The 137,475-nt window shown below is 38.2% G+C and overlaps 12 protein-coding genes and 1 long non-coding RNA gene across 14 annotated transcripts in view; 7 read left to right on the top strand and 6 right to left on the bottom strand.

The window, feature by feature from the left end:
* The window catches only part of LOC146329905 (uncharacterized protein C4orf54-like), an 11,826-nt gene extending 5,730 nt beyond the window's left edge, over positions 1-6,096 (bottom strand). The window contains exon 1 of the mRNA XM_084715289.1: positions 1,738-6,096. Within this exon, the coding sequence (XP_084571415.1) occupies positions 1,762-6,021 (4,260 nt within the window). The 5' untranslated portion in view covers positions 6,022-6,096 and the 3' untranslated portion in view covers positions 1,738-1,761. The remainder of the gene's footprint in view (positions 1-1,737) is intronic.
* A 13,895-nt stretch (positions 6,097-19,991) lies between these two features.
* LOC146329904 (leucine-rich repeat LGI family member 2-like) lies at positions 19,992-26,452 on the top strand. Its single transcript, XM_084715287.1, has 8 exons — positions 19,992-20,422; positions 20,623-20,694; positions 20,895-20,966; positions 21,718-21,789; positions 21,982-22,053; positions 23,198-23,367; positions 25,031-25,195; positions 25,568-26,452. Exons 1-8 carry the CDS (start codon positions 20,247-20,249, stop codon positions 26,401-26,403), a joined length of 1,635 nt encoding a protein of 544 aa, XP_084571413.1. The 5' UTR covers positions 19,992-20,246; the 3' UTR covers positions 26,404-26,452.
* A 4,160-nt stretch (positions 26,453-30,612) lies between these two features.
* On the top strand, positions 30,613-32,666 carry LOC146329903 (uncharacterized). Its single transcript, XR_014769835.1, has 2 exons — positions 30,613-30,782; positions 32,424-32,666. It is a non-coding gene; the product is annotated as an uncharacterized LOC146329903 (long non-coding RNA).
* Positions 32,667-32,729: 63 nt separating this feature from the next.
* Positions 32,730-38,806, top strand: LOC146329902 (coiled-coil domain-containing protein 149-like; the record flags this gene model as incomplete). Its single annotated transcript, XM_084714456.1, has 11 exons — positions 32,730-32,774; positions 33,809-33,916; positions 34,097-34,213; positions 34,896-35,068; positions 35,406-35,478; positions 35,690-35,774; positions 35,930-36,077; positions 36,173-36,249; positions 36,376-36,411; positions 36,586-36,651; positions 38,061-38,806. Coding segments are annotated over 11 exons (1,482 nt in total), but the record flags the coding sequence as incomplete, so codon positions are not given.
* Positions 38,807-42,308: 3,502 nt separating this feature from the next.
* On the bottom strand, positions 42,309-44,563 carry LOC146329901 (extracellular superoxide dismutase [Cu-Zn]-like). The gene is made up of 2 exons (XM_084715288.1): positions 44,358-44,563; positions 42,309-43,059 (listed from the first exon to the last, which is right to left on the bottom strand). The coding sequence occupies exons 1-2, from the start codon at positions 44,369-44,371 to the stop codon at positions 42,426-42,428; spliced, it is 648 nt and encodes a 215-aa protein (XP_084571414.1). The 5' UTR covers positions 44,372-44,563; the 3' UTR covers positions 42,309-42,425.
* A 1,027-nt stretch (positions 44,564-45,590) lies between these two features.
* Positions 45,591-55,564, top strand: LOC146329900 (ATP-dependent RNA helicase DHX15). Its single transcript, XM_084715286.1, has 14 exons — positions 45,591-45,756; positions 47,677-48,019; positions 48,150-48,343; positions 48,435-48,594; positions 49,795-50,013; positions 50,116-50,283; positions 50,479-50,565; positions 50,862-51,011; positions 51,127-51,235; positions 51,649-51,840; positions 53,118-53,240; positions 54,509-54,699; positions 54,831-55,000; positions 55,115-55,564. Exons 1-14 carry the CDS (start codon positions 45,692-45,694, stop codon positions 55,230-55,232), a joined length of 2,289 nt encoding a protein of 762 aa, XP_084571412.1. The 5' UTR covers positions 45,591-45,691; the 3' UTR covers positions 55,233-55,564.
* Positions 55,565-56,398: 834 nt separating this feature from the next.
* On the bottom strand, positions 56,399-61,787 carry LOC146329899 (solute carrier family 22 member 7-like). The gene is made up of 9 exons (XM_084715284.1): positions 61,321-61,787; positions 61,070-61,173; positions 60,811-60,965; positions 60,490-60,658; positions 58,414-58,537; positions 58,231-58,340; positions 57,876-58,090; positions 57,619-57,727; positions 56,399-56,789 (listed from the first exon to the last, which is right to left on the bottom strand). Exons 1-9 carry the CDS (start codon positions 61,699-61,701, stop codon positions 56,579-56,581), a joined length of 1,578 nt encoding a protein of 525 aa, XP_084571410.1. The 5' UTR covers positions 61,702-61,787; the 3' UTR covers positions 56,399-56,578.
* A 4,983-nt stretch (positions 61,788-66,770) lies between these two features.
* On the bottom strand, positions 66,771-71,972 carry LOC146329898 (solute carrier family 22 member 7-like). Its single transcript, XM_084715285.1, has 10 exons — positions 71,490-71,972; positions 71,280-71,383; positions 70,994-71,148; positions 70,468-70,636; positions 70,200-70,323; positions 70,001-70,110; positions 69,353-69,567; positions 67,520-67,628; positions 67,122-67,328; positions 66,771-67,044 (listed from the first exon to the last, which is right to left on the bottom strand). The coding sequence occupies exons 1-10, from the start codon at positions 71,868-71,870 to the stop codon at positions 67,002-67,004; spliced, it is 1,617 nt and encodes a 538-aa protein (XP_084571411.1). The 5' UTR covers positions 71,871-71,972; the 3' UTR covers positions 66,771-67,001.
* Positions 71,973-73,955: 1,983 nt separating this feature from the next.
* Positions 73,956-79,474, bottom strand: LOC146329897 (solute carrier family 22 member 7-like). The gene is made up of 9 exons (XM_084712858.1): positions 78,425-79,474; positions 78,015-78,118; positions 77,532-77,686; positions 77,252-77,420; positions 77,033-77,156; positions 76,111-76,220; positions 74,501-74,715; positions 74,281-74,389; positions 73,956-74,166 (listed from the first exon to the last, which is right to left on the bottom strand). The coding sequence occupies exons 1-9, from the start codon at positions 78,803-78,805 to the stop codon at positions 73,956-73,958; spliced, it is 1,578 nt and encodes a 525-aa protein (XP_084568984.1). The 5' UTR covers positions 78,806-79,474.
* Positions 79,475-85,865: 6,391 nt separating this feature from the next.
* On the top strand, positions 85,866-94,896 carry synpo2b (synaptopodin 2b). The gene is made up of 3 exons (XM_084715282.1): positions 85,866-86,556; positions 87,481-89,540; positions 93,263-94,896. The coding sequence occupies exons 1-3, from the start codon at positions 85,866-85,868 to the stop codon at positions 93,797-93,799; spliced, it is 3,288 nt and encodes a 1,095-aa protein (XP_084571408.1). The 3' UTR covers positions 93,800-94,896.
* Positions 94,897-96,300: 1,404 nt separating this feature from the next.
* Positions 96,301-103,017, top strand: myoz2b (myozenin 2b). Of its 2 annotated transcripts, XM_084715280.1 has the most exons (6): positions 96,303-96,459; positions 97,583-97,699; positions 99,575-99,741; positions 100,266-100,356; positions 102,206-102,368; positions 102,445-103,017. In XM_084715280.1, exons 2-6 carry the CDS (start codon positions 97,618-97,620, stop codon positions 102,668-102,670), a joined length of 729 nt encoding a protein of 242 aa, XP_084571406.1. In that variant the 5' UTR covers positions 96,303-96,459; positions 97,583-97,617; the 3' UTR covers positions 102,671-103,017. The 2 variants fall into 2 exon arrangements, with proteins under 2 accessions (XP_084571407.1, XP_084571406.1); XM_084715281.1 differs by lacking the exon at positions 97,583-97,699 and having other exon boundaries at positions 96,301-96,459.
* A 2,049-nt stretch (positions 103,018-105,066) lies between these two features.
* usp53b (ubiquitin specific peptidase 53b) lies at positions 105,067-133,209 on the top strand. Its single transcript, XM_084715278.1, has 17 exons — positions 105,067-107,236; positions 109,684-109,880; positions 110,288-110,448; positions 111,835-111,927; positions 112,126-112,260; positions 112,882-112,995; positions 113,196-113,278; positions 115,514-115,619; positions 117,017-117,163; positions 117,482-117,631; positions 117,731-117,899; positions 122,150-122,272; positions 122,419-123,145; positions 124,790-124,851; positions 127,092-127,170; positions 127,291-128,126; positions 129,231-133,209. Exons 2-17 carry the CDS (start codon positions 109,787-109,789, stop codon positions 129,305-129,307), a joined length of 3,156 nt encoding a protein of 1,051 aa, XP_084571404.1. The 5' UTR covers positions 105,067-107,236; positions 109,684-109,786; the 3' UTR covers positions 129,308-133,209.
* A 498-nt stretch (positions 133,210-133,707) lies between these two features.
* fabp2 (fatty acid binding protein 2, intestinal) lies at positions 133,708-135,552 on the bottom strand. Its single transcript, XM_084715279.1, has 4 exons — positions 135,394-135,552; positions 134,657-134,829; positions 134,210-134,317; positions 133,708-133,947 (listed from the first exon to the last, which is right to left on the bottom strand). The coding sequence occupies exons 1-4, from the start codon at positions 135,458-135,460 to the stop codon at positions 133,897-133,899; spliced, it is 399 nt and encodes a 132-aa protein (XP_084571405.1). The 5' UTR covers positions 135,461-135,552; the 3' UTR covers positions 133,708-133,896.
* Between the last annotated feature and the right edge of the window lie 1,923 nt (positions 135,553-137,475).

The raw sequence follows: 137,475 nt of genomic DNA, 5'->3' as shown, positions 1-137,475 counted from the left end.
TATAGTTGTACTCTTTTTCATCAAAAGATTACTTTCAATTTTGATTTTTCCTTTTGATCTCAAAACCTCATAATGATCTAATTTTGAGCCTTTTTTTTTTCGTTGTTTCAAATCATATAATTGGCAAATGCAAGAATTACAGAGTAGATTCTAGATACCAACATGCTGCCCTGGCACAAAGGATGCATCTTTAAAGTTTGTGTAAAAGCCGTATTACTCTTTGTAGAGTGTATGAGGTAAGGTGCTGCATCTGTTCCTTTATGGTTACATTTTTATGGTTATGTGCAACAAAACTCAGAAGTCAGAGATGGCTTCAAATCAGGCTTTTTTTAAGTTCTGAAAAGTTTTGTAAATGAGCAAACATAATTCTACTTGAGAGATATGAGACGTATTAAGAAATATTATCTGTGTTGTTCTCCAGTTCTTTCAAATCGAAGGGTGTACTCACTAGTTAACATAAGCAGTGATGTAGGTCACACGCTATTTGTTAAGTGTAATTGCTCATTTTGTGCACTTCTGTGCTATTATGGTTACAGACTAACTTTTTTTTTTCTTTTAAAATACTTTATACTGTATGTTGCAATCATAGGATTGCTGTGAATTATTTGGGTCACATTAATCATGAAGTGAAAATCTGATGTTGTGACAGTCCTAATTCAAATGTGTTCAAGTTTAAAACAAATAAAACCACATTAACATCCACAGAAAGAAGAAGAGTAGTAATGGCAGTAGGTCTGGGCAATATATCAATATTATTTTGTATCATGATATGAAACTAGACATTTTGATAGATTTTGCATATCGTTATATTGTGATATGGCATGAAGTGCTGTCTTTTCCTTAAAAAAGATGATTATTTATCACAACATCTCATTAATTAATATTTTGTGAAAACACTAATAGTCATCCCTATGATAGTGTTGCAATATTAAAGGGATAGTTCACCCAAAAATGAAAATTCAGTCATTATCTACTCACCCTCATGCTGACTGAATGTCAGGTTTGGTTTTTTTACAGCGGAAGTGAATGGAGACCAGTTTTCAAACATAAAAAACAACAGAATAAAAACACAAAATCCTCCATACTGCTTGTCTGCTGTAATCCAAGTCTCCTAAAGCCCAAACATGCCAGGTTGACTAAAAAACTGTTAATTACACCATTTTTTTTAGACTGAATCTTCAGTGTAGACACTGTAGCTTGGAGCCATGTTTACATGCACATGCACACTGTCTGAACTGGGTGTGTGTGGTGTGACAGTGTGCAAACAGCATATCAGGACTTTAAAATATTTGAATTATGCCAGACAAGCAGTATGAGGGCATTTTGTTTTTGTTTCCAGTTGTTTTTTATGTTTGAAAACTGGTTACCATTCACTTACATTGTTTAAATCCAACCCTCGGTCAGCATGATGGTGAATAGATGGTGACTGAATTTTCATTTTTGGGTGAACTATCCCTTTAGAGTATTTGGTCAAAATCACCTCAGCTGCTTCCATCCCTTAAAGTACACAACATGTCACCAGTCACAACCTATATGATCAATAATCATTGATATCGACCAGTATGAAACTTCACTATCACGATAGGTTTTTCAGCTAAATGTCCCGGGCCTAGAATGAAGGGGACAATGTTTTTTTATTTACTCAGGTAAGGGAGGATTTGTGGAAGGACAAATCTATGTCCATCATCCACACAAACTGACACTCTGAATGAACATGTGGAACATGTGCTCACTTACATGTATGATGAGATGTTTTCTTGGTCACCGATGCTCCACCACAAAGCTCATTGTTGTTCCATCGAAGGAGGGCGGGGCGATGATTCTTGGACCTTGTTGTGTTGTGATGCTGATAACTGGCTTCCTGTCAGAGCTCGCTGCTCCTCCTCTGGCGGTAACATGTCCCAGACTCACAGGTAACTGCAGCGGGCCCTGTGGGGCCTCACCTGTTGAGGCGCTGTAATACGTATTCTCCCCTCCTGCTGCATTAGTTTCCAGTCTGGGGCTTCTGGCTGTTTTTACTTTTTCTTCAACTGTGTCCTCAGAGTGACACTGTGACTGTGGCAGCACCGCCTGCGCCTGCAAAGTGGGTGAGGGGATGAAGCCCGGGTAGATCATGTAGGTGGGAGTGTAGGCTCCTGGGCTCAGAGCCAGGGGAGACACAGAGAGAGGCACAGGGGTGACAGGGGCGACAGGTGCCACAGGAGACTGGGACATGGGTACGTCCACATACTGGCCTGTCTCGGGGTCAAACAGTCTCTTTGTGGTGGCCTGTATGGGGGTGTCCACCAGGTAATAATGTCCTGTAGTGGGGTCCAGAAGCATCTTACGCTGTGTCTGAGGGACTGTCTCTCCAGTAGAAGGTGTGGGTGACACCCCGGGGATAGAAGGGGAGAAACACAACACCTGCTGCGGTGCTGGAGGCCCTGATGTGGCCCCTGGGTGGTGGTAGATGGTTGACGCTGGGTACTCCATGATTAACGGAGACCTTTTCTGCTCCGGCGTTTTGATCTGGCTCACGTTTGAACTCGAAATAGGCTCTCGATTATTCAGTTTGATCTCCTTTGTGTACCCCAGCCCTGGTATGGTTAGGTAGTTCTCAGAGTCTGAGCAGGCCTGTGCGACAGTCGTGGGATTACTGGGAATGATTTTGACCTTTCCCTGCTCCACCTGGCTGTTTTTCGGGGGCTCTATTTTCACTGACAGAGGAGCCACCGGTGTGCTGGTGCTTTTCATAGTCGATGATGTTTGCAAGGCAGAGCTTTGTGGGACATGGTTACTGACTGAACTGATGCTGACACGTGCCTTATTGCCAAAATGGAGTACGCTTTTGTTGCTGAACGTTGTACTTTGCTGTGATTGTGTTTTAAACGTGTCATTATTGTATGGTACATGAATGATATTCAGAGGTCCTTTATCCTCCTGTGGTTTGCCTACATCTGTTTCCTGCTCCTCTGCTCCCTGCTCCTCTCTGGCTATAAGTGACAGCACATGGCTGTCTGTGATTGGCTGTGGAGCTTGAGTTTTACGCTTCCATTCATTCCTATCAAACACATAAAGCTGTTCCATCGTTTTGACGGCAGCTTTAAGCTTCTCTAACGCAGCCTGTTTTGGGACTGTGGGCTCGTTCCTCCTCTCAGCTGTCTCACCTGCAAACTTCTGTTTTGCTACTTTGGTTTCAATATTCGTCTGAATTTCTGATTGTTCAGGAAGTATCTGCTTCGATATAACATTTGGGACCCTGCTAATTGTGCACTGTGATGGCGTATTTTCACTTTGAGATGTTTCTGATGGGATTCCTGCCTGTGATTGTTTCTGTGACTCCTCAGCTATCTGCTGTTTAGCATTTGTTTTCACAGAGTGACATTTAATCACAATAGGAGATGGTAATAAATGCTTAACAGGCTCCTTTGTGGACTTTTCTTCCAGTTTATCAGCTGCTGAGGAACATTTGTTCTCATTATTATCCAAAGAAACAAACCGATATGAGCTTTTGACTAATTTACGCACATCTCTGACATGATATATTGGTGTTTGAAACTTGCATTTGGTGTCTCTGATGTCTCTAACTGTGAAGTTTGGGATTTTATCTGCAGCAGAAAAAACGTGACACTTGGCTTCGCCTGCAGTCCTGATTGTGTTGACAGAGTTGAAACTTATTTTAGGGGTTAATAGGTTGGCAATATTCAGTGTGCAGCCTTTATTTTCCTTAACACTTCTCAGGCGTATTTTTATCTCAGGGGGTTTTCCACTCTTCTCATTTTCTTCTTTGCTTACTAAGTTTCCATTACTGCCTGTTTTGAACTCTTTTTCACATTTCTGTGCAGCAGGTGCTCCTGTCACAGGTGCATGGCCAGGTGACTCCTCTTTAATATCCTTCTCTTTAGAAAGGAGCTGGCAGCTTGGGACAAACAGCAGTTTTGTCAGCATGCTGCTGGTGTCTAACCCTTCCTTTGCTGTGGACGGAGTGTCACTTACAGATGTGGGTTCAGCCTCCTTCACAGGTTTGGGCTCATCTTCTTCTTTCAGTGAATTGAAAGCACTGCTCTGACTCTGGCTGACCGGTGCTTTAGGAGGCTCAGGTTGTGACTTTTCTGATTCATCTGGAGCTTTGTTGCTCTTTTGCTCCTCTGCAGACTCACAGGATGCAGGTCTGCTGCCCTCTGGTCGCTGATCATCAACAGAGTTAAATCCTGAGCCTGATTCTGATGTTTGTCTCTGGAAGCCCCTTCCCTGACTCCTCTCTTTCACCCCCTCCTGATCTTTACACTGAAAACACGGGGAGATCGCCGGATACGTGTCACAGATCTCACCTCTCTCCATTTTGCGCTCTTGCTCAAACTGCATCTTTTTAGAAATCACATTTTTCAACAGACTCGATGCAAAAACTGCTCTTTTGTGTGTGTCTCCCGAGCTGTCTGTGTGATGATACTGCATCTCACAGCCTGACCTGGCCAGCACGGTCCCTGTGACCTCACTGGGTCGCGCTTTCTTAGAGCATTTTGGACGTCTGGCGCCTTCAGGCGCTTCAACGTTACAACGGAAATTCAGCGTGACTCCGCGGTGCTTTGGCTGAACAGCATCTGAGGAGGAGGACTGCTGTGAAGTTGTTCTTCTGTTCAAAGCATACAGTTTGGTTTGTGGAGCTCTCGTTCCTGTTACAGACTTACCATGCCTCTTACTGTCCACGGTTTTATTCATCTCCAAAGTGGCGCTGGAAGTCTTGTGCGCAATTACGCTCCGCTCCCTTCCCCGTGATATGTTTCCATAATTCCAGTCCACGTACGCTGACCACTTATTGAGCCCATATTCCGACATGGAGGACTCACTGGAAGTGCTGAGATTAATGGCATCGAAGTATGGACACGCCAAGCTGCGGAAAGACTTGGCGGTTAAATTACGCACCTCTTTATCAGCGTCGTCCAGCTCGCTGATGGAGCTGGACGCTCCGCTGGAATACTCATTAATATCTTTCCGTCTTAGTTTGGTTGCAAGGTGCTGACGGCCCGGAGCAGGGATGAAATACTGGGCTCTGTCGCACAGGGGCCCCGCTCTGGCGCCAGAGCTCACGAAAGAGAAGTGGCTCCTGTCTCCTGTAAAGTGTTTGGTGTAGCCACAGGTGCTGCTGTCAAAGATGTTGACGGGCTCGTTCACCGCCCTGGAGGAGGTTTTAATGGACAAATGAATTTTAGAGTCTCCGCTGTGGTGTTTGCACACACTTTCATCCGAGCTGGCGCATTTATCTGAGTCACAAAGATCACTATCGTCCTGCTCGGTGCTCACAACCGCTCCTCCACCCAGATTATTCTGCACCTTCGCCTGCTGGCTTCTGCCCTCCACAATCAGAGTCCCCTCCTGCGTCTCATCGCTCTCAAACGACGCGTAATCCACAAACGAGTAGACCAGGTTGTTGTCTTCGAAGTCCCAGCATGTGCCGCGGCCCAGGTCGTAGTCCACGTCGTGGTCGAGCTCGGTCAGCTGGATCTCGTGCGTGGTGATGTAGTGGGACTCGTCCTCCGGGGTGTCGGAGCCGCAGCGGTCGGACAGCACCGCGCTGGCACCGTCATCAGACTCCGTCCTGCTGTTCAGATACATGTCGGTGTACTGCAGCTCCTCGCTGCACTCGCTGGGCTCCACCTTCTCATTCTCCGAGTCGTGCGCGCTGCTGGGGAGTTTGGTCAGAGTTTCCACAGGAGGATCACCCGAAACAGGCCCGCTGTCCCCCAACTGCTCTTCAACAAAGTCCTCTGACATGATTTTACCTTCTCTGTCAGGCTTTGAGCTGTCACATTTCACCACAGACAGCTGGTTTCCCTCCCCGGTGAAAGTTACTTTCACCGTTTTTGCGCCGTCCGGTTTCATGTCCAGATCCACATAGTTGGACTCGTCGCTGTTCGTCTCGGCGCCGTGGTGTCCCTTTCTGTCCGTGTTGTCCTTCTTCTCCTTGTCCTTGTCCTCTGGGAGCAGCTTCCTGTGAAGTCCGGTGACATCTCGGTAAGTGAGAGTTTCCTCCGCTGCTTCCATTTAGTCCGATCTTACCGTCAGGTGGTCCTCGTTTACGATGTTGTCCCGACACAGGACGGAAAACTCTGCAGGCTGCATGGACCTGGAGAGGACAGGAGGACGGAGAGAGAGGGAGGAGGGGGGAGAGAGAGAGGAGGGAGTGAGGGTAAGAGAAGGAGAGAGAGAGAGAGAGAGAGAGAGAGACATGGGGGGAGTCCCGAGGAAAATCCCACGATAGTTTCTCTCAGATGTGAATGTTACTGTGGAGAGGAAGTTTACAATATAACTTTGTACAAGAAACAGGTGGTTTCTAAACTACAAAAAGTGCCAAGATTCAGCACCTTTTCCTGAAGAACAGCTCCCCTACGTGAGCTTTCAGAGCTGCTCAAACACATTTTCTGAAACACTGTTGTATTTCTCAAAACATTAGTCAGTGCAATCACCACATCAGTTTATACTGTGTATGTAATGTGATTAAGCCTTTTTTTGTAACAGTAATGGAATACAGTTACCCCTTAAAAAAGTAAAAGTAATAATTCCACATTGTAAAAAATACTTCAATAGAGTATTGACAATACAATATAGAAAAAAGTAACATATTCATAATACATATAACAAAATAAGTACAATTATTTAAATTAGAGAGCTGTAAAATTTTGTGCATATATTATATTTATGGGTTTAGTGATCACTTTTAATGTTCCAGCTGATGAAGGTGGGGGTAATTTTATTTGCTTTATATACTTCTGGGTAGCTTAACCTATAAAAAATACATAATAATTTATAAGTTTATTTACATTTTAAATGTTTTAAATGTGAGTTTCATACCCAGGATGCTGAATACCAACGTTGTGGGTTGGAAAAAGTGTTCAGACCAAAACAATTAGAAAATAATAAAGTACTGGCAGAGTGCGGGGTCTCTGCAGATGCAAGCGCCAGGCCATGGGTGATTATGAGGGGAATTATTTTTGTTTGAGTCTATGAATTTTTGTTTGAGTCTATGTATTGTTTGCTTTTAATAAAAATGCCATTGTTGCAACAGAAAGCCCAACAAAAGGCAAAATCTGCGCTGACCGCAGCTTGACAACAAAATACTATTAATTAATTATACATGAACAAAGATTTAACAACAAGTGGACAAACACAGTACACAGGACAAATTGCTGTATACAGGTTGTGATTTAGTGATTTGAGTGCTTTGAAAAGAACTTGAATATTCTCTGAATAATGTAATAGGATACATAATATTGCTACTAATGATATTTGTGGAGCTGAGGATGCCATCAGTGCTCTGCCCCCTCACTGAAACAGCTGTCTTTCCTTGATGGAGAAAAATATTCGGCACCAGCTGGTGCCAGTCAGCTAAAAGAATTTACTATAAATTCATCCATTCATCTGTAAATGCACATTGAGATTTGACTGTTATTCCCAATCCCACCACCAGGCCATGAGGTGCCCTTGAAAAAAAAAAAAATACTGTAAATGATGGATTGAGTCTTCAGTAGTAATGTTTTCTATCAGGGACAATGCTGAATAATTCTTTCATGCATGGTAATGATCTAGTTATTAGAGGTCTACGTGTTGAAGACACAACTGTTGTTTCTGGACGGGGCCCCAGATTGGTGGTATGCAGCAGGGAGGGGTTGGGCCAACAGTTGCTCCATGTGGAGGGCACACTGACAGCAATATCAAGGACAGAGGCCACAGTATATACAGCCTTTGTCACCCTCAAATCCCACTTTTACCCTCAGTGTCATTAATGTGGTGGAGCCTCTTAGATATCATCTGTTTTTTTGAGCAGTGGTGGAAACAATCTGAGCACATCTACTCAGTGTACCTCAGTACAATTCTGTGGTACTTGTGGTTTACTTGAGTGCTTTCTTTTCAGAGTAAAGAGAGGCCTTTAAATTTTTTCACTGCTGCATTTATTGAACCGGTGCTGGTCACTTTAGAGATGAAGATCTCCCTTGTCGTGTTTCGGATGTATACAAGGTGTTAGCAGTTACACCAGAGACCTTTCCCTTCCAAAATCTATAAATGGTTTCATTTAAATAACTGTTCCAGGCCCTAATATGTTAAATTGTTAATTCTTTAACAAAAAACAAGCATGAGAGAGAAGTACAAAAAATGAAAAGAAATTTGTCCTGTAGCACTTTGTTTTTTCTTCTTTCCTTTCCTTTGTCTCATGACCTCTCAGATTTATCTGTGACCTTTTTGAGGAGCCCAAACCTTAGGTTGGGTAATCTATGGAATAGAATACTCAGCTGTACGTGAAATAGTTAAAACTAGCTCCACTTCAACCAATTACAACAGTAATAACTAACTGTATAATACATGTCATAGTAATTATATATGACATATATTCATATTTATTAATAATATATGTCAAACCATCATTAAAACACTTTCCAAAAGACGGTTTCTGTCATTTTAGGTAGTTCCTATCACACTGATGTTTGTTTAAGTGTTCATTTCTCTGATAAGTTTGGTTTTAATTAGTTATTTAATGCTGTAAAAGGTGGTTTCATGTCAAGACTGATAGCTGAGCTCCGTCTAATCATTTCTGCGAAGACTCTGGCTTCAAATAACGTCACCAGCCCAAGATGGCAGCGCTTCTATGCAGGATATTTTGACTTCATTTTTACACGGTGGAAGGGAATGGAGATGCGTCGTCCATCTTTATTTACAGTGGTGCCAATGGTGTGCAACACTATCTAAGGTTAGCTTGGAAATGGAGTCTGCTAACATCAACAAATGGCTGACACCCACCACAAGCCTGACTTTGCTCACCTCTTCCATCACCATGATTCTAGTCAGTCACGTCCAGTCTCGAATATTTCAGGTCACTTGACAGCCACCAGTGTCATTAAAGGACCAGTGTGTAGGATGAATTGTGAGGTTTTAGATGGAAACCAATGGAATATCCCTTGCCTCTCCCTCCCCTTCCAAGTGTGTAGGAGAAACTGTGGGTGACAAGTGAAAGGCTGTATCTAGAGGCAATGTTTGATGTGTCCATTCTGGAGCTCCTGTAGAATTATGGTGGGTCAATATGGCAGACGTCGTGAAAGAGAACCGCCCTTTGTAGATCTTATTTTTAGGTGATTATACACCAATGAAAACTTATGGATATTATGCTTCATTCCTGCTATATTCTCTCAATAAATCCCTTTAAATCTTGATCTATTAATGGTTCTATGTGAAGCAAAGCACATGTATTAATCACCTTGTATTGCTAATGTGAGAACAGATTGTAACATAACTAGAAAATTTTGAGAACTTTCCCGAATTTCTGAGTTGCCTGTTACAGCCTGTATACTGATTTCTGTTTCACAGACTTGGGTGAGTTTTTCCAGGAAAATATAAGATGCCCTGCTGACGTTAGTTTAGAAATGGATTCCATTAATGTCAACAAACGACAGCCACCAAAACACAAGCAAAATGTTACTTACCTCATCTATCAACATGATATCAGTCAATCATGTTCAATCTTTCGTATTTCACGACACTGTTTTGGCTGATGCCCAGGATGTTTGCTCACAGCTTCAGCATCAGAGTAACAGGATGCTGACTTACTGGGCACTCAGTAATCATTAACAATACAGATTGTCTGTAAATTCCACATAGTACCTTTAACTAAAGGATATAAATTCTTCTTCCATGAGTGTTTTTAAAGCATTTACCTGATGAGTGGAGCCAGTTGTTCTGCCACGACCAGTGGTGGACAGTAACGAACGAACGTTTTTTGTTTTGTTTTTTTGAAACTTATGACTTTCACTCCACTACGTTTCTAGGAAGGTTATTGTTACTCCTTACTTTTAGGCTAAGCATAGCTGTTGTCAGCTGTTGCTGATTTTTCTTTTCTAAAATGCAGTTGGTCACACAACTGGGGTTGATGTAAAAGCAGAAATACATCATCCAGGCGCCCTGTAACAAGAGCAAGCAAGCTCTTCCTCTTTCATTCAAACAAAACTCGGTAATGGCGACGGCAGGAGAAAGACAAAATTAAATCTCAAGATGTTATTATAACTAGAAAAAGAGAAATAATTCCAGGTAAGCCTTAAATGTTGGATTGTTTTTATCGGGGTGAAAAATACCACATAATTCATGTATATATACTGCCCCTGAAGCCAGACAGAAATCTCACTTATTTAACAGACTTCCAGAACTCCTCACAGTCAGCCTCAATCTAATTTTATGATTTTAATACAGTTACATCAGAAAATGACAGCAGCTGTCCTTTTTGTTTTTGATTGTATTTCTATGTTGAAGTTTTTACAGGTGTTTCTATAGGCTTTGTGTAGCAGAGTGGTTCTACAAGCAAGTCAGTGCATCATTAGATGGTTTCAGAGAGTTACAAGCTTCAGTAAATGCATCGTGAAAACAATACAGCATGTATTGATATTAGAAAATGTACTTTGTAATTTGTACTTTTGAATACTTAAGTATTTTTAAAATCAAGTACTCTAGTACTTTAACTCAAGTAAAATTTTGACTGAAAAACTTTCACTTGTAGTTGAGTAATATTTGACCAGGAGTATCTATACTTTGACTCAAGTACTGGAGTTGAGTACTTTGTCCACCACTGGCCATGACTTTGTATGAGTGCCTCTGCAGCCTTGCAAAGACAAACAGCAGAAAAGGTCATGACTCAAGCTTAGATTTCACATAAACTGATAATACCTTTTGCATTGCTGTTTAATCTTTATTCACTTTACATCTAGCCTTCTCAGTTGAATGTTTGCATTAATATAAGTGATACAACAAATAAAATTAAACCATAAATCCACAAGTATTCATCAAATTTCTGTATAACCACCTCCTTTACACCACATAAACATAGGAAAAAACACTTCATAGGAAAAAAAGATGCATGTGTGCTTTCTATTTCTTCAAAGTCAGAGCTATTAAAGGTTTGATTTTCTCTTTCTGTGCCAAAACATGGACACATACAGGTTGAACTGACCTCCACAAAGCTGATAAATTTAGGCAGCTATTTAAAATGGGGACACCGCTCACGCAAGCACGTTGAGATCAGTTTCTTACAGAGGCTACATTAAAACAGCAGGTGTTAAATCATGAGCACCATTAATCAACGCCACCAACAGTCCATGTAAAGACCGTTTCAGCCCTCGCTCTCACCCTCACGCTTCAGATGTTGATAGAGAATACACAATATATACCTGCTCTAAAAATAACCGCCTGAGTGTGAAGGGTACGTTGAACAGTAACACAGCAAATCTTCCAGCGTTAACAAGTGTTGATTTTACAGTGACAGATTTTCAGAGTTGACAAGTGTTGCTCGGACAGTTGTTCATCCACTCGCAGAGCTGACACGGGTCAACACAGGCTACTTCAAGGGGTTTGACAACTCTGATAGGTGTGTGCTTACAGAGCACGGAGTTTGACACTGGGATAGTTTTAGATTTTAGCTCTTTGGCCAGACTCGTACCAACAAATAACAGCTGAGCAGATAAGATAAGATAAGATAAGATAAGATAAGATAAGATAAGATAAGATAAGATAAGACAGAACTTTATTTATCACAAAGGAAAATTGTCATAGTACTCCAAGGAACATAAGGATGATAACAATAGAGCAAATCAAATACATGAAATATGAATAAAAATGATAGAATGACATGAGAAGTAAGATAAATTAAGTACAAATTAATGTAAACAGACAAAGTAATAATGACAGTTATGTTGTAAGTAATTTTGGCAACAATATTGAGAGGTAATAAAAAAAAAGTTATATTGCATCACATAATGAATTTGAAGATAGCACATGATATTGAACATAATTATATGTGATAATGAAAAGTGATAGTGAAAATGATATTGCACAGGGTATTAAAACATGACATTTAATGCAATAAAAAATATTGCACATAATAATAGTTAACATGATAGTAGGGCTGCAATTAATGATTATGTTCATACGCGACTAATTGGTAGAATATTTTCTCAGTTAATTGATGAATAGTTTGTTTGAAAATGGCCAAAAATGTCAATCATTGTTTTCCAAAGCCTAAGATGATGTCCTAAAAACCCTAACCAAAAAATACTCACATGTGAATATTTTTAATATTAATATGAATACTGAAGCTGAAGCAGAAATTTTTTGACTTTTTTTTCTTTAAAAATTACTCAACACACATATAGTCCCTGAAATTGAGAAGTAATATTGTATACGGTTTAAAAATTGTATATTAAACATAATAGAAATAACTATTTGACACGATATTAATTCATGACATTTAATGTAATAGAAACCTAATATTGCACATGACAATAAATATTATAATGGCCATAATACTGAACAATAATATTGATGTTGAAAGTAATACTGAACATAGTACTGGTAATTTTGCTCTCAATCCAATATGTCAGTTTTCCTTCCTGCAAAAGTGGGAGGAGTTATACAGTATAATGGTGTTATGAATTATGACACACATATTTAAATAAAAAAAAAATAAAGAAATGGAAACTGTACATGGAAAACAGATAAACGTTTACAAGTTTACAGAAATACCACTAGAGTCTACAATCACAAACGCAGTTGAAGTAATAAAGACAAAAAATAAATATTTAAATAAATATCTTGTAAGGCTTAAAAAAGTTTAATGTTTTAACTGCTTTTTGTTTGTACATTAACATGCAGAGGAAATGTTTTATTTGATGGGCAGTCAGCTCTGAAAAGTTTGGCTTTTTGCTTTTTGCTCAGCATTTATTAGAGTATAAAATTTGCTCTAAATGAAAAATTCATCAAATAGAACTTTGAACAGAAATTCCATTAATAATCAGTGAAAAACAAACAATACCGTTGTTTGTTTTTTTTTAGTAATATAAAGTGAGGGAAGATATGATGAGCAAATAAATTATACAGTTCTGTTTCCTAGAACATGTTTATATTTATGACTATAGACAGGTGCATCAGTGAATGAGATAACACAAAGTAAAAATTTAAACATCTTTTTTCAAATTAATTAGGTAATTCTGTATTATAATTTTGACAAAATGAGAAAAATGATTACTAACTGGCAAATTCCGTGATGTTTTGATCACAGTCTTTAATTTTTGTGGGACCAATAATTGTTTTAAGTGCAAATTCACAGTCCAGGCTCCATATATACTTACACAGAATAAATTTCAAATTCTTAGAGTTGAATTCATTCATTGACATCCATTAAAGATATGTCATCCAATCAATTTAACATTTCTATTTTCATTAATTATTAATAGAATGGCCCATTAGGAGTTAATGCAAAACTATTTGACTGTCTGAAACAAGATCCATTAAATGACGGTGTTCTTACAGTTGTGATCATTAGGAGGTTTAAGTGGCAGCAGCAGTAATAGTATTATTGTTGTCTCGTGAACATCAGGTTTTTATAAACCCCTTTAAAACCATGATGGCCTTCTAACAAGAAAGTTATCACATGTGGTGGAAGATGATTCTTAACTGAAGTACATATATCCCAGTACTAAGTTTTGCATTCAGAGGATTACTTAGGTAAGTATTTTCAGAAAATTGAGCTACTTAAAATTTGAAATAGTGCTTATATGCTGCAGCTGGCAGTAATCTATTATTATATCTTTTAATACAGTATTATTAGTATTAATACATACTTTTAGTTGGGTGAAGTGGAGCTAATTTGAACAATCTTACAGATTGTTGTAAAGTTTATAAATAAATATTTTGTTAAAATATAATTATTTTGTCGCATGTAAAATATAGATGTAAAAGTACAATATTTGCTTCTGACATGTAGCAGAGTAAAAATTGGCATAACTTTAAAAGTTTGTGTCTGGGCTGCCTTAAAATTTTAAGGAAAAATTTTGAAAAGACAAGTTGAGATAATTTTGTAAAGAAAATAAAAGTATGTTCAAAATATATTAATGTTTCTATTCAAATAAACTTGATATTAATTCAGTTGTACAACAAACATGCTCAATAAGCTTAAGATATTAAGTTGAGCCAACAACTCCGCTACTGTTGGAGTGACTTTATTCCAGCATCTGCACGACAATATGTGAAACTGCTCCCAGTGTTGTTTTTTTGTTTTTTTTTTTTCATTTTTAGTGTAAGATGGTAGAGATTAATTCATCGTGGTTCACAATGTTTTCATTAGAGTGAAAAGAAGCAACCACGACTTATCTTAAATGTTTTCTTTAAACTATAAAAAAGAAGGGTCTCAGGAAGGTTGTAACTCGCAGACAATGCATGCTGGGAGGTTTTTCTAATATGCTGACTGTGTTTGTTTAGAAACTTAATTTAGTGAGTTAATTGAACTCTGTACAATACATTCATTCATCTCATAATTTCATGTCAAAAGGCTTCAAGTTAGAAGAACTCATGTTAAAAACTTGTATTTGTCAAGGGTTTAATGACTTAGCATTTTACTTTATCAGAATATTGAGTTTGAAATTTGATATATTGATGTGGATTTTTCAGTAGATTGTGAGCATTAATTTTTGCTGTGAATATCTTTGTGTTTCCTGCAGGATCACCGCGTCTTCTAACAGCACTCGAGAGTTTCTGATTCAGACTACGGAGCCTCCTGCAGCTCCTGAGTGGGAACTGGAGAAGTTTGAGCGCTTGAACACCTGCTGTGAAGCAGTCACCAGCAGCCAGACACCGCACTGCTCCAGGTTACCCCCTCCTCAACCCCAAGGGTTTCATAGTTCAAAGGGTAAAAGGTCATCTTTGGATTTGAAAGTGTCATATGTGAGCTAGTTCAGTGGATGTAAGGGATTAGAGCGATACCCAAAACCACCGATAATGACAATTCACTTAAGGAGGATAAATGATCTCAGTGGTGAGTATTTAGTTCACTTGTACTGAGCTGCAGGTGCTGATGGGTTCAGCAGGTTTGCCAATTTATAAATATCACACTTTTAAAGAAGCAACACATTCATATTAAACTGTAGCATAAAGAATATATTGTCGGGAAAAAAAAACTGCCATATTGTTTCATGTAAAGTCGGGGTTGTTAATATAGACCAAAATTGTCTTCATATTTTGTCCCTGAAATTTTTTGCACAATTTTTGATCATCCATTGCTTTTAAGTTTCATTCCTCTTTTATTCCTTATACCTTTATTCATTCACTATTGGGTATTTTGTCATTGTGATTTATATGTAAAGCACTTTACATTATTATTATTATTATTATTACTTTAATATCATGTTTTACAATCTGTGCAATGTACACCACCTTCTATCCTTAGACCCTTGATTGATTACAGCTTTTATAAGTGCAAAAGGTTATCTTTGAAGTCATAAAGGTCAGATAATTCATATTACTAGTGTCCTTTTTTTAGCCAGGCACCCTTTATAGAGGGTTTATAAGTGGGATGGGATAGGTAATTAATAGTTAATAAATCATAATAAGCTATCATCGGCTATTTGCCGTGGTTGTGAAATAGTGTCCATCCTCCTCCAGCACACTGCCCAACACTTGATATGTTTTGGTTAAACTAAAACCCTTCAATTGACCTTTTGACCTCTTATGGTTTGAAAAGAGCTGTTGTGTGTTCTATTACATTAAAAATCTGTGAATATTATTTAACACTAGAATGGTCGGGGTTATTAACTATACAAAAGGCAAAGAAAATGTGATCATTTTTATCTGTGTCAGCCAAGGGTGGTCTTTAAAAAATACTTTAAAAAGACAAAGGTAACAAGCAACAGCAGACGCCACCACCGCATCTCCAGTTCAAAATGGCCACTTATGGCAGTTCTAGTAATTTCAGAATTGTGGCACTGTTAATACATCACAACATTATTACCAAATATAAAGGATAAACACCACCAAAAGTATCTTTTTTTTATAAAGTTATTGTAATTAAGAGCTTATACCTCATCTATAAATAATTAGTAAATTATTTAGGAATGAAGGAAGATAAACATTTGACCCAAAGCTAGATGGTTGCTTTCATATAAACACTTATAAACACTTTGACAACACACTGTCATAAAGGACTCAAAATGCAAAGAAGTGCTAAGTGCCAAAGTACTTGTGTATTTCTTGCACGTTAAGTTAAAGCTTGATGGAGACGGGAACACTTTGGCACATGGAGTCTTCTTCCTGATGGCAGAGGGTCATATTCAGAGAAGAGGGGATGTTGATGGTCTGCAATGATTTATGTTACTTGTTTCGTGACTACCTGCTCATGTAGACTCTGTATGGGCTCATATTCTTTCTTCTCTGTTATCTTCATAGTCATTTTGCACATGCTAAAAACAGATAATTACGCAATTGTTGCAACCTATAGACCCTATACATATATGTGAGAAGGAATGTAAGCAGCTTTTGGGCCAACAGCAAGATCACTGGACAGGAACAGGAGCCACTCAGCATCATCCATAAGAAACAGACATAAAGACAGCTGAAGACACCACACACAAACACACACACACACACACACACACACCCTCAACACCTATGACAATCTCACCAGAAGAGCCACATCTAGTTTTGTACCTACCTCCATCTGTGGTTTTTATTTATTTATCAGTGATTCATTTGGATTGGCAGTTTTCAGATGCCAGTCCACTGCTGTTAGAGGCTGCTGTTTGATTTGTGAGTAAGGAAAAGAAAATATGTTTAGTTTATTGTGTTCATAAAAGTTCTACAAACATCCAAAACATGTAATAATATGACAGTCACTGTGTCAGAGGTCAGGAGTAACAGGCATCATGTTTGAGAGAGTAAACGGCTGAGCCTTACATGAGTTGTTTGTATATTACAGAGACAAAACTTTTCTATGCAGGTGTTTTCAGTTCCTTAATCACGTCTCCTTGGTTGTCTAGAAAGAAACAGCAAAGAGCTGTTTGCTGTGGCGTCATCTGGTTTCAGCTTGCACGTGTCCCGAGTGTTTCAGGGATACTCTAGCCTAAAAACAGCAATGCTAGATGCAGAGCTGTCATGAATTATGCCAGCAATGGCAGACATGTACGGTTGCTCCCTTCTGGCAATGGGTATTTGGTTTCACTCATGCTCATAAACTACTGGTCCTCCAGCAAAGGTCAGCACCTTGTTAGGGCCTGCTGCGACAACTAACAGCCCTATTGTTTATTGAATATTTCTTTCTATGAATTATGGCACCATCTGGCATTCAGAGCAAAGATAATCTAGTAGAAAATGAAGTTTTTTTTAACTTTGGGCCAGGATTGTTGATTGAAAGTAAAAGGGGTATCTCTGGGGGTTTTGAGGAAAACTGACTTCCAGTTTTATACCAATTAAATTATTTAACAGATGAGGCATTAAGGTTAACATACAGATTATTTTAGACCAAAACAAAAATTGCTCCTGTGTACATATGGAAAACAAAAAAAGTAGCTTTGGACAAAAGCATCTGCTAAATGAAAGTAATGTCTATTATCAGCTTTGTTAAAAACAAAGAAAAATAATCATATTCATAATATCATAATATAAATAACTCAACAAAATTGCAAAATAAACAACAAAATAAAAGTAAACAATATGAATGCACCTACCAACACACATAATAACATAAAACACGCAAATATCACATCACCTCATCCCACTGTGTTTTCACATGTTTTTACAGCATTCAGTAATAAACATTTTTATACTTTATTGACATCAGTCTACTTCATTAACCGTTTAAATGTTTGGTTCATAACCTCAGTTTTTGTGGATTTAGATGTAACAGTGCAAATACTAACTATTACTACTATACTGTAAGAAAATAACACCAAAGTGGAACAAAAGACGGAAAACCAGGTGTCATTTTAATATGCTTTTACCTGTTTTTAACTTTTACTTTTACTTTTATTAACTTGTGAAGGAATATCTTTTCATGTTTCAGTGTTGTTTTCAGTTATGTCCACCTTTTATTTTACATTATAACATATGTAGAGCACATATGTTTTATTACTGAAGAGATTATGTGTACATAAATGGTTGCCTTTTTTGTGCATTTGTTTATCACTCACTGCTTAAAGTAAATCAAAACAAACAAAAACAAAAAGTAACAAGAGAAATATTTTTATGATAATTAAATTTCTTCTTAATCATATAATAAACATCTAATTGTCCCAAATCACATACTTTAAAGTGTAAGATTTGAAATGGTACACCTTTGCCTCCAACCTGGGAGGAATACAGGAATTAATGAGCGAGAACCAATTTTTATTTATTTATTATTTATTTATTTATATTTATTTATAATTTAAATAAATGCTGTAATCACAGAAAAACTCTTCATACAACACTGTAACTTGTTCAGAGACAGACTTTGAATTTCTACCCTCTTTGATTATCAGCAGCTGCCCTCTACTGGGAAATTCATGTTACAGCACAGACAGACCATGAAAACACTGAAAACACAAATACAAACACAGAAAACCTCTCTGTTGTTTTCCCCAAACATTAATGCATCAGTCGTATCTATCCAAAGTAATGTGATAACTGTAGCATGGAGGAAAATATCTGACAAGGAGGATGTTTTTGGTCCTTGCACCAGAGAGAACAATCACGAGCTAATGTGCTACTCAGTCTAAGATGCTGGAAAGAGCCTCAGCACAACATAAGAGAGCAAATGATAGAAATAACTGCGTGTGAACAGATGCTGAGAAGACTGAAGTGGACAAATGATATGGTTAAGCAACAATGGAAGAGTATCAGTGGATATAAGCTTGACAAGAGTGGTGATTTAGTACAGTAGGGGAGAATGGGGATAGTAGTAACACTTTTTGTTTGAGCATCAGTAACTCAGTGGTTGTTCATGCTAATCTCTTAAACTTTGATACATGATACCAGTATTTGTTATCAAATAAACATGAATGTTTAACATCTGTAAAAAGTGTTCAATCACTGTCTCTGTTGTCGTAAATGTAAACCGCTGTTTCCTGGTTTGAGGGCTTTATGGGCCCAGAACTGACGATGTACATACCTGACCTACGCTTCTTTAGGCCTTGAGTGTGCAAAGTGTTTCATGCACACATGCAGAAATCCTCATCATATTAATGAACTGTTACAACTATCCCTACCTTGAGCAGCCACAGCATAGCTAACTGTTTTAGCATCACTTACAGTGATCACATCTGAGCGGATCACTTCAGGTGGATGATCAATAAAACCTCTTTGCTCTTTCTCTTTATTTCTTACGCAGCTTACTGTCCACTGATATTTGTATATTACACAGATATAAAGTAATGAAACAGAAAGCTAAGCTCAGCTATTTAGCTATTTTGATTAAAACAAACAAAACAAAACAAAACAAAAAACAGTGCAGCTGTTTCAAAAGGTAGCCAAAGTATCATGGGAAGTTTTTTTTTTTTTAAATAGCGGTGTCCACTGTACCATGAAGGCAAAGCATCAAATTAAACTACAGAAACTGCTATTTTACGTTACGTAAGTCAAATCATTGTATCTACAATACAATAAACACTAAGAATAAAATACTCTTGCAAAAAAAATGTTACATCTTTACCCCCAAAAATATGTTTTTTGGTCATAAAATCCACAGTGTTGCTCACAGAGACATGCTACTTATCCAGTAAGATCTTTTGTGATTGCTCAAACTAACTGAGTTGCAACTGTCCTAATGTCACAACAGTCCCCAGTCTCCCCTGTTTTTTAAGTATTGCTGTGTACTAAGGCTAACCTCACATTGCTGTAACCAAATAACACCTTTCTTATCTGTTTGTTTTTCTTTTTTTTCTCTCTGTTGCTGGATATTCTTGTTGTAAAATTCAAATTATATTAAAAACAAATATATGGCCTACAGTCTGAACAGTTATGGAGTTACTGTGTCACTTGTCAGTGCATTTTCCTCTTGATGGGACATTAAGTTAATTGCAGTAGTATGCAGAATGTGTCACGTGACAGTCTGCAGGTGCATGTAAACAACGTGAACGCTCTCCACGGTAACAACCTTATTTTTCTCTTTTAGATTTGAGATTATATCACCACCTTGATTATCACTTAAAAAACATGTTTGTGTTTTTTTATGTTACATCCACAATCATTTTTAGTTTTTTTTTTCTTCTCAACAAATTTCCACTGTGATTATTGACTAGAAGATGTTTTTGTTTTTTTTTCTCCACCCTGTCCGACATCGAAGCAGCCTCCCTGGGCGCAGCTGCAGCCGTATCAGCCTGTGTCAGGGCTTTCACCACACTGCTGCATTTTGATGTCGCCCAGGCGGGTAAAAGCTGCCGCCACCACCGACCAGCATCTCATTTTTTAACTATTATTAATGTCCACGAGGCAACATGACATCTGCTAGGCAGTGGCTACTGGCCGGTTTGGCGCTCCTGTGCATTTACGGAGCAGCTGAATGTAAAAGGAATTTCAAATGCCCTTCAGGATGCTCCTGCTCCAAGGAGACCATCATCTGCGTCGGTACTCTGCAGATCCCGCGGACTATACCGAACGAGATCAACTCACTGTGAGTAACTAACCGTGTTTCATCCAAAGTGGATTATCTCATCAATAAAGCAGGACGGAAATCAATGTTGCATTCAAGGGGACGGTTTACCGGCTGTTCTGTGCTGCCCTGCAGAGTTGGCACTGGATGTGTCTGGTACACAGTGTTAACATGTCCCAGCCTGAGTTACACTTTGATTTTGTATGTGTTTCTTCCTGCAGGAGCATGGTCAATGGATCTATTTCTGAGATTACAGAGGGGATGTTTGCACTCATGCCCTCTCTTCAGCTGCTGTAAGTGCAGTTGTGTGATTGATTAACTGGTTGATCATTAATTGACATTTCAGAGCTTAGTTGCGCACACTAACAAAAAAAAAAAGTTGATTGATTATCGATAAAGCAACCCTTTTCTGTCTATTGAGGTTTATTTGGAGTTAGAAAAGTTCCAAAGAAGGACCATTACTCAGTTGTCAGGGTTTGTTTTTCCTTCACAGACTTCTAAATGCAAATTCTTTGACCACAATCAAAGATGACGCTTTCTCTGGCCTTCCACATCTGGAATATTTGTAAGTATTAGTTGACAAACTTACTGCTTTTTCAGCGTAACAGAATGCAACAAAATGATATTTTGTTGTTTGTTGTTTTTGTGATTTTGCTTAAGTATATTCACAGTTAGATTAGAGCTGCATGACTAATCAAAATATTATCAAAATTGCAATAAGTGCAATATCCAAAATGCAGAAGCTGCAGTTTTTTAAATAAAGGAAAATGTGGGCCAGAAAAGCATTTTAATGAAGAACTATAGTGCTGCAGAGGTGCCCTGGTCTACCAATCTTTTTCTTCAGATGTGAATAAACATGCTTGTTTGGTACAGACACCAACAAATGTCATATCATCATGATTTCAATCGTGAAGATAAAAATTATGATGCAAAAATGTTAATGAATAATGAATCATATTGCAATCACAACACCTCTCAAAATAAACACAAGATGGTTTTCTTTACCATATCATGCAGCCCTAGATTAGGTGCATGACATATTACTTGGATATACCACGTAATAAATAACTCTGTTGAAGGACTGTATTGCATCATGCTGTAAATAAGTGCCGGTCATTTTTTTTACTCCATCCCCACCCTCAGATCTTCGCATCTCAGTCTCCAAACCTACAACTTATCCCTCTATCCCCACCCATGGACAAGAAATAATGTTGACATAATATTCTGACATCTATGGATTTATCATCTGACATGACAGAATATATTACATGTATTTCATTTACTCATTGTCTGCTATTTTATTACGCACTTAACAGATTCATTGAAGGGAACAAGATTGAAACGATCACCAAAAATGCCTTTCGTGGTCTGCGAGATCTGACTCATCTGTAAGTCTGCTGTCATTCTCTTTACCATCATCCACACAGCATCCGCAGCACATTATTATTATTATTATTATTATTATTATTATTATTATTATTATTATTATGACAGAGATGGACTGTTTTTACAAGACTCAAAAAAGACGTAGAAATGACAGCAATGTGCATGTCTCTGGTCTATCTGTGTCTCTGGTTCAGATCACTGGCCAATAACAAGATGAGGTTTCTGCCAAGAGATCTGTTTTTTGACTTGGACTCGTTGCTGGAACTGTGAGTAAGCAGTTGTGGTGTCAGCAGTGTGTGTGTGTGTGTGTGTGTGTGTGTGTGTGTGTGTGTGTGTGTGTGTGCGTGTGTGTGTGTGTGATGCCTTTTTCCATACTGCGTTCCTAAGTGAAGCTGACTCAGGCTGTATTTTGTGTTTGGCTGCATTAAACCCTGTAAGAATAATGTAGATATCAGAAATATCAGGTTTGTGTCTCTGTTCTTCTCTATTGTGTATCACAATGATTTTGATTTGCTGATAAAAGTGTTGTCTTTTATTATCCTTTTAAATACATTTTCTTAACAAATAGTTGACAAATGCTTGTCGGTGAAGATTAATTGGGGAAGAATTGTAAGAATAATCTTTTTGTAACATAAACTTGTTAATATTATTCACGTAGGTGAACACTGAAATACTTAATCATCAGCTTAATCAGCTAATGTTTATTGTTGTTCACAATTTGAAGATGTAAGGTTTTTATCCTGCAACACGCACCATTATTATTTGGATCATCATGATGCTTTTTGACTACAATGGAGCAGGTATACGTTTGAATTTTACTTTGTTTTGTCCTTTACAGGAACACCTCAAAGTGACAGTTTCATGTGAGAACTATTTTATTTCTAACATCCACCAACTGTATCACAGCACAGAAGGAAGCATGCAGTCACTCATGGACGGGAGGCTTGTTCTTATGACAGCACAGGATGTAAACATTCATGGCATCCTCCTCAGCTGAGCTGTAACCTCTCATCCACGAGTAGATGCACGCTTTCTTCTGCACAGAGATGCAGATGATGGGTGTAGTTTGGTAGAAAAAAGTGCCTATTAAACTGCTTTCGACATGGTGTGTGGATTATCTTGAGGTTATGTTTTCTGGAAAGTGACACTGATGTTGAATTTTATGGATTTTTCGATATCTGATGAGTTCAAACCTTAAGTCATACTAAAACAATCTGCATAGATCAACAGCACTATAAGAGGAAAATATGAATGTTGACTTGCTGTACTGTCTCAAGCTTTAGTGGCGTCTCAACTTTCTCAATCTTTTCCTCTAATCAATAAAAAACATTACATATCTTATTGTTTAATAAATACGCCCAAGCTGATTTTGCAGATATTGATGATATGATTCATTCTGTCATGCCGTAGGGATCTGCGAGGCAACTCTTTCCAGTGCAATTGTGAGAACAAGTGGCTGATGACATGGCTGAAAAACACAAACGCCACAGTATCAGATGTCTTCTGCGCAGGCCCCAGTGACATGAAGGGCAAGCGGCTCAATGACCTTCCTATTCCACCGGGCGAGTGCATCTCCACAGGTAAGATGACAAGTACACCATCAAAGGCGGGTATGAATAGTCACAGCCTCAGATAAACATGTCATCTTTTTAAAAAAGAAAAAAGAGGGACAGGAAGAAAGAAATCAATGAAACTGTTAAATAATTCAGGAGGACATTACCTTGCACCATTCTGCTCTCAAAAACAATCATGCGCCAGGCTGCTAACGTGTGTCTCTGAAAAAATCCTTTCATGTGTATGTAAACACACACACACACACACACACACACACACACACACACACACACACACACACACACACACACACAGAACAAGACTGAGAGCCAGTAAGAGTCTACAGTGGCTCTGTGTAGCTGTACTTAGACACAGCAGTGCTTTTAACTAAATGCTAATGTCAGCACCCTGAGAGGCTCAGAATAATGCTGGTATTTAGCAGGTATAATGTTAACCATGTTCACCATCTTAGTCTAGCATGCTAACATGCTAACATTTGATGCTAATTAGCACTAAACAGAAAGTACAGCTGAGGCTAATGAGAATGTCATTAGTTATGTATATTATATGCTACAATCCATTGCAGATTTGAAGTCGATAGTTCCTAGTTGGTATTCCTGACATAAATGTGTTCCGGTGCTTCTACTCAGGAAAACATGGACGCCTGCAGTATTTGTATGGCAAGTCTCTGAACAAGCATCACTACAGCAGATAGACAGAGCCTTACCACATTCTAGCACAGACTTCTAACAAGTACAAATTAACTAACTGGAAATGGCACCTAAGAAGATGTTACAAGATGTTTCACATCACAAACACTCCTGCACAAAACTGATGAGAAGGTAATGTCGCGTACTTTTCACTGTGCGTGCCGCTATATTGACGTGATGTCTGGTGTGGATGTGGTGATGAATCTTACCTGCAAGTTTTGGTCTGATGATGATGATCTATCCAATGGTTGTTCAGATATTTCACTCAAAACTACAAACGTCAACCTCATGGTGCTGCTGAGGAAAAGTCAGTAGGATTTGTCGTCTAAGCACCACAGATATCTGTACAAAATATCATGACAATCCACTTTATAGATGTTTCATTCTGGACCAAAGTGACTGATAATAAAATACAGCTAAGCTGCTAGCATGGCATGGTTAACAAATGGAAACTACAGACAAGAAAACAGGAGAAAAACAAGCCTTGATGCCCTTTTTTTAGTTTTACAGTCAGCTGTATGTAAATATTAATTCTTAAGCATAATATTGTTGTGCAACTATGATATGATTTTTTCTTTTTTCACAGTTACACTTTCCATTCTTGTCCTAATATTTCTATATTGCCAAATGATGAGGAAAAGGTTTTTTCTGTACTTTCTACTTGTTTTGTTTTAACTTAAAATACAAAAAGTAAATCCAAGTAATATGTTATGAATGTAAATGTGGACAGACAAGACACATGTAAACTGACATGAATACAGTTAAAATCATTGCATTACATTGAGCATACTATAACCAAATAAACTATAAAACTACAAGAATATTAGAAAATATGCCTTATTGAACCATATTAAACAGACAATTTGATAGCCATGACTGTACAGAGTGTCATCCAGAACAGCATGAATGTAATTTAAGTGGTGAGTCTTTCACTTTGTCAGCAGGTCTAGCAGTTTCTGTTTTTGTCTGCATTTCACAGACTTTGTGCGTCATCAGTCCATTCCCATTCAGTCCATGTCAGCGGACGTCTTCTCCTTTAAAGAGGACATCTACGTGGCGATGGCTGCGCCCAACTCTAACAGCTGTGTGGTCATGGAGTGGGATCACATTGAAATGAATTTCAGGAAATTTGACAATATAACAGGTTTGATAACACTTTTCCAGTCTTTTATGAAAGAATGGTGTTAGCGTGTATTTTTCTTACAGCAACAAAATCTCATGAAAAGACCAAAACCAATAATGAGTTGATTCAACGAACAAGTGTTACATACATAGGCTGATGTCTGTCCTTTGTTATAGACCAAAAACACCTTCCAAAAACAAACAAACAAACAAACAAAACATTCATTAACATGAAAATGGACACTTTCAAGAGCACCAAATGTGTAATCCATAGGTGACAGTCCCCTCAAGAAATTCACTATTTACCCCATTTGAAGATGATTCCTAACAACTACAGTTTTTCTGTATTTTGTGTTGTGAAATACCACTGGTAACTTCTTTTTTATCTTCACAGGGAAGTCTGTTGTTGGGTGCAGGTCGGTTCTGATCGACAACCATGTCCTGATAATTGTTACCCAGCTCTTCGGTGGCTCCCATATTTACAAGTTTGACGATAAGCAAAACAAGTTCACAAAGTTTCAAACGATCGAGGTTTTCAACATCTCAAAGCCAAATGACATTGAGGTCTTCCAAATGGACGGTGATTGGTACTTTGTGATTGTGGACAGCTCCAAGGCAGGTTTGTCTACTCTGTACAAGTGGACCGATCAACCAGACCGCAACGAAACTGGTTTCTACTCCTACCAGTTTCTCCATGAGTGGTTTCGTGACACAGATGCTGAGTTTGTCGAGGTGGACGGGAAGTCCTACCTCATCATAGCCAGTCGCTCTCAGCCACCTGTCATGTACCTATGGAACAAGAGCACCCTGAAGTTCACACTTCACGGTGAAGTCCCACTTGTCGATGACGTGGTGGCAGTCAAAGCTTTCCAGGTGGAGAATGAGTTGTATCTCGCCATGACCTGCTACATCGGTGACTCCAAAGTCCTCAAGTGGGCCAATAAGCTGTTTACTGAGGTGCAGGCCCTGCCCTCTCGAGGAGCGATGATCCTCCAACCTTTCACCTTCACAGACAGGCACTACTTGGCTTTGGGCAGCGATTATTCTTTCACACAGATCTACCTCTGGGACACGGAGACCAAATTGTTTCACAAGTTCAAGGACATTTATGTACAGTCTCCACGGTCATTTACAGCAATGACCACTGACCGCAGGAATTTCATCTTCTCCTCCAGCTTCAAGGGCAAATCCATGGTTTTTGAGCATATTATTGTAGATTTAAGCTTATAATGACTAATCAAACTATGTGTTGGTCACTCAGATCACTATTGCATTCAGTCTCCAATGCTGTATATCTTCCTTGTGCAACTAGATATATCTTTGTTGATTTGAGACAAACTTCTTTGGCAAGTTTCTGCAGCTCATATGCATTTCTAGAAATTATGGAGGTATGATTAATGATAGATGCCAAGTAGTAAAAATGATGGCTGACAGAAATATAAATCAGTGGCAAGCTTTGAAATGTAAACAGCATGAAGATAATTTAATTTAATCCTAGATATTATCTTAAAAGGTTTTAGCTTGTATCATAATTCAGTCAAGCAAACAATGGCAGAGCCAAGGCATGTCCGTTCTGGCCTTGAACCATAGACGAGCCACCCCACACAGGTAATAAGAAACCTATCCAAGGGTCATATAAAATGTAAAGACAATTATAATTACTTAATGGCGCACCTGTAAACTTGTTGCTTATTTAGTAGTTGTTTGTTCAAGTGAAAGACAAAGAGAGAAACTTGAAATAGTGACTATTATGTGACATCACAGTGGATGGAGTTGCTGTGGTTACACTCACTGAGTGGCAGCATTCAGGTGAATGCTGCTAAAACACAAAAAACTCATCTAAAATGAGAAAGAGCTGTTTTGTGATTGACTAAACAAAAAAATATAGGATATGGATATAGGCACTGAATGTTATGGCTTGGGAGAATAAGGAGTGGCCCACCACAACCCCAATAGACATTTACACTTAATTTGATTTACATTTAATGACTGTTGCTATGCCTGTCAAGCTTTCTATTCAAGCACTGCATATATACCGTTTATGGTGATAACAGTGGCAGATTTACCATTGAAATTTGGAGTAATTGTTGAGACACCAGGACTTTAATTGCACAGAGAAGAAAACAAACGCAGATTCTAATTTCTAGCTGATGACCATGGATTTTGTTGACTAAAATGATGACTCTCAAAAGCAGATTTCATAAGTGTATCTGGGTAATGCAAGCCTGTGCCGAATCCTTGAATCAGCTGATAAGTCAGTCTCCAGCTGACGTTTTAATCTTTGCGTCTGACATGTTTTAAAATATGAACCCCATGTAAGTGCATTTGCAAAGTTACTTAGCAGCTGCATGGATGATATAATGTTGATGCTGAAAGACTGAGGCTAAAGCTAGCTTACTTGTCAGCAAACATTAGTCAGACGGTGAAATATGACAGGTATATCGAGATGACAGAAATATACTCATTAACATAGGGGAAAAGGAAGTGCCAGGGACTAGATTAGTACAGGAGACCATGAGTCGGGTCATCCAGTCAGACCAGCTGGACTGTGATTGTCCAAGGTAGAAAGCCAGAGTGAGGTGATTCGTCGATTGATGATTTGACTTTGATTCTGCATCAGCTCACGTCCTCCCCCGCCCCCCATAACATATGTAAATGCAGTGATGACTAACAAGTGTGGCTGGAGGTAAAGTTATTGCAGCTGGTAAGCTAGCGTTAGTTAGCTTGACATGCTAACATTCACAGCATACATACGTGGATTAAGACAAACTTAAATTTTTTCCTGCTACATTTTCTCTTGTGTTTCACGTTTTTGAGAGACTATAAAAAAGACGCCACCATCCAGACTCATGAAACACTCTATTGCTCTTCTCAGCACCCCATGCACTTCACTTCAACATGTAGAGAAAAGCAAAGTTTGACAAGCCTGTGTTGTACACGTGAAAAACAGTGACTGCGTGAACATTTCAGTGCAAACGAGAGCTCAAACCCTTCTTATTTTCACACTTTCTCACACCTGGCCAAATCTCTTATGTAGTGTATGTACTCGCTTGCTTGTTGGTTTTGGAAATTATAGAAGTTGTTGGATGCAGCCCAAAAAATGTAGATGTGAGAGGGAGTGGATATCAGATGCTCAGCCTGGCCCACCGAGTGAAAAATGGTTCTGCCACTGCAAGCAAAATGTCAAAAGTTACCTTAAAGGGCTCTGAGCTGGTTGAAGTGATTTGTCTTTGTATTTCTGCGCAGCCATTAGGAATGTTAAAGCCATTTTATCCCAGTAACTGTCATTGCTGATGATTTAACTGTGCATGAAACAAATTTTCTTCAAAATCTTTTCACTCAAAAAAACAGCAAAATGTGTTAGCTAAATATTATGAGCTTAAAGCCTAACTGTCCAACATTTAGTGCCTGATTAGTGGCAAAACAAAATATAATTTACTCTTGATTCCTATGCAAAATGTATAATACTGAATGTTGCTCTGAATTACAATCACGAGGTTAATTGTGTGCTGCTATATGACCTGAAATGACATTTACATGGTCTTAGGACACAAATGTGTGCTCTTTTCTTTACTGACCTTTTGATATTTTTCATGTATTGTACAGATATAATCACAGTCTGTTTGGCTCAGAATATAAATCTTGGCATGATGTGCAAATTAGTACATGGTCTCTATAGACTGTTAGACAGCTGAAAGTCACAAATGCTAACAAGATCTAGCATAAGCAATATGTGTTTTTTTACATTTCAGATTTTCTTAAAATCAAATAATTTATTGCCCTTCTATCTATTCTAATGTCCTACCCAGCAATGACATATGTACATAAACATTTCCACTCTACTACCCTAAACTAATGATTGACAATTGATCTTTTACATATCGCTACATCGACAACCTTTATGTAAGAATGAGTTTCTGTAAATGCATTAAACAACATTTAACCACATGTGTTGTTTGTAACTGTTTTTCACTCTGTCCTCCATCATTTTTGCAGGTTCGCAGACTGTGAAACGTGGCCATAAAGCAAAGTTAAAGTGCCTCAGACAGCAGGTTTGAAACTGATATTGCTTTCAGCATCTGGCATCTGAGACAGCGTTTTCATTCAACTGCAGCAGCAAACATAATTACATGGTTCATTAGGAGAGCAAGAATATGGTAATTTAAAGTGTTTTAATGGCCTGATACAGTTTTCCAATGCAGTTGTTATTCAATCTGTCAAAGAAGAATTTTTTTAGCTTGTTATTGTCATTGTGTGCACAAAGAGATAAGATATTTTATACAGTATGTCTCAGTTTGAAATTCATGGTCACACTGTCCCAACATGCATGTACTTCTGCACAGTCCATTACTGAATTTAGTTTATATGGCTGTAAAGGATGCACACTGAATTACATGAGGCAGAAAAATGCTGCAGATTGGATCTTAATGATAGTTCATGACACCTCTGGCCTCACTCCAATCACTCATGCCACAAAATAAGGCATCAGTGTTCAATGACTGCTATGAAATCATTGATTAAACCAGTAATATTTATTGTCACATGTTCAGTTTCATTTAATGGTTGGCTTTTATTATAGGAGTCAGTTAAGACCACAAACCCTGAAATACAATAGTAGATCAACTAGAAGACTTACCAACCCTTTGACCCAACCAGATTTGTTTTTCAGTCTGTAGATTTAGAAAAAACAAAAAAGGTTTACACTGCATTTGATGAGCCATTAAGCTTTGAAAGGTTGAGTGTCAAAAATCATAAATTGCATTCAGAGCAAAAATATTACATAGTAATATTTTGTTCGTCATACTTCAGGACTCAAACTCAACTAAAACTTTATTTAATATAAAACATTTCATAATGTGCTTTACATTAAACAACAATACACATACATGTGCATATTTATCTTGAGAATCTTCCACCACTGTAAAATATTTAATCCTGCTCATTTCTAGTCTATATTATACATTTTAGCCCAAAACGTGTGTTATTGACTTTGGAAACAACATGCATGTGTCTGTGTTTATTCATATGATTATTAATTTAATATTATCCTATTTCATTTCATGAAGACTCAGTTAGTTTTGAAGAATTTAGGTCTCCAAACATACAGTTCCCATTCTAACGAGGGTTTCCAAATGCGTCGTGATGCGTCTCTGACGTGATCGTGTCTAGAAGGTAACTCTTGATTTACAAAACTCTCGTGAGATTCGTATGTGTTGGTTCTTTCTTGTGCAGGCTGTACCAACTAATCACGTGACAACGCTATCGTTAAAATCTGTTTAGCTTTAGGGACAAGGAAAGCTTGGTTAGTGTTAGGGAAAGATCATGGTTTGGGTTAAAATTATAGCTCTCGCGAGATATTTCGCTCATCTGGGGTTCCCCTCGAGACAGACTCCTCTGACGTCGTGACGGACGGAAGTGATGCAGGTCGTGCGTCTCGGTCAGATAATCGGTTTTGATGAGGTAAAATGTCTGTAAATCTGACCACAACATGGTGATGCTTGTTTGAAAATCACATCGCGTCATTTTTATAACATTTTTTTTTTAATTTCCGGAGCGATATGGATCCGTCCAGAAGGAGCGAGAGTGACTGGCAGGGACTGCTGAACGAGGTGAGACTGACGACACGTCAAAGAGGAGAAAATATATTCAGTAACCTCAGTAACCACTGAGGCTGTGCACCAAACTGTCACATCAGCGGTTAAATTGTGTTTCTTTAAATTCTGTGCGTCTGTTTGGAGACGCAGATCAGTGAAATGTGTGGTTTAAATAAACAGTAAACAGGATTAAATCTTAAACCTGCTGTGGTTTCCCTCAGTCTGCAGCCACTGTAGATAAGGAAGTAGGTTTTTCTCTCTTTTTTTCCTTGTACCTGCAGAGACATGTGAAACAACATGTACCACATTGCAGGTGTATCTGGCTTTTCACCAGTTATTATTGATTATCTGTCACAGTACATTTAGATTAGAGCTGCAACAAATCTTAACCCGATTGTGAATCTATTATTAAATTAATCCCCAACTATTTTGATAGTGGGTTAATCGGTTTGAGTCACTTTATAAGAAGAAAAAGTCAAAATTCTCACCTTCTCAGATGTGAATGTCTTCTGATTTCTCTCTTTCTCCCCTGTGAACAGTAATACATTGGATATATTTGGGTTGTGAACAAAATCAGACATTTGAGGACATAATCTTGGGATTTGGGGAACGGTGATCAACATTTTTAATCATTTTCTGACATGTTGTGGACCAAAAAACGAATTGATTAATCGAGAAAATAACAGTCAGATCAATCGTCTATGAAAACAATCGTCAGTTGCAGCCCTAATCTGTTCGAGTCCGTATTTTACACAGATTCAGTATAATGTAGTAAATGCAAATACCACTGTGTAGCCTAAAGTAATTCTCATTTAATATCGACTTTATTAGTCCCAAAGGAAATTTGTTTGCAAGAGATTGCTCAAAAATGACAATATCATAAGGATCAAAAAGTACAGTGGTAATGAATATAAAGTGTAACAAGTGTAATATTATATAAACAGCCATCATTTTCACTGCTTGGCATTATCAGTATCATTACAATAAAAACAAGACAAGTGAAGTACAAAAGTAAACTAAATAAACCAAAATAGAAAAGTAGTATCAACAATGATATTGAAAGCAATATTAGAAATAAAATACTGGTGGAAGTAAAATAATATTTAACATTTATTTATGAGTAATATTGTCTCTGAATTATAAGCCATTTTTCTGTTAGAATGACCTTTAACAGGTGTGGCTCTCAAACAATCAATCAATTAGAGGATCAACTGAAAATGAACATTGACACTCAGCCCTGATAATTGATGAATGATTTAATTAATTTATCAAGCAGAAATGCCAAACATGCACTCACTTCAGCTGCCCACATGAGGATCTGCATTTATTAGGCTACTAAATGTATCAAAAACACGAATTAGAGATTAAACAATAATGAAAATAATCATTAGTTGAAGCCCTAAACAGGATCATGATAGAAGTCAACATCAGAGGAAGCTCTCATGTTTATTGTAATATAAATTGTTTTCCATAATGGCTGTGCTGCTTCATTATCTTCTTTAATAAACTTTTAAATAATCGGCCTGTTAAGTTTATAACTGTGGAGATGACACTGCCTGTCTGTCCAGTATCATTAAATATTCTCACAACAAATCTTTCATCTTCTTTCTCTCTCTCTCTCTTTCTTTTATAAAACCTTCTTGTTCTTACACGCAGTTCCTGATTTGTAAGCGGAAGTTGGAGAGTAAGAAAGAAGCTCTTCTGATTCTGTCTAAAGAGCTGGACACCTGCCAGCAGGAGAGAGATCAGTACAAGCTGATGGCCAACCAGCTCCGCGAGCGGCACCAAGGACTCAAGAAGAAGTACAGAGAACTCATTGTAAGACGTCTGTGTGTCCTCGAGATGCATTGTGAGCGTTGTTTCAGGCAGCAGAATGGAGGATAAACATCATGTGATTGTCTTTTGTCCATTGCATTTTAGAAACATTGCACTTATAAAGACAAATTCCTGTGTTTTTATCACAAACAGGATGGTGATCCCTCTCTCCCTCCTGAGAAAAGGAATCAAGTAAGTTGATTTTAATCTGCACATGTCCTTTGTGCTTCACTGTCGAACAAAATACAGACTGTGTACATACTACTTAAAAAAAAAAAAAGGAAAAGGCTCCTTTAAATTGCATTATGCAGTTTACAAGTAGGCCCTGTTCACAAGTTACGTAATATAATCACTGTGATAGTGTCTTATACAAATGAAACAGTCATTACCACATTATTGTGCAGTAAAAGTTTCCATGCAGGGGGACTGACTGACAGCCTGACAGATGTCCTCATGTCCATACAGTCACAATGTTATCAAGAAGAACGATGTATAGATTTTACTCTGAGCTGAGGTTGAATCCACAACGTCACAGATCGCTGTCTCTGTCCTTACGCTGATGACTGATCAATTACATGGAAATGTGCTCATGTTCAAGTCCTCAGGTAACAAACTAACATCTAATTGGGATTTCATGTTTTTAAAAACCGAAAGTTATGCAAATGAATGAATTCCGATACGTGCTTTGAATATGTGAAAGTGCACATCAGAACGTATTAACGTGACTGTATGAATGAGGAAATGAAATGTAGGTGTGTCAGACAGCTGCTTCAGGCTCAGCAGGAGGTGAACAGTCAGGAGAAAAACTCAGAGTTTATTGACGAAAACCTGCCAGCGAGCAGGTTAGATTCACGTAGTCAGTTACCCTGATAAATGACCCAGAGTTTAAGTTATTGCTCTTTCTGAAACAAAAAACCCAGAGCTTCCCTAATCTGAGGCTCAACACAGAGTTTTTACTGATCTTGCTTTCTGAAAAAGAACCCAGCTGTCCCTGGTGGAGCTACTATGCTTTGTTTAGTAATACAGACAAAGAGTTTTTATTGATCACTGCCTGTGGGTGGAGAACATTTGCTCCCAGTGGTAATTAGAACCCTGTGATTTAATTTGGGCAAAAAAGACAAATTTACCATTTTGAATGGGATACTCGTACCCTTGTTCTGTTCAGCCTTTAAGGTTTCTGAATTCAACCTGTGTGATGAAGCTCATGTAGTTCATGTCTTATTCAGGTGAATTTAGCACAGCTGCTGAGAGACTCCAGAGAGAAAAGCAGTCAACTTTCTGAGGAGGTGAAGGAGCTGAAACAACGACTGGTCGAAGCTCAAGGTGATAACAAGGTACAGCTGTGCGTTATACTGGTAGCTGCAATAAAATCTAATTAGATTATAAATGTCTTTATTTCTCTTAAGAGGTCATTAAATAAAATAAAGCAGAATGACATGTTGTAAAACTGTGCGTAAAATGGAAATGGAGAATGGGGAAAAAAAAAACTGAACTGGTTCTCTATGTCCCAACAGCTCCTACGAATGACCATCACCAAACAGAGGCTGGGAGACGAGGAGGTCGGCGCTCGACACTTTCCTGCTCATGAACGAGAGGACCTGGTCAAACAGTTAGAGAGAGCTCGAGAACAGGTGAGAACAGGAGCCCACTGCCTGCTGCCTCCACTCAGTCTTTTGTTTGTTTTTAAAGGTGCTAACATTGATGACATTCAGCCACTAGAGGGCGCCCTCCCTGTGACCACCTCCATTCTATTCTATTCTATTCTATTCTATTCCACTGGTTGCCAGGTTGCTGTTGTGGTTGCCCAGGAACCAAACTTCACACATCTTACACAGAGATAAACAGAACGTTCTTTTTAGAAAATTTTAAAATTATTAATTCACAAATTAGAAATAGGAAAAGAGAAACTCTCTGAAATCACTGTGGATGTATCAGTTTTTAAAACCACAAGAGCCCATAAGTAAATACAAAAATGCTATAATAAAACTTTAAAATGTAATAATTCTGGTTATTCAGTTGACGTTGAGAGCACTGTGACATTTAACAGCATCCTGTCTACAAAACTCAAAACTTATTCTTTGAGGAAATCTGCAGAGAGTCACTGTCACCTGAGCATGTTAGTATGCAAGTACAAGAGACTGTCTCAGAGGCACAAGGGCACAACTGGGTATATTTATGATGTATTTATGGGAGTAATGGAAAAGTCTGCAAAATGTTGTGTAAGAGGAAGTTGCAATTCATGTGATACTTTTCTTCAAGTATCCATGAAATCACCGTTCCTGTACTCGCGCTGTGTGTTCTGTGTTGCTGTAGAACGAGGTTCTGGAGAACAGCGTGAAGTCGCTCACAGACGAGCTTCAGGACGTGCGAGCAGAGCGCGACGTCTTTCAGCAGAAGGCTCATCGTCTCAACATGGAAATGAACCACATCCTGGGCAACGATGAGATACGCATTTTAGACATAGATGCGCTCTGCATGGAGAACAGGTTTGTTCCTCTTTTTTTTTTTAATGTTATATTAAAATATTTTAATAGTGCCCCAATGTTAGAAGTATTACAAGCATCTGCATCACTGCCCACGTTCTGCATTAATCTAGCATGTTGTTGAAACACTGTTGTCCCACTGCAACTTGAGTAGTTAGGATTGAATGAAATAATGTGCTCATATTTACATTGGATAAATGTATGTATGTATTTAGCTGTAATAAAAAAATAAAACAGACCTCAACAAATGATATTTGGATGTAGCTGAGTCATAAATGTGCAGCCTTCTTTCTCATGTAAACAAACTGATGATACAAGGGAAGATTTAATCATCTTTCAGGTATTTGCATCAACGGTTCAGTCAACTGCAAGAAGAAATCAACTTACTCAAAACAAACCTGGTGAAGTACAAGGTAGCTACATTTTAAAAATATTTTTATTTATTTGATATTTTACTCCTACTTTAAATTTATTTCTTATAGTTTCTCAACTCCATGAAAACTGAGCCACTTAACATTTTACAAATGTTAGTGAATGTGGGATTATTAAAAAGAGATTTTTTAGATTATTTCTTTACAGATGCAGAATCCTGTCATGCTCACTCGTGTTTTTCACTGGTTTCAGAGTGCTCTGGAGTGCAGGAAAAACTCTAAAATCTGTGGGAAAGCCAACAGCAGTGCGCTGACCGGGGTGCTCTCTGCTAAACAAGGTCAGAAGATCCCTATTTTCAAAAACAGGCACACGTCCGTATGTACAATGTCACAAAAACTGGTGAAGAAAAAGAATGTGTCTTTTTGTAAACCCTTAATCTGAAGACAGCGTACTGCGTCTGTGTTTAACCTGTGACTAATGATGTGTGTGCAGTGAAGGAATTGTTACTGTCTGAGGAAAACGGCTGCAGTTTGCCGGTGACCCCTCAGTCCATCTCAGACCTCAAGTCTCTCGCCACAGCTCTGCTGGAAACCATCCACGAGAAGAACATGGTGATTCAGCACCAGCGACAAATCAACAAGTACTCCATCTCATACTTCACACTCTCTCTCTCTGTGTGGCTCGTTCTGTTTGACAGAACAGTGAATTTCATTGTTTTTATGTCTTTTTTTTTAGGATTCTTGGGAATCGAGTAGCGGAGCTGGAGAAGAAACTAAAAACCTTAGAAATGTCTGGATTATGGAGCCTGCCAGGTGAATATAACCGTATTAATATATTACAACTGTGTTTGATTGAAGCCTGAATTCTACACACTGTTTGCAATAATTTCCGATCCTTATCCTTTCTTCTTCTGTCCTTTTGCTTCTTGCAACCTGGAGGCCTGACTTATAATGTGTCTCTGGGAATATATGGAAGTATGTTCCTCTTATAACTACGTCATCCACTTTTTAACTTTTGAGCTTCATCTTCGTCCGTCACTTCGCATCTCATCTGCCTAAACACACTTACTCATTTCTATCCAATCCAATCCAACACTTTAAAGCAGTGACATATAAAGGCTTACATTAATTAATGTTTTGTCATGATAGGAGGGAAAGACGCCATCATCCTGAAACCTCAGCAGGAGGAGTCGACACAGTCTCCTGGACCGGAAGGTGAATATTCCACAGGTTGGTTTCCATCCACCTGTTTTTAATGCACATTTTCGGTTTGCTTATTAACATGCACAGATTTGCAATAGCTGCAACTTCGTTCATGCACACACAACCTCACAAACACTGAGAAGTGCCACACCCACTTTTAGCCAATGGTGACAAAGGTGGCAAAATTACTGTATTGATGAAAAAAATACAACAAGGTCAAAGGGAACAGCAAATAAATCATGACATGAATGAAGCATGTGACTGAAAAGACAAGGCAAAATAAGCAGTGTGAAGTGATGAGGAGACTACACTGGTATAACGGCACCTGACTGGAGCATTAATGACACCTGCTACTTATCTTGATGAAGCAGTTCCTAATATCTGCATAACAGTAACAAATGGAAACATAAAAATTAGCATTTTATGATGATTTTCTAAAAATTCAGTTAAAATGTGAGGTACATTTGAATAGAAAGCCAGCTAATGTGACTGTCCTCTGTCAATGTACAACAACTACGTGTTGGTGAGATCATGTTTCTTAAAGCTCAGGTAGGTGATGTTTTTTAGAAGCATTTTTGTTATATTTGTTGAAATTCTTCCTCAGCAATCAATAAATTAAGTGCTTTGACAAAAAAAAGAAAAAAATCCATTATCTCTGGCTGTTGCAGGCATGTAATAAACCCATCCAAACTTTTCATTCTGTCTGAATAAAATCATCGGCTGGCCTGTCTACCTGTGTCCCTGCCTCACCGTGAGCACTGTGCTGGTGTACTCATGGCTTAAGACTAGGCAAATATATTTCTAAAGCTGTATGAAGTTCATCACACAGGAAGGGCAGAGACAGTGCAGCCAAAACGTCCCAATACTAACATGCTAGCTTGACAGCTCTGAGTCTGATTCTGCAGAATCAGAGCTGTCAAGCTGACAACATGCATAACAGTGGCACACGCAGCGTAAAAGAACAATAATGCTGAAAATGGGGGTCTAACCCTAACCCTATAAATAATTAAATTAATGTAGTAATGATGGCAGTGTAAACAGAGTATTAAGCAGTTAATTGTTAGATCAGTATTGCACAGATGAAGATCTAAATGCAGTATAAATGCTCATTAGATTCTGTCAAGTTGAAAATATAAATGGCAAATAAATAAGTAGTAACAATAGTCATGCTAGATGTTTCTGATTGTAATGATAATGTCTTATAAGGTGTTTTCTTTCATGTGAATGAGACATGAGGTAGTTGGATTCGTTTAGTGACTCATCCTCAAGCAGCAGTCAGGCTGTTTGCATTTATGTGTTTTGGAGGGAAGACTGAAGGAAGGGGTGAATTTCTTTTGGTTACATACCTGCAAAATCTAGCTTACTCTTGCCGATTTCTTCAAGGTTACCAACCCTGGCTTTCAATCTTTTCATCCTTGCAGGCGATGAAGGGTCAGAAAAACCAGCTGTCGATCAGCAGAGCTCCACAGAAGTCCCAAACCAAGAGGGCGAACCACCAGCTGCACCAGCTGATCAAGAGGAACTTCATGAGGAGGCGCCGTCACCATCCAGCGAGGAGGTGAGCGAGCAGAACCAATCATACCAGCCAGCTGAGGAAGATCCGGAGACGCCAGACAGTGAGGAGTGTCATGACAGTGATCGATCGCAGATCACGACTGATTTAACGGCTTTAACGAGTCACCGGTCAAAAGAAGAGGAGTGTCTGAGTGATTCCCCTCCTACAGTGCCAGATGTGAGCACACAACAGCTGTCAGACCACTGTGACTTACAGGGAACTGTAGAGAACTCAGGAGGAGGAGAGGATGAGTCAGATGAATGCACTGAAAGGGAGGAAACTGTTGAAACAGAATGTGTTGTTACAGAGGAAAACGCTAAAATTACTGTATCCACTGCTGCTGCTGCAAGTCCTGCTGAAGAGCTGGAGGACGTCCAGTCAAACCAGGAGACAGATGTTTGTGTTAGTCAGAAAATCTAAGGATGGATGATGCATTTTTAATATGATGTTACTTTATTAATTTTTATTTATAATGAAAAAATAGAAGAAAGTGACACTAATGGCCATTAACAATACAAAATAATTTATATAAGGTGTCTCTAGCCTCAAAATGATTGTTTTTGATAATGGATACCCACATCTGTAAATCCAAGAAATACAGAGTTGCAAATTGTAAGTGTGTTGCTTAATTGATTATTGGTCACATTAAAGTCGATTCATTGTAATTTAAAATTTTGCTTATACCAAACAATAGCAATACTCAATCAAAGCTTTATTTTCACAGCAACATATTTCCTATACTCTGACGGCACAGCAGAGCCTATGAAAACATATAAAGAAGTAGATCTCGGCTGTATTTCACATCTTGTTTTGATAGCTGTTCAAAATTCTGATCAAATTCTTAATGATCAGTGATTAAGCTTTATCATCCCTAATCAAAACCAAATATTGGGCCTCTTCCTGAAGGATTTTGCGTCATTAATATTCCCCTGTCAAAATAGTAAAAATGACTTATTACACGTCTAACAATCAGCTGTCAGTAACTGATTGTCTAACTTTTGCTTTCACTTGATCCATTTTGGGGTTTTTTAAACTGATAAATGATAATACACAGCCCACAGCATGTAGACACCAGACCATAACACCCATATGTGATTGTTGAACATTAATATGCTGCTAAAAGAGTCTGATGTCTTACTAAAATGTTGTGGAAAAACGGTCCCAGAAGTCAGTGCAGGTCGGTCAAGTTCTTCCAAACCAAACTTGGAAAAAAAAACATTTCTGTATGGACCTTGTTTTTTTTTTTTTTTTTTTTTTTTTTGCTTGGGTCATTGTCATGTTGAGACTGGAGAGGGTTATTTCCATACTGTTAGAAGCTATACATTGTGTACATATCAGAGGTGGAGAAACTGTGATTTATGATGATAAAAAGTAGCAAAAAGGGTTATGAATGAGGCTAATGTAGCGATCACGCTACACAGGTGTGATGATTTTGATCTTTCTGCCCTTGAGCATATAATATCAGTCTTGCATTATATTTCTGCTGTTAACTCTGGAACAAGACACTGGTTCTTCTTTTGTTTCTCATAGTAATGAATTCATTGTGCAGTAGCTCCTATCAGCTGACCACGAACAGAAAGACTTTGCTTAGAAAAAGGACATTCACCTTTATCTGTCTACCTCTGTCCACCACTACCACCCCCCCGACTTCGAAGAAACCTACCATATCTTACTGTATTGTTCACTACATCAACAAATAGACATTAAACTGTTTATTCAGTGTTTAAGCTAAGTACCAGCTTTATTTTGTTTCTTCAAAAAGAAACCTTTCCTTAATGATGGACACTTACTCATTCTGCTTTTTTGCCTGCATATCCCGGAGACAAGCTGCAGTCATTCAGTTTAAAACTGAATTTACTTACTCAAGTTTTTATTTTTAATCAAGAATAGACAATATTATCAAAGATGTATAAAATGCTGCATGAAAATAGATTAAAACAGATTGCATTTTCTTGTTTTTTTGATCCATGCTTTTATTGAATTCCTTGACAGACATCTTCAAAAGAAGTATTTGGTAATTAACAAGATTTTGTCTGTTGAACAATAAGATCTTAGTTAAGAATACATTTCCAGAACTTATAAGTCTGTATCACAATGAAGCCACAACATCTAGATTACCAGCACTGATGTCCTGATTGTGTTTTTGTGGTGAAAAATATAATTTACTCACCAGGTAGAAATTACATAGAGCCATGTGTGTGTATATGTGTTGAATGTGAGCAAAAATGTGTAGCCACCAAAATTGATTTATTTATGCAAAATAAATAATTTTCAACTACTGGTTTGTTGTGACTGAAAAAAACTGTTTTAAGTATCGAAAATGAGATTGACCATGTCTGACAGGATTTGATATATTATGACATATTGCCCATAAGCCTGTAACTGGATATAACGCTGATGTAATGCAGCTACATGCTAACGTCGGCAGCTAACATGTTGCTGCATGCACGTGCAATGTTTACCATGTTCGATGTCTTACTTTAGCATGCTAACATTTGCTAGTTAGCACTAAAGATGATGTTGGGAGAAGTTTGCCTTCAATGCTTTCTGCCAGAGAGCCCTTTGTAATTTGATTTAGGGGGAAAAGCATATTTTAGGTGATATATTTTCATACATATTTTCTACCAGAAAGCCCTGAAGACTAATGTCTCCCATACATACTAAAGAGAGAGTGCAGTTAAGACTGATAGAAATGTTTGCAGATATAAGGTACTGCAAGGATGATGTCTATGATGATGTATTTTTGTAAGCCAGTCCAAAAGTTAGCATTGCTCTGGTTCCCTCCACATGAAGCCAGTGGAATTTTCTACTGGATTTTGGATTAGTGCAGAAAATAAGCTCTGTGGTGAATGAAAGTTTATAGTTACTTATTTGATTTGTTCAGCAAGACAATCTTCACAAACTAACACCACTTTTATTGCTTTTGAAGCATTGCTGGGTTATCAACTAATGTGTTTTATGTTGTAGAACAAAACATGAAAATCTTTTTGAGTATGGCTGCAGGATATGGTAAAAAAGTGATTGAGTTTATTTTGACTGGCGATTGTGATGTGCGATACCATTTGTGGGAAAGATTATTTTTGCATTATAATTTTCATCTCTGATGAAACAATGTCAGCTGGGATAGGCTCCAGCGTTCCTGCGACCCTTCACGGATAAAAAGGTTAAAGACAATAGATGGAAGATTGAACAAAAAATGTTTAGGGTGTGAAGATGTGACATTTGTAGGTGTCTGGACCAAACAAACATGTTTTCTTTCATTTGGAGAACATGATTTTTAGACCAGGGCATTTCTGCAGCACCACAGTGCTTCATTACAATGTTGTTTTCTCACATTTTCACAAACTTGTGATTGGGTGGTGGTTCTGTGATTTGGATATTGCACTTATTGTGATTTGAATAATATTGTAATTAATTGTGCAGAATTATTTTAAGCTTGTGTTAACCACAGACCTTATTTCAACTGAAAATCCATTAAAAAAAATTTGACTTCAAGACAAGGGAACCAATAGTGCTATTATGCTAACTCATTTCTGAGTTTTAGGATTCATTCCTGCAGCACTCGATCTGGTCAGAAAGACGCTAGAGGAAAAGTAATGGACTCAATAAAGTCAACAGGATTCATCTTCTCGGTACCACATTTTGTTGCAATCCATTCAGGAGATGTTTAGATATTTACTCTGGACCAAAGTGGCGACCAGCCCACCAATCAGCTAAAAATGTGTGATATTTTAAAGATTATATCCTTAGTATTCTGAGAAAACTCTTGAAATTGGCCCAGAGCAATTCGTACAGCAAGTTTCCGCTACTTTTGATAAGCTACTGTTGAATGTTTGGAGAATGAGGATTTGACTGACTCATTAATTTTCCTTGGTACCCAAATGATGAATAAATGTAATTGATACAATGTCCGAATGAGCATGAAGGTAACTTTGCAAGAGGTATACCACTACTGTAAGATTAAAGGTACAATATACAGCATTCAACCTCACTAGATGTCAGCATTTTAGGCAAGAAATAGACCATGTAGTAACAGAATCTTGATCCATATTTGATCAACACTGCCTAGTTTGACAGTTTGATCTGGGTTTTGTGACCACTGTTCAGATATTGCTTTTCTTTTTTTCCCCTCCAAACTTTATTGAGTAAACAAATCACACATTTGTTTTGGTCTGACATGTTGATGGTTTGCTGCGACCTCTAGTGGTATTGAATGTTGCTCACAGCACCTTTAATTACTCCGCAGCCTCCTATTATACAGCTTCTGGTGCATATTCCAGAGATTGTGGGTTGAAATGCCAATAATGCAGCAGCCGAGCCTCCGGCCTGCGTTTCCATGCAGCAGGCTCCCGGGGTCTCCACCTTGCCCTAAGTCATCTCTCTTCTCATGGATCACCACCGCTCTTCCAATCACAGACAGCCCTCCGAACAGTGTCGCATCAGATTCTATCATGGCATTGATTTTTCCTTGCTGGGGCTCAAAGTTACCAAAGTCTCCCGGGTGGTGGGGGTGATTTACACCATGTGGATTGTAGTGGCCTCCAGTGGAGTCACAGCCCCGGCTCAGGTCTCCATACTGATGGATGTGCACCGCTCTGGGCTGTGGACCGCCATCCGTGGGGAAGCCACTGAACCGGAGTAGGACTTTGAGTTTTCCCTTAGGATAATCCTGCTTAAACAGCGCCTGGCCGTACACTTTGGGCAGACCCACAGCCAGAGAGGTGCTGGGTCTCATTTTGCAGGTTGCATACAGAGTGTCATTGTGCTGTGAGACCTCTGGTGGAGCCAACATGTCACTGTCAGCTGAGACACATTGTTGACAGGCTGCCAGCACAACAAACAGAGCTCCCAATACACTCATTGACCTGAAAGATATTAAAATGGTTAGAAATATATCTTGTATATATTTTTTTTACTTAAATAAAAGTAGCAACACCTCACTACAAAATACATGACTTAATACAGAAATGTTGCCAGAAAAAATGTACTCAAGTATCCAAAAGATGTTATTACATTATGGGGCTATAATAACTACAGCTAATTTTAGCTTCTTTCTTTACAGCTGAGTGGTTTAATCTTTAAAAATACATTCTGTATACAAATCTTAAGCTGCAAAGTAGCCGGAACAATTTATTAATTAGGTGTCAGCTATTAAAATAATCACCAACTACTTTGACAAACTATAGAAATAAAGTTTCACCAACCCAAAATGTTGATATTTGATATCCTAGCTCAGACAAACTCTGGTAAATGAAACACTTAAGTAGCATAATAGTCCTGCATACAAAGCTTTGCTTAAGTAGTTAAGTATTATCAGCATAATTTACTTAAAGGATACTTAATTTTGCAGTAAACTGGTCCCTGTCAGTGTTTTCCTATTAAATCTCATGTTTCTGGATTAATACTATTGCTGAATTAACATGCATACTGCATTTTACTGTTGTAGATGTTTAAGGTTGAGCTATGAGCAGTTTCAGCTACAGAAGTACACAGCCATGTGTGTAGCATCTGCGTCCTGCGAGAACCATGGAAGCAGCTTTGTGACAATGCATTTTCCAGCCAAACCAAAGTTGTTGTGTTTTTTAAATACTTTATTAAGCTTGTGGGAGTTAGGGGAATTTTTGGGCCCAAGAATGAACATGTAGTCTTTCAGTTTATCAGAAAAGTATCAGTGGTATTCAAAAGCATTAAATATGGAGATAAGTGGGTTTCCCCTGCACAGGAAAAGAATGTAATAAAAAAGTAACAAGTAACTAAGGCTGTTAGGCAAATGTGGTGGAGTGAAAACTCAAATATTTGCCTCTGAGATGCAGTGGAGTTGGAGTGCAGCGTTATATGCTCAGGGTAAGTAGAAGTATCTATAACTTGTACTTAAGTACAGTACTGCAGTGAATGTAATCAGTTCCATTGGTTTTTTCAGCCCTAATTGTCATCCTGTTGTCACGTAGAGCAGCTAATAAACTGTTGCATATGAAATGTTTTGCCTGCCTACATGACATATTCAAAACGACTGCACACAGCAGAATACTAAAAAGGAATAAGGGCACATGACGTTCCTATTACACTTAACATAACGTCGCAGTAGTTTATTATTAGGTTAATTAAACAGCACAGACACACTGACTGCAGAGATTCCGCTAAAAAATGAATAAAGTCCACTTACCCGTGGTTTTGCATGGTCAGCAGAGACAAACTTTAGCTCTTGGTGACAAGTGGTTCAGTGTTGATCTTCTGACGAGTCAGGATGAAATGTTTCATAAAGTCTTGTATAAGCGTGTCAGGAGGCGTAGATCTTAGAGGGTGGAGCACAAAAGTCTTCAAAGACCGGATAGACGGATGGAAACTGGAAGTGTTTATTTTCCCTCTGCGTGCCTGCAGCTAATCCTGTTTCCTTCAACTTTTGCACTATAAGCCTTTTGTTTTTTTAATTAAGCCTAAAGCATATCGAGTTGTTAATTGTTCCACTGGGAACAGAAACTCCGCCTCCTTAAACACAGATCCCTCAAACACGACAGACATCTGTGGAGAATTGTCTCATTTTGCCTAAACCCTAATTATCCAGAGAATTGACTGAAAATGTATATAATTAAAAATTAAAATAAAATAAAAATAAAAATAGGCAGGTGGTGGAACAGAGTTGTCATGTAGAAATACAACACTGCAAACAACAGTACTCCGAAATAGTTGTATTAACATTTTCACTTTTCATCAAAATGCAGTTGAAGTAAAAGCAGAGTATTGAGTTTGAGTGATGAACATGACTTAAATACTCGATTCTAATTGGTCAGCATTCTAAGTTGTATTTTTTCTTTACAGCACTGTTGCTATGGATGCTGTTCTGATCATAGACTGGAGGACCCATAAAATCATTCTTAAATCAACAAAAATCATGTTTAAATCAATATTTGGTGTCAACGTACTTATTTATTTTGGTAGGTAGCCGTGTAATAAGCAGGATGTCTGTAATGACCTTTTCACTGTACATTATCCCTCATATATTAAGGTCTGTTATTTATTTGTAACAGACCGTTGCTATGAAGAATAGACCGTTGCTATGGAAACAGATCTGATCGTAGACTGCAGAGGAGCAATAATACACTATAATGAGTTGAAGTGCAACATTCCCCTTGAAATGTAGTGAGGTGCATAATAGCAGAACATTTAAAGGGACAGTTAACCCAAAAAATCAAAATATTTTTCCTTTTAATAATCCTATACAGATCTTGAGTTAAATCGTCAAAAACCCTGTTACAAACGTAAATCCTGTAGTCCTGAGGCTGTAGGACAGTTGCTGGCCTCGGTCAGTTAGCCTAGTAGCTAGACTCCAGGCCAGCAGGTGGCGGTAATGTAATCTGCACCACCGCTGTTAAACAAATTTGAAAGGAGGAAAACACAAGCACACAGGACGGAACTTGGAAACCAAGTTAGTCCCATACTGCCCGGTAGAATTGTGTCCGCGTTAATAGATTAAAAATATAGCTAAATTTTCTCCTAAAGATGTCCAAAAGACATCGTCTGGATTTGGGTGATGACTACACCACCAGTAAGAAGAGGTCTGATGGGTAGGTGAAGCTTTTAAGTTAACGTATCTGCTTTACCTAGTCAGGCATTAGCTAACTGTTAGCTAATGCTAGTCAGTTGGCTAATAGCCACCATGGATGTTTAACGAGAACCGAGATAATAAACCAACTTGGCCTGTTATTAATAGTGTAGTTCTGGCCTTGGCCACTGTTCTTCAGCTGTACCTGATTGTAGCTCTGACAGAGATTTATAATTGTACGGCATTTAGCCACATTGTGTTAATAACCTCATGTAGCTATTGTGGACGAGTCTTGCTAACAAACGAAGCATCAAGCTACGTTACCTTTACCATTGAGGCACGTGTGTGAGGCTAACGTTAACTTAACGACATGCTAACACCCCTTGCTAGCTAGCTTAAGTTGACGTAGCTGGCTAACCCTTGCTACTAATTAAAATGCTGTGATTTGGTTCTTTAAAGTGTCGATCTTCTATTAGAAACATTAAGGACGAAGAGTTCACAATTAGCCCTGTTTTTATCATTGCGCTAGCATATTTGCTAACCGAATCTCTGTAACTGAGTCAGTCACATTTAAGTTTTTCTATGTGATCTCCTGTTCATTACAAATGTAATATTATTTTAATTTCTATTCTTTGAGCCTCCTTTGTACTATTTGATTCCCATCTCCTACTTTGAAAATCTGTTAAAAAAATCAATTAACGCTATCTTAAAGATATGATATATTTCAGGGTTATGTTGTAGTTGTATTAAGATGCATTAATTGCACCTGCGCCTAATAAGCAGACAAATGAGGTTGGATTTTGGCCAATATTAGCGTCACAGATGTCAGAGTCTGTGTATTTTGATCTGTTGGTACTGAAGTAGCCTACTATTACATTATGTAATGATTGATAGGGCTATAACTAACTATTACTCTCACTGTTTATTAACTTGTTGGTTATTTCTTTGATTAATCATTTAGTTGCTTGGTCTATAAAATGTCAGAAAATGGTGAAAAATGTTGATCACTGTTTCCCAAAGTCAAAGATGACATTGTCAAATGCCTTGTTTCTTTCTGTTTACTGTCACAGAGAAGTCAAGAAACCAGAAACTGATCACATTTAAGATGCTTCGATTCATTTATTTATCCCTTTAAAAAAGGCAAACTGATTAATTGAAATGTTAATGATTAATTTAACAATCGGTTAATGAATTAATTGATATTCTTTGAAGTTCTAATGGTAGACTACCTCAATATCTACTGTGTCAACTATCTATATGTTATATATAAACATTGACAAGTTGATTTGCCAAATATAAAATGTGAAGCTAATTTTTCATTTATATAGCACCAAATCACTACAGAAGTGACTTCAGGACACTTACCATGTAGAGCAGGTTGAGACTGTACTTTTTAGAACATAAAACGTGTCAGAATATCCCTGTCAAAGTACATGGCTGCATGAATCACAGTCCTAACAAACTAAGGTTCCTTTCAAAAAATTTTAGGTTATCTGTTTTTAAAAAATAAAATAAAATATAGACCTATTTATTGTAATTGTTTGATGATGATGATGATGATGATGATGATGATGCATTGGTGTCAATATCAATATGAGTATGCATTAGGCTGTAGTGTGCTGTACATAAAAGCAGGTTAATGCTAGGTTTATGTGATATAGGACTCACCATAATGTTCTACCACTTTTGACTCGTAAATAGTGTCCATATCAACATGCAAGACATAACTGAGCAAGTCTGAGTTCTGATATTTCCCACCTGCTGCTTGTTGTAAACATGGAAAACTTAACTGTCTCTTTTATTCATTCCATGATGTGAACAGGGGTTAACAGTTACTCTTTCCAATTTTGACAGTAATAAGGCAAAAATCATAATATAGCTTCATTATGATATCTTTTGAATTAGAAATATTTATAATGATGCCCTGCTCTGATGTTTATAGGCGAGACAGGGACCGTGACAGGGACCGTGAGGACCGCTCCAGGGACAGGGACCGGGACAGAGATCGGGACAGGGACAGAGACCGGGACAGAGACCCTAAGCCTTCTAGCGTCCCGTCTAACAGCACGACGGCTGTGCCATGCTTGCCCGCCATCAAGCAGATGGCCATGCACCAGCAGATCAACCCATTCACCAACCTGCCGCACACACCGCGCTACTACGAGATCCTGAAGAAGAGGTTACAGCTCCCAGTGTGGGAGTACAAGGAGAGCTTCAGCGATATCATCACACGGCATCAGAGCTTTGTCCTTGTTGGAGAGACTGGTTCTGGGAAGACAACACAGGTATGAAATGCAATAAATCAGCCTGTCTCTTATGTGGTTGATGCTAATTCTTGGTGCGAGTGTTTGAAGTACAGTCATCCTCTTAAGCTATTTCATGTGAATTAATTTAATCTTTTGCTTCAATCTTCAGATCCCACAGTGGTGTGTGGACATGGTGAGGGGCCTGCCTGGTCCTAAGCGAGCGGTGGCCTGTACTCAACCCAGGAGAGTGGCAGCTATGAGCGTGGCTCAAAGAGTGGCGGACGAAATGGATGTCATGCTTGGACAGGAAGTCGGCTACTCCATCCGATTTGAGGACTGTAGCTCTGCGAAGACTATTCTCAAGTAAGTGACTGAGGTCTGCCAATGCATAGTAGCTGCTTTGTATAGGCTCACAACATCTCAGTCTAACAAAACACGTTTGCATTTTCTTTAGGTACATGACAGATGGTATGTTACTAAGAGAGGCGATGAATGATCCGCTGCTGGAGCGATATGGTGTGATCATTCTGGACGAGGCCCACGAGCGAACTCTGGCCACAGATATCCTGATGGGAGTGCTCAAGGAGGTGGTGCGTCAAAGGCCGGATCTGAAGGTATTGGTTCATTTTCTAATAAATGTAATCATCATATAAAAAAAAATAATCATTGTATATGTAATGGTTTGTTACAGCCAGGTTCTTTACTAAATATGTAGGCTGTTAAGAACACACAAGTGGTGTCCAAAAAGCTGTGACAGTGATTTGTGCCTCCCAAGGACTCGCATCACTCTTAGGTACTCCTTATGCAATTTCTAAAGAATCAGTTATTTTAGAGTCAAAACATTTCATGAATGAATGAATGAATGAACGAATGAATACACAGTTCTTGGGAGGTACAATAAATGAATCAAATCTCTACTCAGGTACAGAACATTTAGAAAGTAATCAACCATCTGCAAGTGTGCAGATAACCATGGCACTTGTTGAAATAAGAAATTGAATCAGTGTAAAGGAGCTTGTGTATCATTAATAGAAAATGAAATGCGTATTTTACAGCACGGGCTTAGGACCTAGCTGGTCCTTTTTGACACTAGTCATTTTTCTTCTGGCTTCTTAGATCTTATTTAACAATGAACACTCCTATCAGATGAAGAGAAGCGTGGAAGTTTAAACTTAGTAAAACAGAGCTACATGTAGTCAAGACTACATCACAGCTACATCTTATATTACTGAACTTTTAAAACAGCATATTTTGATCAGATTTTGATTAAATATCTGCCAAAGCTTTTGTATTTACTGTTCTGACTAAAAGCACTCTGGAGCTGGCACAACATGTTACATATTACAACATACATCTTTAACTCAGCTGGGACATAAATGTCTTTCAGAAGCTGTAGCAGGCTCAGTTTTAAAGCTAAAGTGAAGATATTGGTATCAAATGAATGAAGGCATCCATTGGTACTATTGTCATGCTTTTTGATAAGATAAGTAATTCCTCAAAGTTGTGCAAAATCTTTGCAATGGAAAACCTGCCATGGCCATTTTCATCAGGGTCTCTTGACATCTCCCTTCCAGTTATCTGAAAAAATGTCTTCTACGGATACCCAATACTCTCCCCTTTACAGACCTGCTCACTTTATATTAATCCCATGCAGCTTTTGCATGAAGTATAAATGTGTTCTTTTTGTATATCAGTAGTTCTGCATACCCAGAACAGAGTTGGAATTGCATGAATTGGGTCTGACTGAAAAGAGTTAAATAGAATGAATACGAGATGGAAAAACATGTACAACAAAGTTTTTCCTTTGTGCACAGGTGATCGTCATGAGTGCCACACTAGATGCTGGCAAGTTTCAGGTGTACTTTGACAACTGTCCTCTGCTGACTATTCCTGGGCGTACGCACCCTGTCGAGATTTTCTACACTCCCGAACCAGAGCGAGACTACCTTGAGGCAGCGATCCGCACAGTCATCCAGATTCACATGTGTGAGGAAGATGAGGGTGATTGCCTTCTCTTTCTCACTGGTCAGGAGGTAAGACTTCTGGTGCTTGCATTATTGCTCCAGTAGATTTCTCATGGCTGCATTGTTCTGTTTTCTCAACGCAGAAACTGAAATCTTAATTTTCTCTTTCAGGAAATTGATGAGGCCTGCAAACGGATCAAGCGTGAGGTCGATGACCTTGGACCTGAAGTTGGAGACATCAAAATCATTCCACTGTATTCCACATTGCCACCACAGCAGCAGCAAAGGATTTTTGAGCCCCCTCCTCCAAGAAAGCCCAACGGTGCAATAGGAAGAAAGGTACCTTTTAAATCATAGATCAAATAGATGCAGAACTCCAAATGATTTATTAAATGTTAATGTGTTGTATGTATACATTTATGTAAGTATTAAGTAATGCATTGCACTGCATGGATGGCTATACATTATGTCTGTTTGCAGCTACTTATCAGATTTTTTTGGTAGATATATAACAGGCTGTCGCTTCCTCTTCAGGTTGTGGTTTCGACAAACATTGCTGAGACCTCTCTGACAATTGACGGTGTGGTGTTTGTCATTGATCCTGGATTTGCCAAGCAAAAGGTGGGCAAAACGCGACTTAACTCACTATTTTTTTATTAATCCTGTGTATAACATGCAGTCACAGTGATAAAACAGACTCACCAGCCAAAAAACACAATGGTAATCTGTTGAGTGTCTGGTAAAATTTGATCATTCACTAGCCATTTGGCTGGTGGATAAAAAAAAAAGTTAATTTTGGATATGGCTTACAAAAATAATTCATGCTCTAAGGCAGTAGGAAGAAGTGGATACTTATTAAGTCCTAACCCCCTTTTTTTAAAAATTAAATTCAACAAAGTTTGATTGTGTGTGTCCAGGTTTACAACCCCCGTATCAGAGTTGAGTCTTTGCTCGTCACAGCCATCAGTAAAGCGTCTGCCCAGCAGAGGGCAGGACGAGCCGGCAGAACACGTCCAGGGAAGTGTTTCCGCCTTTACACAGAGAAGGCCTACAAAACAGAGATGCAGGCAAGTGACAACATTAAAACTTTCTTGTGTGAACTTTGAATCAATAAAGACATTGTTTGCACATTCATGGTTATTTTTTGGTGTTTATTAACATTGTTAACCCTCCTCCCCCCAGGATAACACATACCCTGAGATTCTTCGATCCAACTTGGGATCTGTTGTGCTGCAGCTGAAAAAGCTGGGTATCGATGACCTTGTGCACTTTGACTTCATGGATCCACCAGGTGAGTCAGTCTGCATTAATCTGAGTGATAAAACACCTTTAAATCTTTGCTTAGTAGGTAGTGGTACAAAGAAAAACGATGACTTGTAAAATATCCTTTATTAAATAATAAATCTGATCATCAGCATTTTCTCTTGGAATAAAATTAATTTTTCCTTTTAACTTAAAGTGCTGCTGCTTTCCCTCTTACTAAAATAAATTAAAAGTAGGCTGCCATGACCTGAACATGTGCAAAGAATTGGCACGTATTGTCTTGGATAAAAATGTATGTATGTGATTCATGTACAATTGTGAAACAAAAACAATGCCGCAGTCCTTGTATAAAATAAAAATAAAAGGATTAACCATATAATATCACAGTAGATATAGTCACAGTCAGGTACAGTATTGAGATTTCTGTGTCTCCTTCTGCAGCTCCTGAGACACTGATGAGGGCCCTGGAGCTGCTGAATTACCTGGCAGCTCTGAACGATGACGGTGACCTGACGGAGCTGGGCTCCATGATGGCAGAATTCCCTCTGGACCCCCAGCTGGCTAAGATGGTCATTGCCAGCTGCGAGTTTAACTGCTCTAACGAGATCCTTTCCATCACTGCCATGCTGTCAGGTAATGCCCAGGACTGGGCTGACATCTTCCTACCCTTCTCTGAGCCAAGTCTCTTGGGATTAAACACACTACTATTCACTGGTGGTACCGGGGGAAAAAAGTGTCTCAACTAGAATTTAGTTTGAGGAACAGCATTTTGGATCACACAAACAAATGAAGGATTATTAATAATACATAACTGTCTGTTTAATTTAATATTATTTTACTTTTTTCCTATTTATTTTTAACTCCCATGAAAGTATCTCAAGCATTTCAGTCACCACCTTTTGAATGTGCAACATGCAGTTTTGAAAGTGTTAAAGTAGCAGATGCATCCAGCAAGAAGTCATATTAAGTAAACATATATAAGACTGTATATGTTGTTAAAACCAGTTGGCAACGAACAGAATTTATAGTATGTCAAGTTACGAATTGTAGTTACATCTTACATCTAGATATGAGATAGTGGCAAATGTGTGATTTTTTTTTCTTACAATACACATAGTGCTTCAATTGAAGTTTTAGGTTAAGCTGCAAAAATCATCCAAAAACATTTCTGAAAATCTCAGCTTCATCACCTGGTATCTGAGATTGTTTGGTAATAAAACATTTAGCCTCTTAAAGAAGAGTTGTCCAACGCAGTTAATTTTGATGAATACCTATTAGAGTTCTGTAACAGTAACAAAAAGGCCAAACTTTAAACAAACATTTTAAATCTCGTTAAGGAAATTTAACATACAGAGATATATATTATATGTTACTTATGTTTATTGAACTGTGAGTGAGCTCTTTCACAACTGTTTTCATCACCAAAGCAAGTGGATAGGGCAGGCACCACTTAAATTTGTACACATCTATCACATGTATCTTTTTCACTGAAATAACGCACTGTGAATTTTAATTATTATTGTTCTGTATAGTTCTCATATGCAACCTGGAAGTATTTAAGTTATCTGCTCTCTTAAAGGCCTAATCTTCATGTCTCAATACCAAAGAAGTTGAATTTAAGTCTTGACAAGTTAAGACATTGCTGGTTTCCCTAACACTTTGTAGTTGTGTGAAAACTCTTGTTTTACAGATGTGGTTAAATGACCCCCCCTCTCTACGAGCTAGTAGCCATTACAGTTGGGAATGACCATGAGAAAAGACTGCAGCCCTCTTTGATAGAGCTTGTGGTCCTGCCCTGTCCCAACGCAGTGTCCAGTGCCCTAGCATCATAGGCTTTGCTCCATTTTTCTGTGAATGTTTGACTCATCCCTATGGGCGGCTTTGTTGGGGCCCATACCAACCTTGTTTAGTCCCACAGTGTTTTGTCCGCCCCACGGAGGCTAAGAAGGCAGCAGACGAGTCCAAGATGAGGTTTGCTCACATCGACGGAGACCACTTGACGCTGCTCAACGTCTACCATGCCTTCAAACAAAGTGAGCACCTGTCTTAAAGATCCCCTTGAAACATCTTTTGAGACCAAAAATACACTTGGAATTGGGCTTGGGTGGTATTTTCCATACCTTCCTTTTGCATTACAATTGTATTTTTCACAAAAAAAAAACATTTGTTGTGGTCTGCAGCAAACAAACATGATTTATTACATCTGAAGAACAAGATTTGTAGTCCATGGCATCTCAACAGCAATTTTTCTTTATCCAAAATTTGCGGGGTTCTGGGATTTGGATATTGGACATATTCCAATTATATTGTGATTAATTGTGCAGTCTTACTTAGGGTTTTCTAAATGTTATGATATACCATAATACCTTGATACTGCCCAAGCCTATTTGGAATCAGAGTTTCTCATTTACACATGAGACAATAATGAGATATAAACATCACTGTAATGTCTCCTCTCTGTCTCTGTTACTATATTTAGTAAAACTATCAGGATTTTTTGGCAACTAACAGCACTCTACAAATGTAATATTAATTGAATCAAAATGTAAAGACTGACACATTGCATTGTCTTGTATTGCATCGTATCATATTGCATCGTATCGTGGCAGAGCTAAATCATATCGAACCAAATCGTTGGACACTTATTTATAGAATATATCGTATCGTTGAACATGTATTGAGATACGTATCGAATCGTCTCAGTCAGTGAGATACACACCCCTACTGAACAATGTCTCCTAGTTCACTGAAAAGTCCATTATCATAAATGCATTGAAGGCATCAAGTTTCAACATCACAATTTTGCAAGTTCTGTATTTGACCATGATTGTGTGACCTGTGCGTCCCTGTCTTAAAGTCAGATTTAAGGTGAGCACAGAGAAAATCATGTTGCAGCACTAAAATGCTATGATTTCTTCTCCATCAAGTTATACCTTCATAGATGTCCCACTGTGTTTACCAGCTAGATGCTGACTTTGTCTGTTTATTGGTGGGCAGGTAGCATAAAGTCAGTTTATCAGAGATTTTCCACTAAAAATTAACTGCGCCTGAAATGTGATTAGAGCAAAGTGGGTCGTAAAACCAAACCTTGATGTCAAAACACACAACGTCTTCCCAGAGCAAGTCACTGTAAAATTAATTGATGATTCTTTGTGGGTTTGTCATTATAAGTGGCTCTTTTTTTTTTTTTTTACATTAAATCCAGTCATTTGATCCATTGTTAATATGAAAAACATTGATCAGTGAAGCTTCACCTGACACTTAACCAAATGAATCTGAATCCTTGTTATTCTTTCTTCAGACCACGAGTCTAACCAGTGGTGCTATGACAACTTTGTCAACTACCGTTCACTGATGTCTGCTGACAACGTGCGGCAGCAGCTGTCCAGGATCATGGACCGCTTCAATCTGCCCCGCCGGAGCACAGAGTTCACCAGCAGAGATTACTACATCAACATCCGCCGTGCACTCTGCACTGGCTTCTTCATGCAGGTGAGTAAATGTTTAAATAGTCCTTCAGTCAGACATTCATCAAGTGACAAATGTCATCATGTTTTTACAGGATTAAACTAAGCCTTGAGGGGGTCTACATTTACCTTTTTTTCTTTTCTTGTGTCCTTCAGGTGGCTCATTTGGAGCGCACAGGTCATTACCTCACAGTCAAAGACAACCAAGTGGTCCAGCTGCACCCATCCACAGTCCTGGACCATAAACCCGAATGGGTGCTCTACAACGAATTTGTCCTCACCACCAAAAACTACATCCGCACTTGCACAGACATCAAACCAGAGTGGTATGTGTGCAGAGATTTAAACTTTAACTACTACACGCTCATAAAAATAAATTGATATAATTGCAGTTTGATTGTAGAGACTTATTCTCAGTCTTCTTTCATCTTCTGTTACAGGCTGGTGAAGATTGCACCCCAGTACTATGAAATGAGTAACTTCCCACAATGTGAAGCTAAGAGACAGCTGGAGCGAATCATTGCCAAACTAGAGAGCAAGGAGTATTCCCAGTACTGAACAATAGCCAAGAAGTGTCCTGGAAAACAACTACGTACTATAGTTTTAGATCTTTCTGTATCATTGTATCTTAATGTTTAAAATTTGGCATTTTGATTTTTATATTTTGTTTGCTTTTTGTTTTTCTTTTTTCCCCATCAATGTTAATTCTGTAACTAAGTGTTATGTCAGATGAAATATCAGCAGTAAATATTAGACCTGGCTATAAAGATTTTCAAAGGAATATCATAAACATGTCATTTAGATGTGGTTGACTTTCCTTTAGGGGATTGCTGAGTCATAAAAAATATTTGTGCTTGCTTTGTTTCTTTAATAAAGGAGCTTTGACTTAATTTCTGTGTACATATTAATTAGTAAAGCCTGTTATTGCAAAAATAGAGTGGTCCCTAGTGGAGTTTTTTGTGTGTTGTGATACTATTTGGAAGTTTAAAATTTGGCAGAATAAACAAAACTGTTAGATTAAATATGCTGATAAATTTTAGAGAAGTGGCTCGTTTATGATAAATCAATACATACACAGCCTCAGTTAGAAGTACACACAGCCTAAATCCCCCAAAAAGTTTGTACACTGTTAAACGTGAATAAAAACAGACTGCAGAAACCTGTTGCTGGCATCAAATTCAGATTGAGTGTATATTTACAAACACCAATGATGTTGATGAGGGGAAAAAAGTATTCTCTGCACAGTTTTCAATTGAATATGTGTCAAAAAGCAATGTTTTACAAGGTCCCAAGTTTTGGAATCAGGGTTGTAATACACATTACATGTCTGTTCTTTGTGTGTCTCAACAGCCACTTTGTTACAGTTCAACTCAACTCTCATGTATTATCTAACATGCAGCCCAGTTTATGAGACACTACAGTTGACATTGTGCTCTGGTTTGAACATTGAGGAAACAAAAACAGGTCCAAAGGACTTTAATTAAAACATTTTATGACAATAATTAATATGGTCTATAATAAGAATAACAAGATATGAATAACATGATCACTTTTTCTTGCATTTTAGAATCACTGGAGAGTTTTACTTTTTCAGAGAAAAACCTTAAAAAATAATCAAAGAAGGGATAATCACTCTTTGGGTAAACTGCTGCTGACCTGCTCAACTTTGACAAAGTGAGTTGGCATGACGTGGTTATAAAGGGTAATGAGCCAAAAAAAAAAAAAAGGTTAGTGAACTACAATGTTATACCAGCTTAGGTTATTTTTTATTTACTGTTCAATATCCATACAAAGTTTCTGGATCAAACCTGAAGGTTATTCTACAAAATAAAAATATTTTAACAGAACTACTAAACATAACCAGCTGAGTGAACATGTACTGATACCAGTGGCTGCGTTCACCACTACCAGTGCCGTTCAATGTCTTCTATGGTCTCTGGCAGGCACCGCTTGCGTGTCTCTGACAGCGTTCTTGCCACTACTCCACCCAGTAAAGCGGCAGAGCACAGGACAACCTGGGGCAGGTCTTTCCACACCTCATCCAGTAAGAGGACCAGAGGAGACACAGCTACGCCAATACGAGCCATGAAGGAGTTGTAGCCCATACCATTCTGCCTAAATAAAAACATTCACAGACACTGCTCTTAACTACAGAGAGTATTTTATAAGTGTAGCTCTAAATAATGATTTCGTCATGTTTAGGTAGAAGAAATACAGATCAATCGGCCACAACAGTAAAATGTTTTTGTTGAGTGTTTTTTACAGTGGCTCTTTTGTGGGATTGGACCAGACAGGCTGGCCTACCCTTCACATGTACATCACTGAGCCTTGGGCACCCATGACCTTGTTGCCAGTTAACCAGTTGTCTTTCCTTGGACCATTTTTGGAAGGCACTAACACCTCATACCAGGACCACCCCACAATACTGCCCCTGCTGGTGCCCTCATGTTTGACAAAACACAGTGAAATGCCCATAATTTGCTGTTCCAAGTAGAGAAAACATGGTTAAGTGCCCTCAAAGGTCCCCTTTCAGCAGACAATATGATGGGGATCGCAATTTTAAGTCTGTTGGTGCCCTACACCATACAGCTGGTGGGCCTTTTTTATTTCTTCAGTCTGCCACTGCCCCAACTGACCTGCTGTTTTGGAGATGCTCTGACCCAGTCATCTAGCCATCACAATTTGTCCCTTGTCAAAGTCACTCCGATCCTTACGTTTGTCTATTTTTCCTGCTTCCAACATATCAGATTGTAGAACTGACTGTTCACTTGTTGCCTAATATATCCAACCCCTTGACGGTGCCATTGCAACGAGGTGATTAATGTTATTCACTGCACCTATTGGTGTTTTTAATGTTGTGGCTGATCGGCATAACTCTGTATATGCTCTAAAAATGTGATGTTCAGATAAGACAAAGATGAAAATGGAAGGACTGCATGGTTACCTTATTACAGTGGGATAGAGCTCAGAACTGTAGAGCACAATAGTTGCAAAGGATGCTGAAGAAAACCCTTTTCCAATGATGGCCACCACTGTTCTGACAACAGACATATCTAAAAACAGAACATCAAGGATGACTTGTTGTTGCACTTTTTGATTTTAATAATTAAAGTACTAAAATTATTTATATATTCCTGTTTTTATAACTAAAATAAATGTAAGTGTGTAAATGTAAGTCTGTGGATGTGAATGAATGCTCACCTTTAGGTACTACAATGTTGATTCCAAGACAGACAGCAGCCATCAGCAGAGCTCCCACCTCTGTGGATCGTCTGCCTATCTTGTCCAGTAAGTAGTAAACTGCAACTTTGGCGGGGATCTCAATTAAAGCATAGGTGCACTGAGTGAGATGGATATTGAGCCCAAAGCCTGTGACGTTGAAGCTGATGCCATAAAATGTAACTGCCACACAAAACCTGTGAAGAGAACGTGGAATCAAATTGATAATCTGTTTAGATCTAGGCAGAACCATTCATCTGGATCTGGATCTCTGACCAAATCATAAGATATTTGACAACCTAATTAATTGAGCATAAATGAAATTGGAAATACAGACCACACTGCACCAGTACGTAGGGCCAGTTTTCTCATTTTGGGTGTTCGTATCAGATCGAGGTAAGAATAGGCTCGATCTTTTTTCTCAGTCACAACAATAGTCGATAGTTTCTGTAAGAACCCAAAGCATTATTATACAGAACAGTAAATGACAAGTCCAAACAATCATCTGTAACATGCTTACCTCTGTTTTGAGAGTGTCATTTGACTCGTTCATCTGGTTCATCTTAGCACATTTATTCAAATACATCTGAGCTTTCTCCAGCTTCCCATTGGCAATCAGCCACCTTGCTGACTCTGGCATCCACCTAATGTTGAAGGCAAAGACATTTTTTACTACTTATTTATTACATGGTCATGAATTCCACTGCAGGTTTACATTTAAAACAAATGCAGTAAAGAGTATGTTCCTAACACAGGGGGGGTTCACAGACCTTTTCATGTCAAGGACCCCACGATAGATGCCCGCTACAACCCGGAACCCTAGTTTTAGAAGATTTTGTCTTACACACTCAGTAATTTCTTTATTTTTAATTTAGAAGAGGAGAAAGTCTTCATAGTTTAATCAGTGATTAAATTAGGACCACTATAAATTTCAGTCACTCAGAACGGCCAACTTTATTCTTTCGCACCTTGCACCAATTTCCAAAAAATGTGGTAAAAGTTCAAATATTCTATTCCTGCTTTTGCTGGGGACGCCCTACAACTCACTCAAGGACCCTAGAGCCCAGTTTAAAAACCACTGACCTAACCTATGTATCCAACCCCAGTTTGGCGCAGAAGTAGCTGATCCAATCAGGACTTCAATAAAAGAATCTTGAGCATTGCAGAAAATATGAAATACTGATGTGATTATTAACACCCCTAGGAAGTGTGTAGCAGTCTAGTTAGCTGCTTCATGGGATTGAGTGCTGCTCTTGATTTTGCACTCTACCTCATCCTAACTTTTTGCTCTTCGGGCAATCAACCCTTCAAACATCTAACTTTTTTGGGAGTTTACAAACAATGAGCCCTCCTCCACACAGCAACTGTCCAATCATAGATCAGCAACCGTAGCTAAGGCACCACTGGCCTGTCAAGCTTTGTATTTCTCTACATATTGAAGCAGTGTGGGGCATTAAGAAGAGCAATAGTCATTGATTCCACTGGGCTTGGCCACACGGCTTCATGTCCCACCAGCAGCATTTGAGAAGCCTTACAGCAGCAGAGCATTTTGCCCGCCTGAGTATGTTTGACTGGCTCAGATTTTGTTGATATGGTATTCCTTCCTTGCTTTTTGTGCTATCACCATGGATAACTAAGTTATGTAGTTTAAAAGTTTCTTTTTTTGTCTGTTTTTATGATCACTGAGTCTGCACCGGGTTTTTCAATTTGAAAATTGACTGGATTCTCTACGCCATTTCTGTATCTTCCCTCTGGCATCTGTCAAAAATAGACTCAGCTCGTATTTGAAGCAGAACAGAGCAGAGATCTCCTTCTGGGACATGCTGTAGCGCTGTTGGTGGAATCACAAGCATTGTCTAGACTGGCAGCAATCAGCTTCGGTCGATGAAGCAATGATGTAGCGCAACTGGAATGCAACACAGCCATGCCTGGTGGAATAAAGCCAACGCTCAGTGTCTCATCAGCTTCAACGATCTTTCAAAAACATCAAACTCAAGAGCGCATGTGTGAGGAATGGACTAAACTCTGTCTTTATCTGCACTAACATAAGCTGCAAACATTATCAAGTCAGGTAACTAACTCTGGCTTACTACCTGCAGTAACATTACCTTCACCTCTCTAACTTGAATGATTGCGGTCCAGTTGGTCTGACTGGTTGACTGACTCAGGGTCTGTTGCGCTTAGTCTAATCCCTGAATATAGATTAAGCATTAGCATGAGCTTACATTAGCTAGCTACATTTATGAAATATAAGTCACCATTTTAGCAGACAAAATCCATTGTCATCAGCCTGCCTTTTTTTTTTTTTTTTTTTACTGCGGTGAGAAAATCAAAGACCCAGTGTTTCAAAAATGTCTGCCAACTTCAATGTTAATTTTGCCACCGTTATCATTGTAAATTACTTATGGACAGTGCAAGAATGGGAAGACAAGTGCGGCAACAGCAGCTATGGAGGACAGGGCTTAGCAAAGGCTCATTATATAGGTACATGTTATTCAAATGCTCAAAAGTCACCCAAAACACAACACCTTCAGACAAAGACATAGTGTAGGAGGCTTTTGTTGAACTAAAAAAAAAAGCTGCATTTGAGTCATACCTCCACGTGATGATGGCCAAGATTAGCGGTGATGTGATGCTAACAATAAGCATCCGCCACTCAGTCACAAAGTAAGCAACAAATGAAAGTCCTGCACTCCCAAATGTCCAGGACAAGCTGTCGATCATTCCCACCAGTTTCCGGTGCTCAATGTCAACCCACTCCACACCTGCACAAAACAAACGCATCAAGATTTAGAGAAAACTTTGAGTGCAACACTTGATTTGTGTTGTATGCTCTCAAGACCAGGGTTAAGTCCAAGGCGAATACAGCATGACATAGGCTATGCTTAACAGTTTAAAAATTAAAATATATAATTACTGAGGACTGAGGAGATGATGACGATGCCAGTGATACAAAACCCAGTGAAGAACCTCAGCACTGCGAACATCACATAGGAGGTAGAAAAAGCACTCGCAACTCCAAAAAGCATTCCAGACACATATGACACCAGCAGCATGATCCTTCGGCCAAACCTACGGAGAGTCAGAAAGTCTCCAGAATTTCTTCACTTATTGCTTAAAACAATGGACAATCAATTATAAGTGATATAGGTTACAAATTAAATGTCAAGTGATACCTGTCACTCAGACTTCCAAAGGACACAGCTCCAAACATCACTCCAATAAAGAAGATGGTGGCAGTTGCTTTGTTTTTCCCTCTTCTGTCACACACCAGGTCCCACTTGTACAAACCAATAAAAAAAAAAAAGTAAGAGGACAACTTTTGAGATGTCACATGACTTCTCTACACTTTAATTTTTGTTGTTATTTTTGGTTTTCTTTTCTTTTCTTTTTTTTTTTTTTAAAAAATGAAGAGAACTGCGTTTACCTGTGAGGATATAGTTGACTTGAAGGTGGTGTTATCATACACCCATCCAGTCTGGCATGGCACTGTTGGTAGGTCAGTAGTGTTGGAACTGTTGAGCAGCAGGTGATACTGAGGCTCTGCAAACATGAGGCAGGAGTATGGAGTCCCATCCTCCTGGAGTGGAATACTAACAATGAGTCTCTCTGCCTTGGATAAATTCCCAAATCGACCTTCTTGATCCAGAGAGCTGATGTCGCAGTGATGAGAAGGAACAGCTGCTATGAAGTTGTTTAGCGTGAAGTGGCAAGGCAGTGTGAAGCGGCCAAGGAAGCTGATTGCAAGGATCATCATCTGAAATCTTCCAAATCCATTAATATCATCTAGAATGTTCTCAAACCTCATTGTGGCGTCCCAATATGTGCAAAATTACTTATTTTGAAATAGAAAATTAAAATATATTCCTCTCTCCTCACTCACCTTTACCTGTACACTAAAAAGACACTCTGAGAGCTTAACAAAGGAACTTGTGGCCTTCTATGGACTGCTGGGGTATAGTTGAGATTGGTCACTAATTTACCTCACTTAACCACTAGAATAACTTTTGTCTGTGTGAGTGTGGTGCTCTCTTTGAATTTGTGTTAAATTTTAAAGCATAGTCCTCCCCCTGACATGTCATGTCATAGTCCTGTCTCATCACGTATCACGGCCTGTCTTGTTTTATCTCACTACTTATGTCTTACATCACAAAATAAAGAGAAGGAAAAACACATAATCATCAGAATGTGAGATCAGTCATCATTTTATTGTATTTCATTTAAGAAATATAATCTCACAACAACACAAAAAAATAGCCATGAAGCAGTGGTCCTTTTTAAAAAGTATGTTGTAACAAATTTAGACAGATTTTTGTCACGGGGTGGTGGTGATGGTGTGTGTGAGAGAATGTATGTGTGGTTGGTCCTGGTGGCGGCGGTATCTATAGCTGAAAGTTCTCTAAGCTTTCGCGGTTTTGTTTTTAATGACCTGGAAAGATACTGTGGGTGAGCCGGCTGCAATTGGTGGACTGGGCTTGTGAGTGTCCTCTACCCGTCTCCACACAGCAAATGAGGTGATGCAGGGCAGACACGGAGCAGAGCGGCGTGGATGACGCTGGTGTGCACGGCAGAGACTTGAAATGAGAGGAAGCACGAGCCTATGGAGGCAAAAAAAAAAAAAGGCAATATTGGGGATGAATGTGATTTGGGACTTCTGGGAGGAACTTTTTAACAGACGCAGGCCAAATTCTCACCATTCAAGAGACTCCACTCTTATTGACTTCCATCAGAGAGAGGTACAGGCCTGTACCCTTCTCAAAAAGCCACTGAACTCGCAGCCCATCCAGTGGACTGAAGAGTGTGAGATGGCCTTCAAACAGCTGAAGCAAAATTTGGTTCAAGCTCCCATTTTAGCCTACACACACTTAGGCAACAATGTTAGCCAGATATTGTCAGCTTTTTGATATAACTTACTACTTATTATAAATGCTGCTGAAAAGGAAAAATAATCTATATATATATTTTATAATCAGGCATGAATCCATCTATACTTTGCACACACTACTGGTTTATTGAGGGATTGTTCGACTGTTATCCTGTACTGTGTACAATTTCCACATCAACACACCAACTGTAGCTGACAACATTACCTCCAGCCTGTCTGCAGCAGGTCTCTCCTCTTTTCTCCTCTCTTCGTTTCTGTCCTCCAAAATGACTCACTCTGCTCCTGATCAACACTGCAACACACAAGATCTCGCAAAAGACCTTCACGTTAAACAAGATTTGGTTACAAGGAGCCTGGAACGAGTGAAGAGTAAGAGAGATGCTTTCCATGCTGTTGTCAAAGATTTATATTATTGATCTGAGAACGTTAGTTGCGAAAACATGCACTTTAAGTGGATGAACCCCCAAGAATCATATTAAAACTCATCTTTCAGCTCCTGGCTGTATCATTGGTCTCACTTAATATTGGACCAATTTCAAAACTAGCTGTCCCCATCAATCAAACAACATACACACGAGGAAATAGAGCCTAGATTGAAAAATACCAACATTCTCCTTTAAGCTGCAGATAGCATAACAGCAGTACGTGTGCTAACTTGTCAGTCAATTCTTACGTTTGGCCTATTGTTTTAAGAAAGTAATAAAATACCTAACAGGATGTCAGAAATGAACAATCTGCTTATTTACACATCACAGCATCTGCTATATATGTTTTCAAAGCCCCCGGGAAACAACAACAACAACGACCTCTGAGACAGCGACCTACCCACTGAACATGGCAAATTAGCACCTGTGTCAGTAACAGTACAAACATTAATAAGCTAGCAGCTATCACCATTTCTTTTGTGTGAATTTATAAATTTCAATGCCAGGGCTCGAGGCTCACCTCCCCATGTGCAAATGTTCCATCAAAACAAATTACCCTCAGCGCCACTTCACAGAGACCCCTGGGCTTGGCTTCTCCCAAGAAGACTGTGATTGGTTTAGAGAAATATTCATAAAGCAGGGCGTCCACCGCCTCTCTGAGCACTGTGGAGAGAGGTCTGGCTATGCGATGAATGTGGTTTTAATGTGGCTTACTGTATTTCCTTCCCATTTTGACAACGTTGTCTTGGCAACATTCATTATTCGGATCCCGATTAGTTTCCAGAAAGTGGTCGCTAGTCTTCCTGGAGTCTACATATTAATATTAGCATGGCGACATTCAGTGTTGTGTATTGTTGCTGTTGAGTTCAGACATTATCGTTACACCATAGAATTTGCTCTCAGCTCCTAAATTGGCTATGCTTTTGTTAGTACACTATTTCTAAACTATTGTAAATGAAATTGTAAGAATATGTCTGAGCCACAAATAAATGGACTAACTGTCTGTGTTGTGCCTGCATCACTTTTGTGCTGGCCTGTAACACATTGCTACACAAATAAATTCAGTATACAAATCTGAATGAAGGTAGGCTGAAATGTGTGTATTGTTTTTCTGTGTACTACAAATTGAAATTTGAATCTGAAAAACTCAGTGTAAAACACAACATTTCCAGGGTCGACTGTCACACAGTGACATTTTGGTGGCATTGGGCATTTTACTGACACAAAAACTATTTTTGAAAGATGAATGAAATGTTTTGGGTGAATTACTATCTTTTGCAAACATGCAGTAGAACTGTGATGTCCTATGAAACAGATGTCCCAACTGTTATGTGGAATTTAGAGAATGTTAAGACTGTTTCGAAAAATGACAATAATTGCAGGATAGAATCAACAAACACTTGTTTATTTCTCCTACACAGATCATATTCATTCAACTTTGTTTCACTCTTTATTTCTCCCCTGGTCGCCATTTCTCCCCAAACTCAACTGAACCAAACCAGTAAAACAATTGTATAATAACATATAAATAACAACACCTCCAATTGTTTCCATTTTAAGGGTAAGGGAGCATAAATACTTTATGAAAACAATTAGTATGTATGCACCAATACCACTTTTTTTCAGACTGAGTACAAGTACTTACATTTGGGTACTTGCCGATACTGAGTACTAATATGAGTACTTAATAATGCCATAAAAGTTCTTACAATAACTTTACAAACATGTTTTATTTTCATTAGATGGTCACTTTCTAAATGTAACACATCATTGTTGCCGTTTCCTGCTACAAGTGTAACCATAGTTACTGTACACATTACATTTTTGGGTTATTTGTAGTAAGATACTTTACTGATTTTGTGTTCCTTAATAAGCTGTGCAGTTTACTGTCTATAATAATTGCGCAACATTATCATGAACTTAAAGAATTAAGTTAGTTAATAGTGTTACATATGATGAGTATTTCATTATCATTTACATCAAATTAACTAGTATTTTATTTACACATTTACATGTGTAGTATTTGTTTCTTCTTCATGTCCCTCTTGTCTAAGAGCTAATTAGTTCCTTCCTGTCATTGTTTAGGGGGGGACAGGTATGAGTGTGGTACCATGTGCAACAGTTTTGTTTATCCTGCTGTGAACCCCAAAGAGTGAAGTTGCATGTACTGTGCTGTCAGGCCGTTTTGGTGAGGATTAAGTGCACAAAGAGAAGTTGTAGCAGCTTATTACGAAGAAAAGATTGACTGGTGGCAGCAGTGTTTTTTTTCTTCGTCTTTGGATTAATTTGCAGAGGCATTCAACTAGTTTACACCCGCCAGGACCTTTTGGACAGCGGCTGGCTGCATTCTACAGGTGCACTCTATGCATTTATTTCAGTTTTCCATGGACTTACAAGGAATTTTATGGACAGTTTCCAAAGTTGCTGCGGTCATTAGTGGATGATGTTGAGGACAGTGAGTCCCTGTGATGTCATTTCATGTGAATTACTGGAACTGAACAACAATATAGTGTTTTACTTCTTTAAGATTCAGACAACTTGGTGAGCTCCAGGAAGTTTTTTTCTCTTAATTTTTCATACATTTCCACTTTGTGTACACACACAGAGCACAAACTAAAGTGTAAACTAATGAAGAAAAAGATGAAGTTATCCCCTGCCATACAAACCATATAAATCAAAAGCTCTGCCTTAGCAACGTGGTTTCACCAGTACTGTTTTCAGATATAAGTCTGACACAGATTATTTTGTTCTGTAGCTGCTGATTGACAATATTTTTCACAATGTTCATTCTGTGGTCTGGATTTGAGCCTTTGGTGGGTCAGTTGCAACATGTTAATAGGCCACAGGATGGCAATATTGATCCCTGTAAATCAGCAGGTGACGAGAAAATGGACCCATTTGCTCTGAAATACTCTGCACAGCTTAGTTTGGACTATATAACTCACATTTTCAACCTTAACATTACCTCTGCCATCATTTCTTCATTTTGGAAATGCCCGTGATCTTCCTGTCCACAAAGGTGATAGCACTTCTGAATTAAATATTTGTCATCCTTTATCAAACCCCCTTTAATTTTGCCATCTATACCTTGACTCCTTCAAATTATTTGGTTGTTGTGTTACTGTCTATCATAACAAGGGTATAAATATAAATTCTACTGAAAGCTGATGTCACAGTGACGAGAGGGAACAGCCGTGATTAAACTGTTCAGCAGAAAATGAAGAGGCAAACTCAGGAAAAATAATAATGAGTAACCTTTGGTTGCTCAATTCTCTTGATGAACTCTTTCAGGTGTTTAGTGTTTCAGACAAAAGTGAAGCCTCTACAATTTGGTTGCTTGCTATGTTTTTCCCCACTATTTATCCCACATCCAGTCCCATTTGTAAAACAATTAAAGATTTTTTTTTTTCCACATTACAGTAAATTTACACTAAATCACCAGCTGGACTTGAGTCGGTTGATACTTCTGGGTTGTCAACTGGGCACCGTTCCTCATTATTTCATTGATGAGCACACTTCATCTCCAGAGGGTTAAACAGCACAATCTGCAGCCTCATACTCAACAATTTATTCAGTCTGACTGAAGGTGACTTCACCATCATCCTCAGCTCCCACAGTTTCTTCTGTCTTTTAAGAAATATCCTGTCTTTACTGAAATGCAACACAAAAATCAGTGATGAATCAGTGGTATGGTAAAATATTAGATCACATTTGTTGTTCTTTCATTAGTAAAACATATAACCAACAGCGATATTTCTGGCAACTCAATTTATTACCCTTTTGGCTGCAATGAAGTCTTTAGAGTGAAGGTTTCTCATCAGAAGTGGAGATAGATCTTCTCCTAAAACACAGAGGCCATCTGTTATAACGTAACTCTCATTTGAATGTTTGGATGCAATCCAAAATAAAGTCCAGTACCTTGTCTGTTCCACATCCTCAATAGTCTCTGGTAGGCGAACGTTGCGTGTCTCAGGAAGAAGAAAAGCTGACAGCCCTCCAGCAAAAGCCACCAGAGAGAAAATTGCACTCGGTAAGTGATCCCACACTTCTTCGAGAAGTATGATCAAGGGGGATAGAGATACGCCCACACGGGTCATGAATGAAGAGTAACCCAACCCATTTTGCCTGTGTAACCAAAAGTACAACAAATTTGTAACCGGGACAGTTAGTTTCAGGATAGTACTGTAACTCAGTCATGTATAAAGACATGACCAGAACGTTCAGTTGTTCAGATGTCCTGTCAGTAAAAGCCTCTGAATATAGATACTGTTTGTGAATGTGCACAAGAAAAGGTCTATATTAGATATTTTACTGACCTCATAACTGTTGGGTAAAGCTCTGTTGTATACAGAAATACAGTTGTAAAAGCGCCCTCTGCAAACATTTTGCCTAAAGCTCCCAAAGCTGTCCGAAACAGACCTTTATCTGGAAAGAAAAAGTTGTGAAAGGACATTTTAACCCAACTTGTATTATCTTTTAACCAACTATGTGCAGAATTAGATTATTAACAACTCTGGCACCCCCAGTGGTAGTTTTCACTTAGTTACTCTTCACTTAGATAAACAAAAATGCAAGTGTGTCCTGTAACCCCAGTTCTGAGAGTTGGGACATTGTGTAAAAGGTAAATAAAAACAGAATGTAATTTTTTGTAAGAACTTTTCAACCTATATTTAACTGAATACTGTACAAAGACAAGGTATTTAATGTTCAAACTGATGAACTTTATTGTTTTTTGTAAATATATTCTTATTTTGAGTTTGATGCCTGCAACATGTTTCAAAAAAGTTGGGACAGTCCACCACTATGTTACATCACCTTTTCTTTTAACAACACCTACTAGACGTTTGGGAACTGAGGACACTAATTGTTTTGAAAGTGAAAATCTCTCTCATTCTTCTCTTCTATATGACTTCAGTTGCTCAGCAGTCCGTGGTCTCTGTTGCTGTATTTTGCACTTCATAATTCACCACACATTTTCAGTGGGAGACAGGTCTGAGCTGCAAATGCAGGCCAGTCAAGTACCTGAGTCACTGGTGCCAGAATACAGGGAAGATTTTTTGTCCCCCCAACTTAAGGTCATACATAGTGCCTGTCCAACAGCACCAACACATCCCAACAGCAAGATGTAATGTAATGTAGTGATCTGAGTTCAGCAGCAGATCTACAATTAAATATACCCATTGGTATTTACCTGCCCATTTTTCTCATGCAGTAAACAAAAAAATCATAACTGTTTACAGTGCGGTGCAAAGAATACATTAACAGTGCACAGACAGACAGATAGAGAGCAGCACAGCACAGAAGTGAGTCCATACTGAGAGTCAGAGTCAGCAGCACAGTGTCTCTCCCTCCCCAGCCACACTGTGTGCATGGAGTGACAGTGAATTACTATCATTAAGATGATGCTCTGTGTCTTTGTCACCCTAAAACTTTACTGTGATTTCAGACTGGTATGCCCATGCAGAATCATGAATATAATTGTACCTAAATGCTGAAATCCAGTAATATAAAATAATTTTGCATTTTGGTTAACACACAGGGTACCAACACATTCTCATTTCTTTCAGATCAATCTGGTGCCAAATAAGAGGGAGACTCAAAGCCACTCCTTCATGAAGAAAAATATTAGTCAGACAAAGTCTGAAAAACAAAGCCAACTGTTTGTGGGACTTAAGTTGACAAAGGCGCACAGGCATATCTCGCCAACCTCAAAAAACACTGTTCATGCATGAAAAGTTTTGCTTCACAAAATTAAATGTTCATAAAAAAAAAACAAAAAAAACTAGAATTGTCCCTGGAGGTCAGTACTACAAATTTAGATTCAGTTCATCACGCATTGGTATTTATCCTACCGCTTATTTATCAGGCAGCATCATTCATTAATAGCTTAAGCCAATGTGTTAGAAGGTGACTGTCTTTGTAGTCTGATCAGTAAATATGCGTGAAAGCTTCTGTGACATACATAATAATGTATTAACATGTATTAAGCTGGATGTCCCTCCCTCTTTTAAACTCAATTTGGCACCACTGACCTGAACCCTGACAGTTAAGCTTGTTCTATTATTGTCATTTACTTATTACTGCCATAGCTAGAGCGGTCTCACTATATGCTTAATGATTCAACCAGACACTGGAAATTGATCATTTACCTTGAGGAATAAACATGTTGCTGAATATACACAGTCCAGTCAGAACAAGTGTTCCAACCTGATTCAACCTTCTGCCAATTTTGTCCAAGGTGAAAAAGATAAAAGCTTTTACTGGAACTTCGATTATGCCATAGATGAACTGTGTGAGATAAATGTTGACACCGAATCCTGAGACATTCAAGCTGATTCCATAATATGTGCTTGCCACTGCAAACCTATAAACAAAAAGCGAGCAGAGTTATTTATTTATTTATTTATTCTCAGTTGTACATTTGCCACAGAAAATTTTAGTTTCTGCCTGGCTGGTAGGTATTTGTTACAGATTACTTCAACTGTCAAAAGTTAAACCCCTTCTTTGAATCAGTGTGCAAAGTAGGTAACCATAGCAACAGTACATCTGCTTTGTGTTACATTACAACTATGAGTCAGTTTATACTGCATGGTTATGTTGACCTAACTATGAGTTAAGTGACACCACATGATAGTGCAGAGCTTTTTCTATTTCAGGAAACCTTGAAGTGTGTCGTCATACTGATTCTGTGGCAACTTACCACCGACACACAGAGGAGCTGTATTCGAGCAGTCATCCCTGTGTTTAAATTTATTGTCCTTCAGTTGAGCAAGCAATAAATGAAAGAACGTACATACCACACAATGCCAGTAAGTACAGCCAGCCTCCTCATTCTGGGGGTCCTCACAAGGTCCAAATAGGAATATTTTCTGTTTTTATTTTCTACAAGTATTACTTTGGACAGAACCTGGACAGTAAAAAGGAAACGTTGATCAGAGAGGAAGTGGGTATAATTTCTGACTTTCTGACATGATCAGATTATGTCATGTTTTATACCTCAGGGCTTATGTCAGCCATGAACTGCTCTCTGCCATTGACTCTTGCACACTTGCTCAGGTAATAATGAGCAGTGTTCACCTTTCCATTACTCATCAGCCACCTGGCAGACTCAGGGAGCCACCTGTGATTTTTCATACAAAGTCATGAGTCAAATCAGTGAGAACAGTCTTTACGAAACACAGCTGCACACAGCTGGCAGGTGTTAGGACAGCTTCATACTGTAAAAACTGAAAAAAAGGAAACTGCTTGCAGAATTTTTCCTTACCACCAACAGATCATGGCCAGAAACAGTGGGGTGGTTACTGTGGCGGTCAGGTACCTCCAGTCATTTACAAAATAGGCAACAACAGGTAGTACAGCAGTCGAAATACTCCAGTCCAAGCTCATTAAGACGCCCACTGCAGTGCGATGCTTAATGTCCACCCATTCAACACCTATCAAGAGCAACGATGATAAATCAAATCCATTAAAACAGACTTCACTATAATTACAGTTGACACTAAATCAATAAGCCACAACTTTTTTTATTCTAAAAATGTGTTGAAGTTAAAACACAAAAATAAAAAGCCTAGCCAAGATTAAAAAAAAGGAGTATATCACCTGACATCACTTCAAGTGACTGTTACATTATAAAAATCTCACACATGTAACTGAACCAATAAGGATTTAATATAATTTGAGTATATATTTGTTAGCATTTTCCTTTTTTCTTTTTCATTTTTTAAAATTATTTCTCTGTCTCTTTAAAAAACAAACAAAGAAACAAACAAATACTATGACATAAAACTCACAAAGGACAATGGAGGCTATACTTATTCCAGAAAGTCCAAGTCCAGTAAAGAATCTCATGACAGCAAACATGGCAAAATTATACGAGAAAACACTTGCAAATGCAAAGATGGTGGCTGTCACATAGGATATCAGAAGTGCTCTTTTCCTGCCAAACCTGTGAGACAAAATAACCATAGATTAATCTCAAATCAGTCATGTGCACATAGTTTGATCAAATATTCTAGATACTATTCGCTCAGAAGAGGGTGCAATCATACTTTATTTTATTTAAAACTATGATAACACCTGTCACTAAGATAACCAAATACCACTGCTCCAACCATGACCCCTGTGAAGAAGATAGTGGCCGTGGCTTTGTTGACTCTTCTCTTGTCACAAACTAAATCCCACTGTGAGGGAAACACAGACAACACATAGACAAGTAAAGAAATAATGTGGCTAGCTTGTGATTGATTTTTGTTTAAATATTTGTAAATGGAAAGTGATAAAACTCACCTCTGTGGCCAAAGTAGACTTGAAGGTGGTATTATCATACATCCATCCATCCTGACACGCTACTGTGGGCAGATCAGTAATATTGGAGGAGTTGACTAGCAGATGATACTGAGGCTCTGCAAACATCTGACAAGAGCTGGGAGTCCCGTCCTCCTGGACTGGAATACTAACAGTAAGCTTCTCCACCTGGGATAAATTCCTAAAAACACGTCCATCATCCAGGGAGCTGATGTTGCAGTGGTGAGAGGGAACAGCCGCAATGAAGTTATTCAGCAGAAAGTGAAAAGGCAAAGTAACTCGAGGAATTACCATCAAAAGGATTGTCTTTATCTGGAATTTCCCAAAGCCATTCACTTCCGCCAGGACGTTCTCAAACTTCATATTGAAAATAAATGATGCAGCACTTCCAATTTGGAGTAAAATCTCAGAGAATAATAGAAATATCACAAAGCATGCAAGACGTTAGTCTGAATAGGAACGACACTGTTGAATGCTTTTGGTCAATGGCCAGCCAAGGCGATGCCTGCATGTACAGCCGGAGAAGTGGAATATTTCTAAAAAAATAAATCATTAGCTAAGGAATCTATGCTGTAATACCAAACTACAAAAAGCACATGAAACATGAAAACAAATCCAGCCAGGATTTACCTGAAGCTGCAGGAGGCTATTTGAACACACACACTGCAAAAACTTCAGACTCATATCACCCTACAAAGTCCTGCCCATCAATAGATGGATTCCCATTAAATGGTTGGTTAGTTAAAGTTATTGCCATTACAATAAACATTGTTAAGTACTTGTTGTATAATATTAATACATTCTATTACTCTATTGCTACATATTACATATGCATATTATTATGCTACATGTTATATCTTTTGTTAGATTTTGCAATTATCCTGTGCAATATAAATCATCTTCTGTATATAACAATAATAATAACAGTTTCATAATGTAATGCATCCTGTGAATCTTTGCTGCTTGCAATCCAGATCTCTGTCTCAGTGCAATTATCTATTCAAGAAATATTTATATTTTTTCTCTTAATACAATGTAACACACCATTTTTGTATTTACAATGCATGTGTAATTATCCTGCATTTTCTCTCTCTCTCTCTCTCTCTCTCTATATATATATATATATATATATATATATATATATATATATATATATATATATATATATTCCCGTATATCTATACAAGTGAAAGGTGTTTACAGTGTATGTAGTATGTATAGCATGTGCATAGTTTTTCTAATCAAATTTTTATGTTTATTCTATTTTTACTCAATCTTATCTACCTGTACTTTTTGAACTGCACGTGTGAATTTCCCCATTGTGGGATCAATAAATCTTATCTGATCATTTCTTGTCTCGGTGAGCTCATAGTGTAGATCAGACGACATTAAACACAACATAGTAATAAAACACATTTAAACACACAAAGAATAATTTTAATACAACAATATACGATAAGGTGTCAAAGGTATTACAATTTAGGAGTTGAGTAATCTAAACAATTAAAGTAACTAAAATACTGTGAACAATAAACCTTTTTTCACGGCAGCCTTGTTGGCATGAAATACTTAAATTAAAACAAGTTTTAATAATGATACTTATTTAAGTCGCATTCCATTTAGTGTTGCAGAGCATTTCCAGTGAGCATGGACATGCACAATAGCAGTAACATGAAGCTGTCTGACCTGGATGGAACTGAAACTTTATTAGGATCATTGGTAACACCTGTGTTTACCCTCCTATTTCATGTCAAAATGGCTGCTGTGAAAAAGGTCAATTAAATCCATATAGCGCCCATAGGATGAACTGATGATTTTTCCTGTAGTGCCACCAGAATGTCAAAGTTTTCATTTTGTCCATTTTATTACCAAATATCTACATATCATATATATGTAACACCTAAAAATACAGTAGAGATTTCAGTAATACTTAGATTTCTTTAGCTTGCAATATTCAGTGTGGAGACTCTCCCTCTCATTATTATTATGCACATTAATACATCAGTGTTCATTGATCTGATCAGATTATTCTGATCTGATTTATTGGGGTTTTAACAATGTTTAAATGTTCAAATCACCTCATCTTCAATGCTTAAAACTTAATAAATTGTGTACTGTGGACAGGCTAGTAATCAATAAGTGTGCTTTTTATTGAATCTGCTTTCTCCTTTTTGACTGTTCCCTGCAACACAGACAAAACATACGTTAGTCATTTTATCATGCATGGATTACTGAGTTCAGGAAGGAACATGAACAACACCAACTTTTGTTTTTGACAGAAGCAAATGATTGAAATATTGATGTTTCATAAACTGTACATCGTGCTGAAATTATGGTTATAACGATCAACTTGCCTTTGCAGGGTTGAGTGGATTATTCATTAGCAGTTACAGTCACTGAGTCGGATAATTGTTCACTGCAGCTTAAATATTTTAACAAATTTACACTTCACCTCGGTTTCTCAATGTCCTCGATGAACTCTGGCAGTCTAGTGTTTAACGTTTCAGGCAGGAGAGAAGTCACTAAACCGGACACGACTGCCACTGCACAATAGATGACTGCAGGGAGGAGATGCCACACGTCCTCTAATAGCATGACGAGCGGAGATATAGATACGCCCAGGCGTGCCACAAACGAGGTGTAGCCTACACCATTCTGCCTGAAAAATCAACACGCTGAGGTTAATGTAAACCTGTCCAGCAGCACATATGGTCACAAAAGAACAGAAAATCATTATCTGTGGTCAAACTACATAAGTTTGTCGTTAACTGACCGTACGACTGTAGGATAGAGTTCAGTTGTGTAAAGGTATATGATTGTGAATGAGGCTTCTGACATGGCTTTTCCAAGGACTCCCACGACGGTGCGAACGACCCACTTATCTGTGGGGGGGGGAAATGATATTTGATTAAGAGAATTATCAGAAGTGTTTGGAAAAAAACTTAAAATTGCATTGAAAGTAATGATTACATTTGATGAAAATGAAAAATAACCTTGTGAAACAAATATGTTGATGAAGAGACAGAGACCAGTTGACAGCAGGGCTCCCATCTCACCAGGCCTTCTACCGACTTTCTCCAGGAAGATATACACACCAATCTTCATTGGCATTTCAATGGATGCAAATACTAATTGTGTGAGGTATGGGTTTAGTCCAAACCCAGTGATATTCAGACTTATCCCATAATAGGTAAATGCAACTCCATACCTACAAAATGGAACAAAGCATTAAAACTAGCTTCAAAATGAAAATGCATTATAGATAATTACAGCAGCATAGTGGAATATTTCTTTTGGTATTATCAATCATTCTGCAAATTATATACTACAGTGTATATTATATTCAACATATTACATTGCAATGTACTGCTGGTAATGCTTTATTTGAAGGGGTGTCCATGAGACATTTTCATGTAATGACATGAAGTCATTACACTATCATTGCCATGTCAGGACACCTGTCATGAATCAGATGGAGCCTTTATGAATGTTTATGACTGTTAAGTGTCATTCAGTCAATTATGTCATTTTTAATGCAAAGTTGACATTGTTTGAGATGTCTTTGTAATGACAACTTGACATTAATCAAGCCAATAATGTTTTTGTTAAAACAACTTGACATTAACAAAGTCTTTGTTAGGACATCAACCAAGACAACATAACCTGTCACTGTCTTTGTCATAATGTCAATACATGTTAGGAGGCCAGTTTCACAACAGAAGTACAGCACCAAAGTGATTTACCTTACAGAGTTACCTGATGTACAGATAGCAGTTAATCAATTTACTTATTTCTAAAGAAGTCTAAGTTAGCTTGCTTAGCTGTGGAGCCAGTTAGCCAGGGCCAGGAGCCAAACCCAGCAAGAAAACCGCCATGACATAACTGACTATATGATATGTAATGACAACAAACAAACATTCATAAAGACACTGTCGTGTTCATGAAAGGTGTCATATTGTTAGGTTGGCTTTGCATAAACACTAGAAACAAGAGGAAACAGCTACCCTGGCTCAGCTTCAAGTCTAAAGTCCACCTACCAGCACATCTCATGTTCAGTAATTAACATGTTGTAAATGGTTATATAAGCCACATGCAAACATGAACATAACATCAACAGGTTGTGGTTTTAGAGAGGGGTAAGAGGGAGACTTTTGAACTTTCAACAGAGCCAGGTAAGCTGGTAACCCCTTGTCCTGTCTTCATATTGTATTACGCTAAGCTAATCACCTCCTGGCTCGAGCACCGCACTAACATGAAATTGACACAGACATTTAACTCTCAGAAAGACAGCAAATAGCACATTTACCAAAATGCTGAACTATTCTCTATTAATTCAGCCCTGGAGTGGCATGGATGACCAGGGGAGAAATATAGAGTCAGTTAAATGAACATGCTTAATTCAGGGGTAACAAACAAACATGATTTTGCTGATGCTATTATGTAAACCTTTATTCAACTAAAAAAACAATTTGAATCATTTTTCATCAGCTGTTTCCAAAGTTATTGAATTAATGTGAAAAAATGTGGGGTGGGGGATTCTGATTTTTTGTCAGCTTCTGTCAGGGGATTACTGCTTTAACTCATCTCATGAAATGACACTTACCACACAATCCCTGAGCATATAGAAAGTTTCCTAATATCTGGGGTCTTGAAAAGATCTATAATAGTATATCTTTTCTCTGTGTTTTCATCCTCAGCAGATTCCAGTAATGCCTGTGAGAAAGCAGGACAAAAATAAACAAGCACAGCCAAACTGTTCATTCATGAAACTTCTGCACTTGATGGTAGTTTTTTCCTTCTATTACTGTGACATTGTGTAAAAAAATATTGAAATGTACCAGAAGTGTGTATCTCACTGACTGAGACGATTCGATATGTATCTCGATAAATGTTCAACAATACAATATATCTCAGAAATTTTTAAATAGCCAACGATTCGGTACAACACGATTCAGCCCTGTCACAATACAATATGATATCATGCAATATGAGACAATGCAGTGTGTGAATCTTTACATTTTTATTCTATTAATGTTATGTGTGTAGGGCACTATTAACAAAAAAAAGAAATCCTGACAGTTTTATTAAATCCAGTAACAGGAGAGACAGAGAGAAGGAGACATTACAGTGGTTTTATTTGGTCCATCTCATTTGGAATCTCATGTGTAAATGAGATACTGTAGCCTAAATGAGAATCTGTGAACAAAAATTAAAACTGCTGTAAAATTATATGCTACTCGGTTTCAAATGAAGAGTGCTGTGGTTCTGACTGAATTTGACCCTGTAGAGGAAGTGGGGCGTGGAAGAACAAAGTGATGCGAGCGGTGCAGGCAGAGGCAGGGGAAGAGTTCATTGATGCCAAAAATGAAACATATGCACATTGTAATGACACGTATCGATATGCTAGTGCTGCACTGTCTTTTTTCAATTCACATTCAGCTTTTTACCGATACAGGCAGTCTGAACTGATGCACTTGTATCTTACACATTAAAGCCTGATGCATGAATGAACCACTAAAATGTACCCTTGGTGTGACAGTGGCGATAAACCTGGTTTTGTTGTTCATCTCAGCACATTTCACGATGTAATGATGAGCAGCATCTGCCTTCCCGTTTGCCAAGAGCCACCTTGCAGATTCTGGAAGCCACCTGAAGCAACAAACACAGTGAGTTCAGTGTCCAATTGACTTCTCACAGAGTTCAATGTTTTATCCTGCAAAGTGTAAAATGTGAAACTTCATTACCTCCAAGCAATGACTGACAGTATCAGGGGTGAGGTCACTGCCAGAACGAGCATCCTCCACTCAGTAACACAGTATGCAATTCCAACCAGAAGCCAGTTTCCAAGTGTCCAATCCAGGCTTACAATTATACCAGCAAAGGTCCTGCGTTCAATGCTACACCATTCAACATCTGTAGAAATGTTATCACAAATTTTTGTGAAGCCAAATGCAAACAACAAAACTAAACACATTCTGTTTTCTTCATCTCACATGATAGTTATTTTACCATCAGCGCACTTACTTAGAACAATAGAGATGATACTTATTCCTGCGAGTGACATCCCTGTAAAAAATCTCATGATGACAAACATTATGTACGACGTGGAGAATGCACTTAGGACCGCAAATGTAATGGATGACAAGTAAGACACCAAGAGCAGCTTTCGTCGTCCAAACCTGGTCATAAGCAGAAAAGTTAAAAACAATTAAATACTGAGATACATCTTGCACAAATTTTCAGTTATCAAAAACAACATATTCACAGACTGGTGTTCTTTCTTAGAAATTTCATTAGTCTTGATTTATTTTGCTTATTTGTATTTTCTTTAGTTTTAGCACACTTTTTGTTTTGTTATCAGGAACCTGCATAGTTTATTGCATTATTATGATCAGTATTATATTATTGTCTTTTACACTCTGTTGTTGTTGTGATATTTGTTACAGAGAATGAGTGGCATTTTGGACATCTGGAGGACATACTGCATTTTTTCATTAACAATCTTACCTGTCACTGAGAAACCCAAATAAAGGGGCACCAAACATAACACCAATAAAGAAAATGGTGGCTGTTGCTTTGTTCATCCATTTTCTGCTGCACACGAGATCCCACTGTAAAGAAACCATTGAAAGCATTGCTATGAATAATTTTTCAGTTACTCCCGAAAGTTGAAAGTTGGCAGTTTGGCAGTCACAACCACATTTTTCTTTATATTCCATACCATTTAAAAATTTCAGCCACAAAGGATGCTAACAGAAGTTTGGTTTCAAGAAATTTGACTTGATCTTATTCTTGTACAAAATGCAGATGTCTTCAATGTCTCTGAGGAACATTAACATTTCATTAAAACATACATAACAAAATGAAGCATAAAGCCAAAAATAATAATATAATAATATTATATTGAAGACACTTACCTCTGTTGCCAAAGTAGACTTAAACGTACTGTTGTCATACACCCATCCCTTTTGACATGGAACAGTAAATGCATCCTCGCTCTTGTTTGAGCCCAACAAATTTTGATACTGGGGCTTTGAAAACATCTCACAGGAACTCAGAATCCCATCCTGCTCTGCTGGAATGCCAACAGCCAGTTTCTCTCGCAGAGTTAAGTTCCCGAAGGGTCCTCCATCGTCCAGAGCAGTTATGTTACAGTGATGAGAGGGAACAGCTGCCATGAAGTTATTCAGCAGAAAGTGACATGGCATGGTAATTCGAGAGATCATCTGAATCAAGACTAATTTGATTTGGAACTTTCCAAATCCATTAATTTCGGAGAGTATGTTGTCAAATTTCATTTTGCTGTGCTCCCAGAGTCGACAGAAAGCTATATTTGACAGTTACACAGTAACAGTGAAATGGATTGGATTGGATCGGAAATGGATTACTCTTACCATGTTAAATATTATCCACAAAAAACAAAAGCATTCCACTTATTGGAATTACTCGGTCTGTGTGCCAGCCTAGGTTGAAATATGGCTGGACTGAGGTCAATGTGCTATACTGCGGTTAATTCGTTAAAGTTTCAGTTGGGTAACGAGGATTAGCTGTCAACATCCTGCATTGAGCTGAGGCTTTTGAGATGTCTTTTTTCCATGCTGTCTTCAGCATAATCATTTGCCAGTGGAATGCAAGGTGGAGAATTAAGTTTCCCAGATACCTCCTGCAAGCACTGGGTCAGACAAGGGGCCTGCAGAATGACAACATTTGTTGCTCTAAGAACTTTAGTAACTAGAAACATGCACTCAGTAGAGAGCAGATCTCCACCAGGCAACAGACGGTGATGCACTTAGTGCAATGGCACTACAACTGTAAGATGCAACCAGCTCGAACATTAACATGACCTCCACATTCATTGTCCCCTTGCTGAAACAAGATTTTAAACTGGAGAAATTGTTGATCATTCACTTTTCTTAAGCAGCCTCTAGTGACTACTTAAGAATAGTTAGAAATCAGGTGCAAATGGTCATATGACACAGAGCAGTCAAAAAATAGAATTACTGCCTCACAGTTGTATGCCTCCACCAACCAGTCAAGTTACAATTTATATCCATAAATGTCCAGACTCATATTATCCATGTAGTGAAGACTTTGTAGGAATTCCTCACTTGAAGACTATTTTTACAGAGGACTGACAGAGAACTGAATATTATGTCACAGTGAAGTTGACCTTTGACCTTTTGGATATAAAATGTCATCATCTCATTGGTTTATCCTATTATATATTTGTGTGAAAGTTTGCCATAATTAGCATATGAATTCTTGACTTATGGCCAAAGATGTGTTTAGTAACGTCACAGTGACCTTGACCTTTAACCACCATAAACTTATCAGTTTATCCATGAGTCCAAGTGGTCATTTCTGACAAGTTTTAAGAAATTACTTTGAGGCGTTCTTGAGATATTACATTCACAAGAACGGGATGGACATGAGGATGTCTTTAATAGCATTCGAAATTGCGGACAAGCCGCAGGTCCATTGATCATGCGCACATACACGCTTATGCCTGGCAGGGATAATAGGAGGGTTTGCAGAAAACCTCCCCACCACTGCAGATTCCTCATTCATCTCTCCAGTACCTGAATGTAAATCTGCCCCAATGATTAACCCCCCCCCCCCTCTGACAAAGAGGCCCATGATGAGAAACAACAAGCATCATCAACAGTGTTGCACAAGTGTGAGTGAATGATGAATCTACTAGCGATAAACGTGTGGGTTAACCTATTATCCATGTGAGATGTCACAAACATGCAGAAAAATGGGGTTAGTAGACTTAAGATGGCAAGCATGAAGGTCAGTGATAATATGTTACAGTGGTTACTTTTTGTTATATTATTCTTCAGTCTTTCTCTCTCTCAGTAACTCAATAACGACCAATGTGGATCAATGTTTGAATGCTGCTTGAATGGAGACAGATGAAATTTATGGCTGAGATGACAAAGAGTCGAATGAGTTATCTTTGAAGGCAACAAGCTTTCACAGCATTGTACCTGAAAAGTGACAAAAAATTAGCTTGTCTACCCTGATGTCATGTTTCCATCACTACCAAACCGGGCTAGAGCCAATAAAAACCTGTGACATTTGTCCCAGGAATGAATGCTGACTGTACCCTTTCCCAGTGAAGAAAAAAAACAGATGTTAGTGGATGTTTTTTTTTTGTCCAGTGGGAGAGGGGATTTAGAAAGCTGTGCCTATACTCATAGAATCTGAGTTACAGTACATATCTTATGTACATTCCAACACCCATTCATTTTGAAAGAGCAATGGCCCATGGGGAATACTCTTCATTTACTCAGTCAGGGACAGGGACATGTCTGCAGGACTGTCCCCTGCTTTGCTGAAGTTTAGACAAAAATGGACTATATAGATCCTATCCTATTCTGGATTGCAGTATTTTGTCTTGTCATAATTAAATGAATGATTGTTGTTCTTTTTTTAATCTGCAGTAACTCACAGGAAAATGCGGTGGTCTCATTTGCATGAAATACAGTGACTTTGGCTTTTTTTTAATTCATAGACATACTCTCTATGAATTAGCGAGGGAGGATAATATATTAATTCAGATTGTAGAGAGTTTAGTTTAAATTATCTGCAGTAAGATTGCCCCAAAGACTGAACATGAATGAGAGGTTTTTAGTCAAACACTTTTATATTATAGGACTCTTCAACGGGACCATTGGGTCTTTAGAAACAAATGTGTTCATCTTCCTAAGAGCATTAGTCACTATGGAACTAAAACACTAAAAGAAACATTTAGAGCAATTGCTTTTCATATACTTGCTTTTCAGGTATTAAAGTGGCTTAATCTCATAAGCATTGTACTTTGCTGCAAGAAAAACAAAGTAGCTCTTATATGAAAATATAAATAGACATGTAATCGTATCTAATTATGATTGACTGGATGTCAGTGTCTGTACTGCAGCTGTGCTAGAGTAATTTCTCCTTTCCTGTAATACTCCTGCAAACCACGGTTTTAAAGTCAGATTTAGTTCCATGTACGGGCATCCTGTCAAAGAGAACATCAGTCTTATCCCATCTATTTACTGTACAGCAGCTTTATAATGTGTAATTTTACCATGAAGTTTATTAACCTTATTTCATTGTCCAATTTGACAGCAATGAGGAAATCATTATTAATGCAATGCGTAAATGTAATGGGTGACAAACACACAATTTATCTGTTTTGAGTTTTTATAAGGCAGTTTGTTAATTGATCTGTATTTAATTATGGAGTTAAGAAGTGAAATCACCATCAAAAGCAGAAAGCATGCATTGTTACTAAGCTAAAGGCACATTTCACATCGCTCTAAAAATATCTTCAGAGACAAGTTCATTGTGTCAACATGCTGCAGCTGCATGATGCTAACTGAGCTGTGTCTGAAGGGGGCTGGAGCCAGGAAAACCGTTTCTTCTCCCTATTTAAATACAGTAGCATACATGAATGAGCAGGGCTACCACATGAGCAACCTAAACTTCTGCAATCCATAGCACGTCCTCAGATTCAGGCCAGCAGGATGTGAAGTCTACAGTGCTGAATATCAACTGACGGGGAAGTTTTAGGACAAACGTTTTGACTTTTGCACTTCAAGGATGAATTACTGTAAGTAGCACAAGTAGTTATTTCTTATTTGATTCTCCCTCAACAACTTAACAGCAGCTTTTTAGTTTATATCAGTAAAGATAAGTTCCCTCTTTTTTCTCGTTGTTTCATTCACCCTAATGTTTAGAATTTCATTTAGTGAGATTCTTTAAGTCTGTTTGCTATTGGCTTTGATGGACAAGACGTCAGTGAAATCTTTGAGTTTTTTATTCTGTTTACTGAGGGCTGGTTCTCTCCAGTAGGATAAACTATCAAATAGTATGTTGCATCTCTAATTGCTCTTGCATCATTTTAATTATAGTGCAAATTGAAAAAAAAATCTTTGGTGTAATTATGGATTGCAACATCATCTAGGTTAATAGTAATCTGTATATTCAGCTGATTTTTGTTTTGTTATAAGACTCTACGCCTGTTTAAAATGTGTGCATGTTTCTCATTAGTGGTTGAGGTAAGACAACCCAACTATGTAATAACATGGAAACATACAGTATAATCCGCTAGAGCTCAATCCTGGAAGGGGTCATCCCCCAGACCAAGAGTTCACTCATTCGTCAAGGATGCTGACTCCCTGTTTCCATGGCAACGAGTCAACATACTGAAGTTACTGCCATACTAGGAAACAGAAATTTCTGTAGCACCAAAGTAAGGCCTGATGTTGGTTGAGTGTTGAACTGAAGTGGAACCAAGTGTGAAGAGAATCGTGGGCCTGGGACAAAAGTGTCCAAGAAGCTGTACCTTTTATAATCCTGGAGCTGCATGGATGTATAATAAGGTCTTTACATAGTTGTTTAGTAAAAATCCAACAAAGGTCATGTGGACTAGTGGTTTATCTGAGCCTTCTACAACCTTACAAAACCCAGTCCAGTAATGCTGCACCACATAAAGCATGCCAGACGCTACAAATAAAAAAAAGTGTGGGAACTGTATGTGTGCAATGATGTACTGATGTACTGTCACTGCAGTTCAACTTATTTTTGCTTTGTGTTAACACTGTTTTTTCACTTCTTATACAGTTGAGAAAGAATTGAAATAGCCAACTGTCCTGTTCAAATAGATATAAATTAATAAAACAAATGACTATGGTGGTCTTAAGTATCAGTACTTATGATTTTTTTCAATACCATGTGTTTAAAACAATACAATATCCATTAATTATAGTGTCAAAAGTATCAGAGCTCTAAGAAAATCTCTCATTCAAGACATCAGTTCAGTTCAGTCTTTATTGTCCTGCTGAAATTTGGTTTACAACAAAACCAGACAGTGGTCAGTGACTTCCTCTGTACCAGCAGATAAACCAATTTGCACATTTTTAAATTAAAAAAGAGAAAAACATATATCTTATTTGTGTGCCTAGGGCATTCATTTTTGCTTTTTGTAGTGGTACTGAAGGAGGTATCGAGTATCATTTTTTAAGATACTTATATTTAAGCTAAAAATTCTGGTATCATGACAGCTCTGTATGACATACCGAAATGTGACCCTGCCAGCTCAGTTTGTAGTGCAAATGCTCAAGGACATGGAGGGCCAGTTCAGTGTGTGACACTGAAAATCTTTTTTTCTTTTTTGTAATGATTGGTATTGCCTTCTTGCAAATCTACATTTGCTATTCCTACAAAATACATAGCTTGTGTGTTCAAAAAACAAAAATTAAGCTCTCATGTAATTGAAAATCTTATCAATCAAACTTTTGCACAAATTATGGGGGACATGCAAACTATTAAAAAGGTTTTCAGTCTGAACATAAAAAAATAGAAAACATAGACTCATCTGAACTGGTCTAAATTTGTAATGTACAGATGTATTCAGGTTTGAAATAATTAAAAGAAAAGAATATTTAGTGGTTTTGGACTAAGGATAGCAATGTCAGTCTGTTTTTCCACTTGTTCAGTGTTTTCATCCAGAAAACTACTGCTCAGATTGCTGTGACATTTAGCTGGAAATGCACTGATCGACAACGGATGAATGAATCCTAATGTTTTTCACGATCCTCTGACTTTTAACTTATAGACTAATATTAAATTTCCTGTCCACATTCATGAAAAAAAAATCTTGATTTTATAATGACTAAATTGCATTTCCTCTACTGCCACCCTCAGGACAAACTCCTACCCTTTTCACCCAACTATAGTCTAAGGATCTAATAACAGCAAAATGATCAGTTTCTATCCAAAATTGTGACTTTACAACAAGTTCAGGCTGCTTGTATGGCTTTAGACTTTTCAGTGTTTTTGCTTTTATCATCTTCTGGTTTGAATTTAGTTATATATAGTGTATTTTCCCTGAGTGCCTTCTCTGACTTAACAAATATTTGTAGTAAAGATAATGATGCATGTTTCTGAGCCCCTTTATGAGAGGATTTGGTCATTTATTTCCTCAACAAATCAGCCCATTGAGTCATTGTGTGTGTTTGTTTACAAGGGTGCTAAGGTTGAATATTTGGAACTGCAGAGAAAATCTATAGAAGAAAGGAATTTGGAGTCTTCAAAGTGACACTGCAAACACCTTTAATCTTCTAAAAGCCTCTGGTATTTGTGTCTTATACACATAATGAAGGATTCTGCTATAAATCATATGACAAGATAAATCATGGAATGTAAAACTACACAATGTGAAGATTTTATAGCTCACAGCATTTTTTTAAATAGCGTTCATAATCAGGAGGTGAAAGTGTATTCATGTGCTCTACAGTGTTATGGCACCACCTTCTGGTGGATGTGAGGTAATAATGTGTTTGAGAGTTAAACTGTTGTGTAAGCAGTAAACTTTCCATGTGTCCTGGTATCTAAACAGACTGCTGCTTTATTCTGTCAGGATAGTGTCAGCACAACATGAACAATGTGAATAGGATGTCAGTTATGAATTTTACCGTTTCATATTAGGGTACGACAGCATCATTTTCTGTTCATATCTATATAGGAACCTAAAAAAGAGTTTAAGCACCCAAAGCTGCTGAATTTAGTTTTGGACAAAATAATTGATTGTTGATTTGACTTGATGGACAGCTGTTTTGTATTTGATAATTTAATGTAATCATTTTCTATTGTTGATTTGGATTACCAGAATAATTCGAGTTGGTAGCCTATTTGATAGATTAATTGTTAATGTAATTTACCTCGAGAAATAAAACAAACACACTTTGAGTGAGGGTGTAGGAGGTCGAGCATTTCTACTATGTATAAAACAAATAGTCTCACAGATTTAGTTCTTAAATGGAAGTGCTGACAGCCTTTGCGGTGTTGATATTTGTTGCAGTGATAGATGAGAACAGAAGAGGGAAAGAAACCTCGCTGTATAAACAGGAGTTCGGAAAACAGCCACCCAATTGTTTTGCTTATGCTCTTGGATGTGAATGCTGTTTCCCCCTTGATATTACATACCATTCCATTTAGAGCAATGGCAGCCCTGATGCTACTGCCAAAGCAAAGCTGCACTTCCTATTGGGGATAGGAATAACTTAGACAATTACATGGTAGTTAGAAATATTGCAAAGTGCACTAATGCTGAAATCTCTTGATCTTAACAGTAGACACTTGAATGAAAAGAAGTCATGGTCATAATTGCTGGAATTGCTGAATATTGCTGCAAGACCATTAAAATTATTTTTCAAGGGTATTTTATTTAGACCACACTTAGTGTGCTAAAATGCGAAATGATTTTATAATCCACTCTCAAAGGGAAAGGGCTTCTGAAGCTGTTTGTCTTTATCTCAATAAAGGTATTACTGATGACACCCAGGACATGGTAAAACAGCATTAAAGATGGAACCAGAAGCTAAAGACCCAGACAACAATGATAACTCAGTCCCTTGGTCAGGTTCAGAGGGTTCCCAAGAACTTTGTGTCTCTGAGTCCTTGGCAGAGTCCTACTATGAAGATGATGTCAGTGACGGAGAGTACCCTTTAGACCATCAACCTGCTCATATCTCGAAGTCTGACCTCGAGTCCCCAGACCACCTTCAATCACAAGACTGGGAATCTGCAGGTGAGCAACAGTCCCCGCCTGAGCTCAGTGGAAGTGAAGAGGATGTTTCATATCAAGAAGAGGATGACATCTACCTTAGTGAATCAAGAGAGTCCATTACAGAATCTCCTCACATCCAGACTCCAACATCAGTCTCCCCACACCAACAGCGCCCTGACTCTGAGCCTCAAACCGGCCAGATATCACGGTCGCATTCCCAGTCATCTTCCTCCTCTCTTGGCCGCGCTGCTGATATGACCCTGGCCTTGACCCTGACCACAGAACAACCCCTGGGAGCCAGTAATAGAAAAGGCCAAGGGACTGGGAACAGGAGGGTTGAATCCTCAGAGGAAGGAGGGAGTAGTGAAGCACCTCCTGCTTCTGTCTTCTTTGGAATTTCAGACGAGGGTGCTGAGCAGGCAGAGAAGTGGAACTCTGAGTCTGACACAGATCTGTGCAGACCGGACAGGCACAGGGCAAGGTCCACACGTAAGTATTTATCTTCTACCCTCACTTGTTATATTCCGGTGGACAGATGAAGCTGGTAGTGCAAGCTGTACAGCATATAGCATTTCTTCTCATTTTAAAGTATATATGATATATTCATAGATGAGGCAGAATGTTGTGTTTGCTTTAAATGTTGACTGAGGCATGAATTAACTTTTTACAATAACCTGCCATTACAATTTCTGTCTGTCAATTATTATAGGTGTTATTTGAAGCAAGAGACTTCATTTAATCGATAAATAACACGTGCCAAGCACCATGGGCGCTGGTTATTTTCATGCTGTAACGTGGGGTCTATTTGAGGCAGACTTAGAGGGAGAGTTCTCATGGCTTTAATAGTCAGAGCAGGATAAGAATAAAATATGACCATATGATGAGGCTGGCAGAAACAAATTTGACAGACACCAGCATGTGTCACCCTGGCCTGTTACCCGATCCCTTTTCCAATCGTTAGACTTGACTGCAATGGAAAGTGAGCTGATCACTTTTCTTGCCTCATGGACCCCCCCTAAGTTAGCTGTAAGTAAATATGATGCTTTTATTAGTGTGCTTGCTTCAGCAGGGGCAACTCCAACATTTCTCTTACTTGTTGTTAGTGTGCTTGCCACACATAATATTGGTTGGTTTCATCTTAAAATTGAGATCAAATAATACCAAAGTATTGTATCGAATGAAATCAAAAACAAAACTGTTAATCAATGTAATTGTATTCTCTGTCTCATAGTTAGTTGACTTTATTGAGGCATTAATAAGTTAAATATTGTAGCTTCTTAAAATTCCACTGTGACAATATATCAAAATAAACTAATGTTTGCTGTTTAGTGTTTGACTACAGATTTCTGAATATTTTTAACTTCCCCACTCTCTCCTTCTATCCCTCTCTCTCTCACTCTTCCTTTATCTCAGGGCTCGGTCACAACGAGAGCCAATCAGAAAAACAGGTCAAGGAGACCAAATCTAAATGTAAGCGAATTGCTCGGCTTCTAACAGATGCACCCAACCCTCAAAATAAGGGAGCCTTGCTGTTTAAGAAACGACGCCAGAGGGTCAAGAAGTATACACTTGTGAGTTACGGGACTGGTGATAACCAACTTGACAGTGAAGACCAAATAGAGGAGGAAATTGAAGAAGTTGGATCAGCTGGGTATAACTTTGCTGCAACAAGTGAATCTGAGTTAGAAGAGGAGTATTCTGTTTATCACCAGCAGCATAATTTGAGTCTGAATTGGGGAAGTGTTCGAGAAATGGAAGCACTACAAGATACAAAAGGGAAAGGAGTTTTGATGTTTGCCCAACGCCGCAAACGGATTGATGAAATTGTGTCAGAGCATGACGAACTGAGGAGTAAAGGAATACCTGTGGAGTCATTACCAGAGCCTGAATATACAGAAGCACAGAATATTTATGAAACTAAGGAAATGTATGTCCATACTGATCAGGCCAACTACATGGATGCAAATGTCAAACAGCATGTAGAATACCATGACAGTATTGAACAGATGAACCACCTATCCAATGTGTCAAGACCCTTGGTGCCGAACAGAACTGCGAAGCCTTTCCTTGGATTTCAAGTCACCACAACTGCGCCTGTCATGCCTGGTGGCGCCGTTCCAGTGACAAAGAAGCATGACCTGAGATTCAGAGTACCTGTGCCTATTAATACTAACCCACAGGTTTGGTCCCCAACTGGAGACATCATAGCCTCAAGAGATGAACGAATATCTGTGCCTGCAATCAAGACAGGCATCCTACCAGAGCCAAAACGGAAAGTCACCAATAAACAGCCATCCACACAGGTGCAAGATGTTCACCTTCAAAACAAAGGGGACCGGAGATCTTATATTGAGGCAGAGGAAGACTTTTTTAGTCTAGGTGCTGAAGCTTGTAACTTCATGCAACCCAGAACAGTAAAACTCAAGAATCCCCCGCCAGTTGCCCCAAAACCTACCATCAACCCAGCCTGTCCACCATGGATGAGGAGGAGTCCCTCTGGTGAACCCTGTGTTCCACCAAGAAGTCCGGTTTCACAGCCTTCTCACAGTCCTGTCGGGCCTCATAGTCAGCATTACTCACAGCAGCAAGATTGGGCTCAGGCTCAACAGATGGCCAACCATTGGGCACCAGATCAAACTCAGGCAACACTTCAAACACCTGCCAGTGCCTGGGCTCCAGTCAACACCGCTTCTCAGCTTTATCCTCAGCCAACCACAAATAGCTGGATTCAACAGCCGCCACGATCCCCTGTGAGTATGCAAGCCCGCAGTCCTACTTACAGCCCACATCACCCACCTTCACCCTCAAGGAATAAGCCAGACAGTACTCCAAACTCAGTTGTGTCTTGCCCACCACAAACAGGGACGTCGTATGTCCACACCTCAAAAGCACCACAGGCTTCTCCAAAGGGTCGGGTCTCAGACAGGGGCCTCAATCGAGCTGGTGATGGTTCAACTATGGCAGGAAAAGGTGCAGAGTTGTTTGCCAGAAGACAGTCCCGTATGGAGAAGTTTGTTGTTGATGCTGAAACAGTGCAAGCTAACAAAACAAGATCCCCCTCCCCAACCTCTTCCCTCCCTAGCCATTGGAGGTATTCTTCCAATGTTCGTGCCCCACCTCCTTTATCGTACAATCCCCTTCTTGCTCCTTTCTACCCTCCATCAGCAACTAAGCAACCCCCTTCCACAAGCCCCAAAATCAAGCCAAAGACCAAAGCTAAACCAAAAGCACCCCCAAAGCACCTCAACACCTTAGATATTATGAAACATCAGCCTTATCAATTGGACTCAGCACTGTTCAAGTATGGTGCAGTCCCTGAGACCAAATGCCCAAGCCCCAAACCAACTCCAGCATCAAAGTTTGAGGTTACCAAAATCCGTAAACAGAGAGCTGCCTCTTCTCATTCTACTTCTAATGCCCCTGAGCTTGCTGTTGAAAGCAAGGTAGCAGTCCCTGCTAAGTCTCCTGTATCGGTAAGTTCCCCAAATTCTTCTGCCCGCCGCAAAGCAAGATCACCTGAGCCTCTTGCAGCTGAAAAGCACTTGGATGAAAAGCACACTGTCACACCTGCAGCTCATCACAACAAGCAAGCAACAAGTGCCCGGCCCGCGAGCGCATCTTCCCAGCATTCATCTATTGGTGATAGCATAGCTTCTGCTTATTCTCCTGCATCTCTTATTGCTAGAGGCGCACGTCAAATGGCACCTCGGCCAAAATTTTCTGCTAAGAAGCCAGTGGTGACAGGCACACAGTGGAAACCTGTTGCTGTTTTTCATTAGTCCTAATACTGTATATGGTCATGTTTCAGTGTTGTCAACACTGAGCTGATAGAGCACAATTACATCTGCAACTTGGTAGCCTCTAAAATGTCTTACTTCACAGGTTAACACATATAGACCTTTGCACTGTCTAAATGTAGGCCACATCCAAAATAATTTACAGTATGCAGCTGTAAGGATATATTTACCTAGCAATGTAAGGACTGCATGAGAAGGCAGTTAAATCTACAGCAAAGCTAGCTTTTGCAATTGTAAGTCAATGGAATATAAACTAAAATAATAATTTAGCACATTATATCATCTTCCTAACACTTGGTAGGTGCATTTGTGCTTAAAAAAGGAAATGTGAGACTAAATCATGTTGAGTTATTCTCAGGAAGTGCTATTTCATGTGCAATAATGTGTAAAGAGCACCTTCAACTAAGGTCTCTAGTTTGTTGTTTTTCTTTCTTTAGTTTTTTTTTCTTTTGTAAGGAATAAGATTACATGCATGACGTGAATTTTGTATCTAGTAGTAGTCATCACTGACCCCAAAAACTGCACAACAATTTATTAATACATTTATTTATTTAAACTGATTAAATTTAAGTTCAAACTATACGTGGATAACAGTAACTCATTTATTTCCAGAATACTTTTAATCATTTAGTGTGTCTGGGGAGAAACTGTCTATGCACTTATTTTTTGGATGCACACAATTTGCAATTCCTTCAGTCTCATTCCAAACTTTTATGGCATCACAACAGCTAAAAGCATTAATGTTGGTTGTGATCATGAACCCTGATGACTTTAAATGTTTTTTTTATGTGGACTTATGAAATTTTCAGTCATGGCCAGTTATTTAACAGTCAGTAAAGTCATCAGACATTCTGTATCCTCATCCTTGATGTAAAACACAAGCAAGTTATCACAGAGATTTGACTCTATTGATTCACATTACCAGCACCATCTCAAAATGAAAATAGGAAACAATTGTCTATTGTGTCTCTATGTTTCTGTCTTTCAAACATATCACTGTTTATTGCACTTCTTGTACTCAGCACAATCATGCCATTAAATTTCTCTTTCCTTCTACTTGTGCACTTCTTATATGTGTCTTCCATTCTCTTTTCCTGAGCTACTTTATCACTACATTTCTCAAGTCACCCAAATTTCCTCCTTTATCTTTATCACTGCCTCACAATTTGACATGTAATTTATTCATATTTAGTTCACCTTCAGCAAGATCAGTTTTCCTACACTCAAACTCACTTCATTATCGGCCATCTCCAACAACTAATTGTACATATAAAGTGATAAATTGCTGAAGGTCAACACTGTCACTGACCAGGAAAATTTTGTGTTTCAACTTGATGGGACTGTGTTTTTTTTTCATAGAATTTCCATCAGCACACCTTTAACTATTAAAACTTAAAGTTTGGAACTGTGACCTTGGCCCTCAAAATGCACACTTTTGAAGGAATGTGCAAATTGTCTATTGAAGGGAAATCCACTCTAAAGCAGAATTCACATTTTACTATCCTAATTATTTCTTAATAGCAAGACAGTATCTACTATCACAGAAACAGGTATGTCACACATACCTTTATCTATACTGGCTAATGTTATATTACTCATGTTTAGACTACATGGTCAGAAAGAGGCAAGGATTGCAGCAAAACTTTCTTAGGTATGAACTGTCCTTTAGTTCCTGCTCCTATCTTTGTTTTAGCTTTGAAACAATCGTCAAGCCTCCAGCTGTCAAACACAGTCACATCCTGGAAATGTGTTCTTTTAGATTTTAGTTTATCTGATTTAAACCAAAAGAAGGAGTTATCACTAGCAGGCCTGCAGCAATTTCCTGTGGTGAAATGGCTGCTAAAATGTTTACCCTTGCTGTTAACTGCTATTGGGTAGATGAGCTAATAATGAGGCTGTCATCCTTAATCTTGCAGAAAAGAAAACATTTGTTTAGTTGTCAAGTAACCTTGACTATTGCTGATTTAATGTGCATTTGAGAAAGTATGGGTTGCAGTTCAGGTCTAATAGGACTTGAAGGACAACAGCAATTATTCAGGTTGAGAACATAAGACACAGGATGCAGAGAGCTTTTTTTGTTAGATTTTCATATATTAAAAGCCCCGTATAGCCATGGTTAACCCACACAGGTACATTCACTTCTTTAAGACTAACTGGAGGTTTTGTCAGAGCTCCGTGGGTGTGTGAAGCCTGTAATTGATTGACGACACCCTCCCTGGTACAGGGAGCTCTGTGATGTCACATAATTTCCAGCTTTGTCTTTTTTTGGGGGGGCTGGTAAAATAAAGGTAGAACAAAAACAACTAACTAATTAAATAAATAAATTTTCTCTTTTCTTCCCACCTTCAACTTTAACAGAGGTCTAATCAGCCAAAATAAGTGAAAACATCTCTTTAGGTATCCAGGTGTCCAGAACCTTTAACAATATTCTATTTTAGAGTGGATTTCCCCTTTAATCGGGAAGAACAAAGACAAGCTGGCAAAGACATAGTTCCAAGCAAAGTTTCATAATCTTTTGCATGTCTTTAATTCAGTAACATTGCCACTGTACTTATTTTAAGCTTCTTGAACAAACAGTAGGTAAGTTCTTAAATCTTTCATTCATTTTAAATATTTTTTGCGTCTCAAATGTGGCTTCATGACATTTATACAAGATTTTACCTATATATTTATATCACTCAAGCCTTTTTATAAGATTTACAGGAAAACTCAATCCTCTAGCTGGTTTACAATTTGGAAATGTTGAAATTCATTTTAGACAAAGAACTGTGAAAGGATTTATACTGTTGGTGTGTGTAGCCCAGATCAAAAGTCCCTTTTTTCCTAAACTGCCCTCATACTATCAAAAAAGTAGATGAGGTTCATAAGATGCAATTATTCAGTTTATTCTATGGGCAAAAGTGACACACTGTGAAAAAATTAAAGAGATTAAAAAAATAATAATCAAAGGACTATCAGAAGTACAGTTTACAGGCCATATAAATCCAGACACATAAATCAGCTAACAGCAAAGACCAATCAGGAGAAGAAAAGTGAGAGGCCTTATTTACCTGAGCTGTGCTAATGATGGTCCTTTTACTGATTCATTCAATTTTGTCACATTTCTTTCACATTGTGTCACTTTTTGCACATGAAATAAATGTATACTTTTTCATCTCTAGAGCCTTTTCTAAGGTTTTAGTCAATATGCTGCCAATTTCCTTTTTAAAATGTAGTCATTTTAACAAAGCTATCATTAATCTGTTTGGATTGAAACTATATCATTTAATTCCAAATAAAACATGAATAAATAAACTACAACATTATTAGTTGTCCAGGCCTCCATGAAGCCAGCGGGTGGCAGCAAAGTCTGCAACACAGCTGTCACACTACCCAACTAATATGTTCTTTTATTTCAGGGATTTGGTAGAAGCCGCTCCCTGAGCCTGCCCAGGCGACTGAATTCGATGTCCTCTCCTGGACTTCTGTCACCTGTGAGCACACCTGGAATCCAGCCCTCATTTTTACCTACACAGAGGCAAATATCCTGTCAAGAAAAAGTCCACAAGCCACCATCACCATGGGAGGCAGCATCCAGAAGCCCCATTGGCTCTGTGGATGAGGCCTTTGTGTTTCAGAGCGTCCCGTCATCTATAGCCTCAAACGTCAAAGCTGCAGGACACCGCAGATCTCTGCCAGAGCCTCCAGATGAATGGAAGCGAAGGGTGTCCCTTGAGCCTGCATCTGTCAGCACGGGTCATTACCATGCGCCCCCAGCTTTTCAGGGACCGTCCGTGAGCAGGACATTGTCACCTGAGAAACCAGTCTTCTATGGGCCTCCCTTCAGACCCGCCCAGCCTCTAAGGAATGCCAGCAGGGCCAGTATTGGATACATGGGACAAGGCTCCAGTGCAACAAAGTATCCCCACTATTATAGTGCAGTGCAGAGAAGTTAGTCAACTAAAATGAGGTCCAACAAATGGTCGATAAAGAAAAATATACTTTCATATTAACATAAATGATATATGGTGTAGAAGATCATGCAAAGTATATTGAACACAAGAGATAAATTGGTAATGGGAGTGATTCGTCTTGCATGAAAAAAAGTCATTATCTTAATGGTACGAGTGGTCACATGGTTTGAAGGACACAACAACTTACTGTAGCTTTTGTGCTGTGTTGCTGATGAGATTTTATCCTGCTAAGCATTGATGGGAGATTTTGCAATTGTGTCTAAGAGATCATTACAGAATAATTATGTTGTAGTTGGTTTTTAATTTAAGAGAGAAGTCAAGAAAAGTGCTAGCAAAGTGTTATGAGAGTTAAAGGGAAAGAAGATCAAAGAATTTTTGGCAGATTTTTTTTTTAAGTGGAGTGGTGTTACTCACTAAATATGCTTTTAATTTTGACATTGTTGGTTATAAATATTTGTTGAGAAATGAGGCACCTTCAGAAATCTTTTGTTTGGCTTTCCAGTCATGTATCTTTACTGCAGCTTTAAAACTCACTGTGGCTTTGTGATCACTTTTCCAGGGTTGTGATATGCAAATTCTTTCACATTTGAATAGTAAGTTATCTTGTTTTAAAATGTCTTTTCTTTCTACTATTGTAACAGTAATGGCAAGCATATTCAAGAGTGAACATTTCTATTGATCTATCAATAGCATACTGTATCTGCTCTGTGGAAGATGGCAGTGCATTTTCAGCAAAGCAAAGCAGCAAACTTGCAACAAGTGTTGCATCTTAACATGGACTTTTTTCTAGTTGACTGATTTCAAAATAAATCAAGGAGTTTTTGTCTATTATTATATAGTTTTAAATTGAAATGTATAAAATGTTGCATGCATACATTCATGAAGTACCCCAACTATGATGATACACTGTGTGGTGTTAAAGTGTAGACAGAACCACAGATTCTGCTGTTGATTTAGCCGTGTTTCTTCAGGCTAAATGTGTTGGGCTTTTACCCCATGTTTGATGACTTCATTGAGTAAAATGTTATTTTTTTGCACTTTTAAAACACAAACTGAAAAATTAAAAGACACAAAAATGCCTTTAAAGTCTTTAAAGTATTATTTTTTGGGGCTTCAATTATGTGCTTGAGCTGTATTGACATCATGCTATAATTCAAAGAGTTAGCATCATTTTTATTGCAGAGGAACTTGGTTTTACTCAAAGACAACGTATAATAATGATATATAAAAATAATGCATGCTGTTAATATTGATTCAAAAAGTGTTAATATCATGAGCTTTCTGAAATCAACCTTAACTATGGTCCGTGGCCACAAAAAGTTAACATATGGCCACCAGATATTCTGTGCGTCCCCCTGTGGCTACTAAGTTTCATGTGCATACTGTGAGCATTTACCAACACAATATTGCAGTTCCACAAACATCCTGACTCCTTTGTGCTTTTCAACAATACAAAAACAGCGAACAGTGGTCATAGCTGAGTAGTTCCTGATATGCTGGGGCTACTGAAGTATGGGTTTACTAAACCTTCTCAAACTGTGAAAGCAATCTTTACAGAAGAACCAGAAACACAAAAGGCAGACTGAAAAAAGATCAAACACAAGGAAAATTTTGGAGTGAATGGAAGCAGGAGTTTAAGTCACTATAATATATTTATTGAGGTGTGCGTTGCCAGTTTCCTTGACTATCTGAGAAGTAGAAGTCTTGCTCATTTTTCCATTGGAAACACTGCTGTCAGGAAACACCATATCACAATTCATAGGACAAGTGGGCAACACAAGTGTCACAGTTAAGGAAGGCTACGTTAAACTTTCTTAACCGTCTAGTTTTAACTTAAGTTTGCACTTGAGACACCTGAAATCTACTTTTAAAACGCAATTTAGGGGCCTCCTTTTTTGTGGGACCAGTGCTTAAAACCATTAGCATCTGTCCCTGTTCACGTATCAACAGTATTTTTTTAAGCAAGAGATTAAATGTTCAGTATGTCTGCAGTATGACAACAGGTTTAGCTGCCAGAGTAATGACCTTGATGTTACTTTATAAAAATCTTTTTGGCTGACCACTATCTCAGGGATGAGACCACACTCCCCTTTAATGCCCCTCACTCATCTGCGCATTATATCATTATCCAAAGTCAGTAATTACTCATAATAACAGAAACACAAATCAGTTTGAAGAGACGAGTACCCAAGCAGCAGCTGTGCCCATCATTGATGACCTTCCCAACATGAAGCCTCGGAGGTTACGTCAACCCACGGAGACATGCGGTGACTTTGAAGAATCAACACAAGGAAGAGAATTTGTCTCTGGAGGGGAGTCCTTGCCTCAAAGAACATCAGTGGGCATGAGTATGTCGTCCATCCTCTTCCCTCTCTCTCTCTCTCTCTCTCTCTCTCTCACTGGTAGCTATCCTTGCCCCATGGTGTTTGAGAGTGGTTTTGAGTGTTTGGCAGGTTAAATTTAGCCTATTGATGTAAGCTGCATTCCATTCACAACAGACACAGAGACACACTCACAGTTTGGCTTTAGTGTCCGGGAGTGTGAAGATCAGGGAAGATCAAACTACCGACTGTAGGTTGACCCCTGAGCCTCCGTGTCTCCCCTTCAAGGATACAGGTTGCACACTAGGGATACCATCACAGGTACGGACAAGCCTCGACAGGGCATGTTTTGTGAATATGTGGTATATTTAAATGATATTGCTATAGAACATTTGAGATACTCACTGCATTGTGGAAAAAAATATTTGGCTGCATCAAACTAACATTATTTTCTATGAATTACACCAGTCACTTTATTATGACCTTATGGCAATGCAACATTTGACAGATTATCACTTCATCAGATATATTTTCTATCTTCAGAATTATATTGCTTTGTTTTTGCTCAAGTCTGCATGGAAATAATTTAAATATTGTCACAAATATAGCAGAAAAGTCAGCAGATGGGCGCGATTTTTTTTGAAGAAGTATCTTTCTAGTATCTATCTAACATGATGTTCTGCATTTGATAACAAAATTAAAATTTGTTTGCACTGGCCAATTCATTTTTTTACATTATGTTTGAGCATTTTTTTTGTACTGCTGGACATTTATTGCGTCCAGCAACGCAAACAAACTTAGGACAAAATATTTCCCCTTGACCTTTCCACGGGTGATTTATCTTGTGACAACATTAACGGGAGATGCCACCAACATTAGCTCACATACTCAAAAACTGACCCAGTGATGAGGCCAGATTTAAGAATTACGTGTGCGGTACCAATGTGAGTACAATGGGGCTTTAGGATTATGCAATGCATTGTAATTTGTTAAATGTAACCTCTACAGAGATTATTGTAACAAGACGAACACTAATATCACAGATTTATTTGACGGGACACTGTCCAAATCATCCAATAGATGATGACAGCAAATGGGAGATAGACTTTATAGACTCAAAAACTATGCACTGTATACTGTATGGGTATATTATGTAATAGAAAGGAACAGGGCAATTCAGATGCTTTCATTCTGTCCTTTTGAATACTGTCTGTTATACTGACAATAATTCAACATTACACATTCAGTTTTTTTTTTCCTTGATAACTGATGAAAGATAACTTTACACTTGCACATCAAACAGCAAACTCTATCTTTAGCTGTAACCCGTCACCGCAAGGACGAGCCCTGATTTGATGTTGGGGGTCACGGTCTTAAGAATAAAACTCCTTCTTTCTGACTTGGGAAGAACAACTACATCATTGTGTCCTGTATGTGTTTCCAGTACTCCTGAGTTCTGCCAACCTTGCCAAAGCCACAATGTCACAATTCTGTACAATGCCAGCTGGAGAGAGGAAGAAGTGTGCAGCAGCTATTTGCCGAGAGGTCCATGGTACCAATGGTATGATGTTATAGCTGAGGCTCAGCGGACAAACACACTGCTGCAAAATAATATCCATTCTGATCTGGGTTCAAAATGTCAGGGCTGCTCTCCAGCACTCGCCATAAATAAGCTAATGGGATTATTTACTACCTATGGTGGCAAATCCTTTGTCGTTGTCCTTTTCAAAAGTCTATTTCTGGAGAGGTGGGGGAGTTGTGAGGCCAACTGTGTAGCTGTTTGTTATGTGAAGGCCCATGACAGCTGGGGTACATTCCGTCTGTAGTGGTGGATGAGGAAGCATTGTGTACATCCAAAACTAATTCTCAACTACAATGATAACTCACTTTCCATGACAGGGATTATAAAATGGACAATATGAATTTTGTGACATCTTTGATGTCATTTATGGACACTCTCTTAAACCATTCAGCTGGTGAAATGATATCAGAGTACATTTCAGCGAGTATATTTATATATTCTGTATCAAGCACTTTCCTACAGCTCTAAAATCAGGACTGGATTAACTTGCCATGGGGCCCGTTTCACCTTCACTCAACACACTGAGAACAATCTCCCAGCTTTCATAGCTCAAACTAGATAGAAACAGAGTTTTTATAAAAACTCCATTGCTGAACCAATCCAAACTCTTTAGGGCTGCCCTTCACATATCATCATATCATCTTACCACTGGCACCTACATGGGTGTAGGTTTGTTAGTGGCTGTTCACAGCCAGGAGTTCAAGCTATAGTTGATTGGCGGCAGCGAGATCTCCAATCATTTAATATGGAAATAGTTTGTAACAATTCAATTTGACGCAGTTTATTTTAAATCGAGCTGAACTGAAACACATCTTTGTAACCCTTTTAGATCACATCCACAGTCATATTGTGCACCTATTTAACAATACGACAAAAAACAAACAAAAATCATTTTCTTTGTATGTTTATACCAGAATCTACTCATACTTTCTTTCTGTAAAACAAAATATGATGTGTGCTTAAAATAGGCTTGAACCAACCAATTTCAACAATTATATAAACATTTTAATATAAATATAAACTTTTTGCAGCATAGAGCTAATATTCATTAGCTAGCTAGCACTAGCATGGCCACTTCTCAAATCAAATTCCTCCCAATATTATGACTCTAATCACTATTCATTCATTCATTGTCTGTAACCGCTTTTAATTGAAGGGTCGCAGGGGCTGGAGCCTATCCCAGCTGACACTGGGCGAAAGGCAGGGTACACTCTGGACATGTCGCCAGTTCATCACAGGGCTGACACATAGAGACAAACAAACACTCAGTCTCACATTCACACTTATGTAAGCAATTTAAGCAATTAAGCTATTATGCTGCATGTCTTTGGACTGTGGGAGGAAGCCAGAAACTCCCCAGCACCCCCGCTGGCTGGGGGATTCAAACTCAGGACCTTCTTGCCGTGAGGCAGCAGTGCTAACCACTGCGCCACGGATCATTTCACTATTTCACTCTGAAAAAAATCTCAATATGGAAGCTAGTGACATATTTCATTTTAAAAAATATGCACCATGTAAACATAATATCTACTATGGAGGTTAAAATACCATATTAGTGCTCACATTTTCAGTCTAAGTTGTGCTTTTGTAGTGTGTATAGTTAAACAAATTGACATTAATCATATTGTGATACCATACCATACCATAGACCTGGGGCCTTTGAGACCCCTGAGGAAGTTGCCCAGCATGGCCTGTTATTGGCAACCCAACAACATCAATGACAAGTTACTGTTTTGCTTGGTAGAAAGCAAATCATAACATTTACCTTGACTGAATGATTCATGTTGGAATAGGTATGTTTCATGTAAATATATATAAATACATATTCTTTTTCTCAACTGTTTTGTCTGACAGGGGTCGCAATGGATCTCGGAAAGAAGCTCAGCACTCCTAAAGACATTATGTTGGAGGAGTTATCGTTGCTTTCCAACAGAGGTTCCCGGCTTTTCAAAATGCGCCAGAGGAGATCTGAAAAATATACATTTGAAAGTATCCAGAATGAGGCAAACGCACAGCTAAACGTAAGTCAACTTGTGTTTGTTATTTAGTCACTTCAAATATCTGATTAACTGGAAATGTTGAATACTTTTATCCTCCTGCAAAATACTGACTGTCACTATCTTGAGTTTTGCCATTAGTGCTGTCTGCATGAAAATGTGTAGAACTGTGTGTGTATTACTCATCAAGCAAATTTATCAGGAAATATGCTCTTGAAAAAAAGTGTTACAACACATGGATGATAAGAGAGACATGTGCCTCGTGCCTCTCACATCCTCCAGCCAAATCCTCTGAGGCTGCTCAGCCACTTTGCTGAGGAGCTGCTCCCCTGTTTATCAGTGCCTGCTGATGTAGGTCTGTGTGTGTGTGTGTGTGTGTGTGTGTGTGTGTGTGTGTGTGTGTGTGCAATGTAATTAAGAGTGTTTATGTGCATATGTATCTGAGTGCATGGAGGACAAGAGCAGTTATAGGTGGCTAGCTTTACGTTTTGTCATTCAGCTGACAACAAAAACTCAGTAAATATCCTGTACTTTACTCTGTCTTGCAGAATGATATTGCTGAGAATACACACACTGTGGAAATTAAAGTGGAGCCACCAGCCGATGGAAATGCTGCTAATCCAGAAAACACTGTTTCAGGTACTTATGCCGTTCAGTTAGTAAGACTGTCTATGTTGTATCCAATATGGTGCATGAAGATTTACACAATAAGTCAGGATTTAAACATTTAAAACATCAATAAGAATAATAAGTAACAATAAATGTGCTAACATTACTACTGTGAAGATTTAGTCATTTATAATCATTCCGATATCTATCATTTCTTCCACTGTCAAACTGTCTTTTAAATTAAGTCGTTGCGCTGCACAGTCAGAGATGACTGATTATGTAATGCTGTCATGACAACAGTATCATACAGTCATAACAGCTGGTCTTATGGCATCTAATGGTAAAAGCTTTACACAGTGTATGTACCTATTATTATTTTTATACAATCTGAGCAGCTTTAAAGGCTTTCTACTATTTTATTCTATTATAATAGTTAATAGAGCCCTGTGCCTATTCTAAAATGCTTCAGTAGGGTGTCATCCCATGTCGACACTTTATATGATGAGTGCACACTTCAACTATGTGCTATTTTAAGTCCACAGATCGCAATGATGGACAACTCAGTCTGCCTGTGTAAGTGTTCTCTAAGCACAGTCTCTATTCATAATCCTATCCACTCTAAAACTTTAGCCTCCCCCAAAAAAGGCTAAAGAAAACAGCTCAGCATTAACCCGTAACTGCAAACCAAACCGTCGGCTCATTCTGTTGCAGTGTTCAGACAGTCCTCCACAATACACAGGGTTCAATGTTAATATGTTTTTTTTTTTCCAAATGGGTCAGAAATCTACTGTACGAGGTGTTTTATTTAGTAGTGGTCATACAAGCACTGTCAAGGCCCAAAAGGGATCTTATTATCTGGTCTAACATAGATGTTGTCAACATGGAACTTTCACTGGCAGTTTGAGTAAAATCCAAGAACTTATTTAACTTTATTGTATTATGTGGCACCACAGTATTTTATTTGTAGTGGTATTTTATGACACATTTTGTTTTTGTCAGAGAAGTGCATTTTTTTTCAAATTTAGATATTGCACTGGACCATGTTGAGATTTGGATAATATTTCAGTTAATAGTTCAGCTTTAATTAGAAATTTCTTTTGTTTGTTTTTGTTTAACATATTAATGTTATGCTCACCATTATGGTAAATTATGTTACTCTTTGTTATACATAATAGGATCCTCAATAAATATTTGATTATTAAAAAAAAGCACCAGCAAGGCCCCAGTTGTCTCCAGCCCTCTAAGCTGCCATGCAAGCGAGATGCTGTTGACTCCTGGTATAACACATCAGTCACATTTTTTGGAAACGTGACGTGCCTTTGACAACGGCTGTGTTTTATGCGCTTTGCTGTCAAACTTGTGGTAAACTGCGCAATACATAGTTTTAGCATAGACAGAGTTTTGCCCGCATCCCCTAATGTAATGTTCTACGATACTTAAAATATTCTCTTCAGCTCATAAACTCTGTTCTCACCCCCCGCCATTTATTAACGAGTGAGTAAGAGTAAGAGAGATGGCTTACTCCTTAAAAGTAAGAAAAAAACAATTGCTTTTTGTTTCCACTTGTGCTGTTTGGCAAATGGATCAGAAATCTTCTCGTCTGAATTCAGTTTTTACTTGCTCCAATACAAACTGTTTTACTTATTAAAATGACCCTGTTTTATCCATCTTGCTCTCAAACTTGAGGCTAACTCTGCATTACATAGATAAAGTTTCATCCATATCCTCTAACGTCCTCTTTTATCAGATTGGACAAGTGAGCTGCTAGCCTGACGTGGAATTTCACTCACACTGGGCAATCAGGTAATCCTTATTGCTGAGTCCTGATGATATGATCTCATGTGGGTCTGCCTTGTTGTTTCTGTTTGCTCCTTGACAGAGGCAACTGCAGAGAAGTTAAACGCCACTGCTATGTCAAAGTCCTACCACTCCCCGTGGGAGCAAGCGATCCTCAGTGACCCTGACCTTGCTGAAACTCTCAAACTGAAATTGCCAGCACTAGACCCACGACCGGACCTTCCTGAGTACAGATGCTTTAACCGGTGAGAAAACTATGACGACATTTTTGTGAATTAGCACATAACAAAGAGTACCATTCACGCTCAATGTCAATTACAGGGTTGCCACTCCTTTTGGTGGCTTTGACAAAGCTCCTAAAGGAATCACATTCAAGCTCCCTGAGGTGGACCTGAACCCGCCCAGTTACCCAGAGCTGCAGGAGCCAGGGGTGAAGCGGCCCACCTTCAACAGAACAGCCCAGGGATGGATATCTGAGGGCACCCATCTGATCCTACCCACTATTACCCTGGAGCCTATGAAAGTCCCAGAGTCTGATGACCTGTAGATGGTCTTACTGTGTGAAATTTGGCAACACGATGTCGGCTGTAGTACGCTGGCCCCGCCAGTGCTGACAGCTAAACAGTCATTTAGTAGCACAGTCACAACTCCTTACCAATTTTCCCAGCGGACACAAAATGTTTCATGAATTTGTTGACAAGTGTGTCAGGTGTTCACTCAAAAAACTGTATTCAAAAAAAGTCATGTAAATAGCAAAATGAATGTTGCTATACACAATTCAAGAAGTCTAAGAGTTTCCACTGATACTGAAAGCAAAACTGCAACTTTTATAAATGGTCAAATGAATTGATGAATATGTAATGTAAATAAAGAATGAAACTTATTTATTGATGGTACACAGCTGGAACATACAGTATGTTATATTTAGTTATTACTCGTCAGCAGTATTTTAATTATATCTATTGTAATGAATTATATTAGACTACAGAAAAATACACTGATGATGGTTGTTACTATTTATTTATTTATCTAATTTAATCCATAATTACCTCACATTATGGTTAAGGCAGGCCAACTTGCTACACCCATTTTGGGCAGTCCTGAAATCTCAAAAAACACTTGGAAAAAACCCAAAAAGATACTGTATGCTATTAACTTAAAATTAAAAATGGAATAAACACATCTTCATTCATACATTTGTAGAAATAAAATCACAATAAAAGCTCTGTTTTATAATTTACTGTTGACTGCCAAAGAAGAAATACATTCATGCTGCAACTTAGAAACATTTTTATCTCAAGGAAATAACAGAGTCACATCAATCTGTGAGGAAGACTGAGGAACCTTGACTTTGACCTGCAATGACATGAAACTGAGCCACTGACGCTGAACAGGTTATTAATCAGAAACAGCATATTACTGAACTCAAAATGGTGATTTTTAATGAGAATATACAGTACTTTATAACTGTAGAAGCAATAACCACAACCCTGCATACTTATCAATGTAGTCACGCCATGAAAGAGGAAATGTAAATGTTGTGTATGAGAGCAAAATACACCGAACTGTGAGTGATAGTTGGTGTTGACTTCACTGTGTTTCTACTGTACTCTACTATTATAATTTTACTTCTAATACAGTTGAAGTGTACTTCTTATACACACTCATACATACGATATATTATTGAATCTTAATGCTCATCATGTTTATGCTTCTGATTATATCTGCACACACATCATGAATGAGGGAACAATTTAAAAACTGCCTTTCAAACAGCTGGAAAACAGGAGATGGTGCTGAGCTAGAGGGAATGAAAATGTCATGTGGTATTAAATTCAGAGAACTTGTGAGCAAAGTTAATACAAGTTTATAATTTCTCCATAACCTCAACAATCCAAAGAATTTGCATGACATTCACACAAAACAGTCACAACATGTGTGTGTGGTATATGAACAATCCATCAAGTCAGATGTGCAAAAGTTATTTTATATTTTTAGCTGTTCCATTACTATTATTCTTGATCAGCAATGTCAATTTGCACCATTTAAGATATGTATTTTTTGACTCACACACTCCCTAACAGATGTGAGGAGGTCTGAGGGGTTGACTATGTTCCTGAGTTTTACCACAAATTACAACTGCAAAAATGGGTAATGTTTAATTGCATGGTAGAGTATCTGTACAGAAGACACTGTACTGAGGGTGTACTGCGAGTCGGAGGCAGTCTTTCTGTGACAAAAGTTTAAAAACATGATAATAATAGAAGTAACTGAACTAAAACTAAAACTGTATAAACTCTATCTGCCCTCACTGATTTTGGTGGTAACACATCGATATTTATAGTTGCTAGAAGTCTATCTTAGTCACTTTTTCTTTTTAGAAAGGCTGAACTACTACACACTGGAAACTAAAAAAAAACAAAACAAAGAATAAAAGGGATACAAAAAAAATCGACTCCAAAAATAACTTGAAGAACAGTCGAGTTTGACAGCTCATCAGAACACAACTCAGCTGTGCAACATTCAGAGGGAGAAATGTTTTTATAAATAAAACCAAAAACTCTTCATGTGTCTCAGGGGAGGTTTCAGTGCTATTGCTGGAGCCAAGAACCGGATCAGAGGAATGCTACATACACTTATACTGCATTTATACACACATCCCATAGACTGCACATGGTCCATACATTATATAATGTTATATCAGGACCTGTATGTTTAACCTGCCTACAGCCACAGTCACAGTGTATCACTGAAACAGTTTTCTCCATGATTGTGATGATTTGCCTGTTTAATATTCACAACAGATTTCGATCTTGGACTCAGAATCAGTGAGGACTTCTCAGTGTAACAACTCATGAAGAGTGAATTTACACTATTTTTCACAGGCTGGCCAGCATACTGTAGACTGTCACACATTTTCTCTCTCTCTCTCTCTCTCACACACACACACTGTGCTGTAAATAGTCTACTAGAAGCCACCAAACACACTGTATTTACAGGAAGTGAGAAAAGCAGCAGCTGATGAACACTTGGCATTGGGAAACTGAATTTTGCTGATATTCGATATGGCAATATTTTCCAACTAATTTTGCCTATATTTGCTCATATTTTTCCCACCTTACTGCCAAGAACATTATGTCTCTCCTTTTGAGGAACTAAAATATCGTTAAGCCTACTCGTATTGTGTTAGCCGCCTGGCAGATTCAGACATAAAATTCAATGCTTTTTTAAAATGTACACTTTCACTGGGAAAAGTAAGAAAACTACTGCTGACGGGTTTGTTGTAATGAGTGGGAGCTACGGTAACCACAAAACAAAATGTAAAATTAGAGACTGTGTTTGGTTTGTCTATGCAACACGGCCACAGACATATAATAGAACCTAGTCTGGGAATTACTGCTGAGCTTTGCTTTCAAATTTTCCCAACTGTGGCCAGTCGCAGAATTGTAGCGAAAAATTCCCCAGGATCCCAATTATTTAAGAAAAGAGACATCTGCAAAGTGCAAACATGGTCAATTATAACTCTATTATGAATTTTCGATGCATTGAGATACTATATTTGCAAAACTTTCCCAGAGAAAAGCGATTTAAGACTCTGATATCACAGTGTAAAGTAAACCTGGAAGCTAGAAAACTTGTGTCAGGTGGACAATTCTCATTGGTGATTAAATATTGATGAAAACACATTTATCATTATTTGATATATTCTGCCAATACATCACTTTAAATCTTACATACTGGACCTTTAAATTGCAATTGTAGTATTTAAGGAATGTGATGTGGCTCCTTGTCACATGGTCGATGCCAAGCATTCATTGAAATTGCAACTTTGCTGTAAGACACTATTTTGGACACTTAAAAAACATCTTATCAGCCTGTCATGTCTTTTGAAATGTTCATTTTTGGCTGACACAATATTTCACTTAAAAGCCCTTACTGACCAATACTGATAATGTGATGATATTATTGTGCACCACTAGCTCATTCTATGCTGGATTTGTAAAATGAGTCTGAAAATCTAGCTCAGATTTATTGGTGTACTGTGTAATGAAGCTATGTGCCCAAATATCAAAGCAAAACCTTGTTCTATTTTTGGGCAGATCCCCTAAAAACATATGTGGAAAGACACCAATTACTGTGTTATTTTTTGCTGACTCTGCCTTGTGCACCATCAGCCTCTTTTGGTCGTCCTGTCCACACTTAAAACCTGCTCAGCTCTGCAGGCTTTTCCCCTTCCAGGCCCTCCATCTGCCCCGATTTTTGTGATTCCATGTCCTGTTTACTGCAATGCAAGAGTCACAGAGACAGAAATGGCAGACTTAGAATATTTGTTTTGCCATTTGATCCAAGCAAATGCGTAATATTACGTGTTATTTGCACCGGTCTCACAAATTTTCAGAAAGAGGATGAAGGCATGTCACCATCTTTGTCCTGTGTGGCATGTTATGGTAATTGTGGCATATTTATGCATTTGGTATTTCACTTGGACTCCAAATCACAATATAAAACGGTATTCTGCTCTGTTGTTTGACATTTAAGTGAGAAGAAAAAAAAAAACAGGCAGGGTTTAGTCCCCACAGTGCTGCATGATTATGAAACCAGTGCAGTCATGTGATGTCTTCTCTCATCATCATCATGACAAGTTGGAAGTCTGACCTTCCGCCAGCACACAGTTTGCCATGCAGGGATTGAAGATTGCAATACAGCAGCAGTGCACTTGAGGGTACACTAGGGGCGGAGTTTGACCTCTCAAGTCTCGAAACATCACTAATCCGCGTCGGACATTCTGGCACAGGCCATCACTGGCCCCGTTTGTGCAGAAAAAGGGACGAATTTTTTCACCGGAACAACACTGTCCCGACCGCGCGTGTGAGGCATCATACAGAGGCTCGGGCTGCCGCCTGTGTGCGTGTCGGAGGGATTGGGGGGAAATGCTGCACTATGACAGATAGTGCGTTACATGCGTCTGGACATATCTGCAGTCATTTCTTGGCAGTTTGATTCGCGGGATCCGGAGGGGAGAGAAGTCTGGGGATTTGCGCGTTGACAGCTGGACCGCCCTGCGTGCGCCTTCGTTGGACGGCGAGCGACCAAGTCTCCGCTTCCCTTTAAGGTGAGTCGGCAGAGCACTTGTTTTCTCCACGCCTGAATGCAAGTTGCGGCATATTTGTGCTACTGTAGCTGACCGGGCGCTGTTCCCATGTACAGTCCGCTGCTGGGAAGCTGCTGCAGCGCCGGCAAGCGTGTCTCCGCCGTGGGAGCGCGCTCGTCGAGGCTTTTGGATGGGATTTTTAACGCAGGAAAACACAGGATGGTCATAAAATCCCGTTCACTGTAGGATTAATATCCTCTTTATGAACCCTGCTGCAAAGATGGGCGCTTATGTCAGACGGTATAGGCCCATGCAGGCATCACATGGTGTCAGAGAGGTTGGTGCAGAACCACATGTTGGCGAAATGTAGGATTTAAATATGAATTTACATGATGAAGACGTTAAGATATTTATGAAACAGGACGTTTTGTGAAAAAATGACTTTCATGTGAAATTAAAGGTCTGTAATCACTCATTTAAAAAAAAAAACTTATTATAAATTCAGGTATTTTGTCAACCCTGTGACAAAATTAAACATACTATATCCCTGTAAAAGTCTGATATCCTGCTGAAAAATTCAGTTTTCTCGTCTAATCATAATCGAAAATACGGATTTACTTTTCCTAAATGTAAACATGACGAATGTAAACAAACCAGAGAAGCAGCAGATTAAGTCAAAATGAATTTGTTGTCGTCTAATATGAGACCTTGTTGCACTTGTCAGCATGTTTGACAGAACTAAAAGACTTCAGTTCTGTGTTTATATTTTATTTTACCTATTTATGTTTTTTATTGGTGGTGGGTGAGCCTCTTGTTTACAATTGTATCAAAGATTATAGCTTGAAAATTAATGTTATTCAGTTTTTAAAAAGGCTGGCTGATTTTTATGTTGTTTATTAGCTCTCTAATGCAGCTATTATTATGGTTATATGAAATTATAATATCCATAATAAAATAAAGCATTCCAGAGCAAAGCAGAGCAAATTTAAGCAATACAGTACCATTTTAGGTTTTGTTATAAAATAAATCTATATATAAAAATGATTACAATGTTTTAGAGTTGATTGTCAGCATGCCTCTTGTGTTATTATTCTGTTATTCTGTCTCTTTGTGCCATATACTATATTTAATGGCTTTTTCTGCATCAGTGTCTGCATCAGTGATGAAGCAATGGAAAGTACAAATAAAAACATTTAAATGTATCTGAACATCAATAATTTGTGTGTTGAATTAAAATTCTGTTTTCCAGACCAAAAGTTAATCAGGTTGTCTATGAACAGGCAGTGTCTAAAAATAATAAAAACATTTAAGATGTTGCCATGTACTTGCATCAGCCAGTATAATGGTCACAAAGCAGACTGTGAAGGCTGCAAATTAGAGGTCGACTGATTATTCAGCATAAATAGGACGTTTTACAAAGCACTGCTATCTGTGTAAAGTGGCTCCAACAGTGACCAATAACAGCACAGCCTCCACCAGTCACATGGGGGCGTACATCACTGTTTTAGATAAAGGCTCCATACATGAAAATAATATTTTTTTAAAAAAATTGCTCCGACCTTTTTTTTTTCTTTTTTCTTTTTACAGTTAATCCAAATTTATTTGTTAATCACTTTGACTTAGATGTTCAGTTCAACGGTTATCCAGTTTCTTAATTCAAAGATTGTTCACTTCAAATAGTGTCATATTTTGTGTCACAGAACCAAAGGTTCAGGTCTTATGATGTGTCTGAACAAGTAAAAAGATACAACAGTAGGGCATCAACTAACGGTTATTTTCATTGTCGATTAATCTTTTGATTATTTTCTTAAGTAATCGATTAGTTGTTTAAATGTTAAAATGTCAGAAAATGGTGAAAAACGTGGATCCTGACATGTCCTCTTTTGTGCACAATCCAAAGCTATTTAGTTTACAGTCATAAAGGAGTAAAGAAAACAGAAAATATTCACATTTAAAAAGCTGGAATCAGAGAACTCTGACTTTTAAAAAACATCACCCAAAACAAATCAAAATATTATCAAAATAGTTGGCGACTGATTTAATAGCTTAATTTTGTATTGTTCCTGTTTGGCCTTCTGATGTGATTTTGCCTCTGCAGTATCCTGCTCTTTTGCTTTGTCTGTCAAAGCACTCTGCAAACTCTTTTAAAGGTGCTATATAAATAAAGTTAATATTATTATTTATCATTAACTAATCAATTAACTGTTCTAAGAGAATGAACACCAGGATTTTAATTTTACTTGAATATTTATCTGCAATATTTAGCAGTTCTTTTCAGAAGTGCATAGTCAAATGAGGAAAAGCTTTGCTCTGGATTTGTGTTTGTATGTGCTTTCGTCCATGTTAGGAGGCAGGAAATGGCTACTTCACTAGTTTTTAAGCATTAATTAGCTGCTCTTCAGCCTTCCTCAGCTGCACTGTGGACTTGTACATTTATGGTTTTCCTCTGCCTTTCCATCTGACCTCAGATATTATCCAGTCGCCATTCAATGTCCAGTAGCACATGGCTGAGGCTGCCCTGCGGCTGATCCTAACAATGCTTTCAACTAACCGCTCCGGAGGTGCGTGGGGATGAAATGGATGGAGCCCATGGCCAGACCAACGCACCAGCTCCCACCTCCCAGCATGTCCAGCCGCAGCAAGTCTCCCCCCAACTCTGGAGAAGGTAGATGACATGATTCATCTGGCATCCAACCAAATCAGTCATTTGGATTAGTGATGTAATGGAAACGGTGTCCAAGATGAACTGAATTTTCATCCAGGGTTGTTTATTATGCCTCCATAGTGCCATGCAATAATAGTCACATTCTGAATCATTAGTTTACTAGTACAGACTTTCATGTTTTCTGTGTTTTGAGTGGGTAGCCTAGACAAATTGTTTTTAAATTTTTAATGAAACATCATTTAATTGGGATAAAAATCTCCACAAACTTTATAATAATATAATGACGTTTCTAAGGCTACACATGTGGTGTAAACTGCTTTAAAAGAAGACACAGACGGGCGCCGTCTCAGTGAAATCCCAAACAGAAGAAAGTGTACGTGTTCACACTGGATGATTTTCTTTATCAGTTGCAGGCTCTAACTCCATGGCATGGGTGAAGATGTTTAAAAAACCTGGAGGAGGCCTGAAGAAATCCTACCAGCCTGGGAGCATGCTGTCTCTCGCACTCACCAAAGGCCTGCTGAACGAACCCGGGCAAAACAGCTGCTTCTTAAACAGCGCTGTTCAGGTGAGAGCCATTTTCTACCAGCTCTAAATTACTGAAAAAATACTTAATTTATCCATATGTACATTTCTGCTCTCTTGTCTAATTTAGTTTTAAAACACTACACTGTAAAAATAAATCGACCAACTCAGGAAACCTTAAAACTACCACAACCTATCTCTTTCTTTTGGTGAACATTTTAAAGTAGTGGACATTGGTTTTAAACCAAATTCGAAATATTGTCATTTAAGTTTTTGTAGGTTTCATGATATTGGGTTTGACTGTTATTTTACCTCACAGAACACGGTACTTGTTGTTCTACTGCTGCCTCAATCCACAGCAAGTAATGTTAGTTTGAACTTCCATGTTAGAAGACAAAAGTTGCACAATTACACAAAACCCAGTTTGATTCCAGCCCATGGCTTTTTGCTGCATGTCGTCCCCCTCTCTTCCCACTTTACTATCGTATCTTCAGCTCTTCTAAAGGCAAATAAGCCCCAAAAAACATTTTGCAGCAGGTCACTGCTTAGGTACAGTGTTATGTACTAGTTTTGATGTAAGCAAGCAAAACGAGCTGTTTTTTTAATCTGGGTTTTCTAATGTTAATACATTTTTATACTGACCTAGATTTCTGTGGATGCTTAATAAGGGTGTGACAAATTGTATCATTCACAAAAAAAATGTTTGTTTTGTTTTTTATTGATGTTAAAAAAAGAAATCCTATTGCGATAACGGCAGTATTACAATACTATAAATTCATATTGTGATAATGGCAGTATTACAGTGCAGGAGCTACTTCAGAAGTGTGGAAGTGGTTTGGTTGCAAAAGATCAGATGTACAATAAACCACTCCAATCTGTGAGAAGTGTGAGTAGACTAACGGTGAAAGTAGGCAACACAACACACTCAACTTTGATAAAATTTAGGCCAAATTTCCAGAGGCTTTAAGGAAACATATGACCATTATTTGGGCAGCAGAAACATCAATATGGGTAGAATCCCTTTTTTGGCCACATGCCAACATTCACTTGTGTTTTCTAAAATAATTTTGTCGGTCCACTCCTGCATAAAATATATGCATGTAGCCTTTTAGCTTGTTTGTTTGTTGTAAAGCAGTTTTTACTGGCTCGATGTGTGTGAGCTGTGCATGTTGTTTTTATTTGTGGTTTAGCGAGAGATGCTGGGACTCAGCAAACCAAAATAATGAGCTGAAAATGACTAAAAGCTGTGAAAAGCTGCAGTGTTGAGTGTTAATTCTGGGTGGATTTGGCAGCACTAGCATCCCTTTTTATATTACACAAAGACATTTAATTTAACCTATTGTTTATAAGATCTCTCAAATTAAAAATTAAATCGGTACCAGTTCATGTCAGTATTTTTGATAAAGGTGCTGTTGTTAAACCTTCACAGGTGCTTTGGCAGCTGGATATTTTCAGGAGAAGTTTGAGGCAGCTCTCAGGACACTTCTGTCTTGGTGATGCCTGCATTTTCTGCGCTTTGAAGGTTTGTTGAGCTAAACCTTGCATTATTTCTAGTATTGCTGAATATTTCAAATTTCATCAGTCAGTTTCTCTATGATACTATATTTGATACAATTTCATGCTATAAATGGTCATAAAATATAATTTGGTCAGGAAAAAACATTTGCTAAAATGCTGTTCATTTTCAGGAGAGGGACTAATTGTCGTTTTTCTTTTTCAGAGTATATTCAGCCAGTTTCAGCAGAGCAGAGAGCGTGTGCTCCCCTCTGACAGCCTGCGCAACGCCCTAGCTGAAACTTTTAAGGATGAGCAACGCTTCCAACTTGGCCTGATGGATGATGCTGCTGAGTGCTTTGTACGTTGACACTGTGCCTTTGGCTTTTAATCAAAGTAATATTCAGTGGAAGACCTCTCCACAGTAACTGTGTATTAAATAATGTTATGGTGCTTCCTCCTCTGTGACACTGAAGGTAAAAAGAAGCAGAGGCCACTGACAAAATGCCTTGGCTCTGTGTAATCGCCGGTTTTATCTACTGTATGTAAATTATGGATTTTGGCCTCCTGCTTTTTAGCATATTTAAGCCCTGTTAGGATTGTATTTTGGATTTAGTAGATTGAGCTTGCCCTTTGGCTGAGTTTTATGTGTTTGATCTTTGTATGTGTAGTGCCTAGATAATCTAAAATTCCTTCACTTGTATAGTTGTTTATGTTGTGTAGCTTGAACTCCTGGGGAAAAAGGTGGGGACTTCAATTAAGTCTTAAATCTTTATAATTTTAATTTTAAATTGAATGTTGTTAGTTGTTGTGTGATCACTGTTGTTACAGAATGAGCTAGTACTGTAGATATTTAAAGTGAGTTTAGACTGACAAAATCCTTCAATTTCTGTGTTTCTATCTGTGCAATAGTGGTATGTAGTTTGTGTGTTTGCATGTATTTAATGCTGGCACTGTATCTGCTCTTATTTTCTTAAATCAGGAGAACATCCTGGAGAGAATTCATTTACACATAGTTTCAGATGCTGCGACTGATGCGTGTTCATCCAAATCCTGCATCACCCATCAGAAGTTTGCAATGATGCTCTATGAACAGGTAACAAAGTTTTTATTTATTTATCATTTAATCTACTTAAAGATTTTGTAAAACAATGCAGAAAGAGTTATTACAATATAGAATTACTTACTGTTCGGGTTGAAGTTCATGCCTGGTCCAGACACACATGCACAGCTAATTTACAAAAATATACAAATAAAATGTTATCTGTAAAATAATGTGCAGATTTTTGTTTGCAGTTTGTGTGTCGCTGCTGTGGTGCATCTTCAGACCCACACCCATTCACAGAATTCGTACATTATGTCTCAACCACTGCTTTATGGTGAGTACTTGATTTCCTGCCATGGTTTTAAAAATGGGATACAAAAATCAGGGCAGAGTGCTAATCCCGATTTAAATGTCAAAGTATTAAATAAGGTTACTCGAAAAATTATTTGATTGCGATTTTATTCCGTTTCCTTCCTGTTCTATAAACAGCCACAGCTTGAGTTGAAATATTGTGTGTAGAGTTTTCAACATTTTTTGTTGTGCTACATACAATATGAACTTTAATAATCCTAAAACTGACCATGGCAAGGGAAGTGTATCTTTTTGGCACCTGATCAGCAGCATTGCTCACAAAAAAACATTATCATTGACCAAATTTGTTATGGTGACATATTTTGTCTCATATTTTACCATTAATTACTTGTACAGCTGGATTTTATGGATTTAATCATGACATCATATCACTTGAGCAGCACCAAACACCTAAACAACAAGTGGTCTAATTTTTCTGAATTTTAAGGTCAAATATGAGGCTACAAGTGTTGCTGTGCATGCTCCGATCTTTTTTTCTGCATGAATGGTAGTTTGAATCCTGTCAAAACAAGGAGTACACAAATAAGAATAATCTGCACTTTGTAAAAAGTAACAGTAATTTATGTATTCAATATTTTATGTAGCTGTTTTTGAGCTAATTGAATTCAATATTATAGATGTGGCAAGATATTAGATTTGCATCATTTCTAAATAATAGCACAATCAATATAGAATTTAATTGTGAAATATATAATTATAGTACAGTATTTAAAAACATTTTTCATGTCCTGACATGAGGGAATATGAATATTAGAAACACATTTCATTATAATGTAGTTAGGGCTGCAACTAACGATTATTTTTCATAGTTGTTTTTTTTGTTGTTTGTTTGTTTGTTTGATTAATTGATTAGTTGTTCAGTCTATAAAATTAAATGAAAAATGTCAATCAGTGTTTCCCAAACCTCAAGGTGAGGTCCTCCAACGTCTTGTTTTGTCCACAACCCAAAGATATTCTATTTACTGTCACAGAGGAGTGAAGAAACCAAAAAATATTCACATTTAAGAAGCTGGAATCTATTTGAAGAGGAGAAAAAATAAAAAATAATAATTGGCAGAATATATAACATGCTGCTGCTGGAACAATCCAAACAGTATTCACTATAAAAGTTAGACGATAAATGGATCAAAGATCTCCATTTTAAAGAAGCTGACACAAAATGGAAGAAACATTTATACATTTATGAAAATGTACAGCAAATACAGTACAAATTAATGACAAGAATATGTTACATGAGATATAAAACTCTTAAGTTTCATCTAGATTCCTCTGATCAATATGTGAAGTCTGGCTCTCATGACTCCCTTATGCACTCCTCCTTCTGGTCTTGTACAAAAGTGAGCAGCAAAAGTGTGGAATGAAATCCAAGAATGGATATCGATTACGTCCAAAACAAAATTTAATTTCTCAGCTCAACTGTGTATTCTTCAGAATGCTAAAAAAACAAGATACCCTTTGGGATGGGAGATTATGTTCTCCTCCCTTGTTTATAAGAAGCTAATTTTAAAACGGTGGGAAAAAACAGACGCTCGTATTCTACAGATGTGGAAAGACTTGGTGTGCTACTATTTGTCCGTAGAAAAGACAAATGAACAGTTTTAATAAGGTTTGGAAGTACATATACTTGTGGTGTTTTATAAGACTTGAAAAATTATAACTTGTGGCAAGGCTGGAAAGGGAAGAGGCAACTCTGATGGAAACAAACGACACAATTATTGTGTATGTGGGTATGTGTGTGTGTGGTAATGTGAGTTACATGTAAGAGTTTTTTATTTTATGTCTTGTGTTTGCACGTTGCTTTGCACCATCAGAGCACAGCACATACTGTGGGAAACATTCTGTGTTACAAGGTATTAAGATTGTGAGTCAAACCTCATGGTGTAAAGCATGAAATTAAATAAAGGTAATTATAAAAAGAAAGAAAAACTATAATCAGAGAATTTTGACCTTTTTTCTTAAAAATGACTCACACCGATCGATCTATTATCAAAGTAGTTGGTGATTAATTTCAAAATCGATTAATAATTGATTATTCGATTAGAATAATCATTGCAGCTCTAAATGTAGTCCAGGGAATAAAAAGGTTTTGACGATAGAATATAATCAACACGTGAAAAATCTAATATTTGGGGCTTTGACATGAAAAACGAAACATTCAATGATCTACTGTCAATTCAGTCTCTGTTTTTATTCACAGCCAACAGGTTGATCGCATGTTGGGGAAGAACGAGCGGCTCAGGTCGGACATGTTTGGAGAATTGCTGCAGGCAGCAAACAACACAGGTGACCTCCGAAGCTGCCCGGTATGTGATTTACTGTTATTGTTCATTTTAATGTGATCTGCTGTTTTGTGAGACATCTTTTCTAAGTGGTGGCTCAGTACTTTTCTCTGTTCTGCTGCTATGTCAAAACACGAGTCTGCATTCAACCATTAGTAAATGCTGATTTGTTACAGGCAGCTATTAATGAATAATTTAGCTGGGCAGTTATCATGTTTCTGTAAAATGGACACAAAAATGATTCTTGCATCTACGCAGCGTACACTCTGTGCTTTGTGCTGTGACACTGCACTTGAAGCGGCCGGAAGGAGACGGTGCCAGACAAGTGTTAGGATATAAATAGCAGTAAGGGCATATCCACTGTTTTTCTCTCATCTGTATTTGCTACCACTGTCTTCTTCTTCTTCTTCAGCGTGCACCAGTTTGGTCTGGTGAAGCTGAGTGCTCTGTTCCCTTAACCCATTCTTCTCCCAAAATCAGCAAGCTCTAATATTGACAGTGTGATACTATGTGCAGATAATACATGCTGTCTGGTTCTTTTCCGTCTTTGCAATCCTTGTTATGGCATTTTGAAGTGACAAGTTTTATTTCAGGTTTGTGTGTTTGTGTGTGTGTGTGTATGTGTGAGTGTGTGTGTGTGTGAGAGAGAGAGGGAGAGAGGGAGAGAGAGACAGAGATAAAGCTACAACCTACTACTCTGACATTTGGTGAAATCTGCTCATTTATTTATTACTCAGACTTAAAAGATTTTATCTCATTGTGCTCTATAGTGAGACTGATCCAGCAGCAGTTAGTCATTGCCAAAAGTCAAAATACACCTTCCAGCAATTCCATAACTGTGTTTCAAACAAATTGACATCTTATCGTCTTTTATATCCTGCACGTTTTAGATTTTTATTATGTGTCTGGTTCACTGGTTTCTGCCTTTTGGTGTTATTCCTGTATCTGTGTCTTTTACTGGTTGTTGTGTATAAAGTACGTATTAATGTTGGTTTTCAAAAGCACTTAACAAATCAAGTTTATTAATACTGTTATAGCTAACAAACAAGCACATACAAGAGTCTTCAGGATTTTTGTTCTGTTACAGAAGTCTGCAGTTCTGACATAATAAACTGGAATACACGGTTGTTTGTCAAGAAACAGAAATAGAAATTCTTAATATAGCTGCTCATTTAAATGTCTCATGCACTATTACTACACATCTTAAATACAGACATACGTTTTGTAAATAAAACTGAAAATGCATAAGCCTGCACAGTCTCTTTGGGGGCAAAAATATCCCAGACAAAGTTCTTGTAATAATAAAAAAAATCATTATTTTTGTCTCATAAATCCATTACTGAGAACTTCAGCACTTCATGTTTTTCTTTTATGCAGGTTGACATTATAGACATTCATATGTTTTCCTACTTATTTTCCAGAGCGACTGTGGTCAAAGTATCAAGATCCGCCGCGTGCTCATGAACTGCCCAGAGATTGTCACTATTGGTTTTGTATGGGATGCAGAGCAGTCTGATCTTACGGACGATGTCATTCGGTCACTTGGCCCACGTTTGAACCTGTGTGGGGTAAGAGCTGAAACTCATCAGATGATAAATAGACATGTATTATCTGCATCACTTTTCTATAGACAGCATAGTCAGTGCTAGAGATACGCTCTAAAAAGGACATAAATCTGTCAATGATTTGTGTACTTTAGGCACAACCTTTTAGTTATCATAGTTGTTAGCTATTTTATGACTTTTTGTCCATATACTGGTAATGGTGAAGGTCGGTGAGTTTGGACAGGGTATCAAAAACACAGACATTTTTATTCTCACAGGATTTAGCATCTGCCAAAGAGCAATATGCAGAGATCAAACTTGTCTCAATTTGCTCTCTTTCAGCTTTTCAACCGTGTTACTGATGAAAATGCCAAACGGAGTGAGCTACATCTGGTGGGGATGATCTGTTTTTCGAGTAAACATTACTCAGCCTTTGCCTATCACACCAAATCTTCAAAATGGATGTTTTTTGATGATGCTACTGTAAAGGAGGTTAGAATCTCTGCTATTAATCTGCTTTATCCCTGTTCAAAAGTCTAGTACCTGTTACTGTGTGTTACATGCTCTAATGTCACACTGTTTTTTCCACAGATTGGATCCAAATGGAAAGATGTTGCCTCTAAATGTATCAGGGGACATTTTCAGCCACTTCTTCTATTTTACACCAACCCTGAGGGATCTGCAGTGTCTAATGAAGACGCACCAAGACAGACCACCATGTGTCCTCGGTACAAAGCCCAAGTAAATGGTGATGGGACAGGTAAGACAATCCAGTTATCACTCCTGTCAGACATTCAAAAGTGTGTATTTACACATTTTCATCTGAGATAGACTGACTAGGGCTGGGCGGTATGACAAAATTTTTATATCACTTTTTTTTTTTTAAATCATATCGGTTTCACGGTATTTGACGGTATTTGTAATGAGAAAAGAATAACTGCAGTTGATTGGCTTTAAATTCCACGCTAGTCGGCACCAGAAATACTAGTCGTTTCAAATATTTATCAATATTTCATTCATGCCTGATGCCAGTTATCTGTTGCCTCTAAGAATTTTTGCAGCCGCCCGCCACTAGTCGGGGCTGTGGCTCTGTCAGACAGCAGCCCCTCTTGCCCAGAGCGTATGCTCCAATCGCCCTGGCAACCCTGGATGTTTACATCAGCAAAGTCAGACAGATGAATGTAGACTGTGACAGAATAAGCTGATATATATTCATGCGACTGAAGAAATGTACCCACATTAAGCACATACACGGACATAAACCTGCAAGCGGAGCTGCTGCTGCTGCTGCTACTAGCACTGCTAACGTCAGCCACACTGTGTGTCAGGCTGGCAGCTAACGTTAGCTCTGGGTCCTTTACACACAGCACTGTGACCCTCTTTGGTCTGAAAAGGTGAAGCGTTTGAGTGAGTTGAGTTGAGTGTGAGTTGTTGTCATGTTTTGTACATTAATGAGTAAGGCTTGTACTGCACAGTGCAATGTAGTGCGCATTTCAGCGGCATTTAGAATACGATTTGGCGATTGTAGACTGTGATTAATGGCTTCAAATGGCTCTTAATACACACAGTATTTTTTCGGACAGTGTTTAACATTATGAATTAATAAATTCAGCTAAATTTAACTGCTTTCTGAGTGTTTTCTTAGTGTTAGACTACTCGACTAGTCTACATTAAATTTTGCATTTAATCGACAGGGTAATTAGTCGCCAGGAACATCCCTAGTGCACACGCTCAAGCAAGCACGCCTGCCCATGGCATCATGGCTAACTATCACATCTGTGAAGGTCCCATTAATGCTGAAAGGTACGTGCAGGCTTTGGAGCAACATATGTTGACATCCAGATGACATCTTTTTAGCTTTAGCTTCTTACATACGACAGCGGCCTGCCTGCCCAGACTGGTCTCCCATTGAAAATGTGTGCAGAAATTTGAATCTCAAAATATGACAACAGATACACTGGACTTTTAAGCAACTGAAGCTGTTTATCAAGCAAGGATGAGAAAAAAATTTCACTTTCATAACTTCAACAATTAGTGTCCTCAGTTCCAAAATGCTTACTATGTGTTGTTAAAAGAAAAGGGTGATGTAACACCATGTTAAACATCCCCCTGTCCCAACTTCTTTGGGACATGTTGGACCAAAATTCAGAATAAGTGTATATTTACAATAAACAATTAAGTTAATCAGTTTGAACATTAAATGTCATGTCCTTGTATTGCATGCAATAGAATATATAGGTCAAAAAGTATTAGCAAATGATTGCAATCAGTTTTTATTTCAGTTTTGCAAAGTGTCCCTACTGGGGTGGTACTATATCTAAGAATCTAACATAAATAATAAATACAGCTGTTTTTTTTAATTACCCAAAATTAGGCTATTTCTGATTATGTCTTAAATTGTTTCTAATTGGTTGATGAGTTCCTGTTATCATTACTGGAGTATCATAAACATAGCTCTAAATCAATGCAAGGTGTATTAAACAACTGGTAACCGCAGGAGGCTAACTTAATAGTTAATATGCTACCAGTTAACCCCAACTCCTCCCAAAGCATTAGTGATGTAACAACACAAATAACTCAAGGTAGCATAATATCAGTAGGAGACAACTTTAGCACTTCATGTTTTATGTTTTTTTTTTTTGTAGAGACAACTGAAACCAGTAGCCTTCCAACTGTGCATATTCATTTATAATAGGCATGAGGCTTTCACATCAGTCATTAATATATCAAAATTCAGTAGCAATGACAAACATTTTTGACATGCGCTCTACTAATGATCAGAAGCCCCTACCATAACATGATTTTACCAAAATGATAATCATTTGCATATTTTCACTTTGTAATCATGGTATTTGAAGCACAGGTGACCTTTATGAGGTGCCACAAAACTATTCTAAAATTATTTTTTCTGCCGTATTCAAGCAGATTTTCCTCACTGAAACAAATGATAGTGTCAAAAGAGTGAGGTAACATTAAGCAGCTAATAGTCTTAAAATTATATAGCCAATAAAATGATCTATGTGAAGTACTGTAGCTTATATTTGTGCTGTTTCTATGATATTTTATTGCTGTATACGTATACTGATATTTCCACTGGGACACATAAATGTAGTTTAATAACAGAATTTAGTTGCTGCCAGACAGCAATAAGATTATCCATGAGGTGAACTGAAACTACGACCGGTGTATTTAGTAATGATGATTAATAAGAGCTCATGATAGGGATCACAAGATCAAGTTCATTTTTCCCCAATAACTTAATTTCCATAAATCCCAATCTATTATGGCATCTGAACACTTTTTATGTAAGTACAGTATCACCAAGCAAAACTGAATATCAAATAACATCATTACCCGACAACACTGATTACTCATGACAACACCAATTTCACTCTGCAAATTACAGTTATGGTTTGCATTGGGGATTGTGAGAGTGCTGTTAAACCGCAGGCAGAAAGATTGTCAAGCCCTGTGTGCTGGCTTGAACTTTACATGAGGATGATGCCTCTGTTGCACGCAGATTACCACCCACGCCTCCATCCCTAATCCCTGCTCCTGTGGCCAAGCGCACTCATGCTCCTGCCCCACAGTCCTCACTCCTCCCCTAGACATTTCCGATGTTTGCCTCCATTAATTTATCTGCTTGGAATTTTTCTGGCAATGGCGTCTAGCGTGTTTAGATAGATTGTTTTGCTTTAGTGTGTTGCCCTGGCACTTTGACTGGCATGGGACTGGATTCTTGTTTTTCTGAAAATATGTGTAAGTAATTGATTTTTTTTTTTTATTTAGAAGGCGATACGGCTCAGGTTTTTACATTATTGTACATACTGTATGCCTTATATACTCTTATCTCTTTTGTAAATTAGTTTATATTGAGGTTTACTGAAGTACTGTAGTGGTAGTGGTCATATAAACGCTTACAACTATTAAGATAACTGCCTGAAAATCTTGGCATAACTTCAGGCAACATGATGAAGTGTGTATTGGTTAATTACTTGACAGCTGTGTAAGGTGAACTTCATCTAAATCTAGTATCTGTTTTCAGTGGAACTACTTAAATGTCAGCATTAGGCTACATGGAAATCCATAATACTACGCCTTACTCACTGCTCTTACTCACTGCTGTTGAAACACCCGGCAGCCATGAAAATACACACAGCGTTATGCATTTTTACCTCATGTTTCAGAGTGGCAATGTACTGTGCTGTTACATTATGTTTTACTCTACATTATGTTTTAGTCTTAGTAGAATCAAGAGAGAATGTAACAAAAATATGAAGCATCTTCTTGAAGTACAGTGCTGCTTGAATAAAAACATAAACATAAAAAGGGAAACAATGCAGCGCAAAGTGATCTACAAAGCATGCAGAAAAGAAGTAGAGGAGTACACGTGAAAGACAGTGCAGCTGTTGGGTGAATGTGTCGATATGTGGGCAGATGTTCGCAGTTTAAATGTCTTTGTTTCTCACAGTGACCTGCTTGCTACAGAAGCAAAGAAACCCACCCCAGTGTTGGCAAATGTGGCAGCACTACTGTATTTTAACATTGCTAATGATGCACTTGCATCTGTTCTTTAGTTCATTTTTTTTGTTGTTGTTTTCTCTGCTGCCCCATTAGCAGCAAAGTCAGAAATGGCCCGGCTCACTAGCCTTTATGGTGGGAGAGCCAGCTTGACACAGCACAACACAGCTTGGACTTGTTTGAGTCCATTGCGAGATGCAGGGCTATCACACATGCTCTAACATCTCTGCTAAAGTTCATATATGGAAGAATAGCATGCTGCACCAGTTACATAAACAGTTGTGTCACACCCTAATTGGTTGTACATGATGCTTTATGAAGGTGATGGGAATTTAGGGCCAAATAACACTTATTTACTATTTGCTTCGCTGATGATAACAGTCAGAAAAGATTACTGAAGAGTCAAAAAATAAATCACAAGTTAAAAGGGCACTTTTATATATTGTGGAGCAGCCATTCATCTGCCATTTCAACATATTTTTTCCCCAGTAAAACTTCCCCTTGGCAGCCCTAACAAATTCTACGAACCTTTCATGGAGAATTTGCAGAGGCCATGTGAAACATCAAAAAAGGATCGAGGGCATCGGAAAATGGACCCGTCACAATACAAAGGTAGAGCATTGCTTGCATCATAGGTATAAGGAAAACTCTTAAAATAGAGAGGCAAAAACAAAGACATACACAGCTAGGGTAGATAACTACTGTACATCATGTTTGAGATGATTGTTCTACAAATGATCCATGTCTACTGTCTCTAGAGATGGCATATGCAAGATCTTCATCTCCTCCAGAGAATGGGCCGAGGCCTTCTGTGGACCAAAAATTAAAAACTTATCCACGCACTGAGAAGTCATCAAACCATACAAGTCGAGGATCTCAGGACCCACGTGGACAGTCCTTCGGAACACAGGGTGGCGGGCATAGCCGTAGGAACAACACTTCCCCAAGTCGCTATGATCAGGAGAGCTGCCAGGAGCAATGGGAAAAAGGTGGAGGCGAGGGAAACCGCAATAAATCAAAGTCCACTTGGAGACCCATTCGGGAGGTGTTAAATGTGGACACTGTACTGAACGAACTGGAGCAGCGTCGTCAACAGCAGCATGACAGCCCGCGGCACAGTAAGCCTTCAGCCCAGGAAAGAGTGCACACTGAACAAAGCCGAGATCGTGAGCGGGAATATATACGAACCAGAGAAGATCGGAAGCAGAAGTGTTTAATGACCATTTATGAGGATGAGCAGCGGCATGAGACTGAGAGCCACAGCTCTGTAGAGTCAGAGAGCAGGGCTAACCAACAGAGGGGCAGCAGACTTAAGGGTGGCCCCAAGACACTGCTGCGTAGTGATACTTGGACCATTCAAAGGACAGAGTCTGGCTATGAGAGCAGTGACAGACTCAGCAGTGGTTCAACCAATCCTGACTCACCTGGTGTTGATGGCTTCATTGTTAAAGACCAGAGATCAACACCAGAGGCACAGTTACAAAGGTAAGAAACAAGTTTGTATTGTTCAATAGACAAATAAAGGTTTCACATTCAAGAAGTGGGAACATACAGCTGGGGTTTAGGCACGGTCACACGTGCGAATGCAGGTGAGTAACCATCACCTGCTGAGGCAAAATGTGGGCAGTGCAGGATGTGCCAAATCAATTTGCTGGTTTGTAGTCAGTTTTAGGGGTCAACAGCACTCACTTATTTGCTATTGGCTGTTCAACAACATTCAGCAATGTTGAACTCCAACGATGCAGAGTTGCAAATGTGTTTTGCCACCAAAGCCAAAGATTTTGCTCACCCTTTGCTCACATAGAAAATGAACAGGAGCCGAATATTCACCTATGTTTATTTTGTGCATGTGTGACTATGTCCTTATATTCTTAAACAAAGTAATGGATGCATACACAGACATTTGTGGATTCTACTGATGCATAGTAGTTCTGTTTATATCTGTTTATATTTCTGGAGTCTGCTTGGCGGATGCATTCCACATTTGCATAGTGATTCGGCATCGTCAGGATTGGTGTGATGGCTGCGTCCGACAGGCACAAGAAATTGGGGTTACACATATGTCTGTACAGAGTCTATGTGTACACCACAGAAAGTAATAATATACATAATACAGCTTTATAAGGAGAGTAAATCACCAAGTCATTCCCTAGTAGAGACAAGAGCCAACGTTTTTCTTTGGTGGCTTGTGGTGAACGTCATACCTTGCACAGCTAGAGCTCTTGTTTTGATTAGTTTTTCCTCTGTCAGTAAAGATGATAAACACTGCATGTTCACAAAACTGTGTATTTGGATATCACAATATTATCAAAAACCCAATATGGCTAAGTGCAATATCCAAATCGGAGAATCCTGCAATTTTTTTTTGATAAAGGAAAAATGAGTGAAAAAGCAGCATTAAAATGAAATACTGTAGTGCTGGCCAGGCTAACAAATCTTGTTCTCCAGATGGAATAAAACATGTTTGTTTGGTACAGACCACAGCAAATATCTCATCATTCTGATTTCAATAGGCTGTTTTTTTTTTCACTAAAAATGAAAACTGTAATGCAAAAATTATCATTCCCCTTATTTGTATCGTATATTGCAATTTCGGTCAAAACACTTGCTATATGACTGTTTTTATTGTTCAGCCCTAAAGGTTAAACAGGTAAATTGCAAAATCTCATTACAAATTTATTCCTGAAATATGGTGAACATCATTAGGGTCGTATATGGTAATAATCAATTGATAATAATGTCAAAGGTATTATTAGTTACTACTTTGGGATTTAGTTTAGTTGGTACTTAGTTGCATCTTGGTAGATCCTTGGTAATATATGTCTGCCTTTAGCTGATTAACATGCGCTTACGGTGACTATAAGAGGATGGGTACCAGGAACTACTAGTTATGTGTTATTAATATACATTCTAGAGTTAGGGTTATTTATATACATTCTTGTCTAATTATCACAAATAGATATCTAAATGAAAGCTTACATTTAAGGAAGACTTTGTATTGGCCGGTCCTGATTTTGTGACAATAACCCTTCTAAGTTTGATCATTTCAATTTCCCAGTGCCTAAAAAGACCATGAACGACTGTTTGATGTCAAAATTGTTTAGAATAATTTTAGTATTTTATTTTCAGTCTGCTGCACCAAAAAGGAGGCGATGCCAAACCAAGTATAACATCCTCACCTTCACATAATGGTAAGTTCCAAGACTTTAAGGAGCTCCTTATGCCATATTCATACTACAGGATTATAGCCCTGATTTTCCACATGCTGACAGTTTTTGAAGATTTCCGACAAAAGCCCCCAGATTAGAGGCAAATCGGCGTTTGCTTGAAGCTCGCAAACCAGCATGTGTGAATTGTTCAAAGATGCTATCAGAGAGCTTGCTGATGCCTCACAGACACCCAAAAGATACCAAGCAGGTTTAATATCTTCTTCTTGTCGGGGACAAGTCGAGGAGCCATGCAACGACCTACAGCCAGTGAGAGCCAACATGGACGGTAGGAGGAGTCGAGAAGGCGAGACCAAAGAGCACTGGCACAGCAGCTAGAAAAGCCCAAATAGTTCAAAGTAGTTACAAAGTAGTAGTAGTTGCACACTGATGCTTCCATACTGCTAATGTCACCTGACAGACAGACTAGTTGGGGGTTTATCCTGGTGAAAGATCTTGTAATGTGTGACATCGTTGCTAATCAGTCATGTAGTCTGCAAACCACGGCGATTTCAAGTTTCCTGATTAAAAGACATAAAGTTGTGCAGTCAGAAAGTCATGTAGTGTGACCAAGGGATTAGGTTTTCCAGGAGATTTAAATGTTTTTGCCTCTAATTAATGTAATAAATGTCTAAGAAATAACCAGAACCAGTTGGTTACTTGTAATGTGCAATTCTATGCTGTAAAATTTATTTAATTGTTTAATAAATTACTGTAACATTATGTAGTAACCTGACAATGTGTATGCGACAATTTCACATCAGGGCAACTTTAAAAACATAAAGTCAGTGGGGAAAACTAACATGGCGTGAAAATGAAAACATCATTAAGAGCTTAAAGGAACATGTCACTGCTCATTGTCGATTACATCTCACACCTAATCTGCACTACTCCCAGGAAAAGAATTTACACAGAAAAATAAGAATTTAGTCTTACAGTCCTGCAGTCTCTCAGGTTATCAGAAAGATTATTACTTTTTACCTCACAAACCACAGAGTAGCACTTTCCAGATGAGTTCTTTCCTTTTGTTTCTTTTTATTTCTCTCTATATATTTCTGTTAATATACCAGTTGAAGTGTGAGCCGTTACTGATAATATGAGTGTAACTGAAGATTGATTAATACCTTGGTTGATTTCTGAGCTTCGACTGGCTTCTTTAACCTCTTCACCCAGTCAGCCCTGCAAAGGCATTAATCTGATGATAATCCCACAAAGCTCATTCAGATAGCACAGCTGGGCACGGCTGCTGGCATTGTCATAAATATCTTTCTGTTTCATGCAGTACTTTGAGTGTGGTGCACTTGATACTTTATCGAGGCTATGTGGATCTTGAGCCAGTGTTTCCAACCAACAGTTAACGCTTTTATCCTTGCATGGACCTCTCCAGGGCAACAGCAAAGAAAAAAATGACACATCTATTTTTAAAGGGAAGGAATTCAGCACCATGCTGCGCTGGTGCACGGAATGAGTGAGCTGACTGGCTCATCCAGCTGTGAGAGAGTCCAGTGAGATTAACACTCTACTGCTGCCACCGTGTGTCCTGAGAGGAAATCAGTTTCATAGTTAGATGTGTACATGATTCTGCCTCTGCTTGGTCTCTACTTTTGATTAATTAATTATTTGATATTGCTTTATTGTGCACATATAAATCTGCCTAGTGCATAATTAGGGAATAAGAGTAGGGGTTAAGTGAAAGAAAGTGTTTGAGCTCTGATATTAATCTTGGAATTCTAAGAAAAATAAATCTGAATTAGGAGATTAAAGTCTAAAATCTGTGATTTAGCAGAATTCCGACTTTATTCTCAGGATTCCGACTTCAAATTCTGAGAAAACTATTCATTAATCTCAGCACTCAAATATATATATATATATATATATATATATATATATATATTTATATATATATATATTGGTTTCCACAAGGGTCTAATTGTCTTTCTTGTATTGATTTTTTATGCTGAATGTCTTCTCCTTTGTTGTATTTTTATCTTCTGACAGTTTAGAACATTACTAAATTATATTTATTGAGTAGGATAGGTCAGAAGATAAAAATACAGTATCTTTTGCATCAATTACAGTGTGTAAATAGTTACATGCCACAATAGAGCAGACCTTTTCAAAGGAAGACTGCTATACAGCTTTGTACTTTTTTATATTTTCATTTTCTTTATATTGTCTCTTTTTCTGTCTCTATGTTTTGATCACCTTTGTTTTATGTTTTGTAGGTAAACATCAACCCAAACCTCAGGGAAAGAACCATGACCAAGTTTCACATTCACATCTAAAGTGCAGTCCAAGTTCGAGGTAGTGCCCTTACTTATAAATTATTTTTATCTGATATGTAGATATAAGGACTCATAAATAGGATTTCTTTTATATTTCATGATCATTTCCAACATTTTCCACAACACTTCTCTCTTGTAGACGGAAATCAAAGTACACATCTAGTACCTCCAGAAAAGCAGTATCTTCAGAGAGGGACTCCACTGGTTTAGATAACAGGCAGGGTGAGCAGCAGGAGCTGTCAAACTGTAGAGGGCACACTGGAGAAAGTACAGCCCTGAGGCACATCACAAAAACCAGCAGCTCAGAATGGAACAGCTCGGATGATCTCGCTCTCTCTGAGCCCGAAGACAGAGAAAACGCGTACCGCTCCAGCAACAGCGAGGTTGTCGCCTCAGAATCCCAGTGTCCTCACATAACGCTGCCATACCATCCTCCCAGCAACGTGACTGCAGAACCACTACTGAACAATCAGCGTCAGCTTGGCACGACGGGGTCCCCTCACCTTCGAACAACCCAGCGGATTTCTCCACACCAGGGTGAAACGAGCCATGCAACATTTCGTCCCAGGATGCTTCAAGAACCTTTTCCATCAAGTCCTCGTCTTTCATCCACATCCTATGTCAGTCCTCACAGGAAGCCTGACATTTCAGGCCTCAGAACCTTCTCAGATGCGAGCTCCAAGTCGGGCTCTGATCCAGAGAGGAGTACCCCATCATCGTGTGAAAGTGAGGAAAGACTGACTGGATGCAGAGTGGAACAGGCAGTGCCAGCTCAAGAGGTTTCTCTGACAACATACTTCAATGTGGATAACTGTATGACGGAAACGTACCGTCTCAAGTACCACAACCAGAGGCCTCTTGTCCTCTCTGCCACGGTGCCACGGACAGTAGTTGTGACTGAGCGCAGAGATACAAGCCACACACTCGCCACTGACACACACTCACAAGATGTGCCAAAAGCCAGACCTGAAACAAGTAAGCCTCTTTCAACACGCTTGCAAACCGGAATGTAGGGCTAACCATTATGACAATAAACTGCATATACTGTGAGATGAATTCAACTGTCAATGTGGCAAATAAATCACCAAGTTGGCTGCACTAACAGGACTTAGGCGTGGTTTTAAAGCTAGATCAGTTGTAATTTGGCTTTCTAAGTCTGACCTGATAGTTACTGTAAGTAGGTTGCACCATCTAGGCATATTGTAAGCCTTTCTCTGTCTAAGACTGGGCATAAATCTTACAACTAATCAGGAGTGGGAGTAAAATCGAAATCTAGGCTGTTTCTATAGCATCTTTAAACAACAGACAACTTGTAATACCAATCAGCATTTTCAATCAACAATGGCATGTCTTGTATAATGATTGTACAATGAGCAGGCTTTTTGTTGGGATAAAGTTATGATGGAAAGAATCATATAATGAGAGCTGATTGAGAGGTTTCAATTCTGTAGGACAGATCTAACTGTCAGGAGGACTTGTAGTTTGTGTCAATGTCTGTGAAATTGCCTTTTCTTTCTTTGATCCAACATTACATTGCAGGAAATCAGAAATGAGCAACAAATCAGCAAGCCAACAAGAGATTGTTGACAATGTCACATGGGCATTCATATGGATGCCCATTGCTAAGACTGGGTATAGTTAACTAGGCTTTAGTTTGGTTGGTGCAACCGACAGAAAGTCCATTCTAAAGACTGGTCTTAACAAAGACTGACTTACCAGTTAGGACCAGACTCGCACTAGTCATGACCAGCTAGTGCAACCCATTGCAAAATTTGCAAAAGTTTTGATGATTTCTGCATCAATGTAAGGAAGTACCATGACTTGTCAGGTATTAAATGTGCTGCTAAAACAGACAATCCTGTCTGTTTTTTTTTTTTTTTAATCCATTACCAGTTTCTCTATTTATTTTCGAGACAATTTACAGTACTATTTCACCATTATATGTCAATATCACAATATAAAATTATATATCGAAAAAGACTAAGTATTCAGTTGTTTTCTTTGCTGTGGTGTAAATGTACACACAGGGTGAATCATAAAACAAATTTAAACAGGATTTTTCTTTTCATTTCTTTACAGGCCATAATAGCAATAAACCCACTGCAAAATGGAACCCAGTGACAGCCAAAGGACTGGATGAACGTGGTTTTTTATGAGTGTTACTTGGTAAGGTTTGTTTACATTGATGGACAGCGGTCAGTAGAGAACTAACTGGATGCCAAAGAGTTTACAGAATGGAAATATGTTCTGAAGCCTGATCTCTCCAAAATGAGTGGAATTTATTTATGCAAGCTTGTCACATAAATAAAACCTATTTCTACATGCTGTTGCATATTGTTAGACGGATTATCAACTATCACATATACTGTACCGTCTTCCATTGTTCCACAGTATTGCTGCAAGGAGATTTTGTTTTAATCAAAATCTGGACTGTTTATCAGTTTGCACAAAGGGTTTTTGAGACTTTGCTATTCTTTTTATCGTATTTTTCTTTTTATTACCTTATGTCAAGTTTAAAGTATTTATTTTTTGTATTTGTGCAATAGTTCTGCAGAAGTGTTGCAGAAATGAATATACACCTATGTATTGCAAGTAAGGCATGAGAGATTATGGTGCGAAACAGTTAGATTGTTTATACCGTACAGTACAGTAATTTGTACGGTAATTATACAAAGATGAAAGGAGTTGGATGACAAATAACAGCATGTTCACATGAAAAGATGTGTTAAAGATACTTAATCTTTTAACTTAATATGATGTCATTCTAAACAGAGAAATAAACACACAGACCGAAGGTTTGTATCATCAGCAGCAGGTTCAAGGTAGTTCATTTTTTACATCTGTCAAAGGGGTAATATCTGGGCATGTTACTGACTTTATGCATCGAGGGCTTTAGGTCACCAGGGAACAGACATTGCAACATTTACGTATATTCAGTTACTGATATGTTTTAACTATTATCTTTTATCAGTTATTTTATAACGTGTGTGTTAATGAATGTCTGAGGGCTGCCCTGTGCCTGACAACCTCCTTGGCTGTGAAGGATCTGACAAAGATTGTTGTTCATTCATTGTTTCAAATGATTTGTTAATTTCCAGGAAAATCACAGGCAGATTTCATGCCAAAGCTCATAAATATGTATAGATCTTTGGGGGACAAAGATGTTAAAAATGTGATTTTGCATGTCTTTGTTTGGTTTCTGGCAGTCTATGAGTCCAACAATTTGTGATGTGACTATGATGATGTGTCGGTGGAGCAGCCCTCAGGTTATTCAGTAGGTCACTATATACTGTACGACCATGTCACCTCGTGTATTCTACCTTCGATTGTGCTGGTTCTTGTAATCCTTTTTGGTAATTCACAGTGATGTCAAATAGTATTTTTTCAGTCTTCCTTTTCAAGTAGACAGATTAAAACAGGTCTGTATTTGCAGGTATTTTCATAATGATGCCAATATAATTAATAACCTGCATGTGGCCTTTACAAAGTCTTACTAGCTGTGTGTACAGCATAAGCATGAGCATGATAATACTGGACTCTGAGTCCAACAAACATAAATTCTATTGGATTTTGCGTAATTGTACTAAAGTCAATTCATTATTTGGAAACTTTTTCAACATTTGAATGTTGTTCTCTTCTCTTGCCCATGCAAGGACACATACTTTTGATTGTGCATCCATTGTAAATATAAACACATGATGCAAACAATACGCTAGAAAACAGCAGACTGTCCAAGACATACTATGCATTCACTAAAAATTACTTTAAAAGCAGATTTTGGTATTTTTAAGGCTATGTATTCTGTACATCTGACATTCCCACGAGCACCTAAAAGTCAGAACGTTGTTCAATTTTCAAATATCGATATCAATTTTCTTTTGTGCTCACTAGTTTGCCAAGTCTTCTCCTAAACATCCTGCCATTTATACATGTTTTTTCACTTTTCACCACAATAACCTTTGTCCAGGTACTATTCTAACTGCACACATTTAGTCACTGACTTTGCTGTGTTTGTGTGTGTTGTGTTTGTGCTGTTTGACACCAAAAGACGGTGTTCAGAAATTTCTGTAATCACACCTAAAGTTGTAATTTGAGTATCTACTTGCATTTGTCATGGCTTATTTATTGACAGTTTAAATTCAAGAAAAAGAAGGCATACAATGTAACTGAGCTGTGAGGAATTTCTTTAATTGAGCGGTGTAATGTTTCAGATAACAATCAGGATGCCTTTACACGAGTCGATTGTGCTGTAGTAATTTTAAATCACTCATTGTACTCTTATTTTAAGAGATCTAGTATATTGACTGGATAAAGAAATCCAAATGACTAAACGATTGGATTAGATGAAGCTTGGTTAAAGTATATTAACCAGATTATCTTAATGTTGTCTCACCTGCTAAGTGTTTTTTTTTTCTTGTGGTTTCTTATGTGACTAATGCTTATATCATTTATTTACAGTATTTGTTCTGTTATTTATTTTCTTATTTGTAAAAAAAAATAGGAATTCTATTGTTTTTACACAAGTTATATTTTAAATTCTGAACTTTGTGTCTTCAGTTGTCTCAAGAGTGCCTTGACATTTTCAGTGTTTTTTGAGTGAAACCACAGTTAGAGAATGAAGGTGATCACTGAACCGGATGGGGGATGTCATGCAAAACTTTTAAATATGCAATGCTAATAGTGACATATCTGATGACACGCCTCTGTGTGCACCATTGTACTGTATGTGTGTGTGTCTGAGTGTGTGTTTGTGTATAGGGAGTGGCAGGGCGAGAGATTTATGGCAGGTCCAGTATTCCTAAAAGCCCTTTCAGACTTAGAAGCTACACCCATGGCAGCAACTCAGCAGTTCACTCTGCATTAGTGCTGTTCTGAATAATTTGAGCTTGGTTCATGATGTTAACATTTGAATTCTACATCAGCATTTGAATATGCACATTTTATTTATTTATTTATTTATTTATTTATTTTTAAGCATGCCCATTCATTGTGTTCAAACCTGGTACTTCGGCATAGTTGCAGTAAAGGTTAGGCTACATTAATATTTTTAGTATTATACTATTTGTAGAATTAGATTCCAGTGGCGGCTGCGTAGACCTGTTTCCGACTTGTGATCCAAACATTTCATTAATTCCTGAGCGATGTAAAGTCCAAAAGTCTAAATTTATTGAAAAAAGACTGATGTAGTCATTTCCAAAATGCATGTTTTTATCTAACAAAATATGCTGTTCCATTCCATATTTGTTGGCATTTAACCTTTCGAACTGCCGTACTCAAAGCCAGACATACATAACATGGCAGTCTAGCAGAAAAAGACAGCTGCAGTCTCAATTCAGCTGCAATTGGCTAAGGTTTGACATGTTCATGTGGAAAGGCATCCAACATCCTGGACATCCATCTAGTTTGAAAGAGTCTCAATGTATGAAAAACTGAGAAAAAAAAACTTTCAGTGCTAAACTTATTATAATATTTATTAAATGTGCATGCACGCCTGTGTGACTGTTTGTGAGCGAGCTTGGAAAGAGAAGCTGATAAATGGTTTTCCTCTTGCACCCATGATCTGTAGCCTTTAATCACAATAAGGCTTTCTTTACTGTACTCGAGGGACCTATTTGACAAAAGGTCTTTTTGTCCTGTGTCACATAACGTCACAGTTGGCATTGCATCAATCAGTCCATGTCTTTTATCTTGTGCTAAATATACGGGGACAGAGCCTAATTAGACTGTATGGCATCAACACTAAGAAACAAAGAAAACTTTCCACATTATGTCACTGTTTGTTTTTTTCCTGATAAGTTCCTGGCTGATGTGGCCTGATGTGCTGGAACTGTATGCCTCACTGAATCCTACTGTCATACCTCTGTGTGTGATTAGGATTTGGCCTGACATTACTGTTATATTGAGTTGTTGGTGCTTCAGTGAATGCTTCATGACTTATGTAAGTACAGATCAATTTAAAGAAACATAAAATCTGTCTACACTTTATATTTTTGTAGATAATATATATTTATTTTTATTCATTGTTGAATAAAGTTTAAATTACTGTATCACTCTTAAACTAGTCACTTGACTGTATATTTTTTTAACTTCACACAAACCTCCACAGATTCTCACAGAAGATGGTAATTTCTCTAAACAGAATATAGCCATGCACAATAAATATCAATTCCATTAATTTAATTAATAGCTCGTATATATGTATTGGCTATAATAGTATCTGATTTGACAAAGCATTAAATTGGAATTTGTAGGCTAAGTGCTTGATAAAAGCCAAAGTATACTGTTACCTTTTGTGGTGTGCTTTACTAGAAAAACACATTTGATTGAGATTTGATTCAGTAATAGCTATGGATATTAAATCATCAATCTTTGGTCAATACATTTTAGCCTTCTTATCCTCAGGTGTGCATAAACTACAGGGTACATGGACTTCTACACAATACAATGAAATATATGAGAAGCAGACAATTATCATTATGGTACTGACTGAAAAAGGCCATATTGTGCATCTCTAATGCAACTACAATAGAGAAAGAGAAAACAAAAAAACAAAACAGGCAGTTACAGAATGGTTTTATTGCTGCAAGTATCAAAATCCCGTGCAATCCAAAACTGTCATACACTCTACAGGCATTTTAAGTAGTGCAAATATTGAATGATTAGACTGGTGTCAGTAGTTAATAATTCAACTCAATACTGTACGTAATCCTGAAGTCAAACATCTCACTTTGGTGATGGGTTTGGTCTAAGCCCTCTTGAAAATCCTCTTTGCGTCCACACCTTCATAGTTGTAGCTCTGTTGGTGAAAGATAACATCAGATAGTTATTATATAGCTTCGTGGCTTCTGCATCTGGCTGAATCATCAAGAGGGTTTATATGTAAACAGACATTAGATTTTGACTGATTTCTGTTCATATACATCACATTACAGATAATTAGACAATACAGAATAACCTAAATCCCAGCTAAACCTAATCTCAGCACCTGCTCTAGTTTGCTAGATATAGATAGACTATATATAGATATAAATATAAAGATAGATATAAATGTACTCTACCTGTATAAGTTCATCTCCTTGGACAATTCTAGTTGTTGTCAGTTGCTTGCCATTGTCCTTCCTGGTGAAAACCCCCTTCAGCATGTCTCCCTCCAGCGTCCAGGAGCCCTGCGGAGTGAAACACAAAGCTTAAGCCAATGCTAGGTGAGATAGGTGGGACAGGTTTTGCAGGCAGGCAGTGGTGGTTGACTGTTTTATGGCTGTGACTGTTGACTCTGGTCGTGAGTTAAATCAACTGGGTACAAGGGTTACCACAGTGGCTTTTCACATGTGGATTGTTTTCTTAGCTAACAAATGGATTTTTTCTTGCAGCTCAAGGGATCAAAGTCTAAAATGTTTGAAATACCCAGCCCATCTCAACCAACTAACTGAATGAGTACAATTTCTGAGTCATTATAAGGTGTAACAATAGTAAAAAGTGTCCCACGAGATACTGCTATTGCTTACTGATAGTTCTGTTCCATCAGCAAGGCTGTACTCAAAGGTGACCCCCAGGGTGAAGTCTATTTCCAGGGTGCGGAAATTGCTGCTCTCCTTGACATTAAACTTGTCTCCAGTCTGTTCGATGGTTATCTTGAGGTTGTCGTGAGCAGCCAGCTTCCTCTTCACCATGTTAATTCCTATGAACAGACGCGTGGAATATGTTCAACAGAAGTTTAAACAATCAGAGGAAGTTTGTTCAGGATCTAATCACTTTTTGTGCATAGGTAGTTCCATTGTTTGTGTACTCTATTTGCAGAGGGTAAGTATGTACAAAAGCCAAATCATAAACATATTCAGTAGGTCATTGTACCATCAAGTGTTTCCAAATAAGACCCTAGCTCCAGTTTCTGGTTCAGTCTCCTGTTCAGGTGTTTAAGGACTATTAAATTATAACTCAAATTCTCATTGCACACATAAAAAAAACATTTAAAAGAAAATAAACATCTGCATTATCATTAGTTTGCTGCATATCTAACATTCTGACTTAGAAACAACTATATTGAGAAAATGTGACATACTGACTAGCTGCATTTTATCAATTGCTTTATCTGGTCTTGATTATAGTATTGTCATCTTATTACACAGAGAACAGACCTGGTAATAAGACAAACAGATTCTTCTAGCAATGCATCAAATTCCTTTATATTTAGGAGACATATACATATTTTTCAGCATTTTATCAGCAGTTTGACATCACTCACCCATTTTTTCCATGAATTTCTCATAGTCCTCATTGCGGTCAATTTTCCAGGTGCCGTTGAAGGTCATGGTGGCTGTGAGGGTGAGCTGGACAACTCTGCAGCGAGAAGTGTCTCAGTCAAAGCCTGCCGCTCCTTTTAAACCACACACCCTCTTATCTCGTCATCTATCTGAATGCTGATGTGGCTGTTTAAAGCTCACATTTTCTCAAGGCAATGTCCATAGATGCAATTGATTGGGCAATGCCAGGTTCTGAAAAGAACTGTGCCAACTGTATGCAATAAACCATGACTTCTGATGTTCTGTAAACTTTTTTTTACTATTTCCACAGAATGTGGGTCATTGCTTAACCACATCAACGGTGTTTCAGTTTGGAGTTGCAGTAATTGAGCATGCAGCATTTAATACAACAAGAAATAAATTTCAATCTATCAGTCTATCTTGAAATACAATCATGACAAAAACAATTACTAAACATACCTGTTGAAGCATACACAATATTTGCACTACTTTACATTTGTCTCTCCCCAATGTAATGTAATCCTCGTCACTTAGCCAAGATTGTACTGCACTATTTGTTTACTGCACATTTGTCTATGTACAGTACCTTTGGCCTTAATTGGCTAATTGTTTATAAATGAGACCTTTGATATTCAGAGTTAATATCACAGACACATCCATGTACATAGTCATTATTTGTACAGCATTAAAACACACTCAGTTGATTATGGTGTATTTTATATTCTCTCTGGTTAAACACAAAACTTATGCGCATGAGAAAATGTTTTTCAGTAGCTTGTCTCTGTGTTTTGGAGTTTTGGTTGTGGGGAAAGAATATTCTGTATATTACATTTGAAGTCAAGACACCATTTCCAAACTATGAATTAACTGTGTGTCAAAAATTGGCGATAACAAGTATTTCTCTTAAATAGGCAGTGAGGAAAAGCAGCAACAATACACAAGAAAAAATATTTCTTAAATATCCCTGTCGAAAGTCTCACACAGGGATGAATATAACATACCCAACATATCAGTTCTATTTCTTATCAGAGTTTCATCTCATCTTACTATGTGGCACAAAAGACCTTTGCCTGACCTTCACTCAACACTCAATGAGCCTGCTTCTTATCACAAGAAAGACCTTTCTACTATGACTTAAGTCATGAAATTGTCGGGTGAGCTTGGGACATGCATGATTAAACCCCACCCAAGCTAATTTTTAACATGAGTATATCCTACGACATTATCTCCTTGTCGTAGTGATGGCTCTAACAGAACATGCCGAATAGCAACATGATGTACAAAAAGGAAGAAAGGGATGTCAACAAAGGGACTTAAAATGTTTTAGTCAATGCTCTCTATCCATGAAGGCTAATGCTGTCTGTGGATCCAACATCTTACAAATTGTAATGGTTTCTTTGTAGCATTGATCCAAACATACTGTTTGTGGGGCTAGACAAATGTAAGATGTAGGCTTATGACCAGAAGGTCTTTGGTTTGATCCTTGAAATGAATGGGGGAGCTGAAAGTGCAATGCATCTTTTACCCTCATTACCAACACTGACAGGCTCTTGAGCAAGGCCCTTACCTGTTAACTCCTGTAGAGATGCTCTGTGGACATTAAAATCACATTGTGATTGAATCACTACACTGATTACATGTTTGTTTTGATATTACTTTTAATATTTTATTGAAGCTTTGAAAGCCTGATTTTAGGCTCTGGGTTTCATTTTAGAGTTGATTTTTACTTTGCAGTTGATTTTTACTTCCCAACCTGTGTACAACCTAACTGCTAGTCTAAATATAACTGTGAAAAGCACATTCCTGAAGAAGAGAGCACAGCTATCACACAAAATTGGAACCTTTTTTTGAATTGGCTAACTACATGCGGGAAGAAAACAACAAAATAGGCAGACAAATGCATCCTGTAACCACCAAAAAGGCCAACATTAATGATCCATTTAGATGCCCAATAGATCACCATGTACAATAGCAGGCAATTTGTATAGCTAATGTATATAAATAGTCTGCAATCAAAAGTGGATCAGACTCAGCAGGAAGTTTATCCTGATTAGATTAGGGGA

This window comes from Lutjanus erythropterus, chromosome 3 (genome assembly GCF_056507025.1).
Source record: "Lutjanus erythropterus isolate fLutEry1 chromosome 3, fLutEry1.hap2, whole genome shotgun sequence".
Taxonomy (NCBI): Eukaryota; Metazoa; Chordata; class Actinopteri; order Lutjaniformes; family Lutjanidae; genus Lutjanus; species Lutjanus erythropterus.
Note: the sequence above shows the minus strand (reverse complement) of the source record. Positions and strands in the feature narration are given on the sequence as shown.

Bases quoted from the DNA above. Each gene is read 5' to 3' on its own strand.
- LOC146329899 (XM_084715284.1), bottom strand. From the start codon at position 61,701: ATGAGGTTTGAGAACATTCTAGATGATATTAATGGATTTGGAAGATTT. The intron at 61,174-61,320 runs GTAAACGCAGTT...GGTTTGTACAAG, and splicing joins AGTCAACTATATCCTCACAG to TGGGACCTGGTGTGTGACAG. The intron at 60,659-60,810 runs GTAATTATATAT...TGTTTTGTGCAG, and splicing joins CATCATCTCCTCAGTCCTCA to GTGTGGAGTGGGTTGACATT.
- fabp2 (XM_084715279.1), bottom strand. From the start codon at position 135,460: ATGACCTTCAACGGCACCTGGAAAATTGACCGCAATGAGGACTATGAG. The intron at 134,318-134,656 runs GTAAGCAATAGC...TTCACTCCGCAG, and splicing joins CTGATGGAACAGAACTATCA to GGCTCCTGGACGCTGGAGGG. The intron at 133,948-134,209 runs GTAGAGTACATT...TTTCACCAACAG, and splicing joins AAGGAGATGAACTTATACAG to AGCTACAACTATGAAGGTGT.
- LOC146329904 (XM_084715287.1), top strand. From the start codon at position 20,247: ATGACATCTGCTAGGCAGTGGCTACTGGCCGGTTTGGCGCTCCTGTGC. The intron at 21,790-21,981 runs GTAAGTCTGCTG...TCTCTGGTTCAG, and splicing joins CTGCGAGATCTGACTCATCT to ATCACTGGCCAATAACAAGA. The intron at 25,196-25,567 runs GTTTGATAACAC...TTATCTTCACAG, and splicing joins GAAATTTGACAATATAACAG to GGAAGTCTGTTGTTGGGTGC.
- myoz2b (XM_084715280.1), top strand. From the start codon at position 97,618: ATGTCACAATTCTGTACAATGCCAGCTGGAGAGAGGAAGAAGTGTGCA. The intron at 99,742-100,265 runs GTAAGTCAACTT...TCTGTCTTGCAG, and splicing joins AGGCAAACGCACAGCTAAAC to AATGATATTGCTGAGAATAC. The intron at 100,357-102,205 runs GTACTTATGCCG...GCTCCTTGACAG, and splicing joins TCCAGAAAACACTGTTTCAG to AGGCAACTGCAGAGAAGTTA.
- LOC146329897 (XM_084712858.1), bottom strand. From the start codon at position 78,805: ATGAAATTTGACAACATACTCTCCGAAATTAATGGATTTGGAAAGTTC. The intron at 78,119-78,424 runs GTAAGTGTCTTC...GTTTCTTTACAG, and splicing joins AGTCTACTTTGGCAACAGAG to TGGGATCTCGTGTGCAGCAG. The intron at 74,716-76,110 runs GTAAGTGTCATT...TCCATTTTGTAG, and splicing joins ATATGCTCAGGGATTGTGTG to GTATGGAGTTGCATTTACCT.
- LOC146329900 (XM_084715286.1), top strand. From the start codon at position 45,692: ATGTCCAAAAGACATCGTCTGGATTTGGGTGATGACTACACCACCAGT. The intron at 48,344-48,434 runs GTAAGTGACTGA...CATTTTCTTTAG, and splicing joins TCTGCGAAGACTATTCTCAA to GTACATGACAGATGGTATGT. The intron at 50,566-50,861 runs GTGGGCAAAACG...GTGTGTGTCCAG, and splicing joins CTGGATTTGCCAAGCAAAAG to GTTTACAACCCCCGTATCAG.
- synpo2b (XM_084715282.1), top strand. From the start codon at position 85,866: ATGGAACCAGAAGCTAAAGACCCAGACAACAATGATAACTCAGTCCCT. The intron at 86,557-87,480 runs GTAAGTATTTAT...CCTTTATCTCAG, and splicing joins GCACAGGGCAAGGTCCACAC to GGCTCGGTCACAACGAGAGC. The intron at 89,541-93,262 runs GTAAGTTCCCCA...CTTTTATTTCAG, and splicing joins CTGCTAAGTCTCCTGTATCG to GGATTTGGTAGAAGCCGCTC.
- usp53b (XM_084715278.1), top strand. From the start codon at position 109,787: ATGAAATGGATGGAGCCCATGGCCAGACCAACGCACCAGCTCCCACCT. The intron at 127,171-127,290 runs GTAGTGCCCTTA...TCTCTCTTGTAG, and splicing joins AAGTGCAGTCCAAGTTCGAG to ACGGAAATCAAAGTACACAT. The intron at 128,127-129,230 runs GTAAGCCTCTTT...ATTTCTTTACAG, and splicing joins AAAAGCCAGACCTGAAACAA to GCCATAATAGCAATAAACCC.
- LOC146329898 (XM_084715285.1), bottom strand. From the start codon at position 71,870: ATGAAGTTTGAGAACGTCCTGGCGGAAGTGAATGGCTTTGGGAAATTC. The intron at 70,324-70,467 runs GTAAGGAAAAAT...GAAAAATCACAG, and splicing joins CTGGCCATGATCTGTTGGTG to GTGGCTCCCTGAGTCTGCCA. The intron at 67,629-69,352 runs GTAAATGATCAA...TTTTCTTTCCAG, and splicing joins CAACATGTTTATTCCTCAAG to ATAAAGGTCTGTTTCGGACA.